This window comes from Arachis ipaensis, chromosome B5, assembly GCF_059453495.1.
Source record: "Arachis ipaensis isolate K30076 ecotype BB chromosome B5, ASM5945349v1, whole genome shotgun sequence".
Classification (NCBI taxonomy): Eukaryota; Viridiplantae; Streptophyta; class Magnoliopsida; order Fabales; family Fabaceae; genus Arachis; species Arachis ipaensis.
Genome location: NC_142440.1, coordinates 146,719,392 through 146,834,781, shown reverse-complemented (window position 1 = coordinate 146,834,781; position 115,390 = coordinate 146,719,392). Strand labels below are relative to the sequence as shown.

Below are 115,390 nucleotides of genomic sequence, written 5' to 3'. Positions count from 1 at the left end.
ATTTTGGATGAAAAAAAAAAAGAAAAATTAAATATTTTAATAAAAAAGGTTATTGAAAAAGGGTTGTTAAAAGAAGGATATTTTAATTCAAAAAATAATTTTAATATTAAATTAAATTTTAGGAATAAATTTAAATTAAAAAATTGAAAATAAATAAAATTTTTTACTTAAATTTTAGAAACCAAAATGATACTTAATTCATTTCAAACTGCGTAGGTTTTGGCCAATTCGATATTATTTTTATTTCTCAGAGTCTCGCACCATCAAACATATCATTTTTTTTTCAAAAAGATATATGATCTCATTTTCCCATATGACATGATATTCATGATTGTCGTATCATGCATGTGACACGTAGCCACACGTAAAAAAAGCACTTTAATTTTTACACGGGGAAAGCACTTTGCTTTCAGTTTCTTTTTTCCCCCCTTTATTATTATTATTATTATTATTATTATTAGGTAATGCCCACTAATAAATTGAATAAAATTTAAAATTATAAAAATATTTTAAATTAATTTTATTATATATTTATTTTAGAACATTTTTATATAAATTAAATCAATTAAATTCGATTTAGCTATATTAGTAGTAAATCGAATCAACTACATTCTAAATTCGATTTACTATATATATACTGCAGAAGTAGTAAATCGAATTAAGCAATCAAATCAGTTTGATTCGATTTACTACTTATACATCTTATTCACATTTTTTATTTTTAAGTTAATTTATATTAATTTTAAAACATAAATGTCAATAAAAAATACTCTATATTTAGATTTAAATAAAAGATTAAAAAAATCAAAATGAGTAAGAATAAAAATTCAACTTTTGTATTTTAGTTCAAATTCTAAAAAATTTATATTTTTATAAACTTATGAATTTAAAACGGAACGATAAACGATTTCTAAAAATTCATTAAAAATTATTTTTTGATTTATTAGCATATAAAAAATCATTACCGGTACTTTTGATGTTAAAAAAAATGAGTGAATACCCCATCTGGCCATTGACAATTATCTCGAAAGGACAACGAAGTCTCCAAGAAAAAAAAAACACTCAATCCGGCTCCTGATCTTTTTTTGGGACTGATTAGCTCCTGTGAAAAAAAAATAACATTGACTCTTTTTGACACAGGAGTTAATTAGTCCCATGCATAAAAGTAAAGCTCAGGGATCGGGTTGGGTTTTTTTTTTTTTTTTGTTAAGGGCCTCGTTGTCTTTCGAGGTAATTGTCAGGGGCCGTTTTGAATTTTTTTCAAAAAAGAATTTATATAAAGTATAGCCTTCCAAGGTGACATAGGAGTTAAAACTTGAATTTTTCCAGAATCAGAAGTAACGAATAATTATACAATATAAAATGACTAACTATATTTATATAATATGTAATTTGAGAAATAATTAAAATATTATATCAATTAAATTATCATTTGATTTGTGAAATTAAGTATAAAACTTATGCTTTGATAACATTATGCTTTGATAATTAAATAATACTTAATTTCATAAATTAAATGATAATTTAATTGATATAGTATTTTAATTATTTATTAAATTATATATTGTATAAATATAGTTGGTCATTTTATATTGTATAACTATCCGTTATTTTTTATTCTGGAAAAATTCAAGTTTTAACTCCTATGTTACCTTGGAGAGCTATACTTTATATTAATTTTTTTAATATTAAAAGTTCAAGTAATGATTTTTAAGAAATCGTTTGTTGTTTTATTTTAAATTCACAAGTTTATAAAAATGTAGATTTTCTGGAATTTGAATTAAAAAACAAAAGTTGGATTTCTATTCTTATTCGTTTTAATTTTTTTGATATTTTATTTAAATTTAAATATATAAGGAGTATATTTTTATTGACATTTATATTTTAAAGTTAATATAAAAATATCAATAAGCTATATAAGTAATAAATCGAATCATTATTGCTAATATAGTTAAATCGAATCCAATTAATTCGATTTACAAAAGGACGTTGAGTAATGAAAATTGATTTAGAATATCTGCTAAATTTTAAACTCCATTTAGTTTATTATTACTATTATTATTATTATTATTATTATTATAACACATGACACCCCCCACATTATATAAATCACACATACTAGTTGGGTAACTTTTCCACTTATGGCAGAGCAAGGTTCGAATTCTTGATGAAGTTGTTTGAGAGGCACATGATGTGCTTCTTGAATCAGACCTCTAACCACCACTTTGCTTTCAGTTCAAGCCACAAACACACTCTAATAATAAGAGTGAAATAAATATTCATGAAAATAGGTAACAACTTATATTTTATAGAAAGTTGATATTACTACTCTCTAATTAATAATGTTAAACTTTCTCTAGTTCTCTTATCAGTATGAAAAGCAAGATAATAAAAATAGAGGATAATTTAAAAAATCAAACAAAATAGGAGTAATTCTGGAAGTGATACTGTGATAATATGCAATTTCTTACGATAATAAATAGTAAAATAAAAAAAGTGAAATATAGTCCATAAAAATATTTGAATTTAACTTACCAATATATATTATGTTGAACGATAATGCAAAATATTCTAATAAATAGTAGAATTCACACGACAAATGTACAAAAACACAGCTAAAAGAAAATAGCCTTTTCCTAATCAATAATTAATGAAAATAATTACACCTCTTTATCTCTATATATTTATAAGAACTAATTCATGTGTTATGATGAAATCATAATATTACACATCTTTTCTCTACAAAACCAATGCAACGCATGATCAATCAAAAACTATACTCTCATTTTCCTTAACTACTAGTGGCTGCAAGTTAATTAAATTCTAGATATGAAATTTGTTTGGAAAAATATGGCCAACTATATTGCCTCTATTACGCAAATGCCTTTGACGATTGTATAACATAACGAATATTATTTCAAACTTATCAGCCATTAACAAAAAAGCCTACATCATATACCTAGCTAGCTATATCTAAAAGAATGGGTTGCTTGTGCTTCACTACTCCTAACAATAAATGTATTCTTAGTAATTATTCCATAATATAATATAGATAGACTTAGCTCAACTAATAATGCTGGCTTGGTCAAATATTAGACAAACTTCTTTCTCTTTAAATAAATTCAAGATCAAACCCAAGGGTAAAAAATGTGTTAAAAGTGTCTCGAGAAAAATAAATAATAATCAAAGGTCAGACAAGACAAACACAATAATACTTTTAATTATTATATATTAGTTAATTTTTTATCCCCAGTAGATTTGGTTCCCTATATTAGTAATTTTCATAATAAAAATGGATTATCTGATTTAAAAATTTAGTTTTACATTGGATGAATTTTAATAGATTGAAAAATGGGTTAAACTTAAAAAAGTTTTTTTCAAATATCTTTTTAATTTTTTTTAAATAAGTATAAAGAATTAACTTTTAATTCATCTATATTAGTTAATTTTTTTATCGAAAATTTAATTTTTAATTCTCACTTTTTAAAAGATTTAAAATTTTATATTTATAGTTTATAATTTAAAGTTAAAAAAATTTAGGTTTAGAGTGGCCGACAGTGGTGGACAGCTAGCAGCATTTAGCTGACGATGGTGGTTGATGGTGGTCCGTAGAAGTTGATAGTAGATGGTAAGGGGTGAACTTGTAATGTTGGGAAGAAGAAAAAAATAAATAAATAAGGGCAACTATCTTGTGATATAAGTAAGGTGTTGAAGGAAGAACACCGGTGCATATAAAGTCTCAGGTCCATGACAGTGCTTTTGATAAGGGCAACTACCTTGTGATCCGTCTAAAGATTCCCAATATTGAGAACATAATTACATCTATGTTTCCACAACCACCAGACTCCAGCCCCAAAAAGAACCTCATTACCAGGCACGATCTTTCTAAACCAAGTCTCAACGGAGGTTCCTTCAAACGAGTCAATAAAGCAAGGGTCTAACATTTGTCAATGACTCTTGGATTTAACACAGTTCCGCAGGCAATGTTCAATTATCTCCTGAGCTGCATTACATCTTTGGCACAAATCCGAACTAGCTAGATGGCGCCTGAATCGGAAAGCCTCCATCGGGAGAGCGTTATGAAGCTCAAGACACATAGTGAATTTGATCTTTTCCAAAAGATTTAAATGCCAAAGCCAGCTCCAATCACTATTTTCATTCCAATTTACTTTATGCTTTAACACCCAACTATAACCTTCTCTTGCATTGTACCCTTTTGGCCTTGCAGACCATTAACTCCACCCCAAATCCAGTTTTGACGAATTTGGATAGAGAAGGCCGCAAATGAATTCCTTAACTGCAAGAGGAATTGTCGTAGCAAGCGTATCTACCACCTAAGATTCATCACGACACAAATCAGCCACTACAAATTCCAACTCAGATATGTGAACATAAGGAACAAGACAAAGTCTTCCAAATGGAGTCCATTCATCATACTACACGAATTGCTGCACATCCCCTATATTCCACGTAAACCCATCTTTAAGAGCCTCATATGTTTTAAGAATGTTCTTTCAAATAGCGGATGCATTCTATTCATGACTACCACCAAAGTAATTCAAAATTTTAGAGGTATTTTTGCATCACAATCTGCACTCATAGTTTGTTTCTATTATTGAAACAATCCCAAACCAACTTGCCAAGAAGCGTTAGATTAGCACATTATGTATCTCTTACACCTAAATCACCTGCCTTTTTGGGAGTAATAGCTACTTCCCACTTAACCAATGGCAACCCTCTCCCATTATTATGACCTCTCCATAAGAATTGTCGCATCCGTGAATCAATCTTTTTACATGCATACTTCGAAAGGAGAGTAACTTGCATGTTATAGACCGGAATAGAATCTATTACTGACTTAATTAAACAAAGTCTTCCTACCTTATTCAGCAGACACCCCTTCCAACTAGCAAGCTTGTTCTGAATTTTCTCAATGACTTCTTGAGCCGTCCTCCTGGAAGACCTTTCATGCCCAATATTAACCCCTAGGTACCTTCCCAAGTACTGACAAAAACGAATACTAGAGACTTCTGAGAGCATCTCCTTCCTTCTCACAGAAATATTCTTTGAACATTAAGCCCTAGACTTACTAAAATTCACTCGCAGGCCTGATGCTTTGGAGAATAAGTCCATGCATTTTATAACCTCCTCTACTTAAGCTTTCGTAGCTTTATAGAACAATAGTAGATCATTAGCAAACATCAAATGGGATATTTTTGGGACATATATGAAAAATGACGCCGATATCCACGAGCCTTGAGAAACTCGATGGGCAATAAAACAAGTAAGACACTCCATACAAAGCACAAAGAGATAAGGAGACATGGAATCCCCTTATCTCAAACCCCTCTGGGGATTAAAGCTCTGGAGTTTATCACTATTCCACAAAATAGAAAAAGAAGATGACGTCACTCAAGCCATAATAAAATGAATAGTAGCGCCAAACCGAACCAAAGAAGCTTCAAGAAACCTCCAGTCCACCTTGTCATACGCCTTCTCCAAATCAATTTTAAAGGCCATAGTCCCTTTCCTAGACTTAGTGTTCTTCATGAAACTCATAATTTCCTACGCAATGATGATGTTCTCCATAGTACCTCTTCCTGAGATAAGATCACTCTGAAGCGGGCGAATGATCTCCAAAAGAAAGGATCTAACCCTGTTCACGAGCACTTTCGTGTTGATTTTGTAAAAAATATTACATAAACTGATGGGACAAAAATCTCTTAAGGAAGTAGGAGCTTCAACTTTAGGAATCAGAACAATGTATGTCTCGAAAATTGCAGCATTTAGAATCTCTTTCTCAAAGGCTCTCTTGACTAAACCCCACACATCATAGCTCAGAGATTTCCAAAACTCCTTATAAAATATGGCCTGAAAATCATCTGGTCCTGGAGCTTTGAAAGAATTCATGGTCATTACAACTCTTTTCACCTCTTCCAACGCCATTGGTTCAATCAACCTTTGACAGGCCTCATTACTAAGGGAAAGACTGGAAAATTCTCTCATAGCATTTAGATCAATATTCTCTCTTATCGAACGATCTTTTGGAAGAAGGAGTTCATTTCTTTCTCTAGCTCCTACAGCTTAGTAGCCCAAGTTCCATCTTCTAGAAACAGTCCATGAATCTTGTTCCGCTTTTGCCTGATGATCGTTTGCAAGTGAAAAAACTAGTGTTCATGTCACCACATCGAACCCATTGCTCTCTTGATTTCTGATACAACATGAGCTCTTTTTGGAGAAGGATAGTATTTAGCTCATCATGAATACTTTGTTCTTTTACCCTTAACCCCGGATCCTCCATACTCTCAAGAGAAATCTAAACATCATTCACTTGCCTCTCCAACTCCTTCTTTTTAACAAACACAGTACCAAAGGCTTTCTTATTGAAAAGAAGAGCATCCTTCTGCACTTCGATCAAACTTCTAACAACATTAGGGGCCCCTTTATTCCAAGCTGCACAAAAAATATTGCTAAAAAGCGGATGAGTCATCCATGTAGCTTGGAATCTAAATGGTCTCAAATCGCTCTTGGCTTTTCACAATCGGTGTACATCTGATGAGCAAAGGACAGTGATCAGAATGAAGACAAACCAAAATCTCGTTATAAGCCTCAGGAAACAATAACCGTCACTCCTGACTAACAACAGCTCTATCCAGTTTTTTCGCAACCTGCAAACCCCCTCTACCTTTCTATACCAAGTAAAACTTCTTCCAATAGCCCCATATCAAACAAACGGCAGTTTGCCAGAGTCTTCGTAAAAACCTCTGCCCTAGCCTGACTGAAAGCTCCTCTTCTAACCTCACTCTGCATCAGAATCTTATTAAAGTCCCCTAACACAATCTAAGGACCCTGAATCATATTTGAAATCATGATCAAATCATTCCACAGACTCATTTGCCTATGGACATGTGGATTAACATATATAGCACTACAATTAGAAACACCGCCCGCAGAGATTTCAAAACTAATACATTGGTCAACCATATCTACCATTCTGACAATCAGCATAGAATTAGAGCACAACATCTAAATTCTCCCATTGTGACCTCTAGCCTCCACAATTCCAATATCATGATAACCAAGTTTACTCCAAAAGAGTTTCATTCGCTCAAAAGGCACATGAGTTTCATAAAGAATAAAAAAAGTTGGACTAAATTTACAAACTAACTCTTTGCAATATACCTGGGCCATTTTGTTAGAAGTCCCTCTAATGTTCCAAGATAAGAAATTCATATCTAAATGATCCATAAAAATAAATGGGTATAAATGGAACCAACCTTAGTAGTGGACCCTTAGTGGACTGATGAAGGACCAGCAACCTCTCATGTTTCTTGCCTTCTTGACACAAATGGCTGCTCAGGAATGCTCCCCACTGCAACGGAAGCTACCGTCGGCGTGTTATCTTGTTGCTGCTATTTCGGCGCGCCGTCACTGTTCTGGTGCACCAGCGAGTTTTGCAGTGATGCCGGTCTGCGTCTCTTGTGGCCATTCTTGAGCGTAAGGGTAGTCAAAGACCCAGCTATAGACATGCCGTTGAATGTTTTTCTTGATTTCGATGGAGTTTGGTGAGAAGAGGAAGGTAACCCGCTACTCAACCCAGCCTTGTCGCGAGTCTCTCTCTCCTCCTTCGGGCCACCCACCCAGCCCAATTGGTGTCTAAAAACAGGGGATGTCAAGCCTTTAGCCACCGCTTATTAGGCTTTAGTTTTCTGGCCCAATTTTCTCTACCCTTCTAACAACTTTGGTCTAGCCCTCTTCTCTATCCAACGACTCCTTCACATCCACTTTCCCATGCAACGTAGTTTTCTGCATCTTTTTCGCTACTTCCGCAGCATTAATGGGTGCAATTCCAAATTCAAAAATCTGCTAATTCTGGTTCACAGGACGACTCTCATGAACAGTTGGTCTTGCCTGTACATCCACATCCACTGAAGGAATCATGGGTGTGATATATTTTCCTGCTATATGCCCGAAACAATTACACTTCTCACATATCAGTGGCATACATTCATACTCCACATTATATTCAAATTTGTCGACAACCACTCGCTAAACAACTGGCAGCCCCAGATTTATTTGTACATAAGCCTTAGCAAAATTTTTTCTCTCTATCGACTTGGTTGCGAGATTCACCTTGACGGATTTGCTTATACCAAAGCAATTCGCATAATGGCCTTTTCATGATAATATCATATGCTCAACCCTGCAATCCATATCCAAACTATTGTGTCCCCAAACAATGCCTCACATGGTTTAAAATTCAGAGTCCATGACTTGACATCAATATAATGCCCTAACATTATCCATGGACCCCCTAATAACACATTCTCCTTGTCTTCCTTGAGATCAAATTTGACTAAGAAGTAATTGAAACTAACATCTAAGACTCTATAACCTCCTTTAAACCTCTATACACCTTTCAGTTTATGCACCAAGGCCATATAACTGAAATACTTCTCAAGGACATTAATTACAGTAACCTCCTTGTAGGGTTCAGATAGAGTGTTTCTAGCCTCCTCAGAAAATCTGATCTTTAGAGGCGTTGGGTTACATTGTTTTTCTATGACAACCGCCATTGAATTCCCATCCAAAAAACTAGTTAGTTGAAAATAAATTATATCTATAATTTTAGTTAATTTTTAAAAAAGAAAAATACTTAAGCACAATGTCATATTAAAAAACTACTATAAATATAATAGATAATTATTTAAAAATGGCCGTAATAAATTCAAAAAAAAAGTTAACGTGAATTATTTTGAAAGTGGACAATATTATCTGATCCATCTCCAAAAAGATTATTTAATTTATCTTAAAATTATTTTTGACCGAAACATATATATACTTCATTAAAAGATTTTTTAATAGATATTTAAATTAGTCTCTTAAGAAATTTTAAATAAGAGATTTCAATCATCGATAAAATTTTATTATTTTAAAAGCTTTTAAGATGGATTAGTCTTTTTGTATTGAGAAAAACTTTGTGTATCTCTAATAGAATTGAATTGTATCTCTTCTGATGAGAAAAAGAGTAACCGAAGTAACTAATTTTGGTGTATTATTAAAGACCGAAACCTGAAATCATTATTTATATTTAAACACAACACATATTAAATTCTAGCCCAAATAAAAATAATATCTTTGCTTTTATTCTCATTTAATTCCAAATAAAAAATAATTATGATTTATTCAATTTATCATTTATGACAATAAATAAAATCATTGTTATATAAATTATTTAATATAAAATAACATAATTTATAATTATAATTAATATATATATTATCCAGTTCCTACACACAAATTAAAAAATTAAATAATTTTTCAATAATATATATTTGCATGAGTCTCTATCATTATTTTTGCTGTATGTGGATTTAAGTGTTATTAGAAGAGTACAAAAGTTCGCTGAGATAGGGACTCGGAGGTTCAATTATATGTGATTCAGAGACTAGCCAGTTAACTTGGATAATTAAGTTGTCTTTGATTTTTTTTTATTTCTCTTTTTTTTTTATTATTTTTTTTTTTTACCGAAGATATGGAGACTCGAATCCGTAACTTCTTAATTGAGTATGGAAAGATTATGATATTTGAACTATTGTTTCTTGGTTTTTTTTTTTTATTAAGTACTGTTTTAGTCTTTAATTTTATTCTTAACTTTTAAAACGTTATATTTTATTCTAAATATGTTATTTCGTCTAATTTTAATTTTTTAGTCAAAATTAAATTTTTTAAAAAAAATTCTTTTCCTCCGTAATGATTTAATGATTTTATTCTAGGTAGCGATAAAAGTGCAATTGTGATAAAATAGTTGTAATGATTTGAGATTAAAAATAATATAATAATAAGCGAAATAAAAAATAATAAAAAAGATATCTAAAAAAATATTTTGATCAAAGAATTAAAATAAAATAAAAATTTAATTTAAATATTAAAAATTAAAATAATATTTTTTTAATTTTTGTTGTATGTAAAAAATTATTTAAAGACAAAAATAGATATGAATAAACTATCATTGCAGACATAAGTCATAACACATTTGAGTATATATAACTTTTAGTTTTTTATTAATACGAAAGTTCTAAATTGACTAAGTATTCATCATCAAAGATTATTTTTTGGGGAAAAGCTCTGCATACAAGTCATTAGGGCTTGTATGCTTTACAAGTTCATTAAACAATAAAATCAAATTACGCGCTGCTCCACGTACGACGCGCTACATCCCTTCTTCTTCTCCTTCTTTTTCGATCGTTCTTTTCTCCTCCTTTCTCAATGGTTTGTTCTTCGTCGTTGACGTTAGTTCCTCCACATACTGTTACGGCACGTTTTCATTACACCTTCTTCTTCTTCTTGCTGCACGTTCTTCTTCCTCTTCCTCTTCTTCTTCTTCTTTTCTTTTGTTTCTTGCCTTCTCTTTCTCCTTCTTCATTTACGTGCTTTTCTCTCTGTTTTCTTTCTTCGTTATTCTCGATTTCTATTATTTTTTGACATCAAGCTTTGAAATTGTTTTTGAAGAAGAAGAAGTAGCAGAAGATGAGGATGAGAAAGAGAAAGAGTTCTGAATTATGCATGATTTTGGGTGTATTTCTTTAAATCCTTTGGGTGTATTTTCTGTAATCTTTTGGGTGTATTTCTATAATCGTTTGGGTGAATTCCTATAACCGTTTGGGTGTATTTCTGTAATCTCTTGGGTGTATTTTATGTAATCGTTTGGGTGTATTTCTGTAATCTCTTGGGTGTATTTTATGTAATCGTTTGGGTGTATTTCTGTAATGCTTGCCATTTTTTCTGAAATGAAAAATACACCCATAGATATCAGTAAGATACACCCATAGATATGAGTCAGATACACCCATAGATATCAGTCAGATATCACTCAAATACACCCAAAGGGTTACTGAAAATACACCCAAAGAATTTAAGAAAATACACCCAAAATTCGTTGAAGTACATCTTATGCATAATTCAGAACTCTTTCTCTTTCTCCTCCTCATCTTATGCTGCTTCTTCTTCTTCAAAAACGATTTTACCATGAAAAATCGAAAAAAAAAATGAGAAAACAGAGAGAAAAGACGTAAATGAAGAAGAAGAAGAGGAAAACGAGGAAGAAGAACGTGCAGAAACGAAAGAAAAGGAGAAGAAGAAGAGTAAGAGGAAGAAGAACGTGCAGCAAGAAGAATAAGAAGAATTTCAGAAACCATGAAAATAGGAAAAAAAACGAAGAAGAAGAAGAGGAAGAGGAAGAGGAAGAGGAAGAAGAAGAAGACGAAGAAGAAGAAGAGAAGAAGAAGAAGAAGAAGAAGAAGACGAAGAGAAACCGTTTGAGTGGGGCGCGTGTAGTTACGCTCCATTCAAAATGAGTTAATGCGCGTGTTAATGAAGTTTGGGCTGATAACTTGTAAAACTTGTACGGCCTTTTTACTTGTATGTGTAGCAGGCCCCTATTTTTTGTTATCGGTTTTCTTCTTTCATCTGAAAATTCAAAATTTTAATGTTGTTTAATATTCTGACTAATTAATGTCTTCTTAAATTCCGATTAGATAAAAAAGGCGGCTGATGGTATCAGATGGAAGTCATGCTCTGAACAAAGCAAATTCGTTTTTACTTTTCTTTTATTGGAAACATTTTAAGTGTACCGGAGAGTATCGGTACATCAGTTATTTTAATCGTTGATTTCAATTAATATATATTATATATATTTTTTATAATTCAGATCAACGATTAAAACAACTGGTGCACCGGTACTCCCGGTGCACTTAAAATGTTTCCTCTTTTATTATCTTTTTCTCCATATAACGATTATTTCTACTTTTTGTTGTAGTTGTTGTTTTATGATTTATTCTATTATTTGTTATTATTATCGTTTTCTAGTAACTATACCAAGTAAATACTGACAAGAATAAACTAGCATATGAGAAGGATATTAAGGCCGACGACAAAAGATTGGTGATTACTTTAACTTAATGTTGTGATTCTCTCTTATATTGTAATTTATCATACTAATCTTATGGTTGAACTTTTTTGATGTATTAGAATGAGAGTGGAGATTTTGATAAGTCAAAATTCGAGTAAATCGACAATAATAAAGAGGTGATGGAATTTTGAATTTTATTTTTAATTGTGAAATGGATTCTGACATTAGTTGTTATTATTTATTGTTATTGTTTTTCAACCTATGCTTGAGTTACTATATTTTTACTTAGGTATTTTAATATTACAAATGATATTGCATAGTTAGTAGACAGAGCAGTGGATCACCAACCTTGACCCTTATAATTATAAATAATTTTTCCAAACATTATTCTTAGTCGTGAATGTTTAAAAGTTATTAGTTTAATTGTGTTTAAGTTCTTTTTCTATTTTATGTTTTTCAGGTTTAAATATGTACTTAAATTTAAAAATATTAGTATATCATAGTAGAAAATATGGGACAAGTAGTACTAAAATTTATGAAAAAATGATAGTTTGCTTCTTTTTCTTTTTGGTAATTGAAGGTTTTTTAAATTATTTAATATCTTTGTGGGTAGATGCAATGTGTAAAAGATTATTATTAATAGAGAGATCTTTGTATATTAGTTTTTTCTACTCATTTGAGATTAATTATTTTAAAAAATAAAATCCAAAAATTTTGTTATATGTGAATAATATTTTTTTCTATCATCACTCTTTAGTATAATTACTGTATATTAATACTTAGCTCCTCTCTCTCAACTTCTTTAGTATAATTTCTATATGGTCACTGCTTTGTTTTTAGTGATTAAATATTTTATTTTATTTTATTATTCATGTATATAATGTTAAGAATTGTTAAATATAATTTATTATTTTATCTTTATTAAATTAGTAAAAATATACTGTACACTTTGGATAAAAATGTGTCATAGAGATTGAATCAGATGATAAAATTTATAGCATAAAAAGCATTTTAGATGCCATAAAAAAAGGTAGAGAACAAATTTTACTCTAGAAATTGCGTAAAATAGAAATTCGGTATTTACATGTATGTGAACAATACTTCTAATTCAAATCTCATTAAATGCCTGTACTGTTGAGATAAGAATAGGACGTGGATGCCCATTCCCATGCAGTACTCACATTCTCAAAGAAGGAATAATAATTAATAAATGTTGAAATTGATCCCCCTCGTACATGTATAAATAGAGGCCTTTGCCTCCGAGAGAAACACAAGCAAATAATAAAATCACTTCTCTCTTTATGTTACAATCAAATACTCTTCTCTTTATATTTCTACTACAATTCTTTCTCTTCTTTTATTTTATAAGTATTTTAAATTCTATTTTCTATTACTCTTTACATATAATATTAATAGCAATATTAACCATCTTTATTATATTGAGATTGCAACAATAAACAGATGCGATTCTCTCTCTCTTTATTTTTAATACTTCTTTCTATCTTTGTATATATATACACATTACAACATATAATATTATTATATATATATAAATTATTATTGGGCTAATTATTTTAATACTAGAGTCTTCTATTTGTACATCTCTATTATATATATCTTTTATTTCACAACATGTTATCAGCACGAGACTCTGATCAAATTTTTAGGAAGACTCAGGTAACAAATTTTCATTATGTCAAAACTCTCTCATCTTGAATTCAATGCTCTTGACATATCTGGAAACAATTATTTATCATGGATACTAGATGCTGAAATCCATCTTGATTCAATGGATCTTGGAGATACCATTAAGGCTGAAAATAATGCATCCCAAAAGGATAAAGCCAAAGCCATGATTTTTCTCCGTCGTCATCTTGACGAAGGATTGAAAAATGAATATCTTACATTAAAAGATCCTGCAGATCTTTGGAAAGACCTTGAAGAAAGGTACAATCATCAGAAAACGGTGATACTTCCTCAAGCCCGGTATGAATGGACGCATTTGCGTTTACAAGATTTTAAATCTATAAATGAATATAATTCTGCAATGTTTCGGATCACCTCACGAATGAAATTGTGTGGGGGAAAAATAACTGATCATGATATGTTGGAGAAAACTTTCTCAACCTTCCATGCCTCGAATGTGCTCCTGCAGCAGCAGTATCGAGAGAAAGGGTTTAAGAAATATTCTGAGTTAATTTCTTGCCTTCTTGTTGCCGAACGCAACAATGAGTTGTTATTGAAAAATCATGAAGTACGCCCAACTGGCGCCGCCCCATTTCCTGAAGTAAATGCGGCAAATCATTACCCCAGAAGAGGTAAATGGCAAGCTTTTAATAACAAGAAAAATTATGGAAGGAAAAAGAATTATGTTCAAAAGAGAGGATCTCACCAGAAGTGGGACAAAGAAAAGAATATCGGGCAGAATAAATCAACCGAGGAGAAGTGTTTCCGCTGTGGTGGAAAGGGCCATTGGTCACGTACCTGTCGTACCCCAAGGCACCTAGTCGATCTTTATCAGGCATCTTTGAAAAAGAACGACAAAGGAAAGGAAACAAATTTTGTTTCAAATGATGCTGAGAACTCTACCACTCATTATGATGTATCTGATTTCTTTGAGGACCCTGAAGGAAATATTGGCCATTTGATCAATGATGGAATAGTTTAATATGTGAAATTGTGAAGTATCTATGTAAATAAATAATGTAAAAAATTTATTGTTAAAGTTTTATTTTCTATGTATTTAAGTTTCAAATGTGATGTACATAAATAATGAAATATTAATATTTATGAATTTTGAAATTATTAATTGTGTCAAATTTTAAAATAAAATTTTGGTATATGACATTATTTTATGTACAGTGTTTCTTAGAAAATAATTCTGATCAAGTATTCAATTTAACTGTGCATACTACTCATTTTATTATTATTTGTTTTTGAAGAGAATGGCAAGGATATGTAATGAAGATGTATGCCTTGCGGATAGTGCAAGTTCGCACACTATTCTCAAAAGTGATATATATTTTACCCATCTTGTGCCAAAAGAGGAATATGTTAACACTATTATTGGCTCAGGCAATGTGATAGAAGACTCCGGAAGAGCTATAATTTTGTTTCCTGGAGGAACAAAATTTATAATAAATAATGCACTATTATCTACCAAGTCTCTGAGAAACTTGTTGAGTTTCAAAGATATTCGCCGAAATGGATATCATGTTGAGACGATGAATGAGGGAAATCATGAGTATTTATGTATAACAACTCATGATTCAAATAAGAAAGTTATATTAGAAAAATTACCCTCACTTTCATCTGGGTTGTATTATACCAAGATTAGTGCAATTGAATCACATGCCACTGTAAACTAGAAGTTTACTAACTCAAATGAGTTCATAACTTGGCACGACCGATTGGGTCATCCGGGAACAACCATGATGAGAAGAATTATTGAAAACTCTCATGGACATTCACTAAAGAACCAGAAGATTCTTAAATCTAGTGAATTTTGTTGTGCTGCATGTTCTCAAGGGAAATTAATTTTAAGGCCATCACCAGTAAAGATTGGATTTGAGTCCCCTGAATTCCTAGAAAGGATTCAAGGTGATATATGTGGACCTATTCATCCACCATGTGGATCTTTTAGATATTTTATGGTCCTGATAGACGCATCTTCGAGATGGTCACATGTGTGCTTATTATCTTCTCGCAACCTGGCGTTTGCAAGATTACTGGCTCAAATTATTCGATTAAAAGCACAATTTCCAGAAAATCCAATTAAAGCAATTCGTCTTGATAATGCTGGTGAATTTACTTCCCAAGCTTTTGATGCTTATTGTATGGCTAATGGAATAAGTGTTGAACATCCAGTAGCTTATGTTCACACACAAAATGGGTTAGCAGAATCACTTATTAAGCGCCTCCAATTAATTGCTAGACCCTTGCTTATGAGAACAAATCTCCCAACCTCGGTTTGGGGGCATGCAGTTTTACATGCTGCAGCACTTATTCGTTTGAGGCCAACGAGTTACCATCAGTTCTCTCCTATGCAATTAGCTTTTGGCCAGCAGCCAAATGTTTCCCATTTAAGAATATTTGGGTGTGCGATATATGTTCCCATTGCACCACCTAATCGCACCAAAATGGGACCCCAAAGAAAATTGGGGATATATGTTGGATATGATTCTCCCTCTATAGTGAGGTATCTTGAGATACAAACTGGTGATGTGTTTAAAGCCCGGTTTGCGGATTGTCATTTTGATGAATCAAAATTTCCAACATTAGGGGGAGAGAATAAGCTTCCTGAAAAGGAACTTAATTGGAATGCATCATCGTTGATGCATTTAGATCCTCGATCAGCGCAATGTGAACTAGAAGTTCAAAAGATTATACATTTGCAAAGAATAGCAAATGAATTGCCTGATGCATTTTCCGATACAAAGAGGATAACCAAATCTTATATACCAGCGGAAAATGCCCCAATTCGAATTGATGTCCCAGTAGGACAAGTAGCTATTGAAGCGAATTCACGCCAGAAGCGTGGCAGGACGGAAAATGTCCCAATTCGAATTGATGTCCCCGTAGGACAAATAGCCACTGAAGCAAATACACGCCAGAAGCGTGGCAGGCCTGTCGGTTCCAAAGACAAAAATCCTCGAAAGAGAAAAGAGGTAAATATGATTCCTGTTGAAAAAGACATAGTAAAGATACCTGCAGTTGTCCAAAATTCTGATATAACGCCAGAAGACGTTCAGGTACCTGAAAATTGTGAAAATGACGAGATCTCGATAAATTATGTCTTTACAGGAGAGAAATGGGACCGAAATAAGACAATTGTCAATGAAATATTTGCATATAATGTGGCATTAGATATCATGCATGAAAGTAAGGATCTTGAGCCAAGATCAGTCGAAGAATGTCGACAAAGAAATGATTGGCCAAAATGGGAAGCAGCCATGAAGGCTGAATTAGACTCACTTGCAAAACGTGAAGTCTTTGGACCTGTAGTCCGTACACCTGCAGATGTAAAACCTGTTGGATACAAATGGGTATTTGTGAGAAAACGAAATGAGAAAAATGAAGTTGTGCGCTACAAAGCCCGACTTGTGGCACAAGGTTTTTCACAAAGGCCCGGTATAGATTATGAAGAAACGTATTCCCCTGTAGTGGATGCGATAACATTGCGTTATTTGGTCAGTTTATCTGCATATCATAAACTGCATATGCATTTAATGGATGTGGTAACAGCCTATTTGTACGGCTCATTAGATCGGGATATCTATATGAAAGTCCCTGAAGGACTAAAGATATCCAAACCATCCAATGAATATTCGCAAGGGTTATACTCAGTCAAATTGCAAAGATCTTTATATGGTCTAAAGCAATCTGGACGAATGTGGTATAATCGTCTTACTGAGTATCTGGCCAAAAACGGATTCAAGAATGATGATATCTGCCCGTGTGTTTTCATAAAGAAAACTACATCTGGGTTCATTATAATTGCTGTGTACGTTGATGATTTAAATATCATTGGGACTCCTGAAGAGATTCCAACAATTATAAAAATTCTAAAAGAAGAGTTTGAGATGAAAGATCTTGGAAAGACTAAATTTTGTCTCGGCCTGCAGATCGAGCATATAAAAAGTGGGATCTTTATTCATCAAACAACATACACAGAAAGAATCTTGAAAAGATTTTATATGGATAAGTCACATCCATTAAGTACACCAATGATCGTAAGATCCTTGGATGTGAAAAAGGATCAATTTCGTCCTAAAGAAGAAAATGAAGATATCCTTGGTCCTGAAGTACCATATCTTAGTGCCATTGGAGCGCTAATGTATCTTGCTAATAATACGCGACCTGACATATCATTCGCGGTGAATTTACTAGCAAGGTATAGTTCCTCTCCAACCAGAAGACATTGGAGTGGAATCAAACAAATTTTTCGATATCTTCATGGAACGGTTGATATGGGATTGTTTTATCCCTATGGATCCAAGTCACAACTAGTTGGCTATGCAGATGCCGGATACCTGTCTGATCCACATAAAGGGAGATCTCAAACAGGATACCTGTTCACATATGGTGGTACAGCTATATCATGGAGGTCCACGAAACAGACGATAGCAGCAACCTCCTCTAATCATGCTGAAATACTGGCGATTCATGAAGCTAGTCGCGAGTGTTTTTGGCTGAGGAGTCTGATTCAATATATTCTGTCATCGTGTGGACTGATTGATCATAAGATAGCTCCAACTATCCTGTTTGAAGATAATGCAGCATGTATTGCTCAACTTAAAGGCGGATACATCAAAGGCGATAGAACAAAGCATATTTCCCCCCAAATTCTTCTTCACTCATGATCTTCAAAATCAAGGGACAATTGATGTGCAACAGATCCGCTCAAGCGACAATCTGGCAGATTTATTTACAAAGTCACTTCCAAAATCCTCCTTTGAAAGATTGGTACATGAGATTGGAATGCGCCGATTTCGAGACTTTAAATGATGTCGGCAAGAGGGGGAGACTGTACTCTTTTTCCCTTGGTCAGGTTTTTTCCCATTGGGTTTTTCTTGACAAGGTTTTTAATGAGGCAGTCCCCATCACAAGGGATATTGTACTCTTTTTCCTTCACTAAGGTTTTTCCCACAGGGTTTTCCTTTAGTAAGGTTTTAATGAGGCAATAATCCTAAATGGGCATCCAAGGGGGAGTGTTGAGATAAGAATAGGACGTGGATGCCCATTCCCATGCAGTACTCACATTCTCAAAGAAGGAATAATAATTAATGAATGTTGAAATTGATCCCCCTCGTACATGTATAAATAGAGGCCTTTGCCTCCGAGAGAAACACAAGCAAATAATAAAATCACTTCTCTCTTTATGTTACAATCAAATACTCTTCTCTTTATATTTCTACTACAATTCTTTCTCTTCTTTTATTTTATAAGTATTTTAAATTCTATTTTCTATTACTCTTTACATATAATATTAATAGCAATATTAACCATCTTTATTATATTGAGATTGCAACAATAAACAGATGCGATTCTCTCTCTCTTTATTTTTAATACTTCTTTGTATCTTTGTATATATATACACATTACAACATATAATATTATTATATATATATAAATTATTATTGGGCTAATTATTTTAATACTAGAGTCTTCTATTTGTACATCTCTATTATATATATCTTTTATTTCACAACATATACTTTCGAAGAGCAAATGTGGTTCACATATTCAATTTTCAAAGTTTGATATAGAATTTAATTATTAAGTAGCTAGCTAGGACATGCTTTAATTTAATTTGGTTGTTGTATTTATAAATTAAAACTTTATTTATACTTGGTTTCTTTTCTTATGCACTTGTTTAGTGTATAGCCATAGATATTTTAAATCAACAATTTTAGATAGGCAGCAAAACTCAAAAGATAAACAGCTGCTAAAGATACAGATCTTGGACCTCTTTTTTGGTCTTGAAGAATCAAAAATCATTCTGGTTAGTTTATGAGTTCATTATTTTTTGAGATTTGCATTATATATTTTGATAATTCTATTAACTGATGTATTTTATTTTATTTTTTGTGTGTTTATTTATAAATAGCTGTATTTGTAGTGATAGCAAAACGGGTTAAACTCGTTGGGCCGATCCGCTAAACCCGCCAAAAAAGGCGGGTCGGGCTAGAATTTGGAGCCCGCCAAATTAAAAAATCTGCCAAACCCGCACCGCCAAATTGGCGGGGCGGGGCGGGCCGGTCCGCCGGGCCGAAACTTTTTATTTTTCTTTTTTTTATTAAATAAAAGAGTGATTACTATTATAAAATTAATAATTATAAAATTTTCAAACATTTTTTTGTTTTTATTTTTATTCTTCTTTTAGTTATTAACTTTATTTATTTTATTTTACAATTTCGTATATTTGCTCAAATTATGTGACTTATTTTTTAAAATAAAGATGATTCTATTGACAAATATTATTTTGAACAATTTTATTGAAGTTAAAAATTAAAAAAAATATAATGAAAAAATTATATTATAATTTGACTATTTTTTATTTGTATTTAATTTTTTAATTATTATTTTTTGGTTAATTTTAGTGAATTTTATTTTTCAAAAAAAAAAGAGTCAAGCGGGCTAGCCTGCCAACCCGCCAATCCGCCAAAAAGTGGGACGAGCTAGCATTTGTTGGAGTAAGAACCAATATATTCATGTACATTACCATTCCATTTATCAACAATAAAAAATATAATATTAAAATAACTTTCTCACGATTTTTACAATAATTTTATGCAAGGTTCTCTATCACCTTTATTCAAATTTCTGTCAATATCAAATAACGTGAGTTTTAAAAAAAAATATTTGTTGTCTCTTATAATTTATAGTCTCTAATTATATAAGAGCATTAGTTGTGTACTCAATGTAATGTGTTGTCTTTTTTCTATTCTTATAAAAGTTGAATTCTTTGATCATATATTCACATGTAAATTATTTCAGATTTTCTGCTCTTTTAAAAAGAGACATTTATATTATGTTTTTGATGGATGCACTCATGAGTCACGAGTTTATTAAAATAGGTTTTTGCACCTTGGTATATTAATTGTGATGCAATTAATAAATAAGTAGAAAAATTGGCAAATCACTACTAAGTAGCAACTTATTTGATATATATAAATATAGAAGCTTTAGCAAATGAACATCCAAAATTATAAGTATAATGCAAAAGCTTAGTTTACATATTTTTGTTTGTTTTTTTTTTTTTTTGTCTTGAAAAATAAAATCGTGACATCAATTTTGAGAATTTGAATCAAGTTAATTTATTAAGAAAATATTTATATGACCAAACACTTCTTTGTTTAATGACAAGTAAATGACTATTCCACACTTCTAATACTTTACAAAACACATGATAAGACAAATTTGATAATTACTTCTAGGTACTCTGTTTATTCAATACAATCACGGTGAATTGGATTAATGGTGTAAGCGTAACAAATTGAAAATAACGATGTGTGTTGAATTCAAATGTAAAGTGGGTATAAACTAAGAAAAGAGTGAAAACAAAAGACACTAAATAATAAGAATAAATGGGTATAGTGGATGGCTTGAACAAACTGTGGCACAGAATATAAAACAGACAAAAATATTGAAGTGCAGTGATAATTATAGGTTGATGTTTTATAATATAATAAGGTGTCATGTTTTTTGAGTTGTTAAATTACTTATACTAATAAAAATTCATATAATTATATAAATTAATATTAAATTTAACATCATATAATTATATAATATTTAATAGCATTTTGAGAAGAATGAGATGTAAAAATTTAAAATTTATCAATTTTGGTACTTTTTATATTTGTGATTTATATTACATATTTTTTTTTCAATTTGTGTTTCTGTTATTATTTATAGGGATTTATCATATATAATTTTTAGACTAAGTTATTTAAAATATAAATAAATTATATAATATCTTTATTTTCGTTTGGTGTGTGAATGTATAATATACAATTATGTATGACACATGTCTAATAAAAAAATTAAGAATAGGAACACTTAGATAAAGATCTCAAAAACGTCTTTTTAAAAAAATATTTTTTAAAAATTAAAATTTAATATATATAATCAATTAAATTGTATTATTTTTATTAAAATTAGACTGGACAAATCAGTTTAGTAAAAAAATTAATAAATTAAATTTTAAACCAGTATAAATTAATATTTTTCATAAAAAATTACTACGATATCCCTATTATAAAATACAACTAAAATATCCTTATATATATATATATATATATATATATATATAGTAAAGTATCATTTTTGTCCCCAACGTTTGGGGTAAATCCTATTTGTGTCCTTAACGTTTAAATCGTCCTATTTGTATCCCTAACGTTTGTAAAAGTGATTCAATGTTATCCTACCGTCAATTACACATCATGAGCACTTTAGTTTGAGTTTTAAAAATCTCTTCTTGAAGTTAAAATCGATGATCTTCTCCGAAAAATAGCTCATCAAATGTTGAAACTAATTTCTACAATATTTACATAATTCACTTTTTTAGGGACATAATTGAATCTAAACACAAATAGTGGGTATAATATTAAAATCGACCATATCCAAGTGAGACATAATTGAGAATGAATACATTCAAGTGAGAATAATTGAAAAATATAATCTGATTTGTTAGTATAATTGATAGTAGGATAACATTGAATCACTTTTATAAACGTTAAGGATACAAATAAGACGATTTAAACGTTAGAGACACAAATATGACTTATCCCAAACGTTGGGGACAAAAACGATACTTTACTCTCTCTCTCTATATATATATATATATATATTAATTTTGAAAACTTTAAATTTTAACTCTATAACGATAGAGAAGAAAAGGAATAGAATTTAGAATTCTCAAAATTAATATATATAATAAAAGTATTTTAGCCATTTTATATAATATGAGTATTGTAGTCATTTTTTATAAAAAATAATATTAATTTAGACAGATTCAAAATTTAATTCACTATTTTTCGGTCAAATTAATTTATTTGACCTAATTTTAACAAAAATAACATAATTTAAGTGATTATATGTGTTAAATTTTAATTATTAAAAAATATCTTTAAAAAAGATGTTTTCTGCATCTTTATATGAGCATCCCTTAAGAATAATAATCCTGAAATAAGTGATTTAATTTAGCATTCTCGTGCATGGTACTGGACATGCACGTGCATGGTACTGGACATGCACGGGTATTTATTATTTATTTGAGTTTGCGCAACACCTGGGTCTGTCTCATTCTAATTTATTTGTATACGCTTAAAAATTTTAAAATTTTTTTAAAAAATAAATTAAAATAAAAAATTTTAATTACCACATCAAATAATCTTTAAAAAATTCAATATAACGATTATCAATCTATGTCAATACTTTTTTTTTTTCATTTTTTTTTAATACAAGACTCCCAAGGTCCCAGAAGGGAAGTGAGTCCAACAACGACATCAAGAGCAACAAGAACATGATGCACTTCCACAACATCAGCTCCAAAACAACAAACCAGAGCTAAACATCGACACAAACCAAAAGAAAAAGTCTCACAGAAGCAAAAAACAACGGCAAGAAACACAATCAAAGAGAATCACAAGACATATGGCACGATGACAGCAAGCATAAACAACTAGAAACTGGATTAGTTCCTTAGGGATGCTTTAGACTCCTCCCTGTATAATCTCCACGCATTCAAGAGATATTTTATACGACGTTGCTTCAGCTTATCCTTATCAAACTTGTCCTTCTTAAAAATCATATCACATGCAGCCCATAAGACAGCAAAGAAAATAGTAGCCCATTTATTGTTGGAAAACTTTGACATCTTGACACCCATCCAGAGTTCAAAGTATTTGTTGAGAGATCTAGACCACATCCACTCATGACATGAGAAAAATAAGTGATAAATGGTTTCAGATTCTTGTTCACATATATGATATATTTATCCATATCTTGCTGTAACTTTTTCACAAATAATTCTCTTCCAAAGAGGACACTCCTCCTTGTCGAATCATTTAAGCAAAAGAGACGCATTCTTAAGAACCATGTCACCCACCCCAAGCATTCCTTTACTTCCATCGTTCCTGCCCCTAAACAACTTCACTTGCAAAGAGACTCAAGTAATGCATCGATAAGTTATTTTCCACCGATTTAAGAACAAATCGTCCCGCCTTAGAGAAAAAATTTTCCTTCCACCCACCGTACCATTCAAACGCTCTTCCACCTTTTTTTTGTAATTGGTTTGCATGTTTTTAATTTCCTTGAATTTGCGTCTAGAGGAATACCAAGATAACGAATCGGCAACTCCACCCTTTGATAATTCAAAATTTTGTACGCTTCCTCCACATCATATAGATCATAAAGGATACGATGTCAATTCATTAAAATTTTGATGATTAAATTGAAGTGCAAATATAATTTTTAGGACCAATTTAAGTATTAATTCAAAAGGAGGAGCACTATTAAGATGTTAGATCACAATAATAACTAATAAGCATCTTGATCCTCCCAAAGAATAGGGCACAAATTCGAATTTCATAAGTAAACTTATTGAAAATAGTGTAATTTTTTAAATACTTCAATTTTCAAAAGTAATGTTTTTCATAATTTTTAAAAATTTTTTACTAATATGTGTTCAAAAGTATATTTTATAATTATTATAAAAAATATCTATTAAAATTATAAATTTTTTTATATATTTAATATATTTTTTGTATTTTAATGTATTAAATATAAAGTTTAATTATAATAAATAATTTACACGTATATTTAATTATATATCTTTTTTAAATAAAAATAATTATTTTTATATTAACAATTGTTTAAATAAACAAATATAATTAGATTATTAATTAAAATATTATTACCTCAAAATTAAATTTTTAAATATAAAAAATAATAAATGACTACAGCGTTATTAAAATGTACCATGAAATAATTAATTTTTGGTAAAATGTTGTCCGCAGGCGCAGTAGATAGGAGAGTGAATTGACGCACCAATGAATGAGGGGTTGTTTGTACTTTTTATTTAGGTGCAGGCGCAGTGCATTGCAGGGCACCCCCTAATACCATATCCTAATCTATTTATAGGCCCCACACTTCACCCATTCACTCACTCTCATTTTTTCTCCTCACTTCCTTGCTTCATTTCCCATCTTCACCAAATCCTAAATCCTAATGGACATTTTTGTCCTTCCAATCCCTGTTTCAACTTTTACCATACCCCCCTTCTATTTTTGGATTATTATTATTATTATTATTATTATTATTATTATTATTATTATTATTATTATTATTATTATTATTATTATTAAAATTTATGTAAAATATATTTATTTTTTTGTAGAATATATCAAAAATGTGAATTGTTTGATTTGTTTATTAAATAAAAATTTTTTAATGACTAATAAATATGAGAAGGAGTATTAATTTTCTGTGAGAATAAAATAAAATAAAGGATTTTATTGGGAGTTAGGATTAATAAATATAGGTCAATTAATTTTTTTTAGATCTTTGAAGTATTTGGTTATACCAAAATTATTTAGTTAACAGTAAAAACTCTTTTGATATAAAGTTGTTTATTTTTCTCGACTTTTGGTAATAAATTTTTTGCCTGTCTTTCCGTTATATTTTGCATTATATCCATTTTTTTATTTGTATGAATGTGTTCTGAAGTTAAAAATTAATTAAATCAAATTGTGATGAAAATATTTTTAGAAAAAAAAATTTAAAGAGTTAACTATAATATAAACTAATTTTTTTATTTTTGATTTTAAAATTTAAAAAATTAAAATAGTGAGAGATTATTTTTTTAACAGATTTATTTTTTAACTAATTAATTAGAGTTGACTTTACCCCTAATTAATTTTTTAACGGAACCTTTTTAAAAATGTTAGAAAGGTTAGATTTTGACGTTTGCTTAAAAACAAATGTTAAACTATTTTAGCAGGCGCAATTAACATAGTAGGATAAAACTAAAATTTGTTAACAGAAAAAATATTAAAAATATTTCAAAATTTCAATTAAAAACATATTTTATCCAATTTTTAAAAACAATTTCATTAAGTAGACAATGAAAATTATAAACAATATGAATAATATAACATATTTTAGGTCTATTAAATATAAATAAATTTAATTAATTTAAAATTCAAAATTTAAATTTTAAAATTAAAATTAACATTCTATTTTTAATTTATTATTTAAATTATATAAAAAAAAACATTATTCTCTTATCCTTTCACTCTTGCAAAAATGGGCTTTCGGAAGAACGAACACGCCAATTCAATAATACCGTACATTAGAAGGTTATAATAACTTCAAATCTGAGTTTCACTGACCTAAACAGAGGGGCAATAACGTCCATCCAAGTAAATTGGAAGCCTGAAAAGGGAATGAAAACAAGTACAGTGTATAGGTAAAGAGAAAAGAAAACACTGATCCAACCAAACAAACAAAGACTGCTTCAGACCTTAGCCTACCTCTTCAAACTTCCACCTCCTACCTCACGCGCCACCCTGCGCGCGTGCCCCTCCACACCCACCTGTTTTCTCTATTAACGTGACCAACTCTCACAACAACTCTCTCTTTCTCTCTCTTCAACGCAACACAAAGTCACAAACTAACAACAACGAACGAAACTCGAACAACAACAACAACGACAACATAGTTTGTGTTTTGTGAAACCAAAACGAGATTCATCTCCAAATTTCGGTTCTTTCGTTCCAGAGCCCTTGATTTCCCCATTCACCATACTTACAGGGTCAGTGATTCTCTTCTTCTTCTTCTCCTTCCTCCTCCACTTCGCAAAAACCACTCCTTCATTCCTTACTTTATTTCGGGATCCCTTTTTTAGATTCGTTCTTCTTTTCGTATGTGCAGATTTTAATTTACTATTATTATTTTTTTTAAAATTACGTGCTTTTATTTGTTTCTATTATTATTTCAGCTGGTTATTGTAAATTTTGTAGTAATTTTCTCTTTTCATTTTTCGTGAAATAAAATTACCAGTAAAAAGATATTTATATGTGTTTTTTTGTAGAAGACTTTGTCTGATTTTTTCCCCCTCTTTACACTGTTGTTAATGCGGCAATGCGTATGGGAAAAGAAGTCAAATCGTGAAGTATGCGCTTTTTATTGTGCTTCTCTGCTCCTTTTTTTTGTTCATGTTCGCTTTGTCGTTTATGTCACTTGTTTTTTTTTTTTTTTGGCTTGGAATGTATGTTGAAAATAAGTATAATGAAAATAATTGAAAAAAAAAGTGTGTTCTTTTTGTTGTAGTGTTTTCAATTGGGTATTTTGCATGAGGCATTGTTGGTTAACAATTAAATGGGCAGGATATATGGTAATATTGCAGTGTGGTTTGTGCATTTTTTCCTTTTTGTGTTTATTTATTTATTTATTTTTTACCAATTTAATACTTGTTGGTGTCATGTGCTTTATAGTTTTTCTAGCCTGCATTGTGATTTTGTGTGTTTCTTGTGTTAAATTCATGCGCAACATCGTGGCATTTTTGTATATGAACATGAACCATTGTTTTCTCCCTGATAGATCAATAGTTGTGGAAAATCCAAAGATTTTTTGAGAGTTCATATCGCCCGCTAGCTGTTTGTTCTTGATCTTGTATTAGAATTCCTACTTAAACAAGCTGGTAGTTGTGTTAAAGTTTTGCTTAAAAACTTTTAGCTTTCTTTGGTGTAAAAATAATTAAGTTCTTTTTAGTTTCTTATTTTGGTTCGTGTATGATTCACGATTCACGTGTAGCGGTGATTCATGCGCGGCCTTCTTTGCTGTTACACAAGTAATGTAGACACACTTGTCATGCTTTTTCTCTTTACTTGTCAGAAAACGGCAATTCAGTTATATTGTTTAGTGAGTGCAAATGGATTTAGAAGATAAATTCCTTGCTAGAGGTGAGCTTTTCGAGCTTGTCCTTCAGCCTTCTCTTTTGGTAGTTGCAACGATTTGCTTCACCGTTTTATTTTATAAGTAGCTCTGACTACTGAGTGCCAGCTGAAGAATAGTTTATCATGTATAGTATGTTCATCTGTCGAAACATGACATCATGTGGAATACCAGCTGAAATTGGAAGTTGCATAGATGATTTTAAAGTTCTCTTGCCATGCATTGACCATTTTTATAGTTACTTAGACAGTTTCCGTTAGATGCCGTGATGTGAATGGAATAGAAGGCTTAGCTGTGGATGCGGATGCGGATGTTTCTAGGAATAATAGTAAAATTGTCCCAACTCATTTAACTTAACCTTAGGTGAAGTATGCCCTTACCCGTTACCATGTGGGAAGGATAGCATGGGGGATGCTCAAATGCTGTGATTCTGTTCAATAGGTGAGGTGGGGAGGTATATTTGGAAGTGAGATAATGCTGAGGGGCAATTCAGATTGTTGGGGAGTAGACTAAGACTAGTAAAGGGCTAGGTCTCTCGGAAACTTGGCATGGTCACTCGTTTGCTTTCATTCTGTCGGTAAATAATACGCACTTACCTGAAGGAGGGTGAAATCACAAAGATTTTACTCCCTTTCCTCCAGTTTCACTATTGTTGCATCCCTTTCTTCACTATACTAGATGGCCATTTTTAGCAGTTTTCAATAGTGTTACTACTACATGTTTCAGAATAATACTAATCATAGTATAAGTTTTAGTTTTCTTATGCAGTTTTAGTTCAGTTCATAGCATAAGTTATTGAAACTTGTTTTGGAAGGTGTATTGTTCGTTTCTTATAATTTCACTTTGCAGTTTCATGGTTTCTTTCCTTTTAATGTTGCATGTATCCTATTCCTTGATCAAGATTTGTTTCCTTCTTGCTGGCCAAAACATGAAATTTGTTTGGCTGGTGTGACATAATATGCTATAATTATATGCTATAATTGACATGATATACCGTAGTACGTGTAAATGGTTGTGATAAATTCCAGTGTATGGCTAATTTTAGTCAAGGATCAATGTTATGTCAGAATAAGCATTTTGGGTTTTAATGATTACTGAACTATTATGTTTACTATTTTGTATTATCTCATTTGCCACGGGGTGGTATTGTTTTGGAAATTTATTAAATTGGAAAAATGTTATACACTATTAAATTAGAAAATGCTGTTTGTCTTTGGCAACGCGGAAATGTTTTATTACCTCATAAAAAACCCGAGCGCTACCCTGTTATGGAAAATATAAGAATGAAATACGCAGAATCAAATCATTTCAACTTGTTTGTAACAATTTAAGCAAGGTTATGAATATTTTCCACAAAACCAAATGTGAAGTTTGGTTTCAATAGGATATTTCTTTGGTCTTTCCTGTTTGGTTTGATTGGACTTTTAACATGCATTAGTTTTTTCCTTTGAAGCTCATGGATATAAATGTTGACCTACCATTGATGTTCTGTTTTCACCATATGAAACATTAAAGAATTGATTTGTGTTTCTAATATATGTTGAGCATGGCTCATACAAAAAGACATGTAATCGCCCAATTCAAGTATATGTTTTATTTTTTGTTTGGTGTTATAAATGTTTAGAGGTGGGTTTTATTATTGAATTTAATCATTTTCTTGATAGCAACTAGAAAGGGTAATTCTGCAGTCTAAGGGTGTGTTTGGTTTAAATTTTCATTTTCTGTTTTTATTCAGTTTTTTTTTTTCCATTTTCAGAATTTTGTGAAGATAAAAGAGAAAACAGGAGGTGAAAACAAAAAACACTGAAAATAAAAATAGAAAATGAAAACGCAAACCAAACTCACCCTAAGTTGTCCTATTCGCTTCCAAATAAAAAATAAATTTTTTGGTATTAAAAGTTCATCAATAGTGATTTTTAGTATTTTTGCACAATTACGCAAGATTGTTTTGTGAACCTTCTGAAAGACCATATTCATTCTTCAAATATTTCTTCCAAAATGCATTAAGGTGTATTTGTGTATGATTTCCCTGTCCTTGATTAGCATGGCCAAGCTGTATCTGCTGTTTCTATATTAAGCTAATAATATCGGTCACAAACTTCACAAATCTACCAGCAGGTCTTAAATTTTCTTAATTAGAATTTTTTATCATGATCGTTGTTCATATTATTGCAAAAACTGATTTGTCATCGTTCACTAGAAAGATAAGATAATCGTGCAAGATATAGTATAACATCAAAGAAAATTTTAAATTTTGGTTATGTACTTAATTAGTAGTAATGTTAGAAATATCTTGCATGAAATATCAAGATCATGGAGTTTTAGACCAATCGTTTGATTGATAAAAAAGATACATTCCATTTAAACATTTGAAATGCTTTATGGGTATAATTTGAGATGTGCGTGTTAAATTTGAAATCAAAGCTTTTAGCATGTGCTCCTATAACTGCACAGAGCCATAGAATCTAGTATATAAAAAGGGTTATGCTTATTCTAAACTCTAGCAGCCATTTTAGCCGTCGATGCTCCTTGAGTAGCTACTCCATTGTGACTTTGGAAATGCTTCACTAGGGTAAACTCTGTCAAGATCTCTCTTCCGACTCTTCTCACCCTTGGGGAGGATCTGGTGCTTATGTGGTATCCACTTTCCTGCTCTATGTTTTCTAGTAATATAACCACACTTTAGGCTTTTAGGTATTTGAATTATTTGAAGGCATTTGATGTGTGTATACTTTTGCTGCTTCATCTGTTTTCAATGTGAACCATTGCATGTTTGGTGAGAAGATATAATATTTATTTTCTGAGTGTATTGCTAGGGATCATTTTGAAATTTTAACTGATTCAGGGTAGCTGTTGTTTGTTCAACATATGTGCAATTCTTCACCTGGATCAACTTGATTTTTGGTTTTTTCTTGGCGGTTGTGCATCTTGAACTTACATTATTAAATACATTTTTCTTTAGTTCTTGTTGTCTCCCTTGAATGCTTATTTCTTTCATTTCCTTATTTAGGATGGTATTAGCATAATAATAATTTCAACATTGATGTTTGGAGATTTTGAATGTTCCTAAATAGAAGGTAAATATTTGATTTAACATCACTTCTGTCAATGCAAAGAGCCAAGGAGGAATGTTTTAACAGACAAATGATTTTGTTCTAATGTTAGGCTTATACTTCTTGTTCAATTGGTTGTGATTCACCACACGTGATCAAATTCTATGAGTGTATTTATCTTACCATAGAGACATAGATTGTTGTGTTATCTTTGGACTCATTTTGACAATTTTTTGTGACGAAATGACCCTAACCGATGTGTGAGGCTATACTTCCCATTAGATCATATATCTAGTGCAAGTGTTGTAGAAATTGCCCCTTAATGCATAGAACAAGGCTCGATGGAAAAATTTGTATTAGGAGTGAGAATTAGATCATATGTGTGGAGAGTAACAATCTTAGTTTAAGTTGTTAAATATAAGCGCTTTTGACATTACTTATAAAAGCAAATGAAATTGACTATGTTGTAAATGATCTAGGTTGCCCCGGCTTTCAAAGCTTGAACTACACTCTGATTGCCATTCTAGTCATGTCAATGGTTGAATTTGAACTTTATATTTGTTTCATGAATCTTATCAATATCTTCGATATTTCTCTCTAGTTAATTGGCATTTATCTGTCTCTTTCACTGTTACTGTTTTAGTTAGTCGAACTTCCTTTCTGTCTTCACAGGACTTACTTTGCTTTTGTTGCCGTGTTATCTGTTCAGGCTCTGGTGTTCAAGGCCAGTCATCCAGTGTGCAAAGTAATCCCAAAAAAATGTCAATTCTGAAGGTGGTTCGAAAAATTCAGAACTCCTTCCGGAATTCCTGAAATCTGGTCCTAGGAAAGAACTTCTGAGAACGTCCTTTGATAAGGACAAAAAGAACAGTTCTACAAAGATCAGGATGACAGAAACAAAGTCAACTAGCAAGATTTCCAAGAAACAGGATTCGAAAAAATATTCTGCTCCCAGCAATCAGCCTTCAAGGAAACAACATCGAAAGGGTGAAAACCCTACTCGATTCATTCCAACCTCCGACCTGCCTTCTGATTTTGGACATTCTGACTCGTGGATCTGTAAGAATTCGGCTTGTAGAGCAGTTCTGTCTAAAGATGATACATTTTGTAGAAGATGTTCTTGCTGTATTTGCCACCTTTTCGATGATAACAAGGACCCTAGTCTTTGGTTGGTTTGCACATCCGACTCAGCCCAAGGGGACTCCTGTGGTATGTCTTGCCACATCGAGTGTGCTCTTCAGCATGAAAAAGTGGGAGTAGTTGATCATGGCCAACTGATGCAACTAGATGGCAGTTATTGTTGTGCATCCTGCGGCAAAGTTACCGGGATACTTGGGTGAGTAATTTCTTTTCACCGACTACATTACATGACCTCACCTACTATTCGTTCATATGCGGAGGTTTTTGATGAATCATTTCCAATTTCTTTGTTTCAGTGGCAAAAAGTTTATTGATGTGCATTCTGATTGCATATAATACTGGAAATAGAATTTTCTCATGCTTACATCCCCTTCTGTCCATCATTTTCTTGCAACAATAAGCAAACTTTCAACTACTATAGTTTTTGGATCTTTGATGTGTCTTTTCCATGATTAATTAATTCCATTATGGCCTTTCCCTGGCTCCTTGAATTTTTGTAGTGAAACAAATTGTTGTGGTGTATAAATTTTTGTGTTACTTCTCTTTCAACACTTACGTCGGTGGCTAAGTTTGCAGCATTGTGTTGATGTTCATGTTTAATAATGGCAGATGTTGGAAGAAGCAGCTAAATATAGCAAAAGATGCTCGGCGTTTAGATGTGCTGTGTTACCGGATATATTTGAGCTTCAGGCTTCTGAATGGAAGTTTGAGATTTAAACAACTTCATGAAATTGTACAAGAGGCGAAGGCTAAATTAGAAACGGAAGTTGGTCCAGTTAATGGGGTTTCTTCCAAGATGGCACGCGGCATTGTCAGCAGACTCCCTATTGCCGGTGATGTACAGAAACTCTGCTCTCTTGCTATTGGGAAAGCCGATGAATGGTTGGCCACTGTTCCCAGTTCAAATCCAGAATCCGGAGGTTGGAATTATTGCCTTCTTTTATTTATGGTTTCTTCCTTTCTTATCCTTTTGTTTTTTGGCCCAAACAATTTCAATTATACTGTTGACAATGACTGTATTTAACTTGCAGAGGGCTCCCTTCCCGCGGCCTGCAAGTTTGTTTTCGAAGAGGTAACAGCTTCATCAGTCAAAATAATTTTGATTGGAATATCAAATGCGTCTTCCGAGGAAATTAAGGGTTACAAGCTCTGGTATTACAAGAGTAGGGAGGAATCACACACAAAAGATCCTGTTTGTGTCTTTCCGAAAGCTCAGAGGAGGATTTTGATATCTGATCTCCAGCCATGCACAGAATATACTTTTAGGATTATATCTTATACCGACAAGGGCGATTTAGGTCATTCTGAGGCCAAGTGTTTCACCAAGAGCATAGAGATATTGGAAAAAAGTCCGTCTTCATCGGTTGCCATCGGCCGCAAGAAGGAGAGCCTTCAAACTGGAGACAATTCTTTTGGATCCAAAACGGAGCCGAGTTCTTCAATGTCTGACTCTGGATTTAAAGTTCGAGACCTTGGAAAACTTTTGCATCTTGCCTGGGCTCAAGAACAAGGTTGCTTGGAGGGGTTTTGCGGAGCGGACTTGAGAAATTGCTGTGCACAAAGAGAAATGATTGTGCCTCGCAATCTAGAAGAGCGGTTCCCTTCCGTTTCACGAGGCCTCGATTTAAATGTTGCTTCGGTGCCTGATTTAAATGAAGAACTTACACCTCCTTTCGAGTCTTCCAGGGACGAAGATAATGGTTGCACTTTGCAGCAGGCAGTTGAGCCAGACGACGATGCAGCCTCTCATGATCTCGAAAAAAACTGTTTGGCAGGGTCGGATGGTAGTGGTGATTCCCAAATCTGGACACAAGGGCCGACCGGAGAAGTCCCGGCTGTTGACTCTCGCGTAGATGCATGCAAGAAAAGGTTAGCAAGCTCGAACGAAGAGGCGCATGATTGTGACAGCACTCTGATGAATGGATCTCCTTTACACATACCGGATGGTTCGTTCTCATTGGACGAGAACTTCGAATATTGTGTGAAAGTGATTCGTTGGCTAGAATGCCAGGGTCATATTAAACAGGAGTTTCGGTTGAAGTTGCTGACATGGTTCAGTTTGAGGTCGACGGAGCAAGAACGTAGGGTGGTTAACACGTTCATTCAGACTCTGATAGATGATCCGAGTAGTTTGGCCGGGCAACTCGTCGACTCATTCTCCGATATTATATCAATCAAGAGGGCAAGAAATGGGTTGTGTAACAAAGCTGTGGGATCAAATTAAGGGTGTGGATTTGCTTCCTTCAAGGCTCTTACCATTTTACAGTGACAAGATCACCTTGTACAGGCATTTTTTATTGCTCACCTTCTAAGTGATTCATTATTGTTATTATTGGGGACATTGATGTTTCTTTGTCCTGCTAAAGGGATTTGCATTGATGATTATTGCAGAGGCAGTAACACATTTTTCCTTGGAGGGATGATCCTTGGAAGTGAAGATTTAAGGATGTTAGGTCTTAGGAGGCATTTTGCTATTTGCTCAATTTATTGCAATTATTTTTAAAACTATGAATTTATTTAATCAGCAAGATATTATTAGTGTTGATACTTTCTTTTTCTTTCTCATTTTTCAATTACGTTCATTTGATGGAGCGACAAGATGTGATTGCTGATTTAATTTCTGCTTCAAGCTTCATTTTTCGTTACTTTATGCGGGTTCTCTTTTTTAATCAATGTAGGTCTATACCCTAACTAGTGTGAAGCCTTGGTCGACCTTGGTTATCATCATAGGATATTTAAGGGTTCTTTAACCCTAATGTAAATTCACTCAAGCAAAAAGTCTTTGAGTTACATAATAATAACGACAACAATAATAATAAATATGGCAGTCTTCGTAAATAATTAACTTACAAGCTTTGAGTTATAACCTCAACATGATAATCTGTTATAGGTAGGTGAATAAAAAATCAATACCAACAGCATTTTTGCCAACTGCTGCCAACTCTTGTTTATGACTGTGTTTAATGGAAGTGTCTTTGTAAATGTGTCTAATAAAAATGATTTTTTTATGACCGTGTTTAATAGAAGTGTCTTTATAGATATATTTTCTGGATGTATCTCTTTATACATGTATTTAAAATATAATAATTAATTATTATTGACAATAAGTTGACAAATAATATATTAGTACCATATACTTTTTCATAAGAAATACATGTGGATACAAAAAGTTAGATATTAAATTAGGATAAAAAAGTTGGATATTACATTAGTTATTATATATATATTGTTTTAAATATTTTTAATATATGTTTTATATTTTAATATATATTTTATATGAAAGATTGATTTTTGTTATACACATAGTATGATATTTTTTTTGTTAGATGAGTTAGACACTCTAAATTCTAGACATGACAATATTACAAACTCACGCATATTACGTATTTACACATAATACTTTTAAGGATTTCTATTTACTACTTGATTTCAATCAAGTTTTAAATCCAAATATGATTGCTCAGGAGACAAATGAACTGTCACTACGCTAAAGTCTATGGTGATTCTTAAAACAAAGTTTGCATAATTGCATGATTGTGGATTTTCTCTTATTACTAACATCTTTAATCATGTCTAGCTTTTTCTCTTTTGCATGGACGGTCAAAGAAGAATGATTTTATTTTAGGACATTGTTTACAAATTACCTTAAGACTAGCAGTGTGGAAAAAGTAAACTTTCCTGAACCATGCTGTCAGGGTGAATTTGATTGTTTAGATTTTACAAGAGATCAGGGTGTGTTTGGTTCATAATTTCATCCACTTGGACGTTTCTTGGCTTGAATGAAGAATTTCTTTTGTTTGGTGAATATTTATAAACCAACTGCCAACATGAACGGACTTTTGAGTTTTGAGATCCAAATCCATATTCAAGCCCAAACAACAATTTATAGTCTTGGCATTAAATATAGGTGATTTCTTCTAAACCCGCAATAAAAATACGGGTAACACGCCCTTAACAACATGTATCAATCTTGACCATGCATGAGATAAAAATATCAAAGATCATTAATGAGTATTCATTCAATTGTTTATATTATATCGTATTTGCATTGTAGAATTCGAATTATGTACTTAAATATAAGATATTTAGAAGGACCATTTTGCAAAATAACTTAAGCTATATGTATTAAATGAAGGTTGGGCTCTTTATTTTATTTTCTGTGTGTTGTGACTTGTGATGAGTGTCTTGACTGACTTTATATTTATTAAATAAAACTAGGATTCTACACTTCATTGTAGCTGCGTCTGATGAGTGTCTCGACTGCTTCCATTTTCCACCACCCATAAGAGATCTCAACTTGTTTTAATTTTTTCATAAGTTTGAATTATACCGTAAGTATGATCCATGATTTTATTATGATGCAAATTAATACATTTTCTGTTATTTTTGTTTTGATGCAGTGAAAGATCGGATTTTTTATTTTAATAAATAAAATAAATATAATAAATATCGAAATAAATAATTTAAAAATTATTTATCGAAATAAAAATTATTTTTTTATCTCATTTACATAACGAGATAATTTTGCATGTATCTCGTTTACAGTGTAAACAAGATATATGCATTTATAAATAATTTAATATAATTTTTAAAAATAATAAAAAATATTAATGCTCTTAGGTTGACCAAACTCTAAACAATGGAGCCAATGAGTAATAGCTCAAATGGCATAGTCTCCCCATATTCAATTAAGAGGTTGCGGGTTCGAGTCTCCTATCTTTGGTAAAAAAAAAAAAAACTCTAAACAATGGAATATTTCAAATAACAGAAAAGATAAACCGTTCATCTTAACTAAGAGAGAAAATGGACGGCGCACCGTTAAATTGCCCACTATTAACACAATTATCTTGGATTGACTCTTAATGTAATCATCCAATCAATCAATCCATCTCCATAAATTTTCATGTACTCCCATAAATTTCGTAAATTTGAAATTTGAAATTTCAAAAATTATATTTAATTATTTCGTTTAAAAATTTGAAATTTTGTTTGTAGTATGGAAGTACATGTACATACAAATTTTTGCATGGAAGTACGTAAAAATTTGAAATATAATTTAAATAATCTTATCTCAAACAGAACCTTATCCCAGACAGAACTTAATGGAGATGGATTAATTGGTTGGATGTTTACATTAAGAGTCAATTCAAGATAACCATATTAATAGTAGGTAATTTAACGATGCACTTATGTGCTTTTAAAATAAACGTGTTAACGTGATAAATGGACAGTCTATCTTCTCTATTATTTAAAATAGACGGTTTATCCGTTCCTATTATTTGAAACATTCCATTTATAAAAGTTTGGTTAAATTAAAAATATTAATATTTTTTATTATTTTTAAAAATTATATTTAATTATTTATAAATACATATATCTCGTTTACCGTGTAAACGAGATAACACATTATAAACGAAATATACAAAAATTGAAAAATTACATATATCTGTTTAAAATAAAAAATCCGTGAAAGATCCTTTTGTATTTTTAGTTTTTAGTAGATTCTCATTTAAAAAAGAAAAGATGATTCCTACAAGGTTTTAAATTTGTGATTGACGGTAGTGATTGTCCTTTCCATTCTCTCTTTCTACAAAGTTTCTTATAACCATCAAAGATTTCTTTTAATTTTGGGAACAAAAAGAAGAAGAAGATCTTCACAAGTCGGAGGTGTAAAAGGTACAATTCATTTAAATAATGATAATATGTCATAAATCAATAACAAATCTTTGGTTATATCTATCTAGTTTGTAAAGAAAAAAAACCCTAAGACCAGGACTATCAATAACAAATCTTTGGTTATAATGTTGCTATTTATATGCTTCCTTTTTTTTCCGGAAGAAGTCCTTAGTAAATTTAGTGTAATTCACAACCTGAACCTGCATGCTTTATATCCCTGTTTTGACTAAGACAATTGTAAAATAAATAAATGTGAGATTTCAGTTCCCATGTAAGTTATGCTTTTCTAATCGAAGTATTTTTTTATGCATTGTTTCAAGAGCATTGAAGAGGTTGATGTGAACGGGTCTCTTATATATTATAGAGTATACACTATAGACGAAGATAATTACTTAATTATTAGTCATATATTATTATTAAAGTTAAGACTTACGTGCCTCATTTTTTTCTACTATAATCTATATATAATGGGAGAAAATGTTGATAAAAGAAAACTCAATAATACGTTAGTAGTTGGAGTAATTTTTTATTTTAATTTTAGTTGAATGAATCATTTCCATAGTTATGTATTTGTTGGAACACCATCATCAAATTAAATAAGACCAAAAATTGATAAAGTTTAATTGTAAAACTATTGATAAGGTTTAGCAATGGGTAAAATTGTCATGTAGTTATGCCATAAGTTGTCTTTAATTTATGCATATTTTGATAAAATTATTTCTAAGCAAGAATTATTTTTGTTTTAATAAATAACCCAATAAATTCCTATAGTTTTGATTCACCATGTTTGATTGTGCTAAGTGAAAAATAATGTCCACATACATGAATGATGTAAAAATTAATTCAGACAATGATTTGAGTGATGATTTCAATTATGAACCGATTTCAGATGATGAAGATTCATTAGATGTTACTAGCAATAATGAAGACGTAGCTGAAGTTAAAAGAATTGCGGATTTAATGGTGGATGACATTTGGAATCTCGAGTTTAGAATAGATGATGAAGCTTGCCAATTTTATAACGTTTTATGTTAATTGGCATGGTTTTGTATGAGGAAGGACGATATCATTAGAGATAAGGATGGTATAATTATTTGTAGACAACTTGTGTGCAATAAAGAGAGGTGCGAAAATATGAGGTATCTTGATTTGGACAATAGAACAACAAAAACAAGGTCAATCACGCGAACTAAGTGCCAAGCGCGACTTAAGGTTAAGCTTGACTACCAGTGTGGGAGATGAAAAATATAATGTTTTGTTAAAGGTCACAATCATGAATTAACTCCTCTGCAATTTGCACATCTTGTTCTAACCAATCGTCATCTAACTGTAGCCGATAAAGTCCAAGTGGAGAATCTTCACCAACTTGGTGTCAAGACGTGTCATATTATGGGATATATTGCAAGCCAGAAGGGTGGATATTATTATGCTGGCTTCACTCGCAAAGATTTATACAACTATATTGACCGTTATCGTAGATCAAAAGTTAAAAATGGGGATACAAATGCCACAATCAATTATTTGATTGGCAAGTCTAACAACGATCTTCTTTTCTTTGGGAAGTATACGTTCACAAGTGATTCACAAGCTCGAGCATATATCTTGGGCAGATGGCCAATTAATTGTCGACTATTAGTGTTTTAGAGATATTGTTGCTTTTGATTCTACATACAAGAAGAGTAAATACAACAAGTCATTAGTCATATTTTTTGGATGCAATCATCATGGATAGACTGTTATTTTCGGTTGTGGTTTACTATCGGATGAATTGGAAACCTTTCTTGAATCGATGGGTGGGAAGCTTCCGAATACAATAATAACAGATAGAGACCTTGTCATGCGACATGCAATAAAGAATATTGTTCCTAATGCAACTCATCGCTTATGTGGATGGCATCTTTAGAGAAATACATGTAAAAATATAAAGAATTCAAATTTACGAGTCTAATATATGACAACAGTGACTGCAAATATTTTGATTGGAGATGGGAGGCCATATTGAAAAAGCACAATCTTGTTGGGAATACATGGATGGCAAAAACTTACGAAACTCGAATGATGTGGGAACATTATTTCCTAAGGGAAAAGTTTTCGAGTACATTAGAACAATGTCACAGTGTAAAGGTATAAACTCTCTTATTAGATTTTATGTTAACCTCATTAATACACTAATCGACTTCATGTGCAACCTAGATAGGGCATTAAATGAATATAAAAACAATGAATTAGTAGCTAACTTTAAATCTCAATGCTCTGAGCCTACGATGATTACTTCCTTAGAAGTTTATGAAAGATTTACAGCAAATTGTTTCACTTGTAACATTTTTAAGAAAAAATGTAATGAGATTCAGAAGGTTGGGACATTAAATATCAAGTTATTACCGTTGGGGACAAGGTTGATTTTAGTGTGACTACTCTAGGAAACTCGATGAAAGATCGATTGGTTGAACTACATAGATGTAATAATCCATTTTCATGCTCTTGCAAGTTGTTTGAATTGCGTGGCATTCCTTGTAACCACATTTTCTATGCCAAGAAGTACGAGAACCTGCTTGACTTTCAGAGACTTTGATCTACAAAAGGTAGACTAAAAATGTAAAGAATGAATTTAGTTGTACAAGAATGTATGATAAGAATGATGTTGAGAGGGTTTTGAAGTTCTGAGTGGGTGCATTGGCCTCCAATTGTAATAAATTCTGTGATCTTGCATGTAAAAAGATGTTTACTTTGAAGAAATTCAATCAAAAATTGTGAAGCTAATTATTCATATGTAGTCACGAAAACATGGCACCACCACTCTAAATTCGAACGTAAAAGGAATTAATGATCCTTTTGTTGTTAAGAGTAAAGGAGCTCCTTCCCATATATTAATTATTTTATATTAATTTATTTTATCTTTTTAATTTAATTTTTTGAAATGAATTTTAATTTAGTGTTCTTGGTTCAGGCAACACTTATAATTTAATAATTATGAATAGAAACTACAACAACTTAGGCTCAGCCACTAACGTATGTGCTAGTCTTTAGCATGATAAGTCCAAAAAATCTAATTCATATTCATGCCCAAAATAAGCTCAGCACACTTAGTAATGACATGGATAATTACTGACCTAATAAGGTGCACAATAAAAAAGTTTCTCAAAAATAGCCCTGCAATAATCACATGGTTTCCATCATATTATTTTTTTTTTTTGTGCTTGTCTATTAAATTATAGTTGGCCTAACCTAGATAATAAAATAGTGAATTATAAAAAATAGAAATCATTATATACGTTAGGCCTAAAAAACAATTATAGATATACCACAAATGGACTCAATTAGATACGATATCTTTAATATTTCTTCATTGATTAATTCTGAAATTTATTGAAATATAAAATTCAGCAATGATAGTTCCACATAGCGTTACTCCTATGGTAGAAAAGGTTAAAATTATGCATTATTATAAAACAAGGAAAACCTTTAAATGAATGAAGACCAACTTTGAGTAACTATCAAATACTGGTTGTCATAAATATATATTAGTCCAAAATATATTGCTAACATACATTCTATTACTAAAATATAATAAACTACTTGTACCTAATAACTTCTAAATACTTAAATTTAATTAGAGCATGCAAAAGTAAAGATCTTTATACTTATCCAAATTAATATACCATTGAAAAACAAAGATATAATTCATGGTGTTGTTCCTTTAGGTAGTGTTTGGTTAGTGGGTGTGTTTGCATAAGACAGAGACACGCTGGCATATGTTCTCTGTTTAGTTGTTGAGACACACAATTTTGAAGGACACGTTGGTACACAGATTGACACAAATTACATGTATTCAGTGTACCTCTAATAAGTTGAGACACAAAAATTAATATTGAGACACTGATTATTTTGACAATTTTACCCTTGTTTTATTTCTATATTTTTATTTTTGTCATCTCCTCTCATCCATCTCCAGACTTTTCATCTCTTCTCCCTACCCTTCTCTTCTCCATTTCAACTTCCGTCTATTCCCTCTTCTCTCTTCATGGCCAATCAAGCAGAATCTATTCTCCTCTCCCTTCTCCTCCCCATTTCAACTTCGGTTTCTTCTCTCTTCATGGCCTGCCATTGTCACTGCCTCACTTCCTCCTCATACTCTCCAGATTGCGTCTCTGTCTTCTTCCTTCTTCTAAATCTCTAGATCTGCGATTTGTATCTCTACCATATCGCAATCGAACCTCTATCATCGATCTATCGTGCCTCCATCTTCATCTCTGTTCATCCTTCTATTTGCCCCTTTCTGGATTTTTTTTCCTAAAATAAAATTCTATTTTTTCTTTGTTTTTTATTATTATCTGTGTTAGGGAAAAAATTATAGTTTGAATACTATGGATAATTTATTTCCGTTGGCTTTTACGCGTTGAAATATCTCACCCTTCAATTAACTTTTTAACAACTTAAAATTGACACAAGGGATTCAAAATGGGAATTATGCCAATTAATTACTTGTTATTTGATTAAGAAGATATGTATTGAATTTGTTGTTGAAATTACTGGAATTTTTGTTATCTGGGTAATTTTTTGTCATGAATGGAGATGAAAGAAAAGAATCATTGCAGTTGTTGATGAAAAATATAAATAGTGATGATGGTGGTAAAGGTAGATGATAAGGGTATTATTGACTTTTTAAAGTTTTATGTTCTTTATGTATGTTCTTTGCCAAATATAAAACATATATACATGTATTTTGTGTCTATGTCTATATAGTCTATGTCTCTGTGTCCATGTCTCATGCTATACACTAAACAAACGGAGCCTTAGAGTTGGCATAGTGTACGCGTATTCTAGTCCACTACCTATTCCAAATATTCTTTATGTTTAGGCTATCTTGGACAACATTCTTATCTCCCATAATGATGTGTGGGATTGATGTATCACTAAAAAGAACAAAAGCATAATCGCCAGCATCTTTGTCCTTCTGAGCATAAAAGGGTCACTTTGTCGACGACATGACTGAACCTTTTGGTGAAAAAAATCTACAATAACACCTATTGTTAGGATAGAGTCTCTTCCAAAGGAAATTGTTAGTGTCTTCGGACGCTCCGCGTCATCTAGTTCCTTGGAAATATATTTAAGTTTCCCTTTATTCTGTTGATTTAGCCTTCTTCCTCGTAGTTGTTGCATTCATCTGGTTGGTATGTGGTGTGCGACATCATTATTTGGACATGACAGTATGTCAGAATGTGACATTTTTCCAAATATTCTTGAAGGATTTCTTTGGTACTCCATTCAAATGGCATTCATCATCAAATCACCCAAAATTCTTGGGCAAATATTATCTAAACTTTCTTTAACTCTTTGCAGCAATACATCCATCATCCTATGCACTTTTGCTAGAGTTAACTCAGCTATACACGTTTGTCTGAGAGTCTCTAATGAATTATTTGCCTCTAATCCAATTGGGACATGTGGAGAGAGTATGCACTTCAAACATAAAATACAATCTTCAGCAAGATAATCCATGAACATGCTTCCTTTGGTCGTTGCTTGTTGCATAACAACTCTGACTCCCATTCTTTCCAATAAGAGAAGAAAGGAGATGACCAACATAGACTGTGTTGGTTCTCTTTGAAGTGTTTCAGTCAGTATTTTGAAAACACCTCGATCAATGCTGTGAAACATGTCAAGAACTTGAGAAGTTATAGGTTGAAAATGGATTCGTCTCTCCATTCTGAAATTAGATATATATTGTATGTTGTAATTAAAATTAGCTAAATAATCGTTCACTATCGCTTCTTTCTTATAAGGCGGCATCATGCTCACTAATATAGTATTCACTGTATTTGGATTATTAATTGTTCAGGTGGATGGTAATAGCATTAATTAATTAACAACAAGCTATTGATGCTCTTTGTCCAAGATGAATTGCCACCTACAATTAGAATCTTATTAATACTTTGTTTGTATGTCCATTATTCTTGATGGTACCACTACAAAAAAAAGAGTTTAAAATGGCATTGACATTACGGCGGTTTTAAAGAACCGTCGTAATACCCGGTTATTATGGCATTTTTGGTTGCTGCCATAATTAACTTTGTGTTTGGTGGCAGTTCTGGTGATTATGGCGGTTTTAAACCGCCATTTTCACACGTATATAAAACAAACGAATTGCAACCCTAGCCTCATTAAACTAAACACAGTAACGGCGCTCTCGATCTCCCTTCTCTCTCCTTCGTCTCCTCCGTGCTCCGACAACGCTGTTCTTCCCTCTCGGGCTTCTCCTCTCTTCGCCGATTACGATTTCTCTAGGTACCTCTCGCTCTCGACCAGTTACTAATTTATTTCTCTGCAGCTCTCTCTCAAGTTCTCTAGGTACCTCTCCCTCTCAAGTTTTTGTAACCTTACCCCCTCCCCTTCCCCTCTCTCTCTCTCTCTCTCTCTCTCTCTCTCTCTCTCAGATCTAGTGCCAATGTCTTTAGTAGCTTCTGCTTTATGTGATTTGCAGTTGAGGTAGTGCCAATGTCTTCTCAGATCTAGTGCCAATTTTGATTCGGAAGAAACTTTTAGGGTTCGGAAGAAATTTTTGATTGAATCCATTTTGTGGTGTTTTTAGTTCCAAGATTAACCGCTAAATGCTAATTAATGTTCAGTGCTGGATAGATTCAATCATTCAAATATATTTTGCATTATTGTTGCTGTAGATCGCATATTCTCTTTTTGGCAGTGCTTGATTTATTATTTCCTCATTGTTTGGAGAAATATACATGTACTAGTGCTCTGCTCTCATTCATCTGTGTGCCTGATTTGTGCTATCAGTTTTCTGATTTGTAACTTTCTTTGTAATATTTGTTCTCACAGACAACCTAGTAGAGAATCTATTGGATTTTGAGTATGAACTTAAGAAGCCATACCTATTATATCGGAATGCAGCTCAAGAAGTTAATGGTATATGGTTTTACAATGAAGATGAATGTGAAGAAGTTGCAAATCTCTTTAATAGGTATCTTAATTTTTGTTGTTCAAGTTATTTATGTAATCTTTCTTGCTTAATGCTTTCAAACTTTAGATGCTAATTCATATCAGGATTCTGTTGATTTTATATTTGCGTGTGTGCACACATGTTCTTATTTCCTCTTTTGGGATGGGGGTTTTGTTGGATTATAGTGTACCTTGTGTAATTAGGCAGGATGTTTAACCCTCTATCTACAGGATACTTTCTGAATACTCAAAGATACCTCCAAATGCAGTAATACCTTCGCTCAAAAGGTAAGGGATATTTTAAGAAAAAAGCTTATAAAAGTAATCTCTCTTTTTAAGCGTTATATTCTATTGCAATTTGCTGCCTACATCTTAATAAGTATCTGATAGTATATATTCATATATCTTGGTGATTGAGCAATCTCATCACTTGTGTCATTTAGAACCATGGATGAAAAGTAGAGAAAATGTGTTAACTTTTTAAGTCCCTTTGCTAAAATGAGGTGGACTGTGCTATTTGTGTTCTTAATTGATTAATTGATGCAACACCTAAAATATGAGGGCTAAAGATTGCAGAGGTGTTAGTTCACTAATCACTATCTTCTTGATTTGGGTATTTTAGGACTCTATTGCCAATGAGTTCCTTTTCTTCTGAGATTGGAGTTCAGTTTGAAACTAATCTTAACATTTGCACACAGGTCTCATCTGCTTCTCTAATATATCCTATTTACTCTTCCTAGGTTGGGCCTTTGACATTCTTGGTTGGGGATTCTCCGATCTAGGTTTGTTTTTGTTACTTACTCTTCCTATTTTATGTTTGTTCCTCTCCCTGATTTTTCATTTTAATGATTTTCAATTTGTCTTCTTTTCTTCAGCAGAAAAACTTACTTCATGTGATGTGGTATCAAAGCACGAACACTTCTATCAGGTGCTTAATAAACTATGTGAATTTGAGTAAGACAGTTATTCTATAGGGTCTGACTTGTTCCTCAGCCTATATTCTAAAGGAATGTTCGTATTGCCAATTTTCAAGTTTTATTTAATGTGTATATTGTTGTTTTTGTTGCAATTATTTCGGATTGTATTGAGGATGGATTTGATTTACCTACCAGTTTTGGAAGTCTTACATCAAAAGGCCAATGATATTGGTTGGACCAAGCCTTGGTTCTGCTGTTGCCATTGATTTCGTAGTCATTTATCCAGAAGCTGTATGTCCTATCTAATAATTTAAATTCAGACTATCCACAACAAGCCAGTTTCTGAGTAATTTATTTTACATTAAGCAAAATTTTCATTTAGTAACTCTGGTGTGAACTTATCATTCATTTGCAGTTCATCTTTTCAGGTGGAAAACCTTGTTTTGATTGATGCTAGTGTATACAGAGGGAACAGGAAACCTAGCAACCTTACCTAGACTTATAGCAACCTTACCTATTCCAGGTTCTTGAATAATTTGGTCACCAGAATCTATCTGATAAAAAACTCACTATATATGGCTAGAGGATGAATAGGTAGATTTCTTCCTTGTATTGAAAGTGGACTTATTCTCAGACACTGGTTCCATGTACTGAAATTGAAATTTCTTGCAGCATCTCCTACTTTTGCTTGCGTTGTGGCCCTATGGGGGGTAACACTGCATCTTCTATTGTTATCAATAAACCCATATGGGTACAAATTCATTTTAGATGAGCTTTATTTGAACATAGTGGTTGGTGTTTATTTTAATAAGAACCAAGCTAATCTAAGCCACTTGTCCCAAGAGAGAAAAAGAGAACAAAATTGTTTGATGTGTTAAAATTTTATTAGCAACAATCAAGTGTTCATTCAAGTTCTCACTAAATGATATAGTTACTCTCTGGAGCAATATGGTGATCATCTTGATAATCTGTTTGTTTTTTACAGGGTTAGGGTGTTCAGTTGCTAGTTTTGGGATCAGAATGTTGTCTGCAATTCTGACATCTTCGAATATCAAACTGTTCCATCTTAGTGACATCCGGAGAAGGTATACCATATAGTGCAGACCATAAGAAGAGAAAATAAATGTATGTTTCTGTGCCTATTATCTGTTCCTTGAGGCACCTAATAAGAAACAACCAACCTGTTCAAGTAGTCAAGTGGTTATAAGTAGTCAGTCGGCATTGTACATTATTTATGCTTTTCCGTCTGGTTTCTTTGGCAAAGTATTTATAATTTATGGACTTCTAGTAGTATCTATATCTATATCTATATTTTTGATTTTCCCTATATTTCATCCTATCTTTTGACATCGTGGTTTACTTGCAAGCATATCACTATTGATGTGCTTGTTTATGGGCTAATTTTATTAGAAATAATAAAAGGAATATAACTTTATGGGCTAATTTTATTAGTTTTCCTTTCTCTGGTATTTGGAATGTGCGCTTGAATCTAATTGCACAATCTTTCTCTAGATCTTTTTAAAATATTTTGGCGCTGTCAGATATTGATGTCATTACCATATTTATGTCTATACAAAATCTAAGGGCTTTAGATTCCACATTGTTTCTCTCTAACTTTTTGCTTGAACGAGCTGGCAGATTAATGCCAAGAAAGAAAACACCAAAACTCTTGGACTTTATGTAATTTGTAATTTTACTTATGCGGTATGCATTCATCTAATCTAACTGTTACATTCAACCCTCAAGAAAACTAAATAGTTCTGTCATCTGAAAGAGTTCCTTTAGTGCATAGTTTTCTTTTGATATCAGGGCCTGTTTGTCTGGCACCTTCGAATATGTAAATCTTATTTGTTGCTTTTGGTTTGTAAGCTTTCTGGCTTGAGGAAGACCAAGATCGCACCCTCACATGCTTCTTTGATCGAGACCCCAGTCCTCTGGCTCGGCAGGCTCTGTATCTTCTACGCCCTCCTCAAGATTAGGCTGGTTGGATCTCATGTCAACCCACTTGTCTCAGGTCTCTTCATTTTTTTTGACACTCTTTCAGTATATTAATATTTTGTTTGAGTTATATAATATTTCATTTATGGATTATGATTTTTTGCTATTGTAAATTTTAATCACAATTATTTATTTAACGCAATAAAAATAACGGTAAAAATTATTTTTTTAAACGATAAAAAAAGTCACTATAAGGGTAAAACGGCGGTTCAAAAATGCCATTTTAACCAACCAAAACGCCACTCTGTCAAGGTAATAATGGCGGTTCAAACTGCCGTTTTAACCTATCCAAAAACCGCCATTTTAACCCTGGAAATAACGGCGGTTTGAACCGCCGTTTTAACCAACCAAAACGCCACTCTGTCAGGGTAATAATGGCGGTTCAAACCGCCGTTTTAACCTATCCAAGAACCGCCATTTTAATCCTGGAAATAACGGTGGTTTGAACCGCCATTTTAACCTATCCAAAAACCGCCGTTTTAATCCAGAAAATTATGGCGGTTTTCAAAAAACTACCGTAATAACTAGAATGGCGCCCAAAATTACGTCGCTTCCTAAAACCGCCATTCTTGGTAATAATGGCGGTTCAAACCGCCGTAAATACCTAAAAAAACCGCCGTTTTAACCAGAATTTTTTGTAGTGTACCCCACATGAAACATTTCAGAAACTCTTTAATCCAAGTATCAGCAAAAGAGATTTTAAAGCCTTGAATGATAATTTTAAATTGAGTGTTCATAATTTTATGTATGTTATTATAATTAGATATTATCAATCTCCAGGTATCATTAGATACTATTATTTAAGGGCTATGGTACATTTTTTTGTACTAATTAGATAAGTAATATTTAAAATATAATAATAGTATTTACTAATATAAAGTGTTACCCGTTTAGTATTGTGTGTTCCATTGCATGATTTAATATAAAGTGTTTTACTGCATTTAAAATTTTTAATTCTACTCCATATGGTTCCAAAATATAATCTTTGAATCTTGGCTATAGTGTTTTGGATTAGGAATTTTGTGTTTTCAATTGGTGGTATTTGAATGTTAGTTTAGTATTGGATTTGGTGGGTGAGGCTTTAGGATTTATGGTATTTGAGTCCATAGTTTATTTTTTAAGGTTTATGTCTTTATGGTTTGATTGATAGGTTCTTTTAGCATTTAGGTTTCCTGCTTTGCGATTTTGAATATATGGTTAAGGGTTAAAGTTTAGGATTTTTTGTGTAGTTTATGTTCTCGGTTTTACAAATAATGAAATTAGTGTGACGAGTTTAGAATTTACAGTTTAGGATTCATGATTTTGCAATTTATGGTATGAGTTTTGGGATTTGAGGTTAAGAGTTTAGAGTTTTGGGTTTGTGATTTTCTATTTAAGTATTACGGTATACGATTCAAATTTACATATAGGTTTAGCGGAGGTTAGGGTTTGAGAGTTACTATTTAAGCTTGTTGGTTTAGAGTTCAGTATTTATAATTTATGGTTTGTTAGGAGCATTAAGAGATTGTAGTCGATGATGTAAGATTTAGGGTTTACATTTTATGGTTTACAATATTGGCTTAATCATTTAGGATTTATGTTTTCCAACGTAAAAAATTTCACCATTGTAATATTATTCGAGAAAAAAAAATTTGTATACGCTATTGATTCATTTGTAACAGACGCGGATAATCAAAGTAACCAATATATTTTAATTTTATTTGGACTTTGAACCGATTTTATTTATTTTCACAATGAATGATCATTTTGTTTCACAACCCACACAATCTGGCCCGGTAAATATTTTTTTCACAAAGCCTCAAACCTTTAATTAAAAAATTAGTTGAAGATATCTTTTTCAGTACACTTTATATTGTACCAAGCTTTTCACTTTATTACTTTCTACTGAGAATATCGATCTGAGACTTTATTCTTCCACATAATCCATTATTACACATGTGCCTAAGCCAAGCCACAACATGACTCCAAAGCTTATTTTTGTCTGATCTAGCAGTCAAGGATGTCCATAATAGCCAACAGAGACGACATGAGCAGGCATGCATTTTAGTAAGAAGTTTTGTATACAAGTTTATTTGTTTGTCTGTCTTTATTTGTTTACTGTATCTATTTCCTAATATTAAGATATCATAAATATAGTTTCAGTACGATAAGTCTTAACTATTGCATATGATCCAGTATTATTAAAATATCAACAGCGTTCAATCTAACTTGAACATTTCTTTAGAATTGCAAATTGGTAAAGTTCAATCATTTTGGAATAGATTAGAAAACACACAATTTCGATTCAACTAATTCATGTTTTAAATTTAAAAACAAATTATCTGTAGGAGGTTTATCGAATTGTGGTATGCATGGCCAAGGTTCAAGAACCCCTTTTTCCAATTCAACGTCAACAAGTAGGTATAATCTGATACTCTCTACCATAAAGTTATGATAGTATATAATTTTTACTCTTTAGATATATTCAATTATAATATTCTACTATAATGTGTTAAGCAACAAATATTAAACGTTCTATCAATGGATCGTAAGAAGACATAGCATTGACGAAACATATAATGGAAAATTTTAAGCAACAAGATTATAATTTCATATTTGTGATGGTCATAGGTAACAACTGTTTATGATGCACTTTGGTGACAAGAGAAAATGAAATGTTTATTCCATTTTATGAGCTAAAGAAGGTTTATAAGTTATATGACACCCATAAATATTGTACTGTCAAACTTCGATATGTTAGTTGGGGTATATTTTATCTCATCATGTGGGATAAGCACTGGAACCAGGTGACAGGAGAAGTATCTGCTGACCACTATATAAAGGACGTCTTTTCCTTCACAGAGATTTATCTCATCCATAATGTATTTTAGTTTAAGGTATTCTGATAAAGACCCCTCTACAATAGCTCAAATAAGAACAAGCAATGATGAGTCGAAGAAAGATAAAGTAACCACTAAACAAACTCCTAAAATGTAACACACATTGTTATAATTTAAGAGCATCAACCAATTTTTATTTATATACTAACATACATACTCTATTAACTATCTGACTTTTTTGAGATAGTGACATAAAAAGGAAAGTTGAAGTCGAGGATTTAAGTGATTATTATTGTGAAAGGTATTTCGTGATTTGATTTATATGTCTATGTGAAATACTTTGTTACCAGCCTAATATTTTTATGTATTTTACAAATAGATCAATAGGCTGGTGCACTTATTCTAAGTTCTTAACCAGGTCTGATATTCAAGCTATTTTGTAAGTTGTTAAAAAATAAAAATATTTTAAAAAATATATTTTTTTACTATTTTTTAACTCATTATTGACTATCTTACAATATGTGTCACGAAAATTCTTTGCCATACTGCTTAAAGCAGGCATAAATAGTGAGTGGCATGTTATAAAACCTCCAACTAAACCAACCAGAAATTTTATCTTCAAGTTAATGCCCAACGAGAATTGAAAGAAAGAACTGAAGCTGGAGGTGATTGGAAGCTATTCTACAGTTATTATAGATTAAAACAAGGTGATTTCTACAGGTTGGATATTAAATTTGTGCAGGAGAGAATCATGAAGGTTGTCCTGCATTAGTGACTTATCTTAATAGCTTACCCTCTTGAATTATGGATTTGGACTTGTAATACTTTACAAGTGACGGTCCACTTTGCAGTATTAGAAACTTTTTGAGCTTTGAATAGCTATAATGGACATATATTACCCTATAATGGGACTCATTGTGTATAGCTTTAATCTTTAAGACTTTAAACATTTATTAAAGAAACAAAATAGAACTTAAGAATTTTTGTTATTACCACCTACTTTCCCAAAAGATACCAAATTTGAAAATGAAGACAAGGAACATATACATTTTGTAAGGTGAAATTCATGTGAAACATGTTTTTTTTTAGACAGCAACTTTATTCAAGTACATTATATTTTCTTTGACTAAAAAGATTATTAGGTGCAACTACAAAAAGGCTGGCTTAAAAAATATAGAAAACTGCAAGTGCATGCATGCATATTAAATAGGAATAGGAATTTCTTGTTGAAGGGCTTCCTTCTTAGTGATGCCTTCTTTCAAATTTTTAAAATTACTTTCCCCAACTCCATTCTTTACAATATCATCCAAAGCATCCCAAGAAAACGGCCTATAATTATCACCTAAAAGACAAAAAAAAATTGATTCACATGATGCACTAATCTAAAACTATACTTGTTCTCTTGATACAAACTAAAAGTCATTATATGATTTGGAGCATGTGGTAACCTGAAAGACAAACCCTACAATAGAGAGAGTCTTGTGCATATTCTGAAGGCTGCATCAATCAACTTGTAAGCTGAATGACGAGATTACATTTTAATCTTCATGCAAGAACAAGCACTTATCAAGATTAATCGCATCAAATATCTAATTAGTAACATTCTGCTTGAAAACTTTTAATAGTATGGAATTGAATTAAATTCTAGTATTTTGAATGAATTAGTAAAATTATAAAATTGAATTGAATTCCAATGTTTGAAATGTTTATAAAATGAATTAAAGTTTTAAAGGTGGACAACTTTATCCTTTATTAATATAATATCATATATAAATAATAAATATACTTATTTATTAAATTATATGAAATAATTAAAAAATTATATTTTTCAACTAAAATTAGTTCACCTCTTTAAAAAAATTGAATTAATATAAAAATATTAAATTTTAAAAATTGTTATTAATTAAAAAAATTAAATGGTTCTCCATTGTTGATTCCAACGACAAATCAATAATAAAAAACAAACATGAACTATCAAGAAACAATTTGTTGAGTGATCTAATGACATAGCAAGTAAAATAAAAGTCAATTATTAACAGTAAATTATAGCAACGAATTGATATCATTAAAATGGTAACTTCACATTGACTCCAAAAAATAACTATTTATTAGTTGTTGAGATTCTTATATACCAACATTAACTGATTAATAAGAACAAAATTAAGCATATTTATGAAATTCAAAGACAATGAGACTTAGATAAGACAAAAATATTATGTCTCTATCCCTACATCTTTATTTCTTTTGATATGTCTACATCTTTTTGTTCAGACAAGTACCAAAACAATCCACCAACAAGCTATAGCTCAAATGGCATAGTCTCTCCATACTCACCTAGAGGTTGTGGGTTCGAGTCTCACTCCTAATTTTGGAAAAAAAAGTACCAAAACAATCCATATATGTCTTCAAAATCAAGTGATAAATTCATAGATTTACTTAAAAAATGAAAAGGCCTTTCAAAATTACTGGAGAAAGCAAAGATTAATCTAGGTTCAAAACAACTTTACTTGATCAAACACAAACAATTCTATTGACAGCATGATGAAAGTGATCAACTGTGGCTAGAAATTAATAAGTACCTTTTATAATATTACCCTAATATTTTGGAGCAATTGAAGGTTTTCATTCTCAATTAGATTCATGAGCCCTTTAAGAGCCGCTTCTCGACCAGTCCACGCTTTGGGACCAAACTGCGACATTTTGAACTGGACCATTTTTAAGCGGCAGTAACTGTGCTACCCAGATTGAGTATGCGTCTTCTCCATACCCTAACATTACTCCCAACAACTGTTACCCTGTCTGTGAGTAAGACTGTGATTTTGACATTCGGCTCCAGGCGGGGGATGCTCAATGAGATCATTATCAAGAACATTCGTTGATGACTGTGCGATAGGAGATTCATTGGTAATGTTGCGCTCGTCAGATAATGCTCCTGCTAGTTATGTCAGCGATGAACTATGATAGGGTTTTGGAGGAAATCAGATTTTTTTCTTGTGTCAGGTGAAAATTTGATTTGAATCAATAAAGATTCTTGTGTTATGTGAAAATTTTATCTCAATCATTACAGAACGGGAACTATAGAAAGTAAAGATGTGCATTGTAACAACCCAGATTTTTAACAACGGATTTCTTAAGCTCTATACATTAGAATTCGCAAAATTCGAGGTGATGCGGTTAAATTTAGTTTGACGAGCTGATTTTGTAAGACCCAAGACTTTTGAAAAGTCCTATTTTGAACTAATCTCAAATTATATATATTTATTTATAGTTTTAATTTCAGAAATTATTTTTATTAAAAAATAATTAAAGGCAATTAATTGGATTTAAAATAAATTAAGGTTTTTGTCTAAACTCTATTCCTAAGGATTATTTTCCTATCTATGATTTAAAGTTCTAGAAATTTAAAAATAATGAGGTTTGGCTATTTAAATTAGAATTTTGTCTAATTTTATAATTATTGATTATTTTCTATATTTAAATTATAAAATTAGTGGTTATGAAATAATAAGAATTTTATAAGATTTGATTTTAGATAATTTAATTTATATCATTTAATACTTTAAGTTAAAGATAAAGAGAAATTAATTATACTATCATGAATTTTCAATTAGAGTAATTTATTGAAAATCAATTAGTATTTTTTATACTACAAATAATATTTTAAAGTAACTTTAGAGATTAAATTAGTTTTTCAATATTAATATCTTATGCTCTAATTTTATTAAAATTACCAAATTATCTTTATACCTAATTTTTACCAAAACCCTAAATCCCCAAAATATCACCCTAACCCTTAGTCACCACCGTCACACCCCCCAAACCCTTCAGCCAAGCCTAACCTCAGCTACTAACCAAGAAAGAAATGAAAAAAAAGAAAGAAAGAAAGAAAGGGGGAAAGAGAGAACGGGAGAGCAGAGGGGAGGAGAGATCGGTGAGGGAGAAGGGTAGAGGGAGGAGCTACATCGCCATCACCGGCCTTGGGCTCGCCGCCGTTCATACCCCGTTGCGTCACCACCCAGCCGTCTCCAGCCCACCGCCAGTCGCTGTTGTCGTCACCAAGGGAGGAGAGAGAAAGAGGCGAACGCGAGGAGAGAGAGAGAGGGAGCTCGCGAGGAAGCTGCCGCCGTCGAAGCTGGGTTCGTCGTTGTCGTTGGAGTCCGCATCACTATCGAACTTGCTGCTGTCACCGAGGGGAAGCCCGTCGCCGCCAGCTTCGTCGGGTCTCCGCCGCTGAACCTGTCGTTGCCACCGCCACTGGAAGCGCGAAGAGAGAACGCGCGAGGGAAACTGTCGCGGAGCTGCCGTCGCCGCCGCGTTGCTGGGCTCGCCATTGTCCTGCCCGCGCGGCTGCTGCGTTGCCGGAGCTCCTCGCCGCCGCTGTCGACGGCGGAAACCGCCTTCCAAGCCTGTGTCTGTTGGTAAGCCCTAACCCTGCTTCAGCTTCTTTATTCGTTAAGTTTACCTTTACCGTGAGAATTGTCGCTGAGGTTGTCTGTGCCAGGTTATACGGTCACCACAGAGTTTCTCTGCCGCCGTCCAAGTTGCCACCAAAAGGATTCACCACAGCCTCCTCTGTTCTTGTCTTCGAATTAGAACTGCCCTTTTCCACTGAATATGTAACTCCTCTATCCTTGCTTTGCTGCCATTTTATTCCTCTGCTATGATCTTTTAATTATGACCGCGTATGTCTCTGTTTTAATTCTGCTAAGGATTGTTTGAAAAATTAAAATGGGTGCTGCTCCCCACCGGTTCAGTCACATTGGAATCACTGCTGCTGCCATAAAACAGAAAGGGAAGGGAGTTACTATGTTTAACCTGTGTGAATTCAGCTAGTTGAGGTAGGGGTTTTTCTTAAATCTATTTTATATTACAGGGTTGTTATAAATCGATATTAGCGCGTAAAATACATTTTTGTGATTTCGTGAGTCTTATGAATTGAATTGAGTTGTTTTAGTTGAATGAGATCATTAGTTTGATTTGATATTAAACCCGATTTGATATTGGAATTTGATTTTAAAATAAACTTGGAAAAGACTTGATATTTGAAAACGGGTTATTTATTGAGAATGATTTGCTATTTTGGAAATGATTCAAAAAGTGTTTGAAAGAATGGTTTGGTTTGAAACTATTTGAGAAGACCGAGAATTCTTAACTATTGATTGATGCTGTTGGTTGAAGTCGGTTTTAATTATGATTTATAGGATTGGTTGACTGAATTCTGGATTTTGTAATTTCTTTGGGTTGAGTACTATTGTTGTGATAATGGTTGTTGGAAGTGATTTGACTGATTAACAGGTGTTTGGTTTGGTTTGGTTGGGACCCGAACAGGGTGGCAGAATCCGAATTTTAGAGGAGATGCTGCCGAAATTTTATAAAATTGGAAGTTTTGTTTGAAGTAATTGTTTAAAAAGATTTAGTTCTTAAACGTTATTTGTTTCGGATTGATTTATTTAAAAAAGAAAGAATTATGTTTTGAATTGAGATTGTTGATTAACAGAAAGAAGGATGATGAGGATTGATTTGAAATATGATTTTTGAATGAATTTGGAAATGGGATATGGATTGACGAATGATGATGAGATTGAGAATGGCTTAGATATTGATGAATGATGAATGAATTATTTATGTGGCTTATGAATTTGAAATATCTGAGATACGAGGTTCCCTGGATTAAGTGCCGTGGCTTGCCACCACGTGTACCAGGTTGAAAACTCGATACTCTGTTGACCCTACGACGTAAGTGTGACCGGGCACTATATAAATTCCCGGGAATGTTACCCCCATTGAGCAATATTGATTATTTGGGAAAAACTATGCATAGACTCTTGGGGATGCACGTCGGGGGACAGTCTAAGGACAATTCAGACTTGTCGGGTTGGCTGGATAACCGACAGATGAGCCTCATCAGCCATAGGACAGGCATGCATCATATGCATTTGTATGCTTTGCTTGGGTTTGAACTTGTTTTGGTTTGCCTAATTGCTAAACTGTTCTTAACTGCTACTTGAACTATTTGCTGTAACTGCTACCTACTTGTGCTTTCCTTGTCTGCCTTGCATGTGTTTGTCTTGGCGTGCTACATTTGAGAATAAACTTTGGTGCTAAATTATTGATTGTATTGTTTGATTGCGTGGTTGGTTTCTGATTGAGATTTTTCTTATAAGAAAGGAAAGATTTTGGATTTTTGATAGATTAAACGTTTCTTTGAAAAGGTTTTGAACGATTACCTACTTTTTTTTAAACGATTCATAAGGCAATGATAATCACTGAGCTTGAAAACAGTTTTCTTATTAAATATCTTCTTATGACAACTTTGAAATTTCATGGTGAGACCGTGTGGTTAGGTTCTCACCCCCCTACAGCTTTACCTTTTCAGGAACCGGATGAAGAAGCATTAAGAGAAGTTATACCGCGTTTGGGTTATATGTTGTTGTATTAATTAGATTATTTTGTTTTCCCTCGTCTTTGTTATTACAAATTTGTAAGAGGGATAGGAGTTGTATGTTTTATATGTTTATTATATTATGAGATATTATGTAAGGAGTCTTGTATATGAATCTATGCCTGCTTGTATTTTTTTTAAGATAAAATAGTTTTCGATTTTCGAAGAAATCAGCGATACGGCGTTGAGTCACATGCTCCTATTTTAATATCTAATATTTAAAGTAGTCGTAATACTTCTTGCTATCAGAGTAGCGCAGCCGGAAGCGTGACTTCTAATAGTGAAGGTGTTACATTATGGTATCAGAGCGGTCTTTCCTGTAGAGCCTGAGGAATAGACTGATTATGCTTCAATTGCATACTCTGAGAGTCAGTCATGTAGTAGGTCTTGTTTGGATAACGAGAATAGACCTTTAAGTACATGACGGTCTATTGATAAATACCATTAATCTTGCATTGCATAATTCCTGGTATTAAGTTTGGCCAGCTTAACACTAGTGAATTATGTATATGTAAGTACTAATGGGTTATGATAGACAATATGCGAGTTATAGGTAATGCGAATCGCGGGTTTTGGGAACGTTAGGAGTTAATTCTTGAGGTTACTCGGTTAGGTGTCTTGAACTCTGCGAATATCACGTATCTTATTCCTGCTTGGTATGCTCTAAAGTTCTTGTCTGCGATACTTTTCTTGGAAAATGAACAGATTATCTTTCAATCCTACTCTCTCGTTCACGTACGCTTTTGTTTGATCCTAACTGCATATGCCTGTTTAAAACTCTTGGTGTATTTACCTTCTTTATTTAGGCACTTCTTTTTAAATTATGTATTTTTTTATATATACATTTGAATCTATTTTGATGCAGGACTCCTTTTTAAGTTCATATTTCGAGTCCTTTGTAAATAAATTGTAATTTAGTTTTCCTCTTATTTGATAATAATTACAGTCATTCTTTAAATCTTAACAAAACCGTTTTTAATTTGAAATATACAACCGCTTTTAATTTGATATGTACTTCTTTATATAAACGTTGAAAGTTTCTTATACAGTTTAAAACTAGTTGTTTCCAATACCTCGCCTGTTCCTTCATTGATTTATAGAAATGTATATATACTTTAAATATAATTTGATTTTCTAACAATTTTATTACAGTTTTTACGAATATCCTGATTTGACTATATATTTAGATATTTTTCAAAGAAAGGTTTTTGTCTCTTTCCAGTTGGTTTTGTTTGGTAAGCTTCACCTAATTTATTTTTTTTATTCGAATTTGGTTTAACATACTATATTATTTATGCAATTGTTGTTCTTACAAAAAACAATGTTGGACTCATGTCTTTATTCTCATGAATGGATCAATTTCTTTCTTAAACTTTTTATTTCTGTGAATGTCATATTTAGTTCTGTTTTTAACTACTCTTTTATTTCTTTTAACGTCACCATTAGTCTTAGTTTTCCATTTCTTGTGAATCTTGTTCTCATCCGAGTCGACTTTAATTTGTTTCCATCTAATGCGCCATTTGTCCTTTTATTTGTCTTTCTTTAGTTAAAGATTCTTTCTTGAGAATTTTCTATTGATTAAGTTGTTTTTCCTGACGCGTTTTGTATTCCTTTGGACCAATTGAAAACTCGTTTGATAATCCATGCCTAGTGAGTTCTTGCTCAAATTCCCTTGATTTAAAGATTCTTTCTTCCATGAGCTGATTTCCTTTTAAGCGCATCGTAATTTTCTTAAATGATTTTTGCGAGGTGGTTATTCTAAGTATACTCTCAAAATTTTGTTTTGGACCATTTTGACGAAGTTTTGAATTCTTTTAAAGAAATTTAAGTTTTGGATCAACTTTTTAAGTTGCTGAGTTCCTTTTTAAGCTTTTCGTTTCTATGAGTGACATGCTATATGAATTGTAATTGAAATCCTTTGATTTAAGTTCCTTTCCTAAAATGAATTAGTTTCCTTTTTAGCACATCTTAATATTATTGAACATCCTTATAAAGTTGTGACTTCAAGTATATTATTGGAGTTTTGTTTTAAACCTTTTTAAACGAGTTTTGATTTATTCTTATGCAGAGTTGTCCCTGACTTTGAATTGCCTTACTTGAGTAGTGCCTCTCTTTAATATGATTTGAACTTGATTCGGGGCGATATAACCGTCTATTAAAGTTTTAATAAAATCACTTTCAATTCAGCCTACACTCCTTTACCATATACTCTGAAAATCTCTGTATGTGATTTAAACCTGTTCAACTGTAATGCATTATCTTTTCTTTTATTAGTAAAACTTTATGTTAAGTTTTCTTCCAACAAGATTGTGGTTTTCATACATGCTTGAAGAAGAAGAGAAAATACAGTTTAGCTCTTAGCCAAATTAATCTTTCCATTTACAAAGTTTGTGTAATCTATTTCCACTTGAATTTATATTGAAATAATGCCACATTTACATTTTTATTACTCTTTTGAAGGATGTTTGTTACCCATTTTCTCTTTAGAACATGAAATGATTTCCCCTTAAGTTTCCATTCTTTACGAACAATGCATTTGAAAATATTTTTAACCATACTCTTGAGTTCTATAAACTTTGTCTTTGGTTTGGATATACTTATTCTGCAAACCTCATATTTACTTGTCTCAACTTGAATTCGTTTCAAAATACTGCATTGTTTTTCATCTTATTGGTCTTATCAAATTCCTTCGATTCAAGAGTTATCCTTAAAGATATTAGTTGACTCTCTTTCCAGCACTCTTTATTTCAGCAATTCTTTCAAAATTCTCACAAACACGGTCCTTGTCGTTTTTCTTCCTTTTCTATGGTCTACTATTCTTCTGAGTATACTCGAGATTAGTTTTGGCATTTTGTGTGACCATTAGACTTAGTAAACGACACATTAGTTCTTTAGGACACGTTTGGTGAATGCAAAAGGTGAAACTCATAAGTGTACGACATCACAGGGAGTTGTGAAACCTTGTTTTACGTGAAAGAGTTTTGTTGATGTGGGACTTATAACCAGTAGTAAGGATTGCAAAGTGTTTAACAATGTTGAAAACCTTCGGATGAGTTGCTCAATGAAGTACGGTTAAGAATGGTGGAGATAAATTATGTTGAAGTTTGAATAATTGAATCTCTAAAGTTGATATAAGATCAGTATGTAAACGTTAAGCACATCATTTTAACCCCAGCTTGTGTTATAACCTTTTGCCGCATTGCTCTACCATCACATGTTTGAAACATATCATCTTGTGCATCAAGCCTATCTGGTAACTTCTGTTTCACATCATACTTATATCCTTTATATTTTTATGTCATATGAAAATCCTGGTATTTGAAACTATTTGTATATATATATTGAGGACTTGTTTCCATTTCTTTAAATAAGTTCAAGAGTGAAGTAATATGAAAATCTCTTTCATTTTGTATCAATTTTCGAGGACGAAAATTTTTATAAGGTGGGTAGGATGTAAGACCCTAGACTTTTGAAAAGTCCTATTTTGAACTAATCTCAAATTATATATATTTATTTATAGTTTTAATTTCAGAAATTATTTTTATTAAAAAATAATTAAAGGCAATTAATTGGATTTAAAATAAATTAAGGTTTTTGTCTAAACTCTATTCCTAAGGATTATTTTCCTATCTATGATTTAAAGTTCTAGAAATTTAAAAATAATGAGGTTTGGCTATTTAAATTAGAATTTTGTCTAATTTTATAATTATTGATTATTTTCTATATTTAAATTATAAAATTAGTGGTTATGAAATAATAAGAATTTTATAAGATTTGATTTTAGATAATTTAATTTATATCATTTAATACTTTAAGTTAAAGATAAAGAGAAATTAATTATACTATCATGAATTTTCAATTAGAGTAATTTATTGAAAATCAATTAGTATTTTTTATACTACAAATAATATTTTAAAGTAACTTTAGAGATTAAATTAGTTTTTCAATATTAATATCTTATGCTCTAATTTTATTAAAATTACCAAATTATCTTTATACCTAATTTTTACCAAAACCCTAAATCCCCAAAATATCACCCTAACCCTTAGTCACCACCGTCACACCCCCCAAACCCTTCAGCCAAGCCTAACCTCAGCTACTAACCAAGAAAGAAATGAAAAAAAAGAAAGAAAGAAAGAAAGGGGGAAAGAGAGAACAGGAGAGCAGAGGGGAGGAGAGATCGGTGAGGGAGAAGGGTAGAGGGAGGAGCTACATCGCCATCACCGGCCTTGGGCTCGCCGCCGTTCATACCCCGTTGCGTCACCACCCAGCCGTCTCCAGCCCACCGCCAGTCGCTGTTGTCGTCACCAAGGGAGGAGAGAGAAAGAGGCGAACGCGAGGAGAGAGAGAGAGGGAGCTCGCGAGGAAGCTGCCGCCGTCGAAGCTGGGTTCGTCGTTGTCATTGGAGTCCGCATCACTATCGAACTTGCTGCTGTCACCGAGGGGAAGCCCGTCGCCGCCAGCTTCGTCGGGTCTCCGCCGCTGAACCTGTCGTTGCCACCGCCACTGGAAGCGTGAAGAGAGAACGCGCGAGGGAAACTGTCGCGGAGCTGCCGTCGCCGCCGCGTTGCTGGGCTCGCCGTTGTCCTGCCCGCGCGGCTGCTGTGTTGCCGGAGCTCCTCGCCGCCGCTGTCGACGGCGGAAACCGCCTTCCAAGCCTGTGTCTGTTGGTAAGCCCTAACCCTGCTTCAGCTTCTTTATTCGTTAAGTTTACCTTTACCGTGAGAATTGTCGCTGAGGTTGTCTGTGCCAGGTTATACGGTCACCACAGAGTTTCTCTGCCGCCGTCCAAGCTGCCACCAGAAGGATTCACCACAGCCTCCTCTGTTCTTGTCTTCGAATTAGAACTGCCCTTTTCCACTGAATATGTAACTCCTCTATCCTTGCTTTGCTGCCATTTTATTCCTCTGCTATGATCTTTTAATTATGACCGCGTATGTCTCTGTTTTAATTCTGCTAAGGATTGTTTGAAAAATTAAAATGGGTGCTGCTCCCCACCGGTTCAGTCACATTGGAATCATTGCTGCTGCCATAAAACAGAAAGGGAAGGGAGTTACTATGTTTAACCTGTGTGAATTCAGCTAGTTGAGGTAGGGGTTTTTCTTAAATCTATTTTATATTACAGGGTTGTTATAAATCGATATTAGCGCGTAAAATACATTTTTGTGATTTCGTGAGTCTTATGAATTGAATTGAGTTGTTTTAGTTGAATGAGATCATTAGTTTGATTTGATATTAAACCCGATTTGATATTGGAATTTGATTTTAAAATAAACTTGGAAAAGACTTGATATTTGAAAACGGGTTATTTATTGAGAATGATTTGCTATTTTGGAAATGATTCAAAAAGTGTTTGAAAGAATGGTTTGGTTTGAAACTATTTGAGAAGACCGAGAATTCTTAACTATTGATTGATGCTGTTGGTTGAAGTCGGTTTTAATTGTGATTTATAGGATTGGTTGACTGAATTCTGGATTTTGTAATTTCTTTGGGTTGAGTACTATTGTTGTGATAATGGTTGTTGGAAGTGATTTGACTGATTAACAGGTGTTTGGTTTGGTTTGGTTGGGACCCGAACAGGGTGGCAGAATCCGAATTTTAGAGGAGATGCTGCCGAAATTTTATAAAATTGGAAGTTTTGTTTGAAGTAATTGTTTAAAAAGATTTAGTTCTTAAACGTTATTTGTTTCGGATTGATTTATTTAAAAAAGAAAGAATTATGTTTTGAATTGAGATTGTTGATTAACAGAAAGAAGGATGATGAGGATTGATTTGAAATATGATTTTTGAATGAATTTGGAAATGGGATATGGATTGACGAATGATGATGAGATTGAGAATGGCTTAGATATTGATGAATGATGAATGAATTATTTATGTGGCTTATGAATTTGAAATATCTGAGATACGAGGTTCCCTGGATTAAGTGCCGTGGCTTGCCACCACGTGTACCAGGTTGAAAACTCGATACTCTGTTGACCCTACGACGTAAGTGTGACCGGGCACTATATAAATTCCCGGGAATGTTACCCCCATTGAGCAATATTGATTATTTGGGAAAAACTATGCATAGACTCTTGGGGATGCACGTCGGGGGACAGTCTAAGGACAATTCAGACTTGTCGGGTTGGCTGGATAACCGACAGATGAGCCTCATCAGCCATAGGACAGGCATGCATCATATGCATTTGTATGCTTTGCTTGGGTTTGAACTTGTTTTGGTTTGCCTAATTGCTAAACTGTTCTTAACTGCTACTTGAACTATTTGCTGTAACTGCTACCTACTTGTGCTTTCCTTGTCTGCCTTGCATGTGTTTGTCTTGGCGTGCTACATTTGAGAATAAACTTTGGTGCTAAATTATTGATTGTATTGTTTGATTGCGTGGTTGGTTTCTGATTGAGATTTTTCTTATAAGAAAGGAAAGATTTTGGATTTTTGATAGATTAAACGTTTCTTTGAAAAGGTTTTGAACGATTACCTACTTTTTTTTAAACGATTCATAAGGCAATGATAATCACTGAGCTTGAAAACAGTTTTCTTATTAAATATCTTCTTATGACAACTTTGAAATTTCATGGTGAGACCGTGTGGTTAGGTTCTCACCCCCCTACAGCTTTACCTTTTCAGGAACCGGATGAAGAAGCATTAAGAGAAGTTATACCGCGTTTGGGTTATATGTTGTTGTATTAATTAGATTATTTTGTTTTCCCTCGTCTTTGTTATTACAAATTTGTAAGAGGGATAGGAGTTGTATGTTTTATATGTTTATTATATTATGAGATATTATGTAAGGAGTCTTGTATATGAATCTATGCCTGCTTGTATTTTTTTTAAGATAAAATAGTTTTCGATTTTCGAAGAAATCAGCGATACGGCGTTGAGTCACATGCTCCTATTTTAATATCTAATATTTAAAGTAGTCGTAATACTTCTTGCTATCAGAGTAGCGCAGCCGGAAGCGTGACTTCTAATAGTGAAGGTGTTACATTATGGTATCAGAGCGGTCTTTCCTGTAGAGCCTGAGGAATAGACTGATTATGCTTCAATTGCATACTCTGAGAGTCAGTCATGTAGTAGGTCTTGTTTGGATAACGAGAATAGACCTTTAAGTACATGACGGTCTATTGATAAATACCATTAATCTTGCATTGCATAATTCCTGGTATTAAGTTTGGCCAGCTTAACACTAGTGAATTATGTATATGTAAGTACTAATGGGTTATGATAGACAATATGCGAGTTATAGGTAATGCGAATCGCGGGTTTTGGGAACGTTAGGAGTTAATTCTTGAGGTTACTCGGTTAGGTGTCTTGAACTCTGCGAATATCACGTATCTTATTCCTGCTTGGTATGCTCTAAAGTTCTTGTCTGCGATACTTTTCTTGGAAAATGAACAGATTATCTTTCAATCCTACTCTCTCGTTCACGTACGCTTTTGTTTGATCCTAACTGCATATGCCTGTTTAAAACTCTTGGTGTATTTACCTTCTTTATTTAGGCACTTCTTTTTAAATTATGTATTTTTTTATATATACATTTGAATCTATTTTGATGCAGGACTCCTTTTTAAGTTCATATTTCGAGTCCTTTGTAAATAAATTGTAATTTAGTTTTCCTCTTATTTGATAATAATTACAGTCATTCTTTAAATCTTAACAAAACCGTTTTTAATTTGAAATATACAACCGCTTTTAATTTGATATGTACTTCTTTATATAAACGTTGAAAGTTTCTTATACAGTTTAAAACTAGTTGTTTCCAATACCTCGCCTGTTCCTTCATTGATTTATAGAAATGTATATATACTTTAAATATAATTTGATTTTCTAACAATTTTATTACAGTTTTTACGAATATCCTGATTTGACTATATATTTAGATATTTTTCAAAGAAAGGTTTTTGTCTCTTTCCAGTTGGTTTTGTTTGGTAAGCTTCACCTAATTTATTTTTTTTATTCGAATTTGGTTTAACATACTATATTATTTATGCAATTGTTGTTCTTACAAAAAACAATGTTGGACTCATGTCTTTATTCTCATGAATGGATCAATTTCTTTCTTAAACTTTTTATTTCTGTGAATGTCATATTTAGTTCTGTTTTTAACTACTCTTTTATTTCTTTTAACGTCACTATTAGTCTTAGTTTTCCATTTCTTGTGAATCTTGTTCTCATCCGAGTCGACTTTAATTTGTTTCCATCTAATGCGCCATTTGTCCTTTTATTTGTCTTTCTTTAGTTAAAGATTCTTTCTTGAGAATTTTCTATTGATTAAGTTGTTTTTCCTGACGCGTTTTGTATTCCTTTGGACCAATTGAAAACTCGTTTGATAATCCATGCCTAGTGAGTTCTTGCTCAAATTCCCTTGATTTAAAGATTCTTTCTTCCATGAGCTGATTTCCTTTTAAGCGCATCGTAATTTTCTTAAATGATTTTTGCGAGGTGGTTATTCTAAGTATACTCTCAAAATTTTGTTTTGGACCATTTTGACGAAGTTTTGAATTCTTTTAAAGAAATTTAAGTTTTGGATCAACTTTTTAAGTTGCTGAGTTCCTTTTTAAGCTTTTCGTTTCTATGAGTGACATGCTATATGAATTGTAATTGAAATCCTTTGATTTAAGTTCCTTTCCTAAAATGAATTAGTTTCCTTTTTAGCGCATCTTAATATTATTGAACATCCTTATAAAGTTGTGACTTCAAGTATATTATTGGAGTTTTGTTTTAAACCTTTTTAAACGAGTTTTGATTTATTCTTATGCAGAGTTGTCCCTGACTTTGAATTGCCTTACTTGAGTAGTGCCTCTCTTTAATATGATTTGAACTTGATTCGGGGCGATATAACCGTCTATTAAAGTTTTAATAAAATCACTTTCAATTCAGCCTACACTCCTTTACCATATACTCTGAAAATCTCTGTATGTGATTTAAACCTGTTCAACTGTAATGCATTATCTTTTCTTTTATTAGTAAAACTTTATGTTAAGTTTTCTTCCAACAAGATTGTGGTTTTCATACATGCTTGAAGAAGAAGAGAAAATACAGTTTAGCTCTTAGCCAAATTAATCTTTCCATTTACAAAGTTTGTGTAATCTATTTCCACTTGAATTTATATTGAAATAATGCCACATTTACATTTTTATTACTCTTTTGAAGGATGTTTGTTACCCATTTTCTCTTTAGAATATGAAATGATTTCCCCTTAAGTTTCCATTCTTTACGAACAATGCATTTGAAAATATTTTTAACCATACTCTTGAGTTCTATAAACTTTGTCTTTGGTTTGGATATACTTATTCTGCAAACCTCATATTTACTTGTCTCAACTTGAATTCGTTTCAAAATACTGCATTGTTTTTCATCTTATTGGTCTTATCAAATTCCTTCGATTCAAGAGTTATCCTTAAAGATATTAGTTGACTCTCTTTCCAGCACTCTTTATTTCAGCAATTCTTTCAAAATTCTCACAAACACGGTCCTTGTCGTTTTTCTTCCTTTTCTATGGTCTACTATTCTTCTGAGTATACTCGAGATTAGTTTTGGCATTTTGTGTGACCATTAGACTTAGTAAACGACACATTAGTTCTTTAGGACACCTTTGGTGAATGCAAAAGGTGAAACTCATAAGTGTACGACATCACAGGGAGTTGTGAAACCTTGTTTTACGTGAAAGAGTTTTGTTGATGTGGGACTTATAACCAGTAGTAAGGATTGCAAAGTGTTTAACAATGTTGAAAACCTTCGGATGAGTTGCTCAATGAAGTACGGTTAAGAATGGTGGAGATAAATTATGTTGAAGTTTGAATAATTGAATCTCTAAAGTTGATATAAGATCAGTATGTAAACGTTAAGCACATCATTTTAACCCCAGCTTGTGTTATAACCTTTTGCCGCATTGCTCTACCATCACATGTTTGAAACATATCATCTTGTGCATCAAGCCTATCTGGTAACTTCTGTTTCACATCATACTTATATCCTTTATATTTTTATGTCATATGAAAATCCTGGTATTTGAAACTATTTGTATATATATATTGAGGACTTGTTTCCATTTCTTTAAATAAGTTCAAGAGTGAAGTAATATGAAAATCTCTTTCATTTTGTATCAATTTTCGAGGACGAAAATTTTTATAAGGTGGGTAGGATGTAAGACCCTAGACTTTTGAAAAGTCCTATTTTGAACTAATCTCAAATTATATATATTTATTTATAGTTTTAATTTCAGAAATTATTTTTATTAAAAAATAATTAAAGGCAATTAATTGGATTTAAAATAAATTAAGGTTTTTGTCTAAACTCTATTCCTAAGGATTATTTTCCTATCTATGATTTAAAGTTCTAGAAATTTAAAAATAATGAGGTTTGGCTATTTAAATTAGAATTTTGTCTAATTTTATAATTATTGATTATTTTCTATATTTAAATTATAAAATTAGTGGTTATGAAATAATAAGAATTTTATAAGATTTGATTTTAGATAATTTAATTTATATCATTTAATACTTTAAGTTAAAGATAAAGAGAAATTAATTATACTATCATGAATTTTCAATTAGAGTAATTTATTGAAAATCAATTAGTATTTTTTATACTACAAATAATATTTTAAAGTAACTTTAGAGATTAAATTAGTTTTTCAATATTAATATCTTATGCTCTAATTTTATTAAAATTACCAAATTATCTTTATACCTAATTTTTACCAAAACCCTAAATCCCCAAAATATCACCCTAACCCTTAGTCACCACCGTCACACCCCCCAAACCCTTCAGCCAAGCCTAACCTCAGCTACTAACCAAGAAAGAAATGAAAAAAAAGAAAGAAAGAAAGAAAGGGGGAAAGAGAGAACAGGAGAGCAGAGGGGAGGAGAGATCGGTGAGGGAGAAGGGTAGAGGGAGGAGCTACATCGCCATCACCGGCCTTGGGCTCGCCGCCGTTCATACCCCGTTGCGTCACCACCCAGCCGTCTCCAGCCCACCGCCAGTCGCTGTTGTCGTCACCAAGGGAGGAGAGAGAAAGAGGCGAACGCGAGGAGAGAGAGAGAGGGAGCTCGCGAGGAAGCTGCCGCCGTCGAAGCTGGGTTCGTCGTTGTCATTGGAGTCCGCATCACTATCGAACTTGCTGCTGTCACCGAGGGGAAGCCCGTCGCCGCCAGCTTCGTCGGGTCTCCGCCGCTGAACCTGTCGTTGCCACCGCCACTGGAAGCGTGAAGAGAGAACGCGCAAGGGAAACTGTCGCGGAGCTGCCGTCGCCGCCGCGTTGCTGGGCTCGCCGTTGTCCTGCCCGCGCGGCTGCTGTGTTGCCGGAGCTCCTCGCCGCCGCTGTCGACGGCGGAAACCGCCTTCCAAGCCTGTGTCTGTTGGTAAGCCCTAACCCTGCTTCAGCTTCTTTATTCGTTAAGTTTACCTTTACCGTGAGAATTGTCGCTGAGGTTGTCTGTGCCAGGTTATACGGTCACCACAGAGTTTCTCTGCCGCCGTCCAAGCTGCCACCAGAAGGATTCACCACAGCCTCCTCTGTTCTTGTCTTCGAATTAGAACTGCCCTTTTCCACTGAATATGTAACTCCTCTATCCTTGCTTTGCTGCCATTTTATTCCTCTGCTATGATCTTTTAATTATGACCGCGTATGTCTCTGTTTTAATTCTGCTAAGGATTGTTTGAAAAATTAAAATGGGTGCTGCTCCCCACCGGTTCAGTCACATTGGAATCATTGCTGCTGCCATAAAACAGAAAGGGAAGGGAGTTACTATGTTTAACCTGTGTGAATTCAGCTAGTTGAGGTAGGGGTTTTTCTTAAATCTATTTTATATTACAGGGTTGTTATAAATCGATATTAGCGCGTAAAATACATTTTTGTGATTTCGTGAGTCTTATGAATTGAATTGAGTTGTTTTAGTTGAATGAGATCATTAGTTTGATTTGATATTAAACCCGATTTGATATTGGAATTTGATTTTAAAATAAACTTGGAAAAGACTTGATATTTGAAAACGGGTTATTTATTGAGAATGATTTGCTATTTTGGAAATGATTCAAAAAGTGTTTGAAAGAATGGTTTGGTTTGAAACTATTTGAGAAGACCGAGAATTCTTAACTATTGATTGATGCTGTTGGTTGAAGTCGGTTTTAATTGTGATTTATAGGATTGGTTGACTGAATTCTGGATTTTGTAATTTCTTTGGGTTGAGTACTATTGTTGTGATAATGGTTGTTGGAAGTGATTTGACTGATTAACAGGTGTTTGGTTTGGTTTGGTTGGGACCCGAACAGGGTGGCAGAATCCGAATTTTAGAGGAGATGCTGCCGAAATTTTATAAAATTGGAAGTTTTGTTTGAAGTAATTGTTTAAAAAGATTTAGTTCTTAAACGTTATTTGTTTCGGATTGATTTATTTAAAAAAGAAAGAATTATGTTTTGAATTGAGATTGTTGATTAACAGAAAGAAGGATGATGAGGATTGATTTGAAATATGATTTTTGAATGAATTTGGAAATGGGATATGGATTGACGAATGATGATGAGATTGAGAATGGCTTAGATATTGATGAATGATGAATGAATTATTTATGTGGCTTATGAATTTGAAATATCTGAGATACGAGGTTCCCTGGATTAAGTGCCGTGGCTTGCCACCACGTGTACCAGGTTGAAAACTCGATACTCTGTTGACCCTACGACGTAAGTGTGACCGGGCACTATATAAATTCCCGGGAATGTTACCCCCATTGAGCAATATTGATTATTTGGGAAAAACTATGCATAGACTCTTGGGGATGCACGTCGGGGGACAGTCTAAGGACAATTCAGACTTGTCGGGTTGGCTGGATAACCGACAGATGAGCCTCATCAGCCATAGGACAGGCATGCATCATATGCATTTGTATGCTTTGCTTGGGTTTGAACTTGTTTTGGTTTGCCTAATTGCTAAACTGTTCTTAACTGCTACTTGAACTATTTGCTGTAACTGCTACCTACTTGTGCTTTCCTTGTCTGCCTTGCATGTGTTTGTCTTGGCGTGCTACATTTGAGAATAAACTTTGGTGCTAAATTATTGATTGTATTGTTTGATTGCGTGGTTGGTTTCTGATTGAGATTTTTCTTATAAGAAAGGAAAGATTTTGGATTTTTGATAGATTAAACGTTTCTTTGAAAAGGTTTTGAACGATTACCTACTTTTTTTTAAACGATTCATAAGGCAATGATAATCACTGAGCTTGAAAACAGTTTTCTTATTAAATATCTTCTTATGACAACTTTGAAATTTCATGGTGAGACCGTGTGGTTAGGTTCTCACCCCCCTACAGCTTTACCTTTTCAGGAACCGGATGAAGAAGCATTAAGAGAAGTTATACCGCGTTTGGGTTATATGTTGTTGTATTAATTAGATTATTTTGTTTTCCCTCGTCTTTGTTATTACAAATTTGTAAGAGGGATAGGAGTTGTATGTTTTATATGTTTATTATATTATGAGATATTATGTAAGGAGTCTTGTATATGAATCTATGCCTGCTTGTATTTTTTTTAAGATAAAATAGTTTTCGATTTTCGAAGAAATCAGCGATACGGCGTTGAGTCACATGCTCCTATTTTAATATCTAATATTTAAAGTAGTCGTAATACTTCTTGCTATCAGAGTAGCGCAGCCGGAAGCGTGACTTCTAATAGTGAAGGTGTTACATTATGGTATCAGAGCGGTCTTTCCTGTAGAGCCTGAGGAATAGACTGATTATGCTTCAATTGCATACTCTGAGAGTCAGTCATGTAGTAGGTCTTGTTTGGATAACGAGAATAGACCTTTAAGTACATGACGGTCTATTGATAAATACCATTAATCTTGCATTGCATAATTCCTGGTATTAAGTTTGGCCAGCTTAACACTAGTGAATTATGTATATGTAAGTACTAATGGGTTATGATAGACAATATGCGAGTTATAGGTAATGCGAATCGCGGGTTTTGGGAACGTTAGGAGTTAATTCTTGAGGTTACTCGGTTAGGTGTCTTGAACTCTGCGAATATCACGTATCTTATTCCTGCTTGGTATGCTCTAAAGTTCTTGTCTGCGATACTTTTCTTGGAAAATGAACAGATTATCTTTCAATCCTACTCTCTCGTTCACGTACGCTTTTGTTTGATCCTAACTGCATATGCCTGTTTAAAACTCTTGGTGTATTTACCTTCTTTATTTAGGCACTTCTTTTTAAATTATGTATTTTTTTATATATACATTTGAATCTATTTTGATGCAGGACTCCTTTTTAAGTTCATATTTCGAGTCCTTTGTAAATAAATTGTAATTTAGTTTTCCTCTTATTTGATAATAATTACAGTCATTCTTTAAATCTTAACAAAACCGTTTTTAATTTGAAATATACAACCGCTTTTAATTTGATATGTACTTCTTTATATAAACGTTGAAAGTTTCTTATACAGTTTAAAACTAGTTGTTTCCAATACCTCGCCTGTTCCTTCATTGATTTATAGAAATGTATATATACTTTAAATATAATTTGATTTTCTAACAATTTTATTACAGTTTTTACGAATATCCTGATTTGACTATATATTTAGATATTTTTCAAAGAAAGGTTTTTGTCTCTTTCCAGTTGGTTTTGTTTGGTAAGCTTCACCTAATTTATTTTTTTTATTCGAATTTGGTTTAACATACTATATTATTTATGCAATTGTTGTTCTTACAAAAAACAATGTTGGACTCATGTCTTTATTCTCATGAATGGATCAATTTCTTTCTTAAACTTTTTATTTCTGTGAATGTCATATTTAGTTCTGTTTTTAACTACTCTTTTATTTCTTTTAACGTCACCATTAGTCTTAGTTTTCCATTTCTTGTGAATCTTGTTCTCATCCGAGTCGACTTTAATTTGTTTCCATCTAATGCGCCATTTGTCCTTTTATTTGTCTTTCTTTAGTTAAAGATTCTTTCTTGAGAATTTTCTATTGATTAAGTTGTTTTTCCTGACGCGTTTTGTATTCCTTTGGACCAATTGAAAACTCGTTTGATAATCCATGCCTAGTGAGTTCTTGCTCAAATTCCCTTGATTTAAAGATTCTTTCTTCCATGAGCTGATTTCCTTTTAAGCGCATCGTAATTTTCTTAAATGATTTTTGCGAGGTGGTTATTCTAAGTATACTCTCAAAATTTTGTTTTGGACCATTTTGACGAAGTTTTGAATTCTTTTAAAGAAATTTAAGTTTTGGATCAACTTTTTAAGTTGCTGAGTTCCTTTTTAAGCTTTTCGTTTCTATGAGTGACATGCTATATGAATTGTAATTGAAATCCTTTGATTTAAGTTCCTTTCCTAAAATGAATTAGTTTCCTTTTTAGCGCATCTTAATATTATTGAACATCCTTATAAAGTTGTGACTTCAAGTATATTATTGGAGTTTTGTTTTAAACCTTTTTAAACGAGTTTTGATTTATTCTTATGCAGAGTTGTCCCTGACTTTGAATTGCCTTACTTGAGTAGTGCCTCTCTTTAATATGATTTGAACTTGATTCGGGGCGATATAACCGTCTATTAAAGTTTTAATAAAATCACTTTCAATTCAGCCTACACTCCTTTACCATATACTCTGAAAATCTCTGTATGTGATTTAAACCTGTTCAACTGTAATGCATTATCTTTTCTTTTATTAGTAAAACTTTATGTTAAGTTTTCTTCCAACAAGATTGTGGTTTTCATACATGCTTGAAGAAGAAGAGAAAATACAGTTTAGCTCTTAGCCAAATTAATCTTTCCATTTACAAAGTTTGTGTAATCTATTTCCACTTGAATTTATATTGAAATAATGCCACATTTACATTTTTATTACTCTTTTGAAGGATGTTTGTTACCCATTTTCTCTTTAGAACATGAAATGATTTCCCCTTAAGTTTCCATTCTTTACGAACAATGCATTTGAAAATATTTTTAACCATACTCTTGAGTTCTATAAACTTTGTCTTTGGTTTGGATATACTTATTCTGCAAACCTCATATTTACTTGTCTCAACTTGAATTCGTTTCAAAATACTGCATTGTTTTTCATCTTATTGGTCTTATCAAATTCCTTCGATTCAAGAGTTATCCTTAAAGATATTAGTTGACTCTCTTTCCAGCACTCTTTATTTCAGCAATTCTTTCAAAATTCTCACAAACACTTTCGATGCCGGACGTAGAACCACTAACGCCAGCCGTGAGAACATAGGCGCCGAACACCCAACTAAAATAAAGCAAAGATGTCGAATGCCCCTTTTAAATAATCGTAATATATATATATATCTCCTAAGGACGCCGGATGTCCAAGCTAGAATAATACATAATTATATTATATAATATAAAAGTGTATATATTGTATACACTATATAATTATTAGGGCAATGTACGTAAATAAATAAAAGAAGAGAAAGGTTTACCTGATTGCAACAATTGGAACCTTGTTACCTGCATGTCCTTTTTTGTTATTATGTAATCCGTGGGAGCTAACCACGGTTTAGAATTTACATGTAAACCGTGGCAGCCAACAACGGTTTAGGAAGGAGAAGTTTTGAACGTAAACTGTGGTAGGCCACCACGGTTTAGGAAGGCAGAAATAAACCCAAAAAACCCTATAGCCAGCCACGGTTTATGAAGGATTTTTTAAACTCATAAACCCTTGTAGGCAGCCACGGTTTATGTGGAGAAGAATTCTATAAATATATGAGCGAGATTGAAGCTTGTGAAGAGATCATTATCACACAATGGCAAGTGAGGAAGAGAGTTTTCTTGTGTTAGTGCATTGCTCTGGAAAAATTAAAAAAATCAAAAAATATGGTGTGAAGTTTACTGACAGAGAATCGTTGAGTGTATTCATCAGTTCATCAAGCACTTTGTCAGATGTAAAGAACAGCATCTTGCAGAAGCTTGGGGTATTTGGAAGCAAGTGGGTGAAGAAGCTATTCTATAAGATTTCCATCTCAGTTGTGACGACCGGTGTTAAGTATGATACGTTTGTGCTAGCGGCTTATGAAGATATTAGGGTTCTGTTTCATTGTGTTAGGAGTTTTTCGGAGGTCAGAATACACGAGCTGTATGCGAAGTTAGAGGTTGGTGTCGATAGCTCTGGGGCATCAGCTCCAGCTCATAGCTCGACTGCCGCAGGCGGTGCGTCTAGTTCGATGCCTGTAGCCGGGCCATCTATTCCGCATGTCGCTTCCCCTTCCTTCGCGACTGATCTAGATCGAACGGAGGTAGTTGGTTTTATACCGTTGGAGAATCCTGGGGTCTGGCAGCAGGCATTTGATGCGGATACCGGTGGTGGCATAATTCATGAAGTACAAGGCTTCGGGAAACCTGATCGAGTAGAGAATGCAATGTGAGACGATGACTCTGACCAGGAGCCTGTAGATATCATTAGGGATAGTGATGATGACACAGGTCTCAATCTACATGCACAGCACGGGCCTTCAAATTCTGGCACACAGCAGTACCCTCCACACTTCTCCACTCTAAACTTGGAGGCTTTGGGTCAACAGGAAGACGGAGGTGCTACAATTGGGGGTTCTTCTACAGAATTTTAGATTGGGCAATCGTTCCAGAATAAAGATGAAGTTGTTCTGAGTGTGAAGGACTATAGCATCCATCGAGGTGTTGAGTACCGAGTCATGGAATCGGATCATCTGAAGTATCATGGAAAATGCAAGGAGTTCGGCAAGGGTTGTACTTGGTTGATTTGCATATCACTTCGTGAACGAAAGGGCACTTGGGAGGTTAGGAGGTACAACGGTCCACACACTTGCTTGGCCACCTCCATTTCTAGTGATCACCGTCAGCTTGATTACCACGTTATCTGTGCGAGGATTTTTCCGTTGGTTAGGGCGAATGCTACGGTTACAATAAAGGTCTTGCAACAAGAAACAGAAGCTGATTATGGGTTCAGGCCTAGTTACAGGAAGGTGTGGATGGCAAAATAGAAGGTAGTAGCACAAATATATGGAGATTGGGATGAGTCGTATGCCGAGTTGCCACGTTGGATGCTAGGGGTGCAATCGACCATGGCTGGGACAGTCACTGTGTTGAAGACCTCTCCTATTCGAGTTGGGAATCAGGTGGATGAGTCAACGGTGTACTTTCATCGTCTTTTCTGGATATTTTCGCCCTGCATAGAGGCCTTCCGGCATTGCAAGTCCCTCGTGAGTATTGACGGTACCCACTTGTATGGCAAGTATGGAGGCACGTTACTGTTGGCGATTGCGCAGGATGGAAACTCGAACATCCTCCCGATAGCCTTCGCCCTTGTGGAGGGAGAAAATGTGGAGTCATGGTCATTCTTCTTGTCCAACCTACGATCACAGGTGACGCCACAGGAAGGTATCCTTATTATCTCTGACAGGCATAATGGCATCAAGGCTGTACTTGAGGCCCCCTAGAATGGTTGCCTGCCTCCAAGTGCTTTTTCGAGAGTATTGTATTCGTCATGTGGCAGCAAATTTTAGCCTTAGCTTCAAAGGTAAAGATGCAAGGAGGATGCTGGTGAATGCTGCCTATGCAAAAACTGAAGCAGAGTTTTATTACTGGTTTGACATCATGCGGACTGAAAATCTGGCCATGTGTGACTGGGCCAACCGGATGGAGTATGACAAGTGGACCCAACACAAAGATAGCGGTCGACGGTTCGGGCACATGACAACCAACATTAGTGAATGTGTGAATTCTGTGTTAAAGGCAACTCGCAACCTCCCGGTCACTTCATTGGTTAAGTCTACTTACGGGAGGCTTGCTGAGCTATTCGTGGTCCGCGGACAGACAGCAGAGGCACAACTTGGATTTGGACATGAATTTTGTCAGGCGTTGGTGAAGGCTATTGATCAGAACATAAGAGACTCAAGGTGCTTCATGGTCACGTTATACGACAGGCACCAATTGGAGTACACGGTGGCTGAGACGAGACGAACTGAAAACTTCTCGTTAGGTAGCTATCGAGTTTCCCTTAAGGATCACACATGCGATTGTGGCCACTTTCAGGTGCTCCATTACCCATGTTGTCACGCCATTGCATGTTTCACCCACTCGCGCCTGAATTGGGTGTCATATGTTCACGAGGTGCATCATATGAGTGAGGTGTTCAACGTTTACAAGAGAGGGTTTGTTCCGCCTATCCCAGAAGGCCTATGGCCCCCGTATGTTGGACCAACTGTCATTCCTGATCCTAACATGAGGCGAGCAAGGGAAGGTCGTCCGAAGGCAACCAGGATCTGCGGTAGCATGGATCAGTCTGTTGAGAACCAGCCGAAGCGGTGTGGCCTCTGCCGTCAGCCTGGTCACGCAATCTATCCAAAGAAAGGCGTGCAGACACCACTCTTTAATCCCTTGCATCGTTTCTCGGTAGATATGTAGACCATCTACAATTTTCATTGAAAGCATGTCATAACAAACAAGAACACATGAAATTGAACAAGTTATGGATCGAAAATAATAAACCGTACCTGGATGCAAGCGGAAACCCAAACACAACAAAACCACTAGGTCTCAAACTGGGAAACCTCCAGAAAATCCAAGACTGTAGAAGCTGTAGTGGCCCAGCCAAGTTAACAACGTTTCTGTTTGTCCCACGACAAAAACATCTATACAACCAGGCTAGTGCAGCCGAGCCCCAGCTATATCTACCCAAATCGTCCAGCAATGCCAAATAAGGCAACCAGCGAAGGTGAACCCGGTTTGCGTTCTTGTCCGTAAATAGCTAAGATGACAGTAACATCAGAATATAAGCACGCGCGTATATACGCACCGTCTCTTCACTCGCGTCTACTGGGAGAACCCGGAACCTCTCATGGAACCATGTGTAGCACACTGTCATCTGCTTGACTTTATTATGCTGCGGTAACTCCCCAAACAACTCCCGAAACCACACCCATGCGGGTCTTCCGTTCTCCATCAGATTCTCAAAGTCAGTCAGGCACCCACTAATGGCCTCCCCATCTATGGGCAAACCCAGCTGATATACCACATCTTGCAAAGTGATGGTGCACTCCCCAAACGGCATGTGAAAGGTGTGCGTTTCAGGACGCCACCTCTCAACGAATGCGCTAAATAGAGGCTCATCAACCCAAAACCACTGACTATTTAGCCTAGCGAGGTGATACAACCCAGCGGTCTCCAGATATGGTATAATCCGGTCGTGTAAAGGCATATTCTGTTGTCTCCTTACACCGCTAATAACCCTAGTAGGTTGCAAAATGTGGGTAAGAAAATCCTCAACATACGACTAATACTAATAACATCAAATATAATTTAAAAAATTTATTACATACCCATATTGGTTTTCTATTTTCTCTAATGATAGTAATAACAATAATGAAACAATAAGAATAATAACAATACCAACAGGAATAATTGTACTAACAATAACAATAATAATACTAACAGCTCCCAATACTAATAAAAATAAAATTAATAATAATAATAACAATTATCATAATAATAATAATAATAATAATAATAATAATAATAGCAACTCAGAATAATAATAAAAATAGAAGTAATAAAATGATAATAATAATAATAATAATAATAATAATAATAATAATAATAATAATAATAATAATAATAATAATAATAATAATAATAATAATAACAACAACAACAACTACTAACCTCTTAGTCGATGTATCCAGCCATGTGCGCAACGCCATTTAGCCGGTACATGCGAGCTTCGTCCTCCATGGTTCCACCACCCAAATGTCACCAAAACCTTCAAACCTCTCCCTCAAACTCTCTCAACCACCAACCTGCAACAATTTTGGTTTGGCACAAATGATATCTGTAATGACTATCCACGGATTATGTATTTATACTACTCTCCATGTAAACTGTGGTAGCCAAGAGGAGTTTATGTTCAGAGCTCTTTCTTCATAAACCGTGGTGACCAAGTACGGTTTATAGATAGCTATTTTCTCTCATAATCTGTAGTGAGCAGCCACGGTTTTTTGCTCAACCTTTTCCAACTGAAATCCGTTGAAGCCTCCCACGATTTATGAAGAAATGCGAAACCGTTGCTAGCTCCTACGGTTTACATAGTAAACAAAACAAGACACTCACGTAAGGACTTTCCAAATGTTGTATATAGGTAAAGGTTTCTCTCATTTAATTTATTTAAGTATATTGCCCTAATTATTAATGTGTGTGTATATATATATATATATATATATATATAGGTACAATAAAATAATAACAAATAAAATAAATAATAATAAATCGAAGGTGTTGGGCATTAGCTATTAGGGTTAAGAGCCACGCTTTGTATATAATAAAAAGTGAAATGGGGTTTTTTGAAAAATAATAAGAGAAGAATATAATTTATTAAAATTACAGAATTAAAACGTAACTACTTTAAATGCAGAAAAGTTAGTGTAATTTGTAAAAAGTTAGATAGTTAAAGTATAATTAATTAAAGTTTATGAACTAAATTATAATTAATTAAAATTTTGAGATTAAACTTAAGTTGTAAGTGTAATATTTAAAAATTAAAAGATGTAAAAAGAAGTTATGTAAAGATTGAGGCAAATAACGTAAAATTTAATAATATAACAGTAATTAAAGTAAAAGATATAGAAAGATAATTTAATAGTCGAAACCCTAGGAATCTCTTCATAAAACACTTAGGAAAGGCTCGAGGAGAGTGTTATGTTTGATTATAGAACTAAAAAAGATTAAGCAAGACGAATGAAAACATAAGTTACGAAAATAAAAGAAGATTGAGAATTGATAGTTGAAAGGAACGGTTAAGGAAAAAGGAACAGAGAAAGAACAGAGAAAGGAATTGAAAATAATTTATAGAAAGGAAAACTGATAGGTAAATGTTGATTGGCCCTTGGTGCCGATTGTATAGTGGGGACGCCCACCGACTGAGAACTGCTTCCTAGGGGTACGCATATCTGTATAAAAGGGGGTTAAAAGTCAATTGTTATAGCTTCGGCCATACGACTTCAAGTTAACTGATGTGGTTTTGGCCATACGACTTGTATATAACTAATACAACTGGAAAGCCATATATAAGACTTGTGCCCGGGTAATGTCGGGTTGCAGGGTGTAAACCAACATGTGAGCTCATGGTCTGCATAGGACAGACATGCATCATACTTGTTTGCCGCATATATTACTTGATGTGCATTCTTTATATGTGTGTGCTTTCCTTGTTGTATTCTATATTTTGTATTCTCTATTTGTTTACTATTTTTTTGTATTCTCTGTTTATTATTTTCCTGTATTATCTGTTTATCTGCTATTTCCTGTATTTTATGTTCAAGTACAGATATTTGGTAATAATAAAGAACTAATGAACTTAACTAACAATCCCGAACTTACCAAGAACCCCCAAGTTCTTACCCCTTTCCTTCCCCCTTCAGATGGAGCTCTAGTGGCCCAGTAATGACATAGGATTGTGCGGAGGGGTGATGGATGATATCATGCATTTTGACGACCTAGAGTGTTATTTTTTCGCTTTTATGTATATATATATAGTTAATAGCTAGCTACTCCTAGTGATGTTAATCAATGTGCGATGCATGTACATGAAAGTTCTGATTCTGCTTTATCTGTGATTTTATCTTTGAATGTTTCTGCTTATCGAACCAAACATTTTCAAGAAAAAAATTTATCGACAAAATAACTGTGCTTTAATAATGAAAAAGGCTCATATAATAAATATTAGTTACTAAATAGAAAAGCAAGTTAGTAATCCCTAACTTCTAGTGTGATTATGATATGCTAGAAATTGAGTTATTACATACATTATATTGTCGGTTGGCAATCACACATTTTTTTTAATTGAAAATAGATAACTTGTAGATTATACTCTTTCACAGTGGAGTATATTTACGCTGGGTACGATAAGACAAATAACATAAAATACATTATAGTATAAAAATATTTAGAAAACTTTTACTATTTCACTTGATTAATAACAAAGATTGTGATAACTCTTTACGGATAACTAACCCCTACTATTTGATAAAATTTGGAAGAAAACACCTTAAATATAATCATGTTGGCCAATGAGCCATAGTTCGTATGGTATTTATTGCTCTTCTCCGTCTAAAAATTTTGAATTCAAAACTCATGTTGAATGACAAAAAAAATCATATTGGTAGCGTTTGGTAGAGATAGAAACTGAAATAAGTTTCAGTATTGTGTTTGGCGTAGAAGTGTACAAGACTGAATTATATCTAGGCCTGGCAGCATGGACCCTATCCGTGGGTACCCAACCCGACCCAACCCGGTCGGGTAGGGTTGCCAACCCGATCCGCTGCGGAGCGGGTAGGGTGCGGGTTGAGCCTCAACCCTACCCGCACCCTCCATAATATGTATTATATATGTTTAAAAATGTTACATATGGGAGTTGAACCAAGGACCTTAAGCATGTGCAAAAGGCTCCTGGCCACTGAACCAAATTTATAAATTTGTAAACTTTACTTATTAAATTTATCAAAACTTTACAAAAGAAGGAGAGATCAATTCAAAAGCAAGAGCAACCCTCAGTCAAACAAATAAACGGTGTCGTTGTATGTTTAGGGTTGAAATAAAGAAAAGAAGCAGCCTTCAGTCCTTCACTTTCTCCTCTTCGAACCATGGAAGCCTTCGCACACTAAGCCCTAGCCCCTTCGCCGAACAGCTTCGTCTTCGTCTCACTCACCGTCTTCGTCTGCACTTTGGGTGTTCGTCGTCTTTGCCTGTCTTCTGCTCGCCGTCGTCCTCGTCTGTCCTCTGCTCGCGTCGTCGTCTTTGTTTGGTCGCCGAAGGTCAGCACTGCCTGCTCACTGCTTTCTGTTCTTCATTTTTTTTATTTTTTCATGCGCTCTGTTTCTGGGTTTCTGCTCACTGCTCTGTTCTCTCTTTTTTAACTGCTCACTGCTCTGTTCTTCGTTTTGTTGTGTTAGGGTTTTTGTGTTTGTGCTACTTGTTATTGAACTGTGTTGTGATTTTGTGTTTGTGTTTGTGCAGATTCATCTGGTGATTCTGCTGGCCGCCTCAAATCGAAGGTCAGTGCTTGCTCACTTGTTCTTCACTTTTTTAATTTTGTTAATGCTTTGCTTGGTATTCTACTGTGCTACTGTTTTGTGGGTGGGGTGTGATTATTTTGGGTTCTTCATTCAGATCGAAAGTTTTACTAAGATTAATATAAACATTGCAACATGAATGATGGTCCAGCTTTAATTTATTCTGTCATATATTTAAATGTGGCATTAAAAAATAGAATGACTTTGAATAAACACTTTTGTAGGTTTATTAGTTTGAAAATGGCAGCAGAGATCTGAAAATTAAAGAGATTATTCCATTAAGAAATAATTAATAAAGTTTGAAACGATATGACATGAATGCATGTTTCCTTCTTTCAAATTTTTTAGTTTTCCAAATATATTATATATGTTAAATATGGGTATTAAAGAAATGTTGAATTTAACTGCCACTTAATTTTTTAAATATACTTTTGGATTTTTCTGTCAATTTGGAACTATCTATTTGTTTTTTTAGCCCCTAGCTGGAAATCATGCACAAATTAAATCATTGAATTATGGATAATTTAATACCATTTACCAATTGAATTGACCTTTCACAATTAAAAATCAAGGTACATGGACTTACATCATAATTGAGTGGTTGAATTAGTGAAAGATGCTTAAACTGCTTTGTATAGTGATGTGCTGTTTTGTGTAGCTTACCATGTTGTTATGTGCTGCATCGTGCTTGTTTTTTCCTGTATGTTATCGCCATTTATGTATCTGCATCTTCTTCACTGAATCTGAGTTGTACTAGTCCTTTTTATTATCATTTTTCTTGTGGATTAAATGGGAAAATGTTGACTGCAATTGAATTATGGAGGATTAATTTGGATACTTTGTAGTTGTGCTTTTTATGTTATAGACTTAGCTATTTTTCTAATGGAAGTTAAGTTGATATAGAAAGGAACTTGCTTTTTTCTTTTTATTTTATTTTATATGTGTGTGTGTAAATTGTATATCTGATTATCTGTACAAAGTGTATTTAAACATGTCACACACACACACACACACACACACACACACACACACACACACATATATATATATATTTGTAGGGAATTCACTTCGAAATGTCAAGTACCAATATGGATGTAGTGGCACAAGATGTGGCTGCAGAAGAACAACAACAAGAACCTCCGGTGGAAGCAACTGCTAATTTTGTTCCAGATGAGTCCGCTTCGATTGAAAATAGCAACAAATCGAGTGTGAAGAGTGTTTATTGGCAATACTTTACTCGATTTCAAGAGGAAAAAGATTGGAAGGCAAAATGAAACCATTGCAAATCTATTATTGGAGCCAATCCAAGAAATGGAACTACAAATTTGAAGAATCACGTGCTCCACTATTGTAAAAGGATTAAATTAGCAAACTCTAGGCAATCAACAATTGCTAATTCATTATCTAAACATGCAAGAAGTGCTGTGGATGCTTTTGTATTTGATCCATCTTATACAAGAAGGTGTATTGCCAAGGCCATATGTATGCATGAGTACCCTTTATCTTTTGTGGAACATGTTGGAATGAAGGAAGTATATGCATCAATGCAACCAACTTTCAAGGTGCCTAGTCGAAACAACAATTAAGAAGGACATTTTTGAAATGTATGAGTTGGAGAAGCTTAACATGACTAAGCTAATGGATGGAAATGATAGTCGAGTAGCAGTTACAATCGACATGTGGACTTCCAACCAAGAAAAAGGATACATGGTTGTCACGACACACTACATTGATAGTTCATGGATTTTGCAAATGCGCGTATTAAGGTAATCTTCTAAATTATACTTCTAGTAATTGATATGACTTTTAATATTTTTTTACTTGAAATTAATTTTCCTTTTAGATAATAATTGAAATATATTTTTGAACACTTTTCAGTTTTACTTATGTTCCCGCTCCTCATACGAGTGAAGTGCTCTCGAATGCATTAATGAAAATTTTGTTAGAGTAGAACATAGATAGAAAATTGTCAACTATTACATTGGATATTGCTCTACTAATGATGCTATGGTTGATGAGTTGTTGGGGCGCTTAGATTCAAAATATTTGTTGTTGGGGGGTTCCATGTTGCATATGCGTTGTTGTGCTCATATCTTGAACCTAATTGTGAAAGATGGTCTAAATTTGGTTAAGGAGAGTGTGGAAAAAATTCGTGGCAGTGTGGTGTATTGGACTTCAACCCCTAAAAGACATGAAACCTTTGTGAGTTGGTGTAGTAAGTCAAATGTTCAATTTACAAAAAAATTAGCTCTTGATTGTCCAACTAGATGGAACTCCACTTATGTGATGTTAGAGATTGCATGGTTGTATCGAAATGTGTTTCGACAAAAGGATCCTAATTACAAAAGTTTGCCAAGCAATGAGGAGTGGGACCTTGCTAAAGAAATTTGTGGTAAATTAAAGTTGTTTTATAATGTGACACAATTATTTTCTGGTACTCAAGTTCCAACAGCCAACATTTATTTTAACAAAGTATGTGATATAAATGTTGCCTTGAAAATATGGTCTGCATCTCCAAATCCACTTATTAGTAATATGGCATGTAGTATGAGGGTAAAATTTGATAAGTATTGGGAAGAAATTCATGGCATGATGGGTGTTGCTGTCATTCTAGATCCTAGGTATAAGCTTGCTAGGCTTGAGTATAAATTCTCAATGTTATGTCAAAATCAAGATGAGTGCTTAAGTAAGATTGAGAGGATCAAACAGATATGCTATGACTTGCTTCATGAATACCAACAGAATCCGTCTAATTCAAGTAATGCATTTGAGGATTCTACACAAGAGCTACAGATGAATGCAGAGCAAGATGATGATGATGCTTACCATTTGTATATTAGACAAAAGAAGAGGGAAAAGGGTTCATTTGTGAAGACTGAATTTGATCATTACATAGAGGAAGATGTTCATCCTTTGAGTGCCGACTTTGATATTTTATCTTGGTGGAAAGTGAATGGAGCTAGATTTCCAACACTTCAAAGAATTGCGAGAGATATATTTGCTATCCATGTATCTACAGTTGCTTCTGAGTCTTCTTTTAGCACAAGTGGTCGAGTAATTGCTCCTCATCGTGGTAGTCTTCATGAAGATACTGTGGAAGCTCTTATGTGTAATCAAAACTGGTTGTGGGCAGCATATCGTCAAAGAGGTTATTTATGGTTTAACTTTTCTATTTGTTTATGGTAATATTAAATTTATATATAGATTGATTAATAAATAAATTATTATCTTTGATTTTTAGGTGAAAAACCTTATTATCAAACTGCAAATGATGATGATTATGATGCTGTATCTGAAGTCATAGACTAGTGATGGTGTTGTTGCAACAAACGGAATGCTCATGGAGACATGAAATTAAATAATTTTATTTATGTTTATGTTATTTACTTAGACAAAGACTTTTATGTGTAATTTAATATTTGATGGTTATGTTGTGTATGAGATACTTGTGTTATTTGTGGGATAATTTATGTTGTTTGAATACTTGTGTTATTTGATGGTTATGTTGTGTATGAGATACTTGTGTCATTATAATATTTCTTTTTGTCAACCCGCGGGTAGGGTCGGGTACCCGTGGGTTGAGTGCAGGTAAGGTTAGGGTTGGGTATTTCTCAACCCGCGGGTAGGGTTAACCCAACCCTACTATACCCGTTGCCACCCCTAATTATATCTCAGTATCCTGTTTGGTTTGAAATAAAACTAGAGACTGAAATGTTTGAAATTACAAGAATACCCTTAAATTTAAAATGCAAGCCTAACTCGAATGCAATTTTAATTTTTCAAAAATCAAATGTGGTGCCCTAACCCAATCCAGCTCCTTTCTCCTCTCCCCTGAAATTTTTGCCCAATTAAATCTTCCGGTCTTCCCCGCCGCCGGTAGCAATGCCGAGGATCCCGAGCGACGACGGCGCGTCTGCAAGTCTTAGCGGTTCACAATCACGTCTGCAAGTCTCTCAGGGTCGTGTTGTTGCTGAGGTTTGTGCGCCTCTGGGTCTGCGTCACCGCCATCACCACCGTCTCGAAGCTGTTTCTCTCGTCTCCGCTCTTTCTCTCTCAACGGACCTGGCATCCTCTGTTTACGGATGCCGTGCAATCCTGGTAAGTACAAAATTTTTCCATTTTACCTTATTTACTTGTTACTTTTATGAAGTTCAATGTTGATAATTTGGTATAGCATTTGTTTAAAAATTAATCTGATTTTAAGTAATTATTTAGAATTTTGCAGATAATATATTTTTTGTTATACTGATTTGGCCTCATATGGATAAAATTTTCAGAATTCCTCATTTTCTAATTTGCCCTCATTTGCTTAAAACTTCTGATTTCTGCTTCATCATTTGTTTAAAATTTCTGAATTTGTGATTGCTGATTTTTTATTTGTCCTCATTTACTTTAAATTTCTGATTTCTACTTGGTAATTTTTTTTAAATTTCTGAAGTTGTGATTGCTGATTTCTAATTTCCCATATTTGCTTTAAATTTTTTATTTCTGCTTGATCATTTGTTTAAAATTTCTAAATATGCCTCGTTTGCATTGTTTGTGTTTTAGATGCTGTGAACTTGAACTTCACTTTAAAGTTACACTTATGATGCAGTGCATGGCTATTTGTGTTGTTAGTTCACAAACTTGCTGGCTTAGTTTAGCTTACATGCCATGACTCATGAGCATGCATTTACAATTGGCTCTTTCAGAGGATAAAACAGGGGCCTTTTGATTTGATGAGCTAATTCATTTACATGGTCATCTTTAATTTTTTTCCCTTTGTAGTTTGTATAGCTAGCTCGCCACAAATCAGTGGCCTATGATATATATAGGGTAAGCTTTTTTATATAAGTTTTTTAACATTACCTGGGTTCATACTAATATTGCATCTATATTCTTGATCTTAAGACTTAATTATATAATATGCCGTTTGGACTTTAGACATCCCTTATTTTAGATGTTGTGAATTTGAACTTCACTTTAAAGTTACACTTGATTTTTTTATCGCTGTTTTGATTTTTTATTACTCTCACGGGTACAGTAGCCTATTTAACAATGGCATCTACAAGTAGAAGACTCATAATTGGTTCCCTACGGTAGCGACAGTTCTAATGTAATGGGTGAACATTTTTGCGAGTGTGGTTTAAGAACTTCGTTACAAGTCTTAAACACTATTGCCAACCCAGGTAGAAAGTATTATGCATGTCCTGTAAGATAATGTGGATGGTTTAGATGGGCAGGTCTGTCTAATCAATGTCCAAGTATCCAACATTCTAAAAAAGTTGCAAATGATCCCTCTTGTGATTTTAGTTCCAATTTGAAGTTGATCGAACGAGTTGAAAAACTGCAGAATAAAATTGTATTTTTTTAAATTGTTAGCGTTCTTTCAACTTTTTGGTTTTGTAGTTTGTATTGCTCTGATCATAGTATTGTTTTTTAAGTTCTAGTATGAAATTTGGATTGATAGGCATATGGACAAATTGTATAAATTAGTTTGCAAGCAATGAAATGCTCTATCCTTCTTACTATTGCAATTCATGAACAGAATTATAATTTGTGTCATTGTCACTTGTTTTAAATAGTGAGCAACCCATGCATTTGGTGGTAACAACATAGGCAAATACTGTTGTGCAAAGGAAAAAACTTTGTGAGCAACCCTTGCATAGAAATACTGTTGTGCAAAAGACACAACTTTGCAAGCAACCCATGCGGAACCTGGTAAATAGAACAAACCTTTTTCCCTCCTTGCAGGCTCCTGGATTCCGTCAACAAAAACAAATGCTAAATAACACATACATTAAATTTAGTAATGCTTAAACTCATTATGTTGAAATGTTTTGTGCTAAATAACACAATTAATACCATAATATTATATTAAGCATCAATTCACATACTCAATACATACCAAAAGACAAGCAATATCATCTTATCCAGCCAAATGTATACCAAATGACAAGCAAAATCAATACCGTTTTAACCATCTAATGCATACCAAAACATTATAACTAAGTTCCAACATAATATACTAAATCACAACAAGTTTCGATCACACATTATAAACTTTAAATAATGGAACGCAAAGGGCAATCTTCTATGAATCTGACAAGTCACAGAAGTGAGCACACACATTCAGACTCTCAGAAAACTTCAATACAAGCTTTACCACCTCATTATCACCGAACCCAAATTGTGTAAGCTTTTCATCGACCTTAAACTTCTCATTCACCCCAACGATAGCATCAGCAAGTAATTGGGCATTCTTCCTTTGGTCAGCGGAGGCTTGCTGGATATGCTTAACCACGCTCTCTAAAACATCAACTTGCTTCCTCTTCTTCCCATAACGCATTGTGCTTCCTCTACTTGCACCAGCTTCAGAGTATGAGGTTTGTCCTTGCATTGTTTTCCCTTCGTTGATGTTTGGATTTGGAGACATTTCAGAGTCATCAAAACCTTGAGTCTAGTCTTCAATCTCTTCATTAACTTATTCCTTTGCGTCAAAACCACTTATTGCACCTACTCCCATGGCTCTATCCTTACCGAATGTACCCTCCAGCCGGTAAAACAAAGGGAACGACTTGCCAAGAGTATAGAATTTGGTTGGATGTGACTGCGACAAAAAAAGAGGATTGTAGTGAGTATATAAAAAAAAAGTGACAAGTCATTCAAGTAAGGATAAAATCACACACGACCTTCATCCACACATCAAGGACATCTTTGCTATCAACTTTGACACATTATTTTTCAAAATTTTAGCCAAATCCACTGCATACAAATATCTCAGAGGCGTACTGATACTTCTCTTTCAACCGCTTATGCTTATTCTTGCAATGTTTGGCAGCTAGGGTACATGTAAGGAAGGCCTCCAACATCTTTAAAGCTAGTTTCTTAAAAGTTTCGGGTTTGAATTGACCACAATCAACCCTTTGAACATCTACAACGAACTCTTCCATAAAGCCAATAAATGCATCAGTCTCTTCATCACTCCATATACGTTTGTTGTCCATTATCACCTAAGAAGAAGTTTAACATAATAACTATAAACAATTACAATAAGTGTAAATAATAACCATAAACAGTTACAATAAGTGTAAAAAACAACCATAAAACAGTTACAATAAGTGTAAACAATAACCACAAACAGTTACGATAACCATAAACAATAGTTGCTATTACAATGTTTCGATTCACAACAAGACTTATAAACACAAATTAAGCTATTACAACACAAATTAAGCTATTACTTCTCCGTACGACTAGTTCGCCATTCTTCAGACATCCCAGTTGCTATGTTGTCACGCGATTGTGTTCACTCGTTCGTATTTTCAACCACATCAATCATCTTATTCGGTGCCTCCTCTCTATCAGGCAAAAATTCATCTAATATGTTACTTTGCTCCTCCGGATCTATATCTATATTCTTTCGAATAAAGTTTTGCAACAAAAAACAAGCAACAATTATTTGACTTTATGTCTTTAGAGGGTAAACGCTAGGAATTCTTAAGACTGGTCATCTTTTCTTGAGCAAACCAAAATATCGCTCAATAATATTCCCAGCAGAAGAATGAACCATATTAAAATATTCTTAGTAATTGCGAGATGCACGTGTTTCTTAGACTCACTCTCTAATATGATATCGATTGCCTTTATACGGTTCTAGAAATCCAGGACCATTTGTATAACCAGCATCAACTAAATAATAATTACCTATAGACAAGTAATACAAACATCGTAAGCTTAACTATCGTGAACTTAAGCTATCTTTATAGGCCAAAATCTAAAAGTGGCATAATTACCGTGGGGTATCTTAAGACTATTACGACAAGTGATTGCATCTCGAAGTATTCGTGAATTAGATGCCGATCCCTCCCATCCACTGAGTACATAAACAAAGCCCCTCTCCCGGTTACACACTCCTAAGACGTTGGTATAGATTTTACCCTTTTTTGTTTGATATCTTGATTTTTCATACTCGGGGACTGTCACCTCTATATAAGTGCCATCTAATGCTCCCAAGAAATCTTATAATCCATAGAAAATTATGATACTCATATAGAAAATCCTTCCGGCTGAAAAACAAATTATACACATAATCCACTAAGCTATACCTTAAACCTTCTCCATATGGGATCCATGCAATCCTCTTTAACTGGTAAGGCCTTGGCGACCAGATGCTTTGGATACGTATTATAACATTTAAAACCTTATTGAAATACATACTAACTGTTTCTTCGGACCTACAAAATCTAACCTGTAGATTACGTTTTTTTTTTTGTGATGCGCTAAGATAATTAAAAAGTTGCAACTTGCTCCGGTAGGCTTACTTGACCATCCTCTTTAAGTCCTTGAACTTGGAGCAACTCACATAAATTAGCAATGGTATTTGTGCTCATTCTCAACTCCCAAATACAATTTCTATCACCCTCGCCAACAATATGTTCTAAAGCATCACGTCTAATTCTACTATTCATTATTCCGCCTAACGACACTTGCCCACTACTTCTATCCCTAAAGTAAACAAATAATGTAAGAACAAAGAAAAATATCAAATCATCATGCCTGAATCTCATCTCTTCATTAAAAGACACGCATCGCTTAATAATTTCTGACCGTTCTATTTCTTCCTATCAGAGTCATTCATTAAAAAAAAGCATAAACATTCAATTTAATCTAAAACTTCTCATGCAAACTATTCTTTATCTTCTTAAAACCAAAAAGAAGAATAAAAAACTAGAAAAAAACATATAACTTTATTCACTTCTTAATTTTATTTTAGTTTCAATTGGTTTGACAAAATGAAGAAGCAAGCCAAAATTCAAAACAAATAAATAATAAAATTGCACAGCAACACAGGTAGGGGTGTAAGTTACCGAACTGGACCGAAAAATACCGCAAAACCGAACCAAAAATTACAACAACCGAATGAAAAACCGAAAAACCATTTTTTTGGTTTTTTTCGAATTAAACCGATCGGTTCGGTTTGGTTTTCGGTTGGTTTGGTAGAAACCGAACTGAACCGAACCGAGGCAGATGTGGTCTAGTGGCTATTTTTACTGGTTTACCCTTAGTTTAACCTAGGTATAAAAGCTTAAATCTGAAACCCCTTCACCCTCTTCCCCTTTCACTCGCGCAGCCCTCACTCACACAGACACCCACTTTCCCTTCCATCTTCCATTCTTCCTCCTCCATGCGGCCATGACTGAGAGAATGAGAGGTTGAGAGAGCCAGAGAGCCAGAGAGCATCATCCACCATCAAGGAAGCCCTCCACCGTCGCTTGAAGCCGTCGCAAGTCATCCATTCATCTCCGACGCAGACTCGCAGGCGTAGCAAAGAGCAGCACCGTCGTGTAGCCAGAAGCCCAGAAGCATCATCCAGTTCGCACCCTCCACCGTCGCTTGAAGCCGCCATCCAGTCATAAGCCGTGGCAACAAACCCTAAGCGGAGCAACACTCTGGTCACCAAGCAGCAGTCCAGTCGCCGAGCCCACTTCTGCAAAAAGCAACTGAACAATATCTTCTTCGAAGGTTAGAATTTGTCCTTGGTTATAAGACCCACATTTTCATCCGCTTGTTATTTGCTGAATTGAATAATTGTTGTGTATAAAGATCGTTTTTGAATGAATGTTTTTGCTGGAAATTTTTGGGATAGTTTTAGTTATAATTATATGTTAATGTATTGGTTGCTATGACCTTGAGTTCTTTTACATTGACCAGAATAAAATAAAACAGGCATTTAATGTCTTTATTGTGTGTGTTTGCAGGCAAGCAAGTGTTAGGAAATTATTTTAATTTCCTAATTTGTTTGTGGGCAATACATATATTAATTGCAATCACAAATTATGCTATTTCAAATTAAATGACTTATATAATGATGATCTCATTTATTGTTATAAATGCTAATTGAATAAGTCATTATTACTTTTGATTTGGAATTAAATGAGAATAAAACCAGATATTATCTTTTGTTCCTTAGATAATTATCTTTTTGGATTTTAGATATATTATCTTTTGGGCTTTAGATACTATTTTATTTGGGCTTAAGGGTTTAATGGGTGCCATGCTCAAATATAAATAGACCTTCAGGGTTTTGGTCCCCAATATACCAAAGCCGCCTTTGTTATTCTTTCTCCATCAAAAGAGTTGCAGTTCAGCCACCTAGGAATACAGAAGGCTTTGGTTGAGGAAGATCGAAAGAACCACAAGATCCAAACTCTTCTGATCGTATGATTCATGTTTATGAATTCAGGTACGCTTTCGCATTATGTTATGTTATATTTTTGATGATTCGATATGGATGATCTGGGTTAATAAAATTAATTTATTCCAACAAGTGATATCAGAGCCATCCATAATTTGATCACCAAAAATATTTAATTTTATTTTCTATTGAATCAATATATAGATCGATGTATACGTGTATTCCTTACATTATGATATTGGATATATAAAAATATACATATGTATGTATTATGTGAGCGACTGTGCGTATATATATATACATGAATTTAGTATTCTTCCGATCCACAAGGCATATTATTGTAGCCAGTTGGATTGCTTCTAGAGTTTCGGCCATTTGTAACTTTATATATATGCATTATTAATTTGTTGGATTACATACATATATTATTGTGTGCTTGTTACGGTGAAATATAAGCATGCTATGGTTGCTTTATTTGTATATATATAAATTGATACTCATAAAGTTAATGATTTATTTTTTAAAACATTAATAGAGTATTATTGAATTATAATGTTTGATTTTAATTTTGACGGATCAAAATTTTTTTGGCACATAATTTTGTTTCAATGTTATAACTATGGTTTTTTTTAAGGTCGGAGAAAGACACCATTAAGATTTAATTCCTTTTGAAATTTAAATATTTTTTTGTTACAAACCAGTAACAATTTGGATTATTATACCCATTTATTATAAAGATTTGATTTTGGAATAAATTGATTGAACATTATGCTGCCAAAGTAGCCTCTTTTGTGAAAATTGATTTATTCAAAACATTAGGAATATGATGATATGTAATTCATGCGAATATTGGTCAGCCCAAAGGAAGGTCTATATTTGGCCAAATTACATACACATATTGATGGTAAATAAATATTTGGGTAACTGATTAAGAATAAAGTAATACTTATTATTTATGCAAACAATAATCGGCCCAAAGGAAGTTTATTGTTTGGCCAAATAATAAGCATTGCACACTTCTGTTTATTTTCTATTAATTATGCGGTCAATAATCGGCCCAAAGGAAGGTTATTGTTTGGCCAATTAATAGAAAATATATGCGGTAATAAATAGGTTGCGAAGTTTAAGTTTCCATGTGCGCATTAAGTCGGTCCAAAGAAAGGCTTAATGTGTGACAGGAATTTTGACAATATTTGATTACTGCAATGAGAGTATCACTTACAGTTAATTTTTCTATCCAAAGATTGAAAATTAATGTTGTGCTAGATATCTCAATATGGATTTTTACCCATTAATTAACTAATATTTACTGCATGTTCTTTTTTTTTTGTTCTAATCCAGAAACTATGACTTTAGCTACCAATGTTTTTGCACAAATTAGCAGTATTCCTATGCTGAATGGTTCAAACTTTAAAGTTTGGAAGGATACCATGGAGATTGTCCTCGGTTGTATGGATCTAGATATAGCTCTTCGAGAGGAGAAACCCACTTCCACTCCGGAAAACCTCAATGAGGTTAAAATAGAGAAGTGGGAGAGATCCAATCGAATGAGCATTATGATCATGAAACGCTCAATTCCTGAGGCGTTTCGGGGCTCAATTACTGAGGATAAAGATGCCAAACAGTTCCTGAAAGATGTTGAAAAATTCTTTACTAAGAATGAAAAGGCGGAGGCAAGTAGCCTTTTGAGCAAACTTGTCTCCGTGAGGTATAAAGGTAAAGGGAACATAAGGGAGTATATTATGGAAATGTCTCATCTTGCTTCAAAATTGAAAGCACTAAAGTTAGAGTTGTCTGAAGATTTACTCGTGCATTTCATTTTGATTTCTCTTCCTGCACACTTTGGGCAATTCAAAGTGAGTTATAACACTCTGAAGGACACTTGGTCCTTAAATGAGCTTATATCTCACTGTGTGCAAGAAGAAGAGAGGCTACAGCAAAATAAGACTGAAAGTGCTCACATGGCTTCATCTTCTTAGTATAAAAGAAAGCGTGATACTACTGCGGATGTGCCTTCTCAGCAGAAAAAGGCTAAGAAACAAGATCAAGTTTCAACTTGTTTCTTCTGTAAGAAGGTGGGACACATGAAGAAGGATTGTACCAAATATGCCACATGGCATGTAAAGAAGGGTATAATTCTTACTTTCGTTTGTTCTGAGGCTAGTTTAAGTTATGCACCTGTTGATACTTGGTGGGTAGATTCTGCTGCTACTACTCATGTAAGTGTTACTATGCAGGGTTGCCGGTGGAGCCGACCACCAAGTGATGCTGAAAGATACATCTATGTGGCAGACGACAATATAGTTGCAGTCGAAGCTATAGGAACCTTTAGATTATGTTCCACGAGTGGATTTTACTTGGATTTATTAGAGACATTTTATGTACCATCATTTAGACGGAATTTGGTTTCTATTTCTCGTTTGGACAAATCAGGTTATTTTTGTTCGTTCAGAGACAATAAAGTCAGTCTCTTCTATAATTCGAATAATATTTGCTCTGGTCATTTGGTGGATAATCTATATAGGCTTGACTTAAATTCCTATAATAATGAAATACTGCAAACGGGTACAAAACGAAAACTAAATGAGAATTCGGCATCATTATGGCACAAACGCCTAGGTCACATCTCTAAACAGAGAATTCAGAGGCTCGTGTCGGATGAAATTCTTGGACCCCCTAAATTTGGCGTACTTTGAAGTCTACATTGAGTGCATAAAGGGGAAAAGGACAAACGAAAGAAAATTAGGTGCCGAGAGAGCTAAAGATGTCTTAGAACTGATACATACCGATATATGTGGCCCATTCCCTACTGTCTCTTGGAATGGACAACGGTACTTTATTACGTTCATAGATAATTACTCTCGTTACGGGTATCTATATTTAATTCATGAAAAGTCCTAAGCCTTGGATGTTTTCAAGTCTTTCAAAGCTGAAGTTGAACTTCAACTTGGAAAGAAAATTAAAGCTGTCAAATCTAATCGTGGTGGTGAATACTACGGAAGATATGATGGTTCAGGTGAGCAACGTTCCAGGCCTTTTACTCTTTTCCTAGAGGAGTGTGGTATTGTTCCGCAATACACCATGCCAGCAAACCTAGCATGAATCGTGTTGCAGAGCGAATGAACCGAGCTCTTAAGGACATGGTGAGAAGTATGATTAGTCATTCTTCCTTGCCTGAATCACTCTGGGGAGAAGCCTTAAAAGACCGCAGTGTACATCCTTAATAGGGTGCCAAGCAAAGCAGTTAAAAAACCCCATATGAAATTTAGACTGGGAAAAAGCTCAGTATAAAGCATTTGCATATTTAGGGATGTCCAGCTGAGGCGCGACCTTATAGGCCGCATGAAAGAAAATTGGACTCAAGGACAATTAGTTGCTACTTTGTTGGTTACGCTGAGTGCTCACGGGGTACAAGTTTTACAATCCTGCATCAAGGTCTATTTTTGAAACGGAAAATGCGAGATTTCTTGAGGATGTTGAGTTTGGGGGGGAAGGAGATATTAGAAATGTTGCTTTTGATAAGGATTCTGTAACTGACAATGATTAGGTCTTTGTATCTATTATTGTTCAAGACACAGTTATAGTACAAGAGCACAATAAGAATCCTACTGTAGATCCAGTTACAGTACAAGAAAACAATGAGAATATCGTTGTTGCTCAAGATGCTGCTACAGTATAGGAAAATAATGAGAATCCTCCTCAATCCCAATCCATACAACAAGCTCAACAACCTCAAGAAGTGTCATTAAGGAGATCTAATAGAAAAGGAGAAAATCCATCTATGGTCTCAAACAAGCTTCCCATCAATGGTATCACAAGTTTCATCAAGTCATTACCTCATACGGTTTTGAGGTGAATATCATAGATGAGTGTGTATACCGCAAGTTCAGTGGGAGTAAATACATATTTTGGTCTTATGTGTTGATGACATTCTACTTGCCAATAATGATATAGGCTTGTTGCATGAAACTAAGAAATTTCTATCGAACAAATTCGAAATGAAAGATCTTGGTGATGCCTCTTTTGTATTAGGAATCGAGATACTAAGAGATCGTTCTCAAGGTATTCTTGGATTATCACAAAAGAACTATATCGAAAAGATTTTAAGTAGATATGGCATGAAAAATTGTAGACCAATGGACACACCCGTAGCTAAAGGAGACAAGTTCAGTCTCAAAGAATGCCCTAAAAATGATCTTGAGAGAACAACAATGCATGATAAACTTTATGCATCAGCACTAGGGAGTTTAATGTATGTTCAAGTCTACATACGTCCCGATATATCATTTATAGTGGGAATGTTGGGTAAATACTTGAGCAATCCAGGCATGAATCATTAGATAGTTGTTTAACGCGTAATGCGTTATCTAAAGAGAACAAACGATTACATGCTTATTTATTGGAGATTAGAAAATTTTGGAGATCATTAGGTACTCTGATTCCAATAACTTTATGAGTATCAATTTATATATATACAAATAAAGCAACCATAGCATGCTTATATTTCCCCGTAACAAGCACACAATATATATATATATATATATATATATATATATATATATATATATATATATATATATGTATGTAATCGAACAAATTAATAATGCATATATATAAAGTTACAAACGGCCGAAACTCTAGAAGCAATCCAACTGGCCACAATAATATGCCTTGTGGATCGGAAGAATACTAAATTTATTTATATATATATATATATATATACACACGCACAGTCGCTCACATAATACATACATATGTATATTTTTATATATCCAATATCATAATGTAAGGAATACACGTATACATCGATCTATATATTGATTTAATAGAAAATAAAATTAAATATTTTTGGTGATTAAATTATGGATGGCGCTGATACCTGATGAGCAAATATTTTATACGCTTTTTGGGGTTAATTTCATATAGTTTTTAGTGTGTTTTAGTTAGTTTTTAGTTTATTTTCAGTAGTTTTTAGGCAAAATTCATATTTCTGGACTTTACTATGAGTTTGTGTGTTTTTCTGTGATTTCAGGTATTTTCTGGCTGAAATTGAGGGAGCTTAGCAAAAATCTGATTCAGGCTGAAAAAGGACTGCTGATGCTGTTGGATTCTGACCTCCCTTCACTCAAAGTGAATTTTCTGGAGCTACAGAACTCCAAATGGCGCGCTTTCAATTGCGTTGGAAAGTAGACATCCAGGGCTTTCCAGCAATATATAATAGTCCATACTTTGCTCAAGAATATACGACGTAAACTGGCGTTCAACGCCAGTTCCATGTTGCTGTCTGGCGTCCAACGCCAGAAACAAGTTACAAGTTGGAGTTCAACGCCAGAAAAGGATCCAAAGCTGGCGTTGAACGCTCAAAACAGCCCTATGTACGTGATTAGCTTAAGTCTCAGTCCCAACACACACCAAGTGGGCCCCAGAAGTGGATTTCTGCACCATCTATCATAGTTTACTCATTTTCTGTAAACCTAGGTTACTAGTTTAGTATTTAAACAACTTTTAGAGATTTATTTTGTATCTCATGATATTTTAGATCTGAACTTTGTACCTTTTGATGGCATGAGTCTCTAAACTCCATTGTTGGGGGTGAGGAGCTCTGCTGTGTCTCAATGAATTAATGCAAGTATTTCTATTTTCCATTCAAACATGCGTGTTCCTATCTAAGATATTCATTCGCACTTCAATATGAATGTGATGAACGTGACAATCATCATCATTCCTCCACGAACGCGTGCCTGACAACCACTTACGTTCCACCATAGAATGAATGAATATCTCTTAGATCTCTTAATCGGAATCTTCGTGGTATAAGCTAGATTGATGACAGCATTCAAGAGAATCCAGAAAGTCTAAACCTTGTCTGTGGTATTCCGAGTAGGATTCAGGGATTGAATGACTGTGACGAGCTTCAAACTCGCGAGTGTTGGGCGTAGTGACAGACGCAAAAGGATCAATGGATCCTATTCTGACATGATCGAGAACCTGCAGATGATTAGCCGTGCGGTGACAGCGCACCTGGACCTTTTTCACTGAGAGGACGGATGGTAGCCATTGACAACGGTGATCCACCAACACACAGCTTGCCATAGGAGGAACCTTGCGTGCGTGAAGAAGAAGACAGGGAGAAAGTAGAGATTCAGAAGACAAAGCATCTCCAAAACTCCAACATATTCTCCATTGCTGCATACCAAGTATTTATTTTATGTTACCTTGTTCATTTGCAAGTCAACTGATAATTATAATTGACCTCCTAACTGAGATTTACAAGATAACCAGAGATTGCTTCAAACCAACAATCTCCGTGGGATTCGACCCTTACTCACGTAAGGTATTACTTGGACGACCCAGTGCACTTGCTGGTTAGTGGTACGAGTTGTAAAAAGTGTGATTTACATTTCGTGCACCAAGTTTTTGGCGCCGTTACCGGGGATTGTTCGAGTTTGAACAACTGACGGTGAATCTTGTTGCTTAAATTAGGAAATTTTTTTCTTTTGAGTCAGAGTCTTTTATTTTCTTTTCAAAAATTTTTCAAAAATAATAATTTCTCTATTAAATTTTGTGCCAAATTTTAAGTTTGGTGTTTTCTTGTTGATTTCCCTTTGGTTTTCAAAAATTTTAGTTTGGTTTTCTAAAAATTTTAAGTTTGGTGTTCTTGTGAGTCTTCAAAGTGTTCTTGAGTTTTCCTTGTGTCTTGATCTTAAAATTTTTAAGTTTGGTGTTCCTTGGTGTTTTGCCTCAAAATTTTCAAAAACAAGGAGCATTAGATCTAAAAATTTTAAATCTTGTGCTATCTTATTGTTTTTCTCTCTCCTCTTTAAATTCAAAAATATCTTTTCTCTCTATTTTAAAGCAAATTTTCGAAATTTACTTTTAAAATTCAGATTTTTATTTCAAAATTTAAAATCTTTTTCAAAAATCATCATATCCTTTTCAAAACTTCCTAACCACTTTCTCTCTCCTCAATTTTTTCGAAAATTTTCAACCATTTTTATTTATTTTATTTTAATTTATTTCATTTTCGAAATAAATAAATAAATAAATAAATAAAAATAAATTTTTTATTTTACATCATCTCCCTTTCTCCACCATGGATCTAAGTGGAAATGAACAGTCCAGGAGGACTCTGGGGTCATATGCTAACCCCTCTACTGCTTCATATGGGAGTAGTATCTGCATACCCTCCATTGGAGTCAGTAGCTTTGAGTTGAATCCTCAGCTCATTATCATGGTGCAGCAAAGTTGCCACTATTCCGGTCTTCCACAGGAAGAACCTACAGAGTTTCTGGCACAGTTTCTACAGATTGCTGACATAGTGCATGATAAGAAAATAGATCAGGATGTCTACAGATTATTACTGTTTCCATTTGCTGTAAAAGACCAAGCCAAGAGGTGGTTAAATAACCAACCTAAGGCTAGCATAAGGACATGAAAACAGCTGATAGAAAAATTCCTGAATCAATACTTTCCTCCAAAACGGATGACACAGCTAAGGCTGGACATCCAAGGCTTTAAACAAGGAGATAATGAATCTCTTTATGATGCCTGGGAGAGATACAGAGAGATGCTACAAAAATGCCCCTCTGAAATGTTTTCAGAGTGGGTTTAGTTAGACATCTTCTATTATGGGCTTACAAAAAGAGCTCAGATCTCTCTAGATTACTCAGCTGGTGGATCTATCCACATGAGAAAGACAATTGAAGAAGCTCAAGAGCTCATTGATACAGTTGCTAGAAATCAGCATCTGTACCTAAGCAGTGACCCTTCCATGAAAGAAGAGGCTAAAACAGTAACTGCTGAACTCAGTCCTGCAGAGCAAGCTGCTGAATTCAATCAGCAATTGGATTTTCTAACAAAGCAGTTAGCTGAATTCAAGGATAAACTACAAGAGACAAGGATGGATAATATAAACATGGAAGTACAATTAAAGCAAACAAAGCAGCAGTTGTCAAAACAAATAACAGAAGAATGCCAAGCAGTTCAATTAAGAAGTGGGAAAGCACTAAATACCCCACTTCCAGGCAGCAGGAAACTAAGAAATGAGCAAACCACCCAAAATCCATCTGAGGACAGTAAGAGCCCAGGGAAAAATAATTCTAGCGCTAAAACGCCAGAAGTTGGGTGGAAGGCTGGCGTTGAACTCCCAGACCATGCTCAGGACTGGCGTTCAACGCCAGGAATAAGCAAGGATCTGGCGTTGAACGCCCAAAAGAAGCATAGTTCTGGCGTTCAAATGCCAAGAACAGATGAGGAGCTGGCGTCTAACGTCACTCCAGCTTTTAACTCTGGCACTCAATTGCCAGTGAGGGATCAGACACACACAAGTGCTGATAACAACCCATCTAAAAAGGCTGCTTCAACCACTTCTATAGGAAATAAACTTACAGCAACTAAGGTTGAGGAATATAAAGCCAAGATACCTTATCCTCAAAAACTCCGCCAAGAGGAGCAGGATAAGCAATTTGCTCGCTTTGCAGATTATCTCAGGACTCTTGAAATAAAGATTCCATTTGCAGAGGCACTTGAGCAAATACCTTCTTATGCCAAATTCATGAAAGAGATCTTGAGTCATAAGAAGGATTGGAGAGAAACTGAAAGAGTTCTCCTCACTGAAGAATGCAGTGCAGTCATTCTGAAAAGCTTTCCTGAAAAGCTTAAAGATCCTGGGAGTTTTCTGATACCATGCACATTAGAAGGTAATTGCACCAAGACAGCTTTATGTGATCTTGGGGCAAGCATCAACCTAATACCTGCATCCACTATCAGAGAGCTTGGTTTAACTGAAGAAGTTAAACCAACCCGGATATGTCTCCAACTCGCTGATGGCTCCATTAAATACCCATCAGGCGTGATTGAAGACATGATTGTCAGAGTTGGGCCATTCGTCTTTCCCACTGACTTTGTAGTGCTGGAAATGGAGGAGCACAAGAGTGCTATTCTTATTCTAGGAAGACCCTTCCTAGCAACTGGACGAACTTTCATTGATGTCCAACAGGGGGAAATAACCCTGAGAGTCAATGATGATGAGTTTAAGTTGAATGCTGTCAAAGCTATGTAGCATCCAGACACATCAAAAGACTGCATGAAAGTTGATCTTATTGACTCTTTGGTAGAAGAGATCAACATGGCTGAGAGTCTCGAATCAGAGTTGGAAGACATCTTTAAAGATGTTCAGCCTGATTTGGAGGATTCAGAGGAAATGAAAGAGCCTATGAAATTTCCTCTGGAAGAGGAAAAACCTCCTAAACCCGAGCTCAAACCATTACCACCATCCCTGAAATATTCATTTCTGGGAGAAGGTGACACTTTTTCAGTGATCATAAGCTCTGCCTTAAATCTACAGGAAGAGGAAGAACTGATTCAAGTGCTAAGGACACACAAGACAGCTCTTGGGTGGTCTATAGGTGACCTTAAGGGCATAAGCCCAGCTAGATGCATGCACAAAATCTTATTGGAGGATAATGCTAAACCAGTGGTTCAACCACAGAGGCAGCTAAATCCAGCCATGAAGGAAGTGGTGCAGAAAGAGGTCACCAAATTACTGGAGGCTGGGATTATTTATCCTATTTCTGATAGCCCCTGGGTGAGCCCTGTTCAAGTTGTCCCCAAAAAGGGAGGCATGACAGTGGTTTATAATGAAAAGAATGAACTGGTTCTTACAAGAACAGTTACAGGGTGGCGCATGTGTATTGACTACAGAAGGCTCAATACAGCCACCAGAAAGGATCATTTTCCTTTGCCATTCATAGACCAGATGCTAGAAAGATTGGCAGGTCATGATTATTACTGCTTTTTGGATGGCTACTCAGGCTATAACCATATTGCAGTAGATCCCCAGGATCAAGAGAAAATAGCATTCACATGTCCATCCGGAGTGTTTGCCTATAGAAGGATGCCATTTGGGCTGTGTAATGCGCCTGCAATCTTCCAGAGATGTATGCTCTCTATTTTCTCTGATATGGTGGAAAAATTTCTGGAAGTCTTCATGGATGACTTCTCAGTATATGGAGACTCATTCAGCTCCTGTCTTGATCACCTGAAACTAGTTCTGAAAAGATGCCAAGAGACCAACCTGGTTTTAAACTGGGAAAAATGTCACTTTATGGTGACTGAAGGGATTGTCCTTGGGCATAAAATTTCAAACAAGGAAATAGAGGTGGATCAAGCAAAAATAGAGGTAATTGAAAAATTACCACCACCTGCCAATGTTAAGACAATCAGAAGCTTTCTGGGGCATGCAGGATTCTATAGGAGGTTTATAAAGGATTTTTTAAAAATCGCAAAACCTCTGAGCAATCTGCTAGCTGCTGACACGCCATTTGTGTTTGACACAGAGTGTTTGTAGGCATTTGAAACGCTGAAAGCCAAGCTGGTCACAGCACCAGTTATTTCTGCACCAGACTGGACATTACCATTTGAGCTAATGTGTGATGCCAGTGATCACGCCATTGGTGCAGTACTGGGACAGAGGCATGACAAGCTTCTGCATGTCATTTATTATGCTAGCCGCATTTTAAATGATGCCCAGAAAAATGACACAACCACAGAAAAAGAATTACTTGCCGTGGTTTATGCCATTGACAAGTTAAGATCATACTTAGTAGGATCAAAGGTGATTGTGTATACTGACCATGCTGCCCTTAAATATCTACTCACAAAGCAGGATTCAAACCCCAGGCTCATAAGATGGGTGTTGCTTCTGCAAGAGTTTGATATAGAAATAAGAGACAGAAAAGGGACAGAGAACCAAGTGGCTGATCATCTGTCCCGGATAGAGCCAGTAGAAGGGACGTCCCTCCCTTCTCTTGAGATCTTTGAGACTTTTCTGGATGAGCATTTATTTGCCATTCAGGAAGCACCATGGTTTGCAGACATTGCGAACTATAAAGCTGCAAGGTTTATACCCAAAGAGTACAACAGGCAACAAAAGAAAAAATTAATTACTGATGCAAAGTACTACTTGTGGGATGAACCCTATCTCTTTAAGAGATATGCAGACGGAATAATCCAGAGATGTGTGCCTAGAGAAGAAGCACAGAGGATCCTATGGCATTGCCATGGATCACAATATGGAGGCCATTTCGGAGGTGAGCGGACAGCCACCAAGGTCCTCCAATGTGGTTTCTATTGGCCCACACTCTATAGAGATTCCCGAGAGTTTGTATGTAACTGTGACAGTTAATCTGCCCCATGGTTACGCCATGCCTCAACAAGGAATCTTGGAGATTGAGTTGTTTGACGTATGGGGAATTGACTTCATGGGACCTTTCCCACCATCATACTCAAACACTTATATTCTGGTGGCAGTTGACTACGTATCAAAATGGGTAGAGGTCATTGCCACGCCCACCAATGATACTAAAACAGTGCTGAAGTTCCTCCAGAAATATATCTTCAGCAGGTTTGGTGTCCCCAGGGTACTAATCAGTGATGGGGGCACTCACTTCTACAACAAACAACTTTACTCTGCCATAGTCCGGTATGGGATTCGCCACAAGGTGGCGACCCCATATCATCCACAGACAAATGGGCAAGCTGAAGTCTCTAACAGAGAACTAAAAAGAATCCTGGAACGGACTGTAAGTACCCATAGAAAGGATTGGGCACGAAGCTTGGATGATGCTCTGTGGGCTTACAGAACAGCATTCAAGACTCCTATAGGGACCTCTCCATACCAACTTGTGTATGGTAAGGCATGCCACCTGCCCATGGAACTGGAACATAAAGCCTACTGGGCAACCAGATTCCTAAACTTTGATGCCAAATTAGCTGGAGAAAAAAGATTGCTCCAGCTAAATGAGCTAGAGGAATTCAGATTCACTGCTTTCGAAAATGCCAAGCTTTATAAAGAAAAATAAAAAAAGTGGCATGACAGAAAGCTGTCATCTAGAATCTTTGAACCAGGACAAAAGGTTCTGTTGTTTAACTCTAGGCTCAGGCTATTCCCCGGGAAACTGAAGTCCCGGTGGAGGGGACCATATGAGATTACAAGTGTATCACCATATGGTTATATGGAGCTTCAAGATATTGATTCTGATAAGAAGTTCATTGTTAATGGACAGAGAATCAAGCACTATCTTGAAGGCAATGTTGAGCAAGAATGCTCAAGGCTGAAGCTAGATTAAAAGCTCAGCAAGGTCCAGCTAAAGACAATAAAGAAGCGCTTGCTGGGAGGCAACCCAGCCATGGGGCATCACTTCCTCTAAGCATTTTTCCCTATTCTTGACTTTATTTGTTTATATAAAGTTCACTGATACTAAGGTAAAGAGTCAATTGTATAAGTTCACAGAGTTACAGAAGGATTCTGCACACAAAACAGAGAAAAAGAGCTCACTGGCAAGAAAACGCCAGTAAGAGTCTGTTTTGGGCGTTCAACGCCCAAAAGAAGCATCCACTGGGCGTTGAACGCCAGTAAGGATAGCAATCTGGGCGTTAAACGCCAGAAAGAAGCATCTTCTGGGCGTTTAACGCCAGATTTACAGCGTCCTGGGCGTTCAGAAAAACGCCCAGTGACAAAGGAGTTCCTGGCGTTCAACGCCAGAAAGAAGCAACAGCTGGGCGTTGAACGCCCAGGAGAGGCAGCATTTGGGCGTTGAACGCCCAAAACATGCAGCGTTTGGGCGTTCAAACGCCAGGATGGTGGGGAGGAGGTGAATTCGTTTTTACTTCATATTTTTCATTCTAATTTTAATTTTCATGTTTCAATTCATGATTTCTTGCATAAACATGTTAAGAACCCTGATTTCTAAAATCCCTAATTTCCAAAAACTCTATTTTAAAAACATCAAATGTATCTTAATCCATAAGCACAAATCCTCTTTTTATCCAATTCAACTCTTTTTCAAAATTTTCAAAACAAATCTATCTCTTTTCATTCAAAAATCTTTTCAACTAATCAATATCTTTTTCAAATCTCTATACTATCTTTTTCAAAAATCCAAATCTATCTTTTTCAAATATCTTTCATATCTCTTCAATTTTAAATTATATCTTTTCTTATCATACTTAAATTTTTCTTAAAAATCATATCTTTTATCTTATCTTCCCCCTATTTTCGAAAACCCACCCCTCTCTCCCTTTAAATATGGGTTCGGCCTCCCTCCCCTCCCATCCACCATTGCACCTAGCTCTCCTTCTCTCCCTCTCCTTTCTTTTCTTTTTGCTTGAGGACAAGTAAACCTCTAAGTTTGGTGTGCTTATCCGTGATCACTAAGATCATGGCTCCTAAAGGAAAACAACCCACTCCAAGAGGCAAGAAAGAAAGCGTTCCAAAACCACTTTGGAATCAAGGGAAGTTCTTAACTAAAGAACATTCAGACCATTATTACAAAATAATGGGTCTAAGATCAGTGATCCCGGAAGTTAGATTCGATCTGAAAGAAGACGAATATCCGGAGATCCAGGAGCAAATTCGAATCAGGAACTGGGAGATCCTAGCTAATCCTGAAATGAAAGTGGGAAGGAATATGGTCCATGAGTTCTATGCTAATATGTGGCATACAGACAGGCAAAGACTATCTGGATCTGCTATCTATGACTATCGGACCTTGGTCAGAGGAAAGATTGTTCATACCCACCCTGACAAGATCAGGGAGATCTTAAAGCTACCTCAGCTGAAAGATGATCCAGACTCCTTCAATAGGAGAATAATGAGAACAGACAAGGGCCTGGATAAGATTCTAGAGGATATATGTATCCCTGGAGCCAGGTGGACCACCAGCACGAAGGGTGTCCCAAATCAACTCAAAAGAGAAGATCCCAAACCAGTCGCCAGAGGATGGCTGGACTTCATTGGGCATTCTCTGCTGCCCACTAGCAACCGTTCTGAAGTTACTATTAGAAGAGCAGTGATGATCCATTGCATCATGATGGGAAAAGAAGTGGAAGTTCATCAACTGATTTCAACTGAATTCTACAAAATTGCAAACAAAAATTCCAAAGATGCCAGGTTGGCTTATCCAAGCTTGATTTCTATGCTCTGCAAGGATGCTGGAGTAAGGATGGGAATAACTGAGTATATCTCAGTTGAGCGGCCAATCACCAAAGCATCAATGGAAAAACAAGCACAGGACGACCCCATCAAGAAGAAAGCACAGGAATTTCTTCCAGAAATCCCTCAATCTGAATACTAGGAGTATCTTGAAACATCCATTACCAAGATGCAAGAAGCTATGGAACAAATACAGAAAGAACAGAAGGAACAAAGTAGCATTCTTTGCTATTTGCTTAAAGAACAAGAGGAGCAAGGGCGTGATCTAAGGGAATTGAAGCGCCAGAAATTATCTCTTGAAGGACCAAGCACCCCGCAGATTAGAGGAACATCCACTTCCCAGAACAAAGGTTGTTAAATTCTAATTTTTGCTTTAACTCTGTGATAGTTGTCATTATAGAAGTTTACCTTAGAAAGTAGATATAAGTAGTAGTAATTAGCATACCTATTTTGATTTTAATTTTAATTAAGTTATAATTTATTTTTCTCATCATCAGCAAACATGAATAAAATAGTAGATCTTTAGAATAAGAGGCAATAAATTTCGAGTTTTTAACAAGAAAAATTCTAATTATTTACATGTGGTGGCAATGCTTTTTGTCTTCTGAATGAATGCTTGAACAGTGCATATGTCTTTTGAATTTGATGTTTAAGACTGTTAAATATGTTGGCTCTTGAAAGAATGATGAACATGAGACATGTTATTGATAATCTAAAAAATCATAAAAATGATTCTTGAAGCAAGAAAAAGCAGCAAAGAACAAAGCTTGCAGAAAAAAAAAATTAGCGAAAAAAAAGAGAAAAAGCAAGCAGAAAAAGCCAAAGCTCTTAAAACTAAGAGGCAAGAGCAAAAAGCCAATAGCCCTTAAAACCAAAAGGCAAGGGTAAATAAAAAGGATCCTAAGACTTTGAGCATCAGTGGATAGGAGGGCCTAAAGGAATAAAATCCTGGCATAAGCGGCTAAACCAAGCTGTCCCTAACCATGTGCTTGTGGCGTGAAGGTGTCAAGTGAAAACTTGAGACTGAGCGGTTAAAGTCAAGGTCCAAAGTAAAAGAAGAGTGTGCTTAAGAACCCTGGACACCTCTAATTGGGGACTTTAGCAAAGCTGAGTCACAATCTAAAAAGGTTCACCCAATTATGTGTCTGTGGCATTTATGTATCCGGTGGTAATACTGGAAAACAAAGTGCTTAGGGCCACGGCCAAGACTCATAAAGTAGCTGTGTTCAAGAATCATCATACTGCAATAGGAGAATCAATAACACTATCTGAATTTTAAGTTCCTATAGATGCCAATCACTCTGAGCTTCAATGGATAAAGTGAGGTGCCAAAACTGTTCGGAAGCAAAAAGCTACTAGTCCCGCTCATCTAATTAGAATCTGAGCTTCACTCAAAAACTCTGAGACATTATTTCTTCTTGACTTATTAATATTCTATTTTATTTATCTAGTTGCTTGAGGACAAGCAACAGTTTAAGTTTGGTGTTGTGATGAGCAGATATTTTATACGCTTTTTGGGGTTAATTTCATATAGTTTTTAGTGTGTTTTAGTTAGTTTTTAGTTTATTTTCAGTAGTTTCTAGGCAAAATTCATATTTCTGGACTTTACTATGAGTTTGTGTGTTTTTCTGTGATTTCAAATATTTTCTGGCTGAAATTGAGGGAGCTGAGCAAAAATTTGATTCAGGCTGAAAAAGGACTGCTGATGCTGTTGGATTCTGACCTCCCTGCACTCAAAGTAGATTTTCTGGAGCTACAGAACTCCAAATGGCGCGCTTCTAATTGCGTTGGAAAGTAGACATCCAGGGCTTTCCAACAATATATAATAGTCCATACTTTGCTCAAGAATAGACGACGTAAACTGGCGTTCAACGCCAGTTCCATGTTGCTGTCTGGCGTCCAGCGCCAAAAACAAGTTACAAGTTGGAGTTCAACGCCAGAAAAGGATCCAAAGCTGGCGTTGAACGCTCAAAACAGCCCTATGCACGTGATTAGCTTAAGTCTCAGCCCCAGCACACACTAAGTGGGCCCCAGAAGTGGATTTCTGCACCATCTATCATAGTTTACTCATTTTCTGTAAACCTAGGTTACTAGTTTAGTATTTAAACAACTTTTAGAGATTTATTTTGTATCTCATGACATTTTAGATCTGAACTTTGTACCTTTTGACGGCATGAGTCTCTAAACTCCATTGTTGGGGGTGAGGAGCTCTGCTGTGTCTCAATGAATTAATGCAAGTATTTATGTTTTCCATTCAAACATGTGTGTTCCTATCTAAGATATTCATTCGCACTTCAATATGAATGTGATGAACGTGACAATCATCATCATTCCTCCACGAACGCGTGCCTGACAACCACTTACGTTCCACCATAGAATGAATGAATATCTCTTAGATCTCTTAATCAGAATCTTCGTGGTATAAGCTAGACTGATGGCAGCATTCAAGAGAATCCGGAAAGTCTAAACCTTGTCTGTGGTATTCCGAGTAGGATTCAGGGATTGAATGACTGTGACGAGCTTCAAACTCGCGAGTGTTGGGCGTAGTGACAAACGCAAAAGGATCAATGGATCCTATTCTGACATGATCGAGAACCTGCAGATGATTAGCCATGCGGTGACAGCGCACCTGGACCTTTTTCACTGAAAGGACGGATGGTAGCCATTGACAACGGTGATCCACCAACACACAGCTTGCCATAGGAGGAACCTTGCGTGCGTGAAGAAGAAGACAGGGAGAAAGTAGAGATTCAGAAGACAAAGCATCTCCAAAACTCCAACATATTCTCCATTGCTGCATACCAAGTATTTATTTTATGTTCCCTTGTTCATTTGCAAGACAACTGATAATTATAATTGACCTCCTAACTGAGATTTACAAGATAACCAGAGATTGCTTAAAACCAACAATCTCCGTGGGATTCGACCCTTACTCACGTAAGGTATTACTTGGACGACCCAGTGCACTTGCTGGTTAGTGGTACGAGTTGTAAAAAGTATGATTTACAATTCGTGCACCAATACCACTTGTTGGAATAAATTAATTTTATTAATCCAGATCATCCATATCGAATCATCAAAAATATAACATAAAATAATGCGGAAGCGTACCTGAATTCATAAATATGAATCATACGATCGGAAGAGTTTGGATCTTGTGGTTCTTTCAATCTTCCTCAACCAAAGCCTTCTGTATTCTTAGGTGGCTGAACTGCAACTCTTTTGATGGAGAAAGAGTAACAAAGGCGGCTTTGGTATATTGGGGACCGAAACCCTGAAGGTCTATTTATATTTGAGCATGGCACCCATTAAACCCTTAAGCCCAAATAAAATAGTATCTAAAGCCCAAAAGATAATATATCTAAAATCCAAAAAGATAATTATCTAAGGAACAAAAGATAATATCTGGTTTTATTCTCATTTAATTCCAAATCAAAAGTAATAATGACTTATTCAATTAGCATTTATAACAATAAATGAGATCATCATTATATAAGTCATTTAATTTGAAATAGCATAATTTGTGATTACAATTAATATATGTATTGCCCACAAATAAATTAGGAAATTAAAATAATTTCCTAACAGCAAGAAGATAGCAGATGCTAAACTCGCGAAAGATTTTCAGGCAGTGTTGAAAAAATTTCAGAAGGCACAGCGTCCTGCGGTAGAGAGGGAAACTGCTTACACCGAACCCCATTTGTTCCACAAGCTGCTCCATTCAGGTGACTAATCAACCATTAGTGAAATCTAACAGTGGAAGACTGTGTTTATTTGTGTGGCGTAATGCTTATGTTGATACGATTTATATATTGAACTCATTCTTAAAGAAGAATATGTTACTGTTGATTATTAATTTTGCTTCTCTACTGGCTGTCATCTATGCACATAACACTTATTATTTAGGATTTTCTTTTTGCAATTGCAGCTATACAGCTAATGAAGCAGATGCTAATTCTGGTAAGACTCCAGAACAGTGTGCCCTTCTTGTGGAATTCAAAAGGTAATTTTTGTATATCAGATTACTTCTTAAATGTAACCTATTTGTCGTCGAAAATTATGCTATAATCACGTTGATGCTAAAATGCTTCTTTTTTCTTTATTATTTTCCTAAGTAAAGATACGTTGTAAGAATTTAATTATTTCAAAATTCTAATCTATACTTAATTGAAACACATTGCATTTCAATGATAATATAATGAATGCCCAAGCTACCAAATGGAAGTACTAACTTGTTATAACATTTTTTATTTTAGGGTTGAAGGTATTAGCAAATTCTTTTAGGGACTAATATTGAATTCCAATTTTGTCATTGACCAAAATGTATTTTGACAATTTTAGATTTGACCTGATGTAATATTTAGTATCTCATCTATTACATTATCTTACTGCTGGCAGGAGGTCTTGTTTTTAGATAATGAGATTGTCTTCAATGAGACTATCATTGAAGAAAGAGAGCATGGCATTCAAGCAATTCAGCAGCAAATTGGTGAAGTAAATGAAATTTTTAAAGACCTTGCTGTGCTTGTGCATGAACAAGGAACTATGATTGGTTTAGTTGTTATTTAGTTGCTAAATGTGTTTGTTAGTTTGTTTGGTTTTAAGATTGTATTTGTTAGACATTTTTAAGTGTGTTTGTTTTATGTTTATTTGTGTGTTTATTTTATGTTTAGTTATTAGAATGGATTGAAAATGTAATGAATTTGGATGTAATGTACCTTGTTATTTCAGTTTATTGACTATTTTAAACTTCTAGTTATTGTGATTCTTATTTTGTTAATCAGGAATTAAAAACCGAAAAAACTGACCGAACCAAATCGCTATTGGTTCGATTCGGTTCGGTTCGGTTGTAAAAGCAGCAAATCGAACGGTTGTGTATTTATAGGAACCGAACATATTGGTTCGGTTGATTTTTGGTCCAAAACCAAACCAAACCGAACTGATAACACCCCTAAACACAGGAAAACTAAAAGCATACCAAACCAAAACAGAAAACGGAAGAGAAAAGAAGAGAATTTTCTGTGTGTTATGTTTTAGAGCATTACGATTTTTAACATTTAACACTTAGTCATAAAAACAAAAGGGAATAACAAATTTCTAACTTCTTTTAATTACTACTGTTTGCAATTTATTCAAAAAAAAGAAGGTTTTCACAGTGCCACACTTGTTTGTTTAAAATTCGTGATCATACTAATAAAAGAATTTTTGGATAAAAAAATCTCAATAATAAAGAAAAGAAAACACATATGTTGTGGGAAAAGAAAATCAATTTAGGTCCGGTCAATTGCTTGAGTTTTCTTTTTCTTATTATTCCTTTTATCAGAAAATATAGTTGATATTGTGCTAAAAATGAAAAAATATAATAAATTTATAGCACTCGATTTTCATATCCAAAGAGCCATTACTTCAGATTTGATTTGAACAAAGGATGATATACGTATTTTTTTTCTTTTATTAATTCTAGTTGGGTATAGAAACAGAACAATAGGTTGCCAATCGTAATTGATTGAGTCAGCTATGGTAAAAAATATTTAATTCACATAGAGTATAGCTTTCTCACCAAACTTTAACCAAATTATAAAAATCCGAGAGGCAAGAAATATGGATAATATCTACTCTTACAATTTCCATCAAGCAACCTATCAACACTAGCTATCTATGTATCTATGCATCTATATTACAATTGTAATCGCTATATGTGCTTCAGATGTTATCAGTTTTTTTTTTTTATGTTTCGAATTTCTTTTTCTTTTTTCTTTATAATCCTGCTTTCAGTATATGATTAAATAATTTATTTTGATAGAAAAATGTCAACCCGTACTATTATTCTTTTAAGAGTAAACCATCAACTTTTTGTAAAAAAAGTCAATTTTCTAGCAAAATAATTTCAGAAAGAAAAAAGAAAGAAATGACATAATTTTCTAAAAATTCATTCAGTATGACAAAGTATATTGTTCTTTTTATTTACACAAGTAACTATGTATTTGATTTAAATTTTATCAATAACATTCAAATTATTTAAAAAGTGTATATAAAAGATCCAGATAAAATAAATAATTGATTGAAAACCATGATACTTAGTTTCAATTGAATTACAAACTAATTTATATATTAGAACAAATAACCAAATTCACATAAGTTAGGTCACGATAAAAAAGATGAATGAAATCAGTAAAAAAAAATTTGACTACAACTAACTTAGGTCACAGAAACTACGACGATAACAAAGTGGTGGTTGACCTCGACAGCAATAGGAGAGAGGTTGCAGTTGAGTTTTTCGATTGTTGTTTCGTGAAGGAAAAAATGAGGAGAAAAAAAATACAAGGACTAGAAAGATGAACTTCAACGGCGACTCAGCTACGACGACGGCGACGAAGTGGCTGTCCTGGCATTGGCGATGCAGAGGCTGCAACGAACTCTTGGAAGAAGAATGAGAAGATGAAGGAGTGAGAGTTGCTAATATTGAAGCCATGATTTGTATAAAGGGTAAATTAGAATTAATGAATTAGAATGGGATATTTTAGATATAAAATATTATTAAAATTTCATTTTCCGTCCTCAAAAATTTTAGTTCCAGTATCTTTATTTTTTGGAGGTATTAAAATACTAAAATTTTAAAGATAAAAACAAAAATTTTAATACCAATCTCTAAGTCAATAAATATAATACTAAATCTAGGTCCCCTAATTTTCGTCTAAATATCTCCAAATAAATACTACCATTATAATTGAAAACTTAGTTTAAGTGACACATGATCTGTTTTTCAAATAGCCACATCCGAATTTAAATTTGGATGAAGTAAGAAGTGGAATAAGAATACATTTAAAGAATTAATTTAGTGTGTATAAGTATACAGTGTGAGTGTGCTGTGTAATAAGACAAAAAAAAAAGTATAATCATGTTAACAAATTAAATTAAAAAAATTGAATTACATGTATTATAAATAATTTTCTTGATAAAAAAATTGATTTAAATATGCCTCACACTTATTATAAATTAAAAATATAAAATTAGTAATATATATTAGTAGCTAGTAGCAACTGAAAACATGAGGCTCAGAAACTGTCACTTACCTCACCCTTCCATTTCCACTTTCTCTTCCTCTTTCTCTATCTGAAAAATGCAACTCCTTCATGCTCCATCTTCTTCTTCTTCACCATACCTTAACCTTTCATTCCGATCCTCAAAACCACAACACTTAACATCGGGTATCCACTTCAACTTTCTCTCATTATTTCCTTTCTCTTTACTAACAATTCTCATTATTTTTTTATGTCTTTGTTGTTGCAGGTTCGTTTTCACATCTGAAGTCTTCACCTTTGTTTGCCATTCATTTAACTCTTCAGTCCCAAAGGAACCAAAGTTCATTATGGAGATATCACAAAAGGGCCATCTGTTGTTCTGGTGCTACCAGAGCTACTTCTGTTGAAGGTAATTTTTTGTTTTTATATGTTTTTTTTTCCTTGATGCTAATTTCCAACTCATGGGCATCAACTGTTTGTTAAAAAGGTTTGGAATTTACTGCAAGTTTTGTTGATGAAGAAGCCAAGGGAATTGCTAGTGTCAATTACGGTTTTTATGCCTGTATGAATGTAAATATAGTGCTTGAACAAACTTGAACTTATGAGGCCTGTGATAGGGGTTGTAGAATCTTAACTGGATTGGTAAATGTGCAGAGCTTGAAATGAAATGTTTATGGAAAGCCAAATCGGCTTGCCTTTCTTGGAATTTATGAATCATGGTTGAAACTTGACAAGGTTCTTGGTTTCATGCATGCATCATTTGAAGAATTTTCCAAAGCTTTTGGCCTTGGTTCAGAATTTGAAAGTGTTGTTTACAGTTTAATGTCTTAAGTTGTTCAGCCACCAGAAAACAAAGAAATGATTTATTGGACTACATGCGTTTACTTCATGCCTTTGTTAACTAAATTTCGTGTTTAAATGTTATTTTGATTTCACTTAGTCCTTATCTGCACTGTGCAGTAGGCTCTTCTTCGGTATCAACTGGAACACCGGAGGATGATGTGTTGAAAGCCTTGTCTCAGATTATTGATCCAGACTTTGGAACGGATATTGTTACATGCGGATTTGTCAAAGATCTCCAGATCGATAAAGCTCTTGGAGAGGTCTTAAAACCACAGGCCTAAAACTTTTCTGCAATGTACTTTTAAATGATGATGTTCTTACTAAATTACTTTTGCTTCGAATCTCAGGTATCTTTTCGGTTAGAGCTCACTACTCCGGCATGTCCAATCAAGGACATGGTAAATGACACAATTGCCATTGTTTGAGCTACAGCTGATGTAGGTTAGAGTGGTGGACTTTTTTTCTGTAAAACTCATTAAATACTAATAAAAATAAACGAATTCGCGTGAATTTCCATTGTAAAAGAAAAAAAAAGTAACACGTTTCCTACCTGATTTTGTCTCATTCTCTTTCCCTAAATGTGATGTTAAAGTCTGGTCTCTTTTAGGGACTAATTGATTGTATATTTATGGCAGTTTGAGGAGAAAGCAAACGAAGTGGTGACGAATCTCCCTTGGGTAAAAAATGTAAAAGTCACAATGTCCGCACAGCCAGCAAGACCTCTATTTGCAGAGCAACTTCCCGCAGGTCTACAGACAATTTCAAGTATTGTGGCTGTGTCCAGTTGCAAGGTTGATCTTTTTGGAAGGTTTTTTCTTCATCATATGTTGGTCTTGTTATATTATTTGCCATAGTTGAGGTTTTTTCTTCTCAACCTTTTTCCTTCAATTTTCTTTTTGTAATTCTTCACGTTTGGTTTAACATATGACACCTGAAACTTTTCCTTTCTTTTTAAACATATGAGTATTGTTTCTATTGAATGTATCTGAAGAAATTTAAAAAAAATACTACCAAGTACCAATTATACTGTTTCAAATAGGTTTGAAGCTGAACTTTAGTTAGTTAGAAGTATGATTGAATCTATTCACTTTTGGTTCGCATCAGTAATACCTTTCATGTCAAAATTTGTAGGGAGGAGTTGGCAAATCAACTGTAGCTGTAAACCTTGCTTACACTTTGGCTGATATGGGTGCTAGAGTTGGTATATTTGATGCTGATGTTTATGGTCCAAGCTTACCAACAATGGTCTCTCCTGAAAACCGATTGCTAGAAATGGTAATATATGATGAATCAATTGGTTTGGTTGTTAGTATAGTTTGACTGATTTATTGCGCACATAATTGTTGAGCATTTTGCTGCAGAATCCGGAGAAGAGGACCATAATTCCAACTGAATACTTGGGGGTGAAGCTGGTCTCTTTCGGATTTGCTGGACAAGGACGTGCGATAATGCGTGGCCCAATGGTTTCTGGAGTCATTAACCAACTTTTGACTACTACGGAGTGGTATACATTTCTAAAAGGCAGAAAACAAATTCTGCTAAACATTAAATGAGTTCTGCTTGATTTGTGATATTAATTTTTGTACAATATAGGGGCGAGCTCGATTACCTTATTATTGACATGCCTCCTGGAACTGGAGATATTCAACTCACTTTATGCCAGGTTCTGCTCTAGACTAAGATATTCTTTGTTATATTTCATTCTCTTATCAGTAGATTGATTCTTCCATCTAATTTTATGTTGCATTGCATTGCTCATGGCTTACACCGAACCGGCTTGAAGCTGGTTTGATTGTAGATCGAGTTGACATTTGAGCCAGCTTGATCTTTGGGCTGAAATCCGACCAGCCCAACGATGTTTGACTTATGAAGCTTGTATAGTGTATATCCCCATAGTTATTTGCCAAAATATGTGTGATTTCCAATCATCATTTGATTTGACTTTGGTCGTATCACTCCAGATAGTTCCATTAACTGCTGCTGTAATTGTTACCACTCCTCAAAAGCTGTCATTCATTGATGTTGCAAAAGGAGTTCGGATGTTTTCAAAGCTAAAGGTGATATTTCTATCACTCAATGGCGTAACTGTTCCAATTTGTTATTTTCTTACTCATGCTTGAAACTGATTGTTTTAAATTTAAAAAATGCGATACTAACATGTATATTTTGTATGTTTACAAATAAGGTGCCTTGCGTTGCTGTTGTGGAAAACATGTGTCATTTTGATGCTGATGGAAAGCGATATTACCCGTTTGGTAGAGGTTCAGGTTCTCAGGCACGGACAACGTTATTTAATTGTTTATCCTTTATTTGTTTCAATATAGAACATTAAAAATTACCTTTTGTATGTGGCACATATTGATGGTTTGGTCATATATGCAGGTTGTTCAGCAGTTTGGAATACCTCATCTGTTTGATATGCCTATTAGACCAACTGTATGTCTCATGTTACGCCATTGTTCACTCTTGAAATTATTCTTCTCTGCATCTGCATGATAAATTGTGTTATTATGCCTACTGCTGCTACTTTTCAACAAGTTCTGTTGTGGTACAAGTGTAATCAGAATAAACATACCAAGACCATGTTAAACTTTTATAATGAATATCTACCTTATCTTGACTTTGATATTTCTTTATATTCTAAGATATGGTATTGATATTACTGATAATGATATATTAGACATGGTATATTGTTTACTGCAAACTAAGGCTGTTTATTACAATAATGACTGTAACAGCTTTCTGCTTCTGGAGATAGTGGAATGCCCGAAGTGGTGGCTGATCCTCAAGGCGAAGCGTCCAAGATATTCCAAGATCTAGGAGTGTGTGTAGTGCAGCAATGTGCTAAGATACGCCAACAAGGTATTATATTACTCCTTTTTAATAATTGAAGACTGAAAATGTATCTTATAGAACCTGTTAATTACAAGATACCAAAGCCATTCTTC

At 34.1% G+C, this 115,390-nt stretch overlaps 6 protein-coding genes and 1 long non-coding RNA gene across 12 annotated transcripts in view; all 7 read left to right on the top strand.

The window, feature by feature from the left end:
- The first annotated feature begins 25,892 nt into the window (after positions 1-25,892).
- Positions 25,893-34,177, top strand: LOC107644347 (VIN3-like protein 1). Of its 5 annotated transcripts, XR_015883750.1 has the most exons (6): positions 25,914-26,228; positions 26,508-26,588; positions 31,133-31,759; positions 32,173-32,483; positions 32,595-33,850; positions 33,955-34,177. XR_015883750.1 is itself a non-coding variant. In XM_088488998.1 (4 exons), exons 2-4 carry the CDS (start codon positions 31,311-31,313, stop codon positions 33,785-33,787), a joined length of 1,953 nt encoding a protein of 650 aa, XP_088345124.1. In that variant the 5' UTR covers positions 25,893-26,228; positions 31,133-31,310; the 3' UTR covers positions 33,788-34,177. The 5 variants fall into 5 exon arrangements, 1 of the variants encoding a protein (XP_088345124.1); XR_015883749.1 differs by lacking the exon at positions 26,508-26,588 and having other exon boundaries at positions 25,893-26,228; positions 32,595-33,844; XR_015883748.1 differs by lacking the exon at positions 26,508-26,588 and having other exon boundaries at positions 25,893-26,228.
- A 19,612-nt stretch (positions 34,178-53,789) lies between these two features.
- Positions 53,790-63,233, top strand: LOC148566139 (uncharacterized). The gene is made up of 4 exons (XM_088487399.1): positions 53,790-53,934; positions 54,119-54,337; positions 60,558-61,237; positions 61,331-63,233. Exons 1-4 carry the CDS (start codon positions 53,790-53,792, stop codon positions 61,346-61,348), a joined length of 1,062 nt encoding a protein of 353 aa, XP_088343525.1. The 3' UTR covers positions 61,349-63,233.
- Positions 63,234-66,734: 3,501 nt separating this feature from the next.
- LOC148566138 (uncharacterized) lies at positions 66,735-69,927 on the top strand. Its single transcript, XR_015883233.1, has 2 exons — positions 66,735-67,733; positions 67,817-69,927. It is a non-coding gene; the product is annotated as an uncharacterized LOC148566138 (long non-coding RNA).
- A 3,187-nt stretch (positions 69,928-73,114) lies between these two features.
- Positions 73,115-74,326, top strand: LOC107641246 (uncharacterized). Its single transcript, XM_016344744.1, has 2 exons — positions 73,115-73,714; positions 73,952-74,326. The coding sequence occupies exons 1-2, from the start codon at positions 73,115-73,117 to the stop codon at positions 74,324-74,326; spliced, it is 975 nt and encodes a 324-aa protein (XP_016200230.1).
- Positions 74,327-74,783: 457 nt separating this feature from the next.
- LOC148566137 (uncharacterized) lies at positions 74,784-75,749 on the top strand. Its single transcript, XM_088487398.1, has one exon. It carries the CDS (start codon positions 74,784-74,786, stop codon positions 75,747-75,749), a length of 966 nt encoding a protein of 321 aa, XP_088343524.1.
- Positions 75,750-93,682: 17,933 nt separating this feature from the next.
- On the top strand, positions 93,683-109,146 carry LOC107641245 (syntaxin-21-like). Its single transcript, XM_016344743.1, has 6 exons — positions 93,683-93,727; positions 94,132-94,257; positions 108,206-108,302; positions 108,506-108,580; positions 108,834-108,841; positions 108,976-109,146. The coding sequence occupies exons 1-6, from the start codon at positions 93,683-93,685 to the stop codon at positions 109,144-109,146; spliced, it is 522 nt and encodes a 173-aa protein (XP_016200229.1).
- A 2,459-nt stretch (positions 109,147-111,605) lies between these two features.
- Positions 111,606-115,390, top strand: part of LOC148566136 (fe-S cluster assembly factor HCF101, chloroplastic-like) — a 5,749-nt gene continuing 1,964 nt past the window's right edge. Inside the window, exons 1-12 of one of the 2 annotated variants that reach the window (XM_088488448.1) lie at positions 111,606-111,785; positions 111,868-112,008; positions 112,560-112,702; positions 112,790-112,840; positions 113,078-113,233; positions 113,574-113,717; positions 113,804-113,946; positions 114,036-114,105; positions 114,404-114,499; positions 114,628-114,717; positions 114,825-114,878; positions 115,181-115,304. In XM_088488448.1, coding sequence (XP_088344574.1) covers positions 111,698-111,785; positions 111,868-112,008; positions 112,560-112,702; positions 112,790-112,840; positions 113,078-113,233; positions 113,574-113,717; positions 113,804-113,946; positions 114,036-114,105; positions 114,404-114,499; positions 114,628-114,717; positions 114,825-114,878; positions 115,181-115,304 — 1,300 coding nt within the window. In that variant the 5' untranslated portion in view covers positions 111,606-111,697. The remainder of the gene's footprint in view (positions 111,786-111,867; positions 112,009-112,559; positions 112,703-112,789; positions 112,841-113,077; positions 113,234-113,573; positions 113,718-113,803; positions 113,947-114,035; positions 114,106-114,403; positions 114,500-114,627; positions 114,718-114,824; positions 114,879-115,180; positions 115,305-115,390) is intronic. The other variant, XM_088488450.1, reaches the window with a different exon arrangement.

Bases quoted from the DNA above. Each gene is read 5' to 3' on its own strand.
- LOC107641246 (XM_016344744.1), top strand. From the start codon at position 73,115: ATGGCAAGTGAGGAAGAGAGTTTTCTTGTGTTAGTGCATTGCTCTGGA. The intron at 73,715-73,951 runs GTAGAGAATGCA...CAATCGTTCCAG, and splicing joins GCTTCGGGAAACCTGATCGA to AATAAAGATGAAGTTGTTCT.
- LOC148566139 (XM_088487399.1), top strand. From the start codon at position 53,790: ATGAAAAAAAAGAAAGAAAGAAAGAAAGGGGGAAAGAGAGAACGGGAG. The intron at 53,935-54,118 runs GTCACCACCCAG...GCTGTCACCGAG, and splicing joins CGCCGTTCATACCCCGTTGC to GGGAAGCCCGTCGCCGCCAG. The intron at 54,338-60,557 runs GTCTGTTGGTAA...GAGATCGGTGAG, and splicing joins AAACCGCCTTCCAAGCCTGT to GGAGAAGGGTAGAGGGAGGA.
- LOC148566137 (XM_088487398.1), top strand. From the start codon at position 74,784: ATGGTTGCCTGCCTCCAAGTGCTTTTTCGAGAGTATTGTATTCGTCAT.
- LOC107644347 (XM_088488998.1), top strand. From the start codon at position 31,311: ATGACAGAAACAAAGTCAACTAGCAAGATTTCCAAGAAACAGGATTCG. The intron at 31,760-32,172 runs GTGAGTAATTTC...TAATAATGGCAG, and splicing joins AAAGTTACCGGGATACTTGG to ATGTTGGAAGAAGCAGCTAA. The intron at 32,484-32,594 runs GTTGGAATTATT...TTTAACTTGCAG, and splicing joins TTCAAATCCAGAATCCGGAG to AGGGCTCCCTTCCCGCGGCC.
- LOC107641245 (XM_016344743.1), top strand. From the start codon at position 93,683: ATGAATCGTGTTGCAGAGCGAATGAACCGAGCTCTTAAGGACATG. The intron at 93,728-94,131 runs GTGAGAAGTATG...GACAATGATTAG, and splicing joins ACCGAGCTCTTAAGGACATG to GTCTTTGTATCTATTATTGT. The intron at 94,258-108,205 runs GTATAGGAAAAT...AAAGATTTTCAG, and splicing joins TTGCTCAAGATGCTGCTACA to GCAGTGTTGAAAAAATTTCA.